Below are 144,179 nucleotides of genomic sequence, written 5' to 3' on the forward strand. Positions count from 1 at the left end.
GGTCGTAACCGCGGGTTTAATTAACAATGTCGCTGTGCCTACCTTCACAGTAAGAGCTCTTCAGATTAAATTCACCCATCTGCTATTTATTGCAGACTTTATTTTTGATATCTGCCTAGTGCAAACAAATAGGCGTGCTCTGAAGAGTTTAAATAGCTATTGAAGGTGTCACCCTGAAACTGGTAGATTGGTAATCTCGCATCCAAAGATCGGGATGGGGAGCTGTATTACCATCTCGCCATGACCTGGAATAATTTCCAATCGTTTTTGATAGTGAATTTTCAACAGGGATACGAGGGCTCAGATTGAGAAATTTGTCACCGTGTAATGTGAGGGGATTGAGATTATACAATGCCCTACTTTCTCAGGAGGACCATTAATTTGACTCCCAGCGAATCCCAATTACGGGAAAAGAGAAAGGACTGAGCGAATAAACCCTGGTTCCGCTGTTCGCCATGAAGATGCCTTTGAAGAGGATGCCCGAATCCGAAGAGTCGTCCATGCATCACCTTCAGCCCCCACACAAAGTGGCAACCAGGATTCAGGAGCAAGCCTACGTGACTCTGATGGGCAAACATTTGGCTTCACTTTCGGAAGACTGTGGCGGCGGCGAGGAATCGGATTCACTGCCTGGATGTGGCGAGGAGGAGATAGGAACCGACTTGGGCATTAAATCAGGTGAGCTTCTGCCGGTCAGTCCAGGAGGCAGTTTGCAGTTACAGCACTTTAGAAACTACACAGAATATTTCGATAAATTACAATTCCAAGAATCCGAGTTTCGATCAACTAACGCCCGAACGAGGGAAATATCGATTGTCCGCTCTCAGAATTGCATCTGTGCTATTATATTAGTTTTGCTTTACAAAGCCGCTTAATCTCGAATCAAAACCTCGATAAAATCCTTTAAGCATATCGATTTCTTTGCGAATAACCTATCATAAAATGACTGTTGCATTAATAAATTACCAACAGCCGATAATTTTAATTTAGAACTTATGATAGTGATTAGTATCCCGCCAAATGGCCATCGACTCTTAAAGAGAATTATATTTGTTGGGTCTGAAAAGAACAGCCCGCAATTTAGTCACAATTCTTTCTCTGCCCGAGTTGACGGGAATTAGCTTTAAAAGCAACAGGAGATGTGAGTGCGAAGTGCTCGCTCTGGAGTTTAAAATAATTCACAGCATTGCAGTGTAAAATGCAGGTGGACAGAATAAGTCGATTTGAATTGGTAAAAGTGCAAATGGGTCTCAGAAAGATTTGAATCTTATCGTTCTGTGCCCAACAGAATCGGAAAACTGCAACGGATTCGCATCGTCGGATGAAGAGGATGGGAACGTTTCTGAAGGAAAAACTTTCTTGAACTACAAGCAACAGAGTCCGAAAAAGACCATCACCCAGATTATCAAGGACAAGAAGAAACAGACGCAGCTCACTTTGCAATGGTAAGTGACGGATCGGAGCGGTGGACCCCAGCACGCCAATACGTTCAATTCTTTACACAAGGGGTTCTGCGGATGCTGGAAATCCAGAGTAACACGCACTAACAATACTGCAGGAACTCCAGAGGTCTATTAAAAGAATGGTCTGTGGAAGTCGACGTTTCGGGCCGAGACCCTGCGACAGAAATCTGGCTTCTTTACCACCCCCCCCCCCATCCTTTCCAGTCCCGATGAAGGGTCTCAGCTCGAAACGTCGGATGTTTACTTCTCTCCATAGAGCTGCCTGGCCCGCTGAGTTTCTCCAGCATTTCGTGTGTTACTCTGCCTTAAAGTCTTTTTTTCATTTGTGTGAATATATGTTTTTAAAACGTCAAATGTGCATGATATTGCAATATAGTTTTCGAACATGTGTCTATAATTCGTTATACAGTACTGCGAATCAATTAAATTTCAGAGCAATCCCAGCTTTGGGCATAGCGGAATATTTGTGCCCCAGTGTTTAATGCTCGGAACTAATTGAGTTGAATGCTGTTAACCTTCCCTTCTCCAGGCTGGAAGAAAACTACATCGTTTGCGAAGGGGTTTGTTTACCCAGATGTATCCTCTATACCCACTATCTAGATTTCTGCAGGAAAGAGAAATTGGAGCCTGCTTGCGCAGCTACGTTCGGAAAGGTAGCCTCTGCGGCCTCGCGGGTATTTCCATACATCAGAATAAAATATCTTTTGTTTTGATTGAAAAATAAGTACACACTTTTGCGTACGCGTAACCTTAAAATGTACTACAGCACCAGCGGCATCTCCTCGCTTCCAGCTGAAGGCATGACAAAGCAGAGAAGAGATTTTTAATACTAACCGATTGTATGGTATAAAGGGAATATCTTCTGTCTTCAAATAGATTTTAGGCAAAAACATTTTTTTTTTAAATTCAATCTTTCGTGTTTCGTTGATAGACAATACGACAAAAGTTTCCTCTCCTGACCACCAGAAGACTTGGAACGAGAGGTCACTCAAAGTGAGTTATTTAATATCCTGTTTGGTAAGATAATCCTTCGTTTATCGTTTGGACCTTAGGCCTGTCAAAACTCTTAACTCTTAGATTTATTGGCAGTAATTTTCTGTATTTATTTGATCTGCGTCGATTTGTTTGATGTGAATATTCGTTGCCGTCTAAACAAATCTGCTTCTTTAGAATCCTGGTAACAATGGCCTAAACCCGTTAGCCGTCTCATGCCAGGTAAATGTACTGACACTGACAGTTCATTGGACGGATATTATATATTTTTTTTACTTTATGTAGATTTAACAGAAGTGTAATTTAGAAATCTTGGCTCTGTCTTGCAGGTATCACTATTACGGTATTGGCATCAAAGAGAGTAGTGCATATTATCATTCGGTGTATTCTGGTAAAGGCTTGACCAGGTACTTTAATCCTTTACATTATATGCATCATAGCAACATGTCTTGGCTTGGGTTGAAAGTAGCCATTAGGGTAATGGAGGGCTCTTTCATTAGTCAGCAGTTTGATGGCTAGAATTATATTTGTTCAGGTGAAAGTTTGACAGGATTAGTGCACTATCTGTGGCATCAAACAGAAGTCCTGAAGAATGCGGATTGTTAGGGAACCAGCAGGAAAGAGGAGTTGTGGCCAGGATAGATCAGCCATGATCATATTGGATTGTGGGGCAGGTTTGAGGGACCTGGTGGATTTTTCTTTTACTTTTTCTTAAGCTCATCACTCCTACTGGGGCACAGGCCACTGATAGTAGCTCGCTAGAGTCCTCTGTCCAGGGCTGTAGGCTGACTGGCCCTATGGCTTCCGCTTTTAGCTCATGACTTCATAAATCTTCCACGTGAAGATCCTTCCAAGTGAAGATCCTTCCAAGGATGAGGTCATTGGAGCTTCTGTTGTCATTTCTTTAACTCTTGGGTTTTTTTGGTATTTGTTTTGTATTTAAAATTTCAGCAATAATAGAGTAATATTGTAAATATATTGTTTGATTCAGCATTCCTTTATTGTTTACATAATTGTTATTATGTAAAAGTATGTTAATGACATACGTCATTATATAAACAACAAAGAATGTTTTTGTCATATATTCTTTTTATTTTTTTAAAAAACAAGAAAACAGCACATCTACAAAAACCTCGATCTTAACAAAATCTAATTAAATTTTGAGCAGCAAAAAGGAGAAAAATATTAAGGCAAAGGTAAACATACACCGCAGAGGTGCACCGCACCAAAAAACCTCAGTCCTCACCCCGTGAGAAAGTCCAATACAGGGCCCCATATCCTTTCAAAGATGTCCCCTCTGTCCTCATGAAATAGTCTCAGTCTCTCCAAATGTAAAGTATTTGCCAGTTCTCTCAGCCACAGATCATATGTAGGCACGGAGTCCATTTTCCACATTTGCAGGATTAACTTCTTCGCAATCACCATTCCAAACAATACAACCTTTTTTTCGTACTTATTGGCTGAAGATAGGAAGCTTGCTGCTCCAAGGATGGCTATGAGCGGGTCTGGTTCCCACCGCTTCCCAGAAGCCTCAGAGAAACAGTGAAAAATATTTTTCCAGTGTGCATAAAGCTTACAACATGACTAGAATGAATGTGACAAGTTACTGTTCACAGATTTACATCTATTACAAACTGGTGAAATATCAGGGTAGAAACTGTGCAACTTTTCTCTGGAATGATGAAGTCTATGTATTGTTTTAAACTGTATAAGTCTGTGTCTGACGTTGAACGAACAATCATGTATACTCTTTAAGTACTCATATCAGACCTCCTCTATCAGTTCTATACCCAATTCATCCACCCATGCCTGTTTACGACCTGCAGTATTCGCAACTCTAGGTTTTTACCGAATGGGGCTGCACAACCTTCTGTCTTTCACAACGGGGCTTGGGACCATCCTCGGTGGAATTCTGGTGGCCTTTCTCTGCCCCTAGTTTTTTGATGTTCTTGTACAATCTGCTGGAGGAATAGAAAAGTTAATAGTATGACTTGGCCTGTGGACTTGCAAGGTACCAGGCAAGTGTATTGAAACAAGGGAACCAATTATACTTGGTGTGAACATTTGCACCCTGGTCAGGCACACTTCTAGTGGTAAATAAAGTGGAAAATATGTTAGAGAGAACAGAGTTTACGTTTCAGGTGTTGGTTGTGATATCGAGTCTTAGAGCATTACAGCACTACTCATGTTCTCAAAATTATTTATTATTATTATTTTTTGTGTTTGCAATATTTGCCTTTTTTACATTGGTTGTTTGTTGGTCTTTATATTGTGTAGTTTTTAATTGATTCTATTGTGCTTATTTGTATCCACTGTAAATGCCCACAAGAAAATCTCAGGGTAGTATATGGTGATGTATATGTACTTTGATAATAAATTTAGTTTGAACACAATCCTGCACTGGAGGATAAACTTTGTTATGTTTGAGTTTAAGCTTCTGTTAGGAATTGAATCTAAAACTCTCTAACCAAGAAACAAAGTGCTACTGACTGAGATCTGTTGACACCATAGGGACACATTTTTAATGTTTATCTTTTCCTCATCCATAATCCAAAAATTACAGGTGTTATTGCTAGTAACTGGTTTCAGTAGTTGAGGGGTGGCAGTGCAACATTTTATACACTGCAAGTGGTCATGATTCAGGGTACAACTCACGTGGCGGTCTGCCAGGAATTTGTACGTTCTCACTGTGATTACATCGGTTTGCTCTGGTGCTCCAGTTCCCTCCCACACACCAGAAGATGCGCAGTAGGGTTAGTGAGTTGTAGCCATGCTATTTTCACACTGGAACGGTGGCGAAGCTTACGGGCTGCCCCCAGCACAATCCTCGGACTGTGTTTGTCATTGACGCAGATGATGCATTTCACTGTATGGCTCGATGTTTCAATGTACATGTGACAAATAAAGCTAATCTTTCTTTTTTTTTCTTTCAAAGGATAATTTCTATAATAGAGTCTTAGAGTAATACAGCATGCAAAAGGGCCTTTGGCCCAACTCTTTCCCATGCCAACCAACATGAACATCTAAGCTAGTTTCATTTGTCCACATTGAGCCCATATCTTTTTAAGCATTTCCTATCCATGTACCTAATCATGCGATCATATTTAAATGTTGTTGTACATGCCTTACACCACTTATGCAGCTCGTTCCACCTATATACCACCTTCAGCCTGAAGAAGTTTGCCCCTCTGGATCCTTTTAAAGCTTTCCCCTCTCACCCTAAACCATATTGATTCCTTCCATGAAAAACAGACTACGTGCATTTACCTGTCTATGATTTTATTCTCTCTATAAGGTTACACCTCAAACTCCTACACTCCGAGGAATAAAATCCTAACCTGTCCATCCCCTCAGATCCTATGTCCTGGCAACATTCTTGTAAATCTTCTTTGTACTCTTTCTAGTAGCATGCTCATGCTTTGTACAATGGGGTAACCAAAAACTGTGCACAATACTTTAGGTGCACCTTTATCAGTGTCTGGTATAAATACCATTCTAACTCTGAAACTCATTGCCCTGACAGATGAAGACTAGAATTCCAAATGCCTTCTTTATCATCCTGTCTACCTGTGGCACTAGTTTTAGGGAGATATGTACAGATTCCTAGCTCCCTCTTTTCTACACCAGTCTCCAGGAATTCTCTTCACATGCACTGTGAAGGTTTTACCTTGATTTGACTTTACAATATGCAACACATGGCATTGTAGTGAGCTGTCCCATTCTGGAAATAGAGAGCTGGTGTGGAAAATCTTACAGTTAGGCAATATAACAGGGGTGGAAATTTAGTGACATTTACATGAATGAGATTTAAAATGCATTTAGTGAGATTTTGATAAAGTTGTCCTTTCCAAGCTCCACTGAGAATTGTTCCATAAAACACTATGCTTATTTTTCTCTGCAACAATTCTCATTGAACACTCATATTTAAACTATTTGAAGATGCCATAAGACCGTAAAATATGGAAGCAGAAGTAGGCCATTCAGTCCATTGAGTCTGCTCCACCATTCTATCATGTGCTGATCCAATTCTTCCAGTCATCCCCACTCCCCTGCCTTCACCCTACACCTTTTGATGCCCTGGCTAATCAAGAACCTATCTGTCTCTGCCTTAAATACACCCAATGACTTGGCTTCTACAGCCGTTCACGGCAACAAATTCCACAGATTTACCACCCTCTGACTGAAGTAATTTCTCCACATCTTAGTTCTAACTGGACGTCCTTCAGTCCTGAAGTCATGCCCTCTTGTCCTAGAATCCCCTACCATGGGAAATAACTTTGCCATATCTAATCTGTTTGGGCCTTTTAACATTCAGAATGTTTCTATGAGATCTCCCCTCATTCTCCTGAACTCCAGGGAATACAGCCCAAGAGCTGCCAGATGTTCCTCATATGGTAACCCTTTCATTCCTGGAAGATTCATGTTTAGAAGAGTTATTTAATGGATCATAGAGAGATAAAATGTATATAGTTATGTTAACAATTAGTTTTTTTTCCTTCACAGATTTTCAGGAAGCAAACTGAAAAACGAGGTATGCTAAATTAAAGCCACATGTCCTGGCAACATTCTTGTAAATCTTCTTTGTACTCTTTCTAGCGTGCTCATGTCGTGTATTCAATGGGGTAACCAAAAACTGTACGTAATACTTTAGGTGTACCTTTATCAATGCTGGAAAAATCCAGAGTAACACAAAATACTGGAGGAACTCAACAGGTCAGGCAGCTTCTATGAAAAGGACCAAACAGTTTGACAGTTTGGGCCAAAACTCTTCATCAGGACTCATGAAGGGTCAATTGAAACATCAACTGTTTATTTCTTTCCACAGATGCTGCCTGACCTGCTGAGTTCCTCCAGTATTTTGTGTGTGTTAACGATCATTAGACCTCTTTACACACATAAATGAAAGCTATATGATTACAAATAAATAAATCTAATGTTGTTAGAATACAACATTGCATTCTTTCCAGAGAGCAATCTACAGCAGGATATTTAAAGCAATTGATTGCACCGTCCAGAATGATTGAACGTGACAAATGGCCACAACGCAATGAACGTAAATAATGATTTTAAAGTGATATGTGTGGCTGTGCATAAATAAATAGTTCACAGTGGTAATGTGCAATGAAGACTTAAAAATAAGCAATTTTCATTTAAGCTAAATGATTATTGCCTTCATCTTTTACAAGACTTATATTTAGAACAGTAGATGGTTTGAGATTGAATATGCAGGTGAAGAATTATGCTATAGAGGTACATATTGTAATCAATATGCATGTTAAAATGTTATGGCCATGAATACATAAACTGGACCAAAGAAATTCTCAATATATTTTTGTATATTTTTATGCTTCCATCATTCATTCATTCTATGGGGTTTCTTGTTTTGGGGATGTCTGAAGAGTATGAATTTTAGTTTGTATGCTCTATTCTCTGATACTAAATGAATCTTTGAACTTTTGTATATTTCAGGATCAGTTATTTAGTGTAATTTATTTAAATTTTCTATGGTGCATATAAGAGGCATCTACTTTATTTTCATACTCGGGCAATATTGTAGTTATGCAAAGTAACTCTTGGTACTAATGCTCATTTGATGTGACATATGTATAAGCATTTTGGAATAATGGGGTCTCGTCAGCCATGGTTGACAGCTCATCCAGAAGAAGGAAGATTCTACACCCGCTCATGCCCTCGGGTGTAAACCCTGATAGAGAAATCTGGTGATGGAGTCCCTAAGGCAGTCTTACATTGAGTTCCATGTTGACTGGCAACTCCTGCGATGCTGCTGGTGCCAATCCGTATTGGTCTCTGCTGTTCCTTTGGATTCACCGCTGGGTGGAGAGGGTGAGCCTGCGGCACGGGCAACAGCTTGCTCTCCATATCCCACTGCCCTGGCTTGCATATCTAGACAGTTGGAATGCAACATTCATAGTCAACCCTGACCGATGAAAGGCCTTTTGTGCTAACACAACAGATGCCTGATATCCAAAACAAAAAAAAATCAAGACTGAAGTTCAAATGGTGATAATTAATCATCTGAAAATGTATAGCTAAAGATAGATTTTGTCACTGTGCAAAATATAGGCTTTTTGTGTTTCACCTTTCTATAGTTGTGAATGACTTACTTTAACAATCTTGCAGGCAACCTTGTTTACTTGGCAAATTAGTTAATTATTAAAGATTTCATAGCTAATTAAGCAGAAAATGTTGCAATCATTAAATAAATGCTAAATGGTAATTAGAAGCAGGTGTCCCTGGAAAATTTATTTAGATATACTTGAACTTTGGATAAGTGATAGAGAATTTTTAGATCATTATTTACATTCATTAACTTAATCTAAACACTTGCTTTTCACTAACAGAATTACTTTATGTAATAATCTTTACCCAAGCTACAAATCCATTTACACATAATCGTAATGCACTGTCCATCCTAATCAGTTTAGTAACATTTTAAAGAGTTGGTGAAGCTGAGATGAATGTGCCATTTATCTCAGTTAACTGCACCACTATTGACGTAATAAATGAGGATGAGGCCCTCCACTGGTTGTGGTCGACCATGGATGTTGTGTCCCAGCTGTCCCAGGACAGGACGATATGGAGAGCGAGCTGTTGCCCATGTAGCAAGCCCCCCCCCCCACGCATCTGATGAACCCAAAGGAACGGCTGCGTCACAGGAGTTGCCAGTCTGAGTTGAACTCAACGTAGGACTGTCTTAGGGACTTCAGCCCTGGACTTTTCCTCAGTGCTTATTCCCAAAACCTTCCCCATGAGTGGGTATCGCCACAAGACAGTGGAGGTTTGAGATAAGAGTTTTCCTTTTCCTAGATGAGCTGCCAACCACGGCTAATGAGCTCAATCTGCCGAAAGCAACTGGTTTCAAAGAGCCAGTAACCTGCTTTTGCCCCTTCTCCTGTCAGTGGAAATGGTTCCACTGGGCTTAGTAGCTAAGCCACGCATGAAAGCTAGGAGCTGGACTTGGTAGTCAGAGGCTATTTGAGGTGCACGCCATTGGGAGTATTTAATAGGTAGTGGGAGCTTACTCCCCCCGACCATCCCCAGCTATCATAACTTCAAAGGAATAATATAGGATTAATGGGCTAAAAATCATAGATGAAAACTTGAAGTTGGGGGACTGGTCCAGTTCTGTGACTAAGTACAAAGGTAACCAAAATTCATTGGCTGGGTCAGAGGCAGGATACAGATAATGGTTCAGGTACTGCCTGCTCTTCTGAATTAGTCAGTAGTTCCTGTTTACATTTCAGATTTCCAGCATCTGCAGATATTTGTTTTTAGGCTTTTGACTTCCATATGTCAAATCCCCAAGAATTGCAGCCTGTGATTCATCACGGCTACATTTACTGGGGCCAGATTTGTTCGGCCTATTTTACAGCCCCTCTCATCTGGAGTCAAAAGATGGTTTGGACTGTGTCTGGAACTTGGGTAGTGTCATGCCTAAGACCTGCTTTGGAAGTGCCCCTTACAGCCATTCTGAATCAGAATCAGATTTATTATCACAGACAGGATGTTGCCAAGTCCAGAAGACTTGAGATACAAAGAAAAGTTGAATAGGTTAGAACTTTCATCATAGACATAGTCATACTTTATTGATCCCTGGGGAAATTGATTTTTGTTACAGTTGCACCATAAATAATTAAATAGTCGTAAAACCATAAATAGTTAAATAGTAATATGTAAATTACGCCAGGAAATAAGTCCAGGACCAGCCTATTGGCTCAGGGTGTCTGACCCTCCAAGGGAGGAGTTGTAAAGTTTGATGGCCACAGGCAGGAATGACTTCCTATGACGCTCTGTGTTGCATCTCAGTGGAATGAGTCTCTGGCTGAATGTACTCCTGTGCCCACCCAGTACATTGTGTAGTGGATGGGAGACATTGTCCAAGATGGCATGCAACTTAGACAGCATCCTCTTTTCAGACACCGCCGCCAGAGAGTCCAGTTCCATCCCCACAACATCACTGGCCTTACAAATGAGTTTGTTGATTCTGTTGGTGTCTGCTACCCTCAGCCTGCTGCCCCAGCACACAACAGCAAACATGATAGCACTGGCCACCACAGACTCGCAGAACATCCTCAGCATCGTCCGACAGATGTTAAAGGACCTCGGTCTCCTCAGGAAATAGAGACGGCTCTGACCCTTCTTGTAGACAGCCTCAGTGTTCTTTGGAATTTGATAGAGAAATACAAAATTATGAGGTGTATAGATAAGATAAATCCAGCAGGCTTTTTCCACTGAAGTTGGGTGGGACTGCGACCAGACGTCATTGCTTACGGGTGAAAGGAGAGAAGTTTAAGGGAACATGAGGGGAAACGTCTTCACTTGGAAGGTCATGAGAGTGTGGAACAAGCTGCCAACACAAGTGGCTGCATCTGAGCTTGATTTCAACACCTTAGAGAAGTTTGGATAGGTATATAGATGGTAGGCGTGTAGAGGGCTATGGTCCCAGAGCAGGTCCATGGGAGCAGGCAGGTTAAATGGTTTGGCATGGACTGGAATGGCCGAAGGACCTGTTTCGGTGCTGTAGTTTCTTTTATGACTCTATGACATATTGTGAAATGTGTTGTTTTGTGGCAGCAGTAGAATACAAAGACTTAGCAATCTATAAATTACAAACGTAAATGAATAATGCAAGAAAAAAAAAGAATAATACCGTCAATGTAGACTGGTGTGAGTTCTCCAAGCTTCTCCTTCCTGAAGTCCACAATCAGTTCCTTGGTCTTATTGATGTTGAGTGTAAAGTTCTTGTTGCAACACGTTCAAGCAGCTGATTTATCTCATTCCAGTAAGTCTCATCGTCATCTGTGATGCTACCAACAATAGTGGTGTCATCAGCGATTTTACACAAAGCATTTGAGATGTGCTCAGCCACACAGTCATGAGGGTGTAGAGAGTAGAGCAGTGGGCTATGCATGCATCCTTGAGCTGCACCAGTGTTGAAGGTCAGCGAGGAAATATTATTACCAATCTAAACTGTCTGCGGTCTCCCAGTAAGGAAATTGAGGATCTAGTTAGATGTACCCAGTTTTTGAAGCTTGTTGCTTAGTGCAGAGGGAATGATGGTGTTGAATGGAAAGCTGCAGTCCATAAACAATTATCTAACCTATGTCCTGCAGTTGTCTAACGCTGCAAAGCAGAGTGGAAAGCCAGTGAGCTTGCATCCACTGTAGACCTGTGAGGTAGGCGAATTGCAGCAGATCCATATCTCTGCTAATTCTAGCTGTAACTAACCTCTTGATACAGTTCATTAAGGACATTTCAAACTATCATGAAGGAAAAAATTAACATCATTGTTTTTCAGAGTTTTAAAATAATTGTTTATAAATTTTCAATTTACTCTGTTTTTAAATGATTCAGAATGAAAGCATATATTTAGACACTAATTGCACAATTTTATTCCATTACAGGGAGGTTTTACTCGGAAGTATTCACTCAGTTCAAAAACTGGAACCTTGCTTCCAGATTTTCCCAACGCACAGCATCTTCTTCTCCAGGGGCCTATTTCAAAGGAGAAGGTACAGATTCTTATCATCCATTGTCAACAGTTATCAGTGTAATTCACTTCCTCATTCTAATACAATCAAAACAATTTTCATGAACAATTACAACCATAAACATTTTTTAAAATAATTCACGTGAGACTGGTAGATTTGGATGCCTTTAAAACCAGTTCCTGAAAAAAAATTAAGAATTATTAGTAGAATAATGCTCATCCCATATAAGTACATAATTTATTTTAAAGCTTAATGCCTTAAGCCTGTGCACTTAAGGTTAACCTCCAGGTTGAGTCGGTGGTGAAGAAGGTGAATGCAATGTTGGCATTCATTTCTAGAGGAATAGAGTATAGGAGCAGGGATGTGATGTTGAGGCTCTATAAGGCGCTGGTGAGACCTCACTTGGAGTATTGTGGGCAGTTTTGGGCTCCTTATTTAAGAAAGGATGTGCTGACATTGGAGAGGGTACAGAGAAGATTCACTAGAATGATTCCGGGAATGAGAGGGTTAACATATGAGGAACGTTTGACTGCTTTTGGACTGTATTCCTTGGAGTTTAGAACAATGAGGGGGAACCTCATAGAAACATTTTGAATGTTGAAAGGCATGGACAGAGTGGATGTGGCAAAGTTGTTTCCCATGATGGGGGAGTCTAGTACGAGACGGTATGACTTAAGGATTGAAGGGCGCCCATTCAGAACAGAGATGTGAAGAAATTTTTTTAGCCAGAGTGCGGTGAATCTATGGAATTTGTTGCCATGGGTGGCAGTGGAGGCCAAGTCATTGGGTGTATTTAAGGCAGAGATTGGTAGGTAACTGAGTAGCCAGGGCATCAAAGGTTATGGTGAGAAGGCAGGGGAGTGGGACTAAATGGGAGAATGGATCAGCTCATGATAAAATGGCGGAGCAGACTCGATGGGCTGAATGGCCAACTTCTGCTCCTTTGTCTTATGGTCTTATGGTCACTACTTTTTTCATGATAAAGCTATCTATAATTCTTGTGGAAAAGATATTTTTTGTTTGAAATGTAAAAATACACTGGGGTTCAAATATTTGAAAATCCACAGTAGAAAATCTTATTTACCATATTGTTTTCCCAAGAAAATAAATATGTGATATTACGAGGTCAGCATGGTAGCGTAGTGTGAGCACAATAATTTACAGTACCAGCAACCTGGGTTCAATTCCCGCCGTTGACTGTAAGGACCTTGTACGTTCCTGTAACTGCGTGGGTTTCCTCCGGGTGCTCTGGTTTCCTCCCACAGTCCAAAGGCGTACCGGTTAGTAGGTTAATTGGTCATTGTAAATTGTCCTGCGACTAGGCTGGGATTGAACTGTGGGATTACTGGGCGGTGGGGCTTGAAGGGTGGAAAGCCCTTTTCCACGCTGTATCTCAATTAATACATAAATAATGTTCCATTTTTAACATTGTTCAAGATTCAAAGCAGGTTTATTATTAAAGTACATATATGTCAGCATATACAAAACTGAGATTAGTTTACACGAGAAGGTCTGCAGATGCTGGAAATCCAAAGCAACACACACAAAATGCTGGAGGAACTCAGCAGGTCAGGCAGCATCTATGGAAACTAATAGATAGGCGGTGGTTTGGGCCGAGACCTTTCTTCAGGACTGAGAAGGAAGAGGGAAGAGACCAGATAAAAAGGTGGGGGGAGGAGAAGGAGGCTAGCTGGAAGGTGATAGATGAAGCCAAGTGGGTGGGAAAGGTCAAGGGCTGAAGAAGTAGGAATCTGGTAGGAGAGGAGAGTGGACCATTAGAGAAACAGAAGAAGGAAGAGACCCAAGAGAAAGTAATAAGCAGGTGAAAAGAGCTAAAAGTTAGATGGGGACTAGAGAAGGAGAAAAGGGGGTGGGGGAGGAATTTGTTTACTGGAAGGAGCAATTCATATTCATGCCATCAGGTCGGAGGCTACCCAGATGGAATCTAAGGTGTGGCTTCTCCACCCCGAGGATGCCAAGATGAGGCCATGGACCAACATGTCAGACAGGAATGGGAATTGGAATTAAAATGTTTGGCCACTGGGAAATTCCACTTGTGGCGGATGGTGTGGGCATATTCTGTAAACCCAAGAATCATAATCAAATTAATGAAAGACAGTAAAAGTGAAACAAAAAAACAGTGAAATGCAGAAAAGTAGAATGTTAAGGGATCAAATGATGGGCACACCTATGGCTTATGTGCTTCATTGCAATTATATACATCTTGCATGGTATATCACTTATATTTAGAATTATGTTCATGGTTTTCTGTGACTATGTCAAATTTTGTTGCCTTTCTAACTTTAGAGCGTGTGTAACAATATGTTGAAGTGTAATTATCTATGTATGTTACATTGATGGTTACATTGTAAGATATTGTTTAAATATAATTTAAAATCACAAAAATCATTTATCCAGTAATTAAAATCGCTTTGCTTTATTGTTCTGTCTTTCCTACGAATCTATCTACCTAAGCAGCGCTGAGAACAGTGCATTGGTCGTGAGATCTCACCTCATACTTTTTTTTCTCTAGTGTTTTGTTTCTTTGCCATGATTTAATTTGTACCGATTCAAAATTTTGTATCTTGTTCCTTAATTATTCTATAATGTGCTCGTCATCTGAAAAACATGCCAAAAATAACTACAGTTTCTTGAGTATCTTTAGCTTGTTAAGTCTCAAGTGAGGTTATTTAATGCTTTAATTTTGAAGTTTTGAAACAAAAGCTGCATTGCTTTAAGTTATACTGAATAGGAAATACATCCATTTAATGGCACACCCTTCCATCCAAACACAGGAGATTGATTTATTGAGAGAATCTACCAGAAACAATGCTAGCCATTTCACTCTTGATAGGAGTCTGTGGACGTGTCATTTATCCATTAACAATTGGGCAGACAGCAATCTGATTACAGGGTGTGCTGGTGACCTGGTGTCCAAGGAGAGAAGAAATAGGCAGCAGGTTGGGCTGGAGACTGGTTATCAAACACTGTGCTAGTGAGTGAGCTGAAGTTGGTGTCCTTAGTTACAGACCAGTTCTTATTTTGTTAATTAGTAAGGGAACAGGGTTTCCAATCATTATATTCCACATTTGTTTCTAAATCCATTTATTTTGTCACCTTTCCCCATTTTGCCGCCTTTCCCCATTTTGCCATTGTTTCTTTTAAATGTAAATGTATCTAATGTTTTCCTCTATTGCCTTTTTGTGAAATCAAAACATTAGCTGCTTTTTTATAAATGGCTGCATGTTGGTTGGCAGGGTGGAGATACGTCTCTACCAAAGGAGGTGTAAGGCACTCCTTCCCTCTACTAGCTGCAAGGTGTAGCACCTGCTTAGTGCCCCAATTAGGGCCACATGAAACCATGGGAGAAGGTGGTGAATGGTCGTATGAGCAGCTGTTGCATATCACAAGTCCTGGTTTTGCGACCTCTAATGCCGGGCTGACAATCTCTGAAGAGTATTGATAATGACTGGGGTCACCCGTCTCATAACGACACCGCCCAGAAGAAGGCGGACCCTTTCTGTGGGAAAAAATTGCCAAGTACAATCATGGTCATAGAAAGACCATGATCGCCTTCATCCGAAGACACAACACATAATGATGATGATGATGATGCATATTGCTCAAGCAATTGCACGTTGCTAAAGAGGAAAGAAAGAAAGATTGGTGTTATTTGTCACACAAAGAGTAATGCACGTCAACAACCAGTGCAGTCAGAATATGTGTTGAGGCCAACCTGCAAGTGTTGCCATACTTCTGGCCACCATTAACTTGCTCACAACTTACTGAACCTAACCTGTACTTGCAGAATTTTGAAGGAATAATAAGGTAGATTTACAACGCACTGCCCAAGCACTGAAGTAATTTTATGGAATATAGAAAGAGTATTGTTTTATTTCCATGTGAAATAACAAGTTATTGGGTATACTTAAAGCAGAGGCTGGTGGATTCTTGATTAGTCAATGCATGAAGGGATCTGGGGAGAAGGCAGGAGATTGGGGCTGAGAGGGAAAATGGATCAACGATGAAAAGGAGGAGCAGATTCGATGGGTCAAATGGCCTAATTCTGCTCCTATACCTTATGGTTTATGAAAAACAAAGTACCAGGTGGAAACCCACATGACAGCATACAAGCTCCTCATAGACAATGGAGGGAATTGAACACTGATCCCTGATTGCTGGCGCAATAATAAATTATAAAGTATAATAGTGTTATAGTACACATTTCTGTAATAGCACTACATAAACCACAAACAAGCCACACCATTTCTGTGCTCGAAGCATCTGCTTCCTCAATTTTAGGGAAATTCTATACATAAAAGTTGCTGGTGAACGTAGCAGGCCAGGCAGCATCTCTAGGAAGAGGTGCAGTCGACGTTTCAGGCCAAGACCCTTCGTCAGGACTAACTGAAGCATCTGCAGAATTCTTGTTGTTTAGGGAAATTCTAGGCAGTTTCTTGAGTAGGTTACATGGTTAGCACAATATTGTGGGCCGAAGGGCCTGTAATGTGCTGCAGATGTCAATGTTCTATGTTCAATGTTTATCTACTGCTTCTCTTTTTCACTCATTTATTCCTGGTATTTTTAGAGTTTTCTTCAACACTTCAAGTTTTCAGCCTTTGTGGGATTTGCTTCCTTTTTTTGGTGCATATTATTAAAGTAGACCTAGAACCAAGTCTAAACGATTAAAATCATATGCATCTTACAAATCAAAGTTCTTATTGGATTTACCTTACTCAGAGAGATAAAACTGAATTGACGTGGAAGTGGGAGGTCACAGACCAATCAATTGAATGAAATATTGATTGAGATTTCTGTTTGTTTTTCTAGCATTTATGGCCCATTTATTAGGGACCTTGGTTGCAAATTGAGCTGAGGTATTCACAGCAGTTTTTGAGCCTAATAATAATCAATCCCTTGGAATAGTATCTGAATTCATCTGAACACGCTTTGAAGAATAGTATTTCTATATGTGTTTGGTTGCCTGTTTTAAGCACATGATGGGAAACCTCAGAGTATGTATGTACCCCTATATCGCATTCCATTTAATGATTTATGAGCAAAAGAAATATCGTAAAGTATCTGGAGTACTGGGCCACATACATAGTCTCTAACCCACTAGTCATCGTATCAAGTGGGGATCCACTACCCTATCAAGCTAGCTTCTGAGATGCTTCATCTCAGTTGGTGTATCCCACAATACAGTGTGCAGGAGCCATGTATCTGTTCTCTACCTGCATTCTAATCTGCGTTGCTCATTTATTTATATGTAATAAGGTAACTAGTCACGTTGTTGGGAGCGTGGTAGAAGTGAAGGTTTTTAATTATGTGTTCATGCTTTTTAGAGTCATTCTAGCTAGTTTAGAACTAGGGAGTAAGTCGGGGTGATACCTTTTTGTTGACCGTTTAATTTTGTTTAACCTTTTGTGTTTAACTTTACTTAACTTTGCTTAATGCAACTTCAGTACATTTAAGCTCATTAGCAGCACACATAAAATGCTGGAAGAACTAAGCAGGCCAGGCAGCATAGAAACCATAGAAAAACTACAGCACAGAAATAGGCCTTTTGGCCCTTCTTGGCTGTGCCGAACCATTTTCTGCCTAGTCCCACTGACCTGCACACGGACCATATCCCTCCATACACATCCCATCCATGTATCTGTCCTATTTATTCTTAAATGTTAAAAAAAACCCGCATTTACCACCTCGTCTGACAGCTCATTCCACACTCCCACCACTCTCTGTGTGAAGAAGCCCCCCCTAATGTTCCCTTTAAATTTTTCCCCCTTCACCCTTAACCCATGTCCTCTGGTCTTTTTCTCCTCTTGCCTCAGTGGAAAAAGCCTTTCTTGCATTCACTCTATCTACACCCATCATAATTTTACATATCATCTATGGAAAAAATATATAGCATCTATGGAAAAAAAAAGTACAGTAGACGTTTCGGGCCGTGACCCTTCGGTAGGACATAAAATCTCGTTAGTTTCAGTTTCACTAGTTTTATCACTTTGAGGTTGTTTGTTTTGCTAGTTTCTTGATAAAGGATCGAATACATTTCTTCAACTTTGAACATTATTATTATTGGATTCTATGGAAGATGCATCAACTAGGATTGACCAAACCCCCTCACCAAGTCTCTGAGCAGTATTGGTTGTTCAAGTAGCCACTATGCAGTGTTTTAGAAAATTTGAGTTCTTAGTGTAGTGAGTCTCTGCTCTGACACCTTCCCCACTGATAACATTTGTTTTCAAAGGGGAAAATTAATGTGTATTTTGTGTATAATTCAGTTCTTACTCATTCAGCTGGATTCTGCCCAGCCATATTTTTGAAGCCGCTGTGTTTAAATGCTCAGCAGTAAAAATGAGTTGATGTTGATTTTTTAGAACCAGATTGCAACACACAACTATTTCAAATTTTTGCATTTAGGTGAAGCAACTGAAAATGAAATTTAACTTTTAGATAATCTTGAAAACTAGAATACAAAGGGGAAATACCTATGTGACAGCTATAGAGTGTTCTATTGCTCACACTCTGAGAGCTGTGGACAACTCTAGGCATGATTTCCAAGGAAGGAAGGATTGGCCATTGAATTAGCACAAAATCAGAATCAGATTTATTATTACTGCCATGTGTCGTGAAATTTGTTGATTTAGCAGCAGCAGTTCAATGCAATACATAATATAGAAGAAAAAAATAATAAATAAATCAATTACAGGGTATGTATATTGAATAGATTAAAAATCATGCAAAAAATAGAAATAATATATAGAGTGAAGACTTAAGGGCTTCGGCTCACCGGGCTTAGGCGGAAGCGGGCGAGACGAGGAAGGTTTGACATTCATTTTCTGTTGTTATTTGAGGAGAGGGGCAGTATGAGTGTGAGGGCAGTTTGTTGTTCTCAGTGTCGGATGTGGGAGGCCCTGGAGTCTCCAAGCCTCCCGGACGTCTACATCTGCGTCAAGTGCATCGAGATGCCGCTCCTAAGGGACCGCGTTACGGAACTGGAGCTGCAGCTCGATGACCTTCGTCTGGTCAGGGAGAGTGAGGAGGTGATAGAGAGGAGTTGCAGGCAGGTGGTCACGCCGGGGCCACGGGAGGCAGACAAGTGGGTCACGGTTAGGAGGGGGAAGGGGAAGAGTCAGGTAATAGAGAGTACCCCGGTGGCTGTGCCTCTTGACAATAGGTACTCCTGTTTGAGTACTGTTGGGGGGGAGAGCTTACCCGGGGGAAGCGACAGCGGCCGTGCCTCCGGCACAGAGTCTGGCCCTGTAGCTCAGAAGGGTAGGGCAAGGAAGAGGAAGGCAGTTGTGATAGGGGACTCGATAGTAAGGGGGTCAGATAGGCGATTCTGTGGACGCAGTCCAGAGACCCGGATGGTAGTTTGCCTCCCTGGTGCCAGGGTCCGGGATACTTCTGATCGTGTCCAAGATATCCTGCAGTGGGAGGGTGAGGAGCCAGAGGTCGTGGTACATATAGGTACCAATGACATAGGTAGGAAAAGGGATGAGGTCCTGAAAGGAGAATATAGGGAGCTAGGACGGGAGTTGAGAAAAAGGACCGCAAAGGTAGTAATCTCAGGATTACTGCCTATGCCACGCGACAGTGAGAGTAGGAATGCGATGAGGTGGAGGATAAATGCGTGGCTGAGGGATTGGAGCAGGGGGCAGGGATTCAAGTTTTTGGATCATTGGGACCTCTTTTGGCGCAGGCGTGACCTGTACAAAAAGGACGGGTTACACTTGAATCCTAGGGGGAACAATATCCTGGCAGGGAGATTAGCGGGGGCTACTGAGGTGACTTTAAACTAGAATGGTTGGGGGGTGGGAATCAAATTAAAGAGGCTAGGCGTGAGGAGGTTAGTTCACAACAGGGGGATGGGAACGAGTGCAGAGAGACAGAGGGGTGTAAAGTGAGGGTAGAAGCAAAAAGTACTAAGGAGAAAAGTAAAAGTGGCAGGCCGACAAATCCAGGGCAAGCATTAAAAAGGGCCACTTTGCAACATAATTGTATAAGGGCTAAGAGAGTTGTAAAAGAGCGCCTGAAGGCTTTATGTGTCAATGCAAGGAGCATTCGTAATAAGGTGGATGAATTGAAAGTACAGATTGTTATTAATGATTATGATATAGTTGGGATCACAGAGACATGGCTCCAGGGTGACCAGGGATGGGAGCTCAACGTTCAGGGATATTCAATATTCAGGAGGGATAGACATGAAGGAAGGGGAGGTGGGGTGGCGTTGCTGGTTAAAGAAGAGATTAACGCAATAGAAAGGAAGGACATAAGCCGGGAAGATGTGGAATCGATATGGGTAGAGCTGCGTAACACTAAGGGGCAGAAGACGCTGGTGGGAGTTGTGTACAGGCCACCTAACAGTAGTAGTGAGGTCGGAGATGGTATTAAACAGGAAATTAGAAATGTGTGCAATAAAGGAACAGCAGTTATAATGGGTGACTTCAATCTACATGTAGACTGGGTGAACCAAATTGGTAAAGGTGCTGAGGAAGAGGATTTCTTGGAATGTATGCGGGATGGTTTTTTGAACCAACATGTCGAGGAACCAACTAGAGAGCAGGCTATTCTGGACTGGGTTTTGAGCAATGAGGAAGGGTTAATTAGCGATCTTGTCGTGAGAGGCCCCTTGGGTAAGAGTGACCATAATATGGTGGAATTCTTCATTAAGATGGAGAGTGACATAGTTAATTCAGAAACAAAGGTTCTGAACTTAAAGAGGGGTAACTTTGAAGGTATGAGACGTGAATTAGCTAAGATAGACTGGCAAATGACACTTAAAGGATTGACGGTGGATATGCAATGGCAAGCATTTAAAGGTTGCATGGATGAACTACAACAATTGTTCTCCCAGTTTGGCAAAAGAATAAATCAAGGAAGGTAGTGCACCCATGGCTGACAAGAGAAATTAGGGATAGTATCAATTCCAAAGAAGAAGCATACAAATTAGCCAGAGAAAGTGGCTCACCTGAGGACTGGGAGAAATTCAGAGTTCAGCAGAGGAGGACAAAGGGCTTAATTAGGAAGGGGAAAAAAGATTATGAGAGAAAACTGGCAGAGAACATAAAAACGGACTGTAAAAGCTTTTATAGATATGTAAAAAGAAAAAGACTGGTAAAGACAAATGTAGGTCCCCTGCAGACAGAAACAGGTGAATTGATTATGGGGAGCAAGGACATGGCAGACCAATTGAATAATTACTTTGGTTCTGTCTTCACTAAGGAGGACATAAATAATCTTCCAGAAACAGTAGGGGACAGAGGGTCCAGTGAGATGGAGGAACTGAGCGAAATACATGTTAGTAGGGAAGTGGTGTTAGGTAAATTGAAGAGATTGAAGGCAGATAAATTCCCAGGGCCAGCTGGTCTGCATCCTAGAGTGCTTAAGGAAGTAGCCCAAGAAATAGTGGATGCATTAGTGATAATTTTTCAAAACTCGTTAGATTCTGGACTAATTCCTGAGGATTGGAGGGTGGCTAATGTAACCCCACTTTTTAAAAAAGGAGGGAGAGAGAAACTGGGGAATTATAGACCGGTTAGCCTAACGTCGGTGGTGGGGAAACTGCTGGAGTCAGTTATCAAGGATGTGATAACAGCACATTTGGAAAGCGGTGAAATGATCGGACAAAGTCAGCATGGATTTGTGAAAGGAAAATCATGTCTGACGAATCTCATAGAATTTTTTGAGGATGTAACTAGTAGAGTGGATAGGGGAGAACCAGTGGATGTGGTATATTTGGATTTTCAAAAGGCTTTTGACAAGGTCCCACACAGGAGATTAGTGTGCAAACTTAAAGCACACGGTATTGGGGGTAAGGTATTGGTGTGGGTGGAGAATTGGTTAGCAGACAGGAAGCAAAGAGTGGGAATAAACGGGACCTTTTCAGAATGGCAGGCGGTGACTAGTGGGGTACTGCAAGGCTCAGTGCTGGGACCCCAGTTGTTTACAATATATATTATTGACTTGGATGAGGGAATTGAATGCAGCATCTCCAAGTTTGCGGATGACGCGAAGCTGGGTGGCAGTGTTAGCTGTGAGGAGGATGCTAAGAGGATGCAGGGTGACTTGGATAGGTTAGGTGAGTGGGCAAATTCATGACAGATGCAATTTAATGTGGATAAATGTGAAGTTATCCACTTTGGTGGCAAAAATAGGAAAACAGATTATTATCTGAATGGTGGCCGATTAGGAAAAGGGGAGGTGCAACGAGACCTGGGTGTCATTATACACCAGTCATTGAAAGTGGGCATGCAGGTACAGCAGGCGGTGAAAAAGGCGAATGGTATGCTGGCATTTATAGCGAGAGGATTTGAGTACAGGAGCAGGGAGGTACTACTGCAGTTGTACAAGGCCTTGGTGAGACCACACCTGGAGTATTGTGTGCAGTTTTGGTCCCCTAATCTGAGGAAAGACATCCTTGCCATAGAGGGAGTACAAAGAAGGTTCACCAGATTGATTCCTGGGATGGCAGGACTTTCATATGAAGAAAGACTGGATGAACTGGGCTTGTACTCGTTGGAATTTAGAAGATTGAGGGGGGATCTGATTGAAACGTATAAGATCCTAAAGGGATTGGACAGGCTAGATGCAGGAAGATTGTTCCCGATGTTGGGGAAGTCCAGAACGAGGGGCCACAGTTTGAGGATAGAGGGGAAGCCTTTTAGGACCGAGATTAGGAAAAACTTCTTCACACAGAGAGTGGTGAATCTATGGAATTCTCTGCCACAGGAAACAATTGAGGCCAGTTCATTGGCTATATTTAAGAGGGAGTTAGATATGGCCCTTGTGGCTATGGGGGTGAGGGGTTATGGAGGGAAGGCTGGGGCAGGGTTCTGAGTTGGATGATCAGCCATGATCATAATAAATGGCGGTGCAGGCTCCAAGGGCCGAATGGCCTACTCCTGCACCTATTTTCTAATTTTCTATTAATAAAGTGACGTTGTGTCAAGGGTTCAATGTCCATTTAGGAACAGCCTCCTTCCATATTGGAAAAAAAAACTGAATATTATATAGTGTTCAGTTTTATTATAATACTTAAATTAAATAAATAATGCATTAAAAGTAGTGAGGTATTGTTCATGGGTTCAAAATCCATTCAGAAATCTGATGGTGGAGAAGAAGAAGCTGTTCGTGAATCATTGAGGTAGTGCCTTCAGGTTTTTGTACCTCCTTCCTGATGGTAATAATGAGGAGAGGGCACATCCTGGGTGATGGGGTCCTTAATGATGGATGCAGCATTATTGAGACAACGCTCCTTGAAGATGTTTTGGATACCACGGAGGCTAGTGCTCATGATACGGCTGACTAACTTTACAACTCTCTGCATCTTACTTATATCCTGTGCAGAAGCCGCACCCCCCCCCATACCAGACAGTGATGCACCCAGTCACAATGCTGTCCATGGTTTATCTGTAGAAATTAACACGTGTTTTAGGTGACACACCTAATCCTCTCTAAAATGGTTTCTAGTCACCAAGGATTAAATGAAGAATTGTTTAAGCGAATTAAACTGCATTTCCCAGACTGTAGAAGTGATCAATTTTTTGATGATTCTGAGGAATGATTTCCATTGATAAATGAGTCTTGAACAATACTGGAAATTCAAAGTATATTTCTTCTCAAAGTATGTGTACTTTATACAACCTTGAGATTCGTCTGCCATGAAGCAAATGAAGCCAATAGAATCCATTAAAAAGCAGATGAAGACCATCAGAATCAGAATCAGGTTTATTATCGATGGCATGTGTCATGAAATTTGTTAACCTAGCAGCAGTAGTTCAATGCAATACGTGATATAGAAGAAGGAAAAAAAGTAATAAGTAAATCAATTGCTGTATACACGTATTGTTACCCAAGATGGAGCCGAGTAAATTTACACCCCCTGCAGCTTCTTACGGTCCTGTGCAGTAGCCCCCCCTCCCCACAATACCAGACAGTGATGCACTGTGTCAGAATGCTCCCCACGGTACAACTATTGAAGTTTTTGAGTATATTTCTTGACATATCGATGCTCTTCAAGCTCCAAATCAAGTATAATCACTCTCTTGCCTTCTTTATAACTGCATCGATATGTTGGGACCAGGTTAGGTCCTCAGAGATCTTGACACCCAGGAACTTGAAGCTGCTCACCCTCTCCACTTCTGATCCCTCTGTGAGGATTGGTATGTGTTCCTTCATCATACCCTTCCTGAAGTCCACAATCAGCTCTTTCATCTTACGTTGAGTGCAAGGTTGAGCAACAGTTCGATGATCAAACACTGAATGTGCAGAGAGGGTAAATGAAACAAATCCCGCAAACAATAAATCAAGCAAACAGCATTCAGAACTGAAGTTCATAAAGCCAGGAGTCCACAGAAGCTGATTCAGAAGGCCTCAGTCCAGTACAGAGCTGAGCAAACCCCGCAGAGCAGCCAGCTGGACTGGCCCGTCTCTGACCCTGACCATTTCAATCGGGCCCGGTGCTTAAAATGGCCATGTAAACAAGGAAATTAAGGGCATGTAAACAAACACTTCTGCACCGAACATTTGTTCACGGGACAGTTTTTAACTCATTTCTGCAATTGGCAGTTTTTGTCGGGTTAGATGATAATCCCAATTCTGAGATGAATAGATTTTGTTGATGTTTGGTATTAGGTCATATAGCAAATTTGTCATATTAGGCCACAGATTAGCCATAATTTCTAGGAAAGTGGGAAGATATGAAGGACAAACTGGTGCAAATCTATTCCCATCTCATCCCTTGCATGATTGTAAAATGTTACCCGTGAGTTACACAAGCCAGCATTCTAATATATTTCATGATATTTGTATCAACACAGGTAGATACATTAATTATGATGTACAAAACACATTGCCAATGTATCCTGGATAATGCAATCAATGGGAACTTTGAAGAGGTAAGATTATATAAAAATATTGCAGTGTGATTTCACTTGAGCATGCCTAGTAAAAAGATTTAAATGACCTTGAATCCAAAAGGAAAAGTTATTCTACTATTTTTACTTTAATCTTCAGATTCAGAATTTCCTATTGCACTTTTGGCAAGGGATGCCAGACCATCTTCTTCCATTGTTGGAAAATCCTGTCATCATTGACATATTTTGTGTCTGTGACTCCATACTTTATAAGGTAAGTATTGGCTGAAGTGATTATAAAGAATGCAGCCAGTGTCACCTGTTTTTTAAAACCAGCATTAAACATCATGCAACTCTATTTTATGCTTAGTTTTGAATTTTAATGCTTTTTTTTCATTCTCAGGTAAAAATAAATGTAGAAAGCAGATACCATAGTGATCTTTTCAAAATTAGTTATCTAATTATTGTGTGAGTGGTAGAACCCATGGAAATAAGAGAAAATCTATCTGAGAAGAGAAAGTGGAACAAGTAGATTCTGGAGACAAAATAAAAAATTGCTTTCATGTATCACTTTTTAAATTGCAAGGTAGAGATAAAAATAGAAGCCAGCTTACAATCAACATGTCAAAAAACACCAAAATGTTAATCAACATGTAATTTATTTGAATAATATTGATTTGTAGGATAGGTACAGGATATGGTATTGCTAATGACTGCCCTACTGTTGGACAGAGTAGTGTCAGGGGTCTTTTCCTTAGACTCGACAGAGGACATAACCATTGTTTAGTACTTCATTTGGAAGGTAGCACTTCTTACAGATCTGGCCTCTCTTTGAACTACTATAGCCCGCTTGCTTAGAGTTTTAATAGACAATAGGTGCAGGAGTAGGCCATTCGGCCCTTCGAGCCAGCACAGCCATTCACTGTGATCATGGCTGATCATCCACAATCAGTACCTTGTTCCTGCCTTCTCCCCATATCCCTTGACTCCGCTATCTTTAAGAGCTCTATCTAACTCTTTCTTGCAAGAATCCAGAGAATTGTCCTCCACTACCTTCTTAGGCAGAGCGTTCCACAGAACCACAACCCTCTGTGTGAAAAAGTTTTTCCTCAACTCCGTTCTAAATGGTCTTATTCTTAAACTGTGGCCTCTGGTTCTGGACTCCCCCAACATCGGGAACATGTTTCCTGCCTCTAGCGTGTCCAATCCCTTAATAATCTGATATGTTTCAATCAGATCTCCTCTCATCCTCCAATAAACAAATGACATTCCTGCCATCACTGGAATTAACCCAGTGAACCTACGCTGCACTCCGTCCAAGCAAGAATGTCCTTCCTCAAATTTGGAGACCAAAACTACACACAATACTCCAGGTGGGGTCTCACCAGGGCCTTCTACATCCGCAGAAGGACCTCTTTGCTTCTATACTCAACTCCCCTTGTCATGAAGGCCAACATGCCATTAGCTTTCTTCACTGCCTGCTGTACCTGTATGCTTACTTTCTGTGACTGGTGAACAAGGAAACCCAGATCTCGTAGTACTTCCCCTTTTCCTAACTTGACACCATTCAGATAGTAATCTGCCTTCCTGTTCTTGCCACCAAAGTGGATAACCTCACATTTATCCACATTAAGCTGCATCTGCCCACTCACCCAACCTGTCCAAGTCACCCTGTATTCTCATAACATCCTCCTCACATTTCACACTGTCACCCAGCTTTGTGTCATCTGAAAATTTGCTAATGTTACGTTTAATCCCTTCATCTAAACCATTAATGCTTATTGTAAATAGCTGCAGTCCCAGAACCGAGCCTTGTGGTACCCCAATGGTCACTGCCTGCCATTCTGAAAAGGACCCATTAATCCCTACTCTTTGTTTCCTGTCTGCCAACCAATTTTCTATCCATGTCAGTACCCTACCCCCAATACCATGTGCTCTAATTTTACCCACTAACCTCCTATGTAGGACCTTATCAAAGGCTTTTTGAAAGTCCAGATACACTACATCCACTGGCCATGTCCATTTTCATAGTTACATCCTCAAAAAATTCCAGAAGATTAGTCAAGCCTGATTTCCCCTTCGTAAATCCATGCTGCCTCAGACCTATCCTGCTACTGCTATCCAAATATGGCGCTATTTCATCTTTTATAATTGAGTCCAGCATCTTCCCCACCACTGATGGGTTTTGTGTTTTAGTTTTGTGTTCAAATCTCTGAATTTGAAAGTCAAAGTAATGTAAAATTTATTATCCAAGTCTGTATATGTAAGATCAAGTAGAGTGCAGAAGACAGCAAACTGTGTAAATGCAAATATAAAAAAATAAATAAATAATGAGAATATGCGATAATAAGATAAAGAATCCTTAAAGTGAGATCAGTGGTTCTAGGAACATTTCAATGCTGGGCAAAGTGAGTGTAGTTATCCTCTTTTATTTAAGAACCTGATGGTTGAGAATCAGATTTACTATCACCAGCATATGTCGTGAAATTTGCAGCGGCTGTACAATGCAATACATGATATAGAAGTTTGTCGAAGTTATAGATGTCATGCTGAATCTCAATAGACTAAGGAAGTAGAGGTGCTGCCATGCTGTACAAACACCCAAGACACAGAAACTTCTGTCTGTCCATCCATGTACTCACTTTGTTTGTACCCAGTGGTAGGATAATTGCATCTAGCCATGGTGCTGTCAAACACTCCTTGTAAGAAAAGTACATGATGGACTTGGTGTTTCTTGAGGAGACGCCAAAAAACCATTTGGCAAAATGCCAAATTTCAACAAGTACCAAGATCTGGCCTGTGGTGAGCAGAATTCTTCTTGTAAGATTTTAAATATAGCTGGAGTATTATATACAAGGAGCTACTAGACCATCAATCATCCTTTTCTGGATTTCATGTCTCCCAAGAAGGTCTTGGAAGAGATGTACTCAAGATAATTTCAGAAAAGCTATATAAAACAAGACTCTGGTCTTTATGAACAAGAGAAAATCTGCAGATGCTGAAAATCCAAGCAACACACAAAACGCTGGCAGAACTCAGCAGACTAGACAACATCTAAGGAAAAAGGTACACAATGAAGGGTTCTGATGAAGCATGTCATCCCGAAATGTCGGCTGTACTCTTTTCCATAGATGCTGCCTGACCTGCTGAGTTCCTCCAGCATCTTGTGTGTGTTGCTCTGGGCTTTATACGTTGTTTCCCAATGAGAAACATTAGCTACTGCTGGAAGGCCATCAGCTTGGTGAAAGATACCTCTGGTCAGTCTGAAGCTTGGTTATCTTCCAATAGAAAGTGTTGCCCCAGTTAAATGCTGCTGCTGGGTATGCTTCAGACGCAGATCTGTTATATTTGTTAATTCAGCGAAGCCTCAACAAGCAGTCTGGACAGGAAAGTGACAGTTTCAAGTTTTCTTGCAGTTGCACCCTGCGGGGCTGAAACCAAAGGGGTGGTGGGGAAGGGGAAGGAAAGAAATTTCAGGTAGTTTGTACATTAAGAAAATAACAATGTCGTGCTAATGTGCCTATTATATTATATTGCAATAAATCAGATACAAATGATAATACAAAAGCAACACATACAAAATGCTGGAGGAACTCAGCATGTTTGGAAGCATCTGTTGAAATAAGTAAACTGTCAACGTTTCGGGCCGAGTCCTTTCTTCAGGACTGGAAAGGAAGTGGGAAGATGCCAGAATAAAAAGGTGGGGGAAGGTGAAGGAGGGTAACTGGAAGGTGATAGGTGAAGCAAGGTGGAAAGGAAGGGTGAAGAGGAGTGTAGACTTAGGAGAAAGGGAAGGAAGAGCAGATAATAATATAGGACTTGGTCCTCACTGAAAATATTGACTTATTAGTGTTCTGTGTTGTAGTATGTAGTTGCAAATTTTATGAATTAACTAGCATATTAACTAGCACAAATCATAAGAATGAGTGATATCTTTTCCACATTGATTGATAATTTCTTAAATTTGTCTGCATGAAATAAAGTGAAAAGGTTATGTTTTTATCACCCAGGTCCTGACAGATGTACTTATTCCTGCAACAATGCAAGAAATGCCAGAGAGGTAAGAATTTGTTCCCAGAAAGTGGAAGTAATTATGAAGTTATTCTGTTACGTTATGGAAAAAATATTGATATCATCGATGTACTGTAGATGCTAAAAAGCATTCATTGGAAAGTTTTGTGGCATTAACAACAATTAATTGTGAATGTCAGGGGTTCATTGTCAATAGATAGTTAACAGAGATACACCTCTACCAAAGGAGATCGTGCCTTCCCTCCGCTAGCCAGTAGGTCACCCTTGGGCAAGGAGCAGCACCTACTTAGCTTCCGAATCAGGGTCATGTGAAGCCACGGGAGCAGGTGGTGGATGGTCGTATAAGCAGCTGGTGCATATCACAAATCCTGGTTATGTGGCCACTGATGCCAGGCAGACAGTCTCTGAAGATCATGGCTGGGGTCACTCATCTTGTAAAGACACTGCCTGAAAGGAGGCAATGGCAAAACAATTCTGCAGAAAAAATTGCCAAAGACAGTCATGGTCATAGAAAGGCCACAATGGGCTATGTCATACAACACGACGCATAATGAATTAATGTAGCAATGTTCATTGATGTGACATGCAATTTTATAGACCAATTTTTGCTAAATTTATAAAATAGAGAAGGACCTTTTAAACAAATTCAATTTTGAAGAAATCCCATTGTTGGTCAAAGCCAAACCACTGTTAGCTAGAAGGATTACTAAGTTTTACCTCTGGCCAAAAACAATGGTTCTGCATCTGCCCTTTCAGTGGAAGGGCATCAACAGAAATATGGACGAGAGAGATTTTCAAAAATACAGCATATGAACATCAGTACTGACCAACTACGAGCATTAATGAACCATGCAACCCTCAATCCTGCTCTGTCATATAATTAAAGATATAAAATCATCCATTAGTCTTGCAAGACCATGGATCTGCACCTGGAAAGTCTTCACTCTCCAGGGCGCAGGCCTGGGCAAGGTTGTATGGAAGACCAGTAGTTGCCCATGCTGCAAGTCTCCTCTCTCCACGACACTGATGTTGTCTAAGGGAGGGGCATTAGGACCCATACAGCTTGGCACCAGTGTTGTCGCAGAGCAATGTGTGATTAAGTGCCTTGCTCAAGGACACAACACATTGCCTCGGCTGGGGCTCGAACTCACGACCTTCAGGTCGCTAGTCGAATGCCTTAACCACTTGGCCACGTGCCCACACATATAACATGAGTATAATCTGTCTACCTGTGGTAAATATTTTATCCTGTTACTTATCAAACTTCATCTTTAAAACACGTAAACACTACTTCCACTGCCCTGTAAATGGGCAGCACGGTAGCATAGCGGTTAATGAGACATCATTACAGCTCTAGGTGTCAGAGTTCAGAGTTCAATTTTTGGCTCTGTCTGTAAGGAGTTAGTACATTCTCCCCGTGAGTGCGTGGGTTTTCCCTGGGTGCTCTGCTTTCCTCCCACAGTTCGAAGATATAAAGGTTAGTAGGTTAATTGGTCATTCTAATTTGTCCTGTGTTTAGGCAAGGGTTAAATAGGGAGGTTGCTGAGTGATGTGACTCATTGGGCCAGAGGGCCTGTTCTGCAGTGTATCTCTAAATCAATCAACAAAAAAATAATTTGACTTTAAATAGGAGCAGAATTAGGCCATTTGGCCCATTGAGTCTGCTCTGCCATTTCATTATGGCTGATTCATTTCCTTCTCAGCAGCAATCTCCTACCTTCTCCCCATATCCCTTTATGTCCTGACTAATCAAGAATCCATCAACTGCTGCCTCAAACATCCCCAATGACTTGCACTCCACAGCCACCTGTGGCAACAAATTCCACAGATTCACCTCTCTCTGACTAAAGAAATTTCTCCTCATCTCCATTCTAAAAGGATGCCCCTCTTTTCGGGGGCTGCGTCCTCTGGTCTTAGGCTCCCTCACAATGGGAAGCATCCTCTTCCACATCCACCCTATCAAGTCCTTTCAACATTCAACAGGTTTCCATGAGGTCACTCTTTTCTGCCGTAGTCGCAAACATTTCTTTTCAAAAGTGCTTATAAAAATGGGGGACCATGCTATTACAACTTTAACATCAGAGTTCAGAGTTCAGTTCCTCTGCTGTCTGTAAGAAGTTCGTATGTCCTTCCCGTGACCACCTGGGTTTCCTTTCACATTCCAAAGATGTACCAGTTAGTAGGTTAATTGGTTATTGTAAATTGTCCTGCGATTAGGCTACGGTTAGATAGGTGGGTCGCTGGGCATCACTGTTCTTTGGCAGGAAAGGCCTTTTCCGCAGTGTATCCCTAAATAAGTTAATCAATAATACAGTTCCAAAAACACTGAAGCTTCTGAAAGAAATAAATTTCCCTCAACCCTGTCTTAAGCGGGTGACACCTTATTTGACCTCCTAATTGTTTATTTTATCCCACAGGAGAAAGCATTGTCTCCACAAGAATTCTGTCAAAACCTCTCTGATCTTTATGTTTTCACCAAGTCCTCCCAATTGCCGGTGTATATAAGCCTGGCTTATCTAATATTATCACAAGTGGCAACCTACTTATTCTTAGCTTCAGAATCATAGAAATTACTAGACCTGCTTCCAATGTATTAACGTTGTTTTGTAAATATGAAGACCAAATTTCAAAGTACATTTATTATCAAAGTGTGTATACTGTATACAACCTTGAGATTCGTCTCCTTACAGGCAGCCACAAAACAAGAAACCCAAAGGAACCCATCAGAAAAACACAACTAACACAGAGAGAGAAAGAGAACAAATTGTGCAAACAATAAAAGTAAACAAATAGCATTGCGGATGAAAGTGAGTCCATAAACTCAAAGCCCAGAGCAGGCCCATAGGCTCAGCCATAGTACAGAGACCAGATTTAGATGTAGCTTCACAAGTGCCCTGTATAGAAACATAGAAACATAGAAAATAGGTGCAGGAGTAGGCCATTCGGCCCTTCGAGCCTGCACCGCCATTTATTATGATCATGGCTGATCATCCAACTCAGAACCCCGCCCCAGCCTTCCCTCCATACCCCCTGACCCCCGTAGCCACAAGGGCCATATCTAACTCCCTCTTAAATATAACCAATGAACTGGCCTCAACAGTTTCCTGTGGCAGAGAATTGGATTCACCACTCTCTGTATGAAGAAGTTTTTCCTAATCTTGGTCCTAAAAGGCTTCCCCTCTATCCTAAAACTGTGACCCCTCGTTCTGGACTTCCCCAACATCAGAAACAATCTTCCTGCATCTAGCCTGTCCTTCAATCCCTTCAATTTACCTAACACCACTTCCCTACTAACATGTATTTAGCTCAGTTCCTCCATCTCATTGGACCCTCTGTCCCTTACTATTTCTGGGAGATTATTTATGTCCTCCTTAGTGAAGACAGAACCAAAGTAATTATTCAATTGGTCTGCCATGTCCTTGCTCCCCATAATCAATTCACCTGTTTCTGTCTGCAGGGGACCTACATTTGTCTTTACCAGTCTTTTTCTTTTTACATATCTATAAAAGCTTTTACAGTCCGTTTTTATGTTCCCTGCCAGTTTTCTCTCATAATCTTTTTTCCCCTTCCTAATTAAGCCCTTTGTCCTCCTCTGCTGAACTCTGAATTTCTCCCAGTCCTCAGGTGAGCCACTTTCTCTGGCTAATTTGTATGCTACTTCTTTGGAATTGATACTATCCCTAATTTCTCTTGTCAGCCACGGGTGCACTACCTTCCTTGATTTATTCTTTTGCCAAACTGGGATGAACAATTGTTGTAGTTCATCCATGCAACCTTTAAATGCTTGCCATTGTATATCCACCGTCAATCCTTTAAGTGTCATTTGCCAGTCTATCTTAGCTAATTCACGTCTCATACCTTCAAAGTTACCCCTCTTTAAGTTCAGAACCTTTGTTTCTGAATTAACTATGTCACTCTCCATCTTAATGAAGAATTCCACCATATTATGGTCACTCTTACCCAAGGGGCCTCTCACGACAAGATTGCTAATTAACCCTTCCTCATTGCTCAAAACCCGGTCCAGAATAGCCTGCTCTCTAGTTGGTTCCTCGACATGTTGGTTCAAAAAACCATCCCACATACATTCCAAGAAATCCTCTTCCTCAGCACCTTTACCAATTTGGTTCACCCAGTCTACATGTAGATTGAAGTCACCCATTATAACTGCTGTTCCTTTATTGCACACATTTCTAATTTCCTGTTTAATACCATCTCCGACCTCACTACTACTGTTAGGTGGCCTGTACACAACTCCCACCAGCGTCTTCTGCCCCTTAGTGTTACGCAGCTCTACCCATATCGATTCCACATCTTCCCAGCTTATGTCTTTCCTTTCTATTGCGTTAATCTCTTCTTTAACCAGCAACGCCACCCCACCTCCCCTTCCTTCATGTCTATCCCTCCTGAATATTGAATATCCCTGAACGTTGAGCTCCCATCCCTGGTCACCCTGGAGCCATGTCTCTGTGATCCCAACTATATCATAATCATTAATAACAATCTGCACTTTCAATTCATCCACCTTATTACGAATGCTCCTTGCATTGACACGTAAAGCCTTCAGGCGCTCTTTTACAACTCTCTTAGCCCATATACAATTATGTTGAAAAGTGGCCCTTTTTAATGCTTGCCCTGGATTTGTCGGCCTGCCACTTTTACTTTTTTCCTTTGTACTTTTTGCTTCTACCCTCACTTTACACCCCTCTGTCTCTCTGCACTGTATAATTGCAACATTTTGGTTCAATTCCCCTCCCAGTAACTTTCTGTTAACTTTCCTTGTACTTATACCACCTTTCACAAGCCATGTACAAAAACATCCATTTCCAGCTCAGCCCTGCGATCTCTCACGACTTACATAATATGCAGACATCCCACCTCTCCTGGAAGATCCGGGAGTCTCCCACAAATTAATGGTGGCTCCCTGATGCCCGCAAGTTATATACAATGTCCCGGAAATTGATTTTTTTGAGAGCGAGAGTGAGAGAACGCGCGTGCGAGAGAGAGAGAGCGAGCGCAAGAGCAAGAAAGCAAGCGCGAGAGAGCGAGCGTCAGTGAGAGCGACCACGAGAGGGAGAGCGCGAGAGCGAGAGCGAGAAAGCAAGTGCGAGTGAGAGCGACCACAAGCGCAAGAGCAAGAGCGAGAGAGTTCCAAAAAAAGTCAGAGTGGCAGAGTGTTCGAAAAAAAGAAAATATAAAACGTACGTCACCCCAGACTACACTAAAGTGTACCCCTGCCTAATAGGGGTCAAAAATAATGACAGTGTTGCTCGCTGCACTGTTTGCAACAGTGACTTTTCTATTGCCCATGGTGGGTTAAGACTGTAAAAGACATGTTGAGGTGAGTTTAACGGGTGTCATTCGTTCATTAGCATAGCTAACGTTATTTAAACGAGCTGACTAGCTGTTAAGGAGCTACTCTATTGCAGACATCCCACCTCTCCCGGAAGTCTCCCGCAAATTGATGGTGCTACCTCCCTGAAATGAGTTTTTGCAGGGTGGGATGTCTGTAATAAGTATATTTAATTTTTCCTGACAATTTCACATTATTGCACTCTATTTACTATCAGACCTTTGTACATTTATTCCTTTCTACAACTTACGTTTAGTACAAGTCTGATAGCAATAGATCCAATTTTCAGGAAGCATCCTTTGCTCTTACAATCATTTCATTTCTCAGACCATTCGGGAGATGGCACATCTATACTGCAGTGTCGACAATCTTCCTGCATATGAATTGGACCCAAACAGCCTCTGTGGTTTACTTGAAGAAGACGGGCAATGCAATATGGCAAATGTAACTCCAGGTGTATGGTAGTGAGCAAAAGCTGATTTGTGACTGAAATACTTGGAACCATAAAGAAATGAAGCAGTGCATTTACTCAGCTTGTATAATAATAGATATAAAAAAAACAAATTATGTTTTTTGTCATCGTAATAATCTTTTAGGGTGACGGGGTGAAGATATATCTCTACCAAAGGAGGTGTAAGGTGCTCCTTCCCTCCACTAGCTTACAGGTCACCCTCGGGCAAGGTGTAGCACCTGCTTAGCCCCCCAATCATGGTCACATGAAACCGTGGGAGCAGGTGGTGGATGGTCGTATGAGCAGCTGGTGCATATCACAAGTCCTGGTAATACAACTGCTGATGCCAAGCAAACAATCTCTGAAGAATATTGATAATAGCGCCCTGTATAATTGCCCAGAAGAAGGCGATGGCGAAGCACTTGTGTAGAAACATCTGCCAAGAGCAATCATGGTCATGAGACCATGATCGCATATGTTATATTACATAGGCACATAACGTTGATGATCTTTTGGACAGTTTGATTCAGAGGTTTCTGACTGTGAGAAAATGTCTATAGGTTAAAAAATATTACAGATAAAAGGGTAGGATTAACAACTAATTCATGTTTTCTTTTTATCCAGTTTGCTGGCAGACATCAGAAATTTTGCCAAACATTGGGAGCACTGGATATCTTTATCACTGGAAAACCTCCCAGACAATCTGGCTGAAAAGAAGTTGCCCATTGCACAAAGATTTGTGTCTTCTCTAAAGCGGCAAACGTCATTTTTGCATCTTGCACAGGCAGGGTCTTTGCTACCAAACATAGAATTTCTTTTGTGTTCCTGTAAACAGTTCCATTAATTAGGTTTGTGTGTTCTTCTGCGCAGATTGCTAGACCGGCTTTATTTGACCAGACTGTTGTGAACTCCATGGTGGCGGACATTGAAAAGGTGGACCTAAATAGCATTAGCTCCCAAGCCCTCCTTGCCGTATCAGGTGGAGCTGACCAGGAATTTGAGCTGTATTCTGATTGTAAGTACAATACTAGATATGCTGTGGTAGTGTTCAATTTTTCTTAGCAGTCCGGAAGTAGTAGCTTAAGGGCCGAAGCCTGAAGGAATGTCTGCTTGTGTGGGTAGGTTGGAGAGAGGATGAGAGAGAAGAAAGGGGCTTGTTTCATGCTTGTTGTGTTCTATGTTCTACCGAGCATTGTAGGCATTGTACGTTGGCGCCAGAGTGCGTGGTGACACTTGCGGGTGGCCTCCAGTACATTCTTAGGTTGTGTTGGTTGTGAGCACACATTGATACATTTCACAGTATGTTTCCATAAGACCATAAGATATAGGAGCATAAGTAGGCCATTTGGCCCATCGAGTCTGCTCCGCCATTCTGTCATGAGCTGATCCAATTCTTCCAGTCATCCCCGCTCTCCTGCCTTCTCCCCATACCCTTTGATGCCCTGGCTAATCAAGAACCTATCTATCTCTGCCTTAAATACGCACAATGACTGGGCCTCCACAGCCACACATGGCAACAAATTCCACAGATTTACCACCCTCTGACTAAAGTAATTTCTCTGCATCTCTGTTCTAAATGGACGTCATTCAATCCTGAAGTCGTGCCCTGCTGTCCTAGACTCCCATACCATGGGAAATAACTTTGCCATATCTAATCTGTTCAGGTTTTTTACCATTTGGAATGTTTCTATGAGATCCCCCCACCTCATTCTTCTGAACTCCAGGGAATACAGCCCAAGAGCTGCCAGACGTTCCTCATACGGTAACCCTTTCATTCCTGGAGTCATTCTTGTGAATCTTCTCTGAACCCTCTCCAATGTCAATATATTTTTTCTAAAATAAGGAGCCCAAAACTGCACACAATACTCTTAAGTGCAGTCTCATGAGTGCCTTATAGAGCCACAACATCACATCCCTGCTCCTATATTCTATACCTCTAGAAATGAATGCTAACATTGCATTCGCCTTCTTCACCACTGACTCAAGCTGGGGGTTAACCTTCAGGGTATCTTGCACATGGACTCCCAAGTCCCTTTGCACCTCTGCATTTTGAATTCTCTCCCCATCTAGATAATAGTCTGCCCGTTTATTTCTTTCACCAAAGTACATGGCCATACACTTTCCAACATTGTATTTCATTTGCCACCTCTTTGCCCTTTCCACTCAACTATCTAAGTCTCTCTGCAGGCTCTCTATTTCCTCAACATTACCCGCTCCTCAACCTATCTTGGCATATTGGCATATTTAGGCATAAATCTATTAATGCCATAATCCAAATCATTGACATACATTGGAAAAAGCAGCGGTCCCAACACTGATCCCTGTGGAACTCCACAGGTAACTGGCAGCCAGCCAGAATAGGATCCCTTTATTCCCACCCTCTGTGTTCTGCCGACCAGCCAATGCTCCACCCTTGCTAGTAACTTCCCTGTAATTCCATGGGCTCTTATCTTGCTAAGCAGCCTCACGTGTGGCACCTTGTCAAAAGCTTTCTGAAAATCTAAGTACACCATGACTACTGCATCTCCTTTGTCTACCCTGCTTGTAATTTTCTCAAAGAATTACAATAGGTTTGTCAGGCAGGATTTTCCTTTCAGGAAACCATGTTGACTTTGGCCTATCTTGTCATGTGCCTCCAAGTACGCTGTAATCTCATCCCTAACAATCGATTCCAACAACCTCCCAACCACTGATGTCAGGCTAACAGGTCTATAGTTTCCTTTCTGCTGCCTCCCACCCTTCTTAAATAGCGGAGTAACATTTGCAATTTTCCAGTCATCTGGTACAATGCCAGAATCTATCGATTCTTGAAAGATCATCGTTATTGACTCCGCAATCTCTCCAGCTACTTCCTTCAGAACCTGAGGATGCATTCCATCAGGTCCAAGAGATTTATCCACCCTCAGACCATTAAGCTTCCTGAGCACCTTCTCAGCCGTAATTTTCACTGCACATACTTCACTTCCCTGACACTCTTGAATGTCTGGTATAATTCATCTTTTCCTTCCTTCATAGGTCAATGTTTCGATGTGCATGTGATAAATAAATCTGAATTTGACAAGAGGTGTAGTGGCGAAACAGATCCAAAATCAAACAAAACAATTGCAACTTGCCTGCGACCGTACAGAGTTGTTATACTTGTGTGACACGCTCACAGCTCCAATGAAATGATTGTTCCAAAGAGACGAATTCCTTATTTTGATGCTTTATTAGCAACTAACAAACATACAATCTTGAAGCAATATTAAGTCATCAGCAAAAATATGTCCCGAGCCACAAATCACCACAAAATAAGCAGGAATACACAACTTATTCCATTTGTTTTTGCCACCCCCCACTCACGTGACGAATTACCATAATAAATGCACAACACAGAATACAAAGCAAACAGAGAACAGATACATGACTCCTACAAGATTGGTAAGTACAGAGAAAACAAGATTTACAACAAATTTGTGCGAGAGTTATTGCAAGCATCAGCTAGTACTATACATAGGTTTGATGTTGTGCGATCACTTGAATCGAGTATGACAGTCTCCTAAGGGGTTATCTATTGGCGGTTTCTCAGGTGGCTGTAGAGGCCAGTGCAGGATCCGCGTGTTCTCGGGCAGTGTGAGCAAGAGTAAGTGGTGTGTGTGATTAGTGATCGGAACCTTTGGTTGTTCAGTCTCTCCTTTTGCAGACACCGCTTATTCTCTGCTGCATAGTAGGGGTCGTTCTCGTGTAGCACAGCTCCCTCTTGAACAGATTCCCCCCTGGGGTATCTATTGAGCACAATGTCTTCCCAGTCTTTAGATGCAATATTGAATTTCTTTGGGCTTATTTTGTTGTTATCTTTCCTTTGCCATGCAATGTGGGCCAGCAGCTTGTGCTGTATAGACAGTGCTTGACCTTTTAACTTCAGACTGATTACTGTTTGCAATTTACGTTAAGAACTGAAGACTGGTTCTCATTTGCATTAATATCTTCTATATTCACATAATTCTATAACACCACAAAAATCCCGAGCACATGTGAATGTAGAATTCCCAAAGCTGGGATCACCTGTTCAGTTTTTTTTTTACAAATCTTTTGCTTCATGGAGATCAAACAGAAAGGTAAGGCAGTTCCACAACCTTACACATGGGATTCCACTCAAACTACTTGCATCAGATTAGTAATTATGCAAGGGCAGCTTTCCTACTTATTTGAATGGAGAGGAGCAGGTAAAATAAAGAAAGAAATAATAATAAACAAATGATAAATAAATATTGAGAACATGAGATGAAGAGTCCTTAAAAGTGAGTCCATCGGCTGTGGGAACATTTCAATGATGGGGCAAGTGAAGTTATTCCCTTTGGATCAAGAGCCTGATGGCTGAGGGGTAATAACTGTTCATGAACCTGGTGATATTTATGGGTCATGAGGCTCCTGGAAATTTTACAGGATAATCTATTATTACGTCATATTTCTCAGGCAAAGTTTGAAGGACTCGGAAATGTGCTTTGAGTTATACCTGCATCTGAATTGTGCAAATCTGATATCTATATTTATATAACACCTCCACTTCCGAGGAGGCTGAAGGAAGCTTGACTATGCACATATATGCCTACGACATTCTACCGCTGTGCAGTAGAGAGCATCCTAATATCCTGCATCACTGCAGGGTATGGAAACCGTACTGTGGCAGACAGGAAGCCTCCACAACGGGTAGTCAGAACTGCTCAACCATCACAAATCTAACTGCCATCAAGGACATACAGTATATACAGAAAGGTGGCACAAAAGGGTCAGTAAATTCATGAAGGATCCCACTCACCCTGCTCATGGATGGTTTGCCCCACTCCCATCAGGGAGGAGGCTTTGTAGCATCCACTTCAGGACTGCCCGACTCAAAAATAGTTAATTTCTCCAAACACTAAGGCTAATAAACCCTCCACCCACTAACTCACCCTTACACACCACTAACCACCACTACTTTATCATTTCCTATCAGTGACCTTATGTACAGACATTCATAGAACATAGAACATAGAAGCCTAGCGTCACTTTATAGACATACAAACAATCTATGTATACAAGCTGTCTAAAATATTTATATTTATTGTGTTTTTATTATTCTGTGTTCTTTATCTTAATGTGGCTTATTTTTTTGTGCTGCATCGGATTTGGAGTAATAATTATTTTTTTCTCTCCTTTACACTTGCTTACTGGAAATGATATTAAACAATCTTGAATCTTGAGTATTGCCAGAAAAATGCTCAGAATAATTGTTAGGCTACCTGCTGGTTTACTTATAGATTTTTTAAAAATTTCCAATTTATTACTATTGTGACCCAGCTGGTGGCGTAGTGGCATCAGCGTCGGACTTCGGGACGAAAGGTCCCGAGTTTGAATCCAGTTGGCTCCCCTGCACACTTTCCATCCGTGCTGGGTTACGAGCTGGTGATCTCTTTGGAAACTCACCCCGCAGAAGGCAATGGCAAACCACTGCTGTAACTTGCCTCTTACGTGGTTCCCCACGACGTCTGAGAGGCGTGGAGGGAAATCGTCCGCTAACTGGAGAAACTCCGGATGCAACGTATCTTTCTTTTTTTTTACTATTGTAATATTTTTAACCCTGATATTTCTGATTAGTTTATGCCATTCCGTCTTTTGTTTGATGTAAAATGTATCTTGCCCATTAGCCACAACTGCCCATTCGGTTTACCACAACATTTGAGGCTGAAGCAAAACAATGTTACCACCTCTTTACTGAGGTGATTACTGATGAAGCAGGTAGCACTCAATTTCTTGCAATCCGAAAGGAACATTTTATATTTCATGCTTTATGGGGTGTGTGCTGTTAAGAGTTTTTAACAAGGGGAGAGGAGGGAACATTGATTTAGACCATGAGAGGCCTGCGATGGGCATTTTCATGCCTTACAAGGCGCAGATTGGAAGTCTGTGTGGGGCGCCACACCTCGAACAGACACTAGAGCAATGTGCCTTGCTCAAGGACACAAACACGCTGCCACAGCTGAGGCTCGAACTAGCGACCTTCAAATCACTTGATGAACGCCTTAACCACTTGGCCACGTGCCCAACGCTTGTTTTTAACAAGTTAGATTTTAAGTGTTTGAATTTGAATGATCATTTAAAAAATTTTTGGTTTCTGTCATTTTCTGACCTCCAAATCATTATTCATTCCTTCATTAATTGATTTATTTCCATATCTGATCTTTTTTTCATTTCTTAAATCTCCAAGATGGCTTCTATTAAAAGATTGTCTCTCAGCAAGACACAAAATGCTGCAGGAACTCAGCAGGTCAGGCAGCATCTATGGAAATGAACAAATAGTTGACATTTTGACCCGGGAGCCTTCTTCGGGACTGAGAGGGAAGGGGAGAGATGCCTGAGGGGGAAAGGGAAAGAGTCTAGCTAAAGGTGACAGGTGAAGCCAGGAGGGTGGGAAAGGTCAAGGGCTTGAGAAGAAAGAATCTGATAGGAAAGGAGAGTGGACAATAAGAGAAAGAGGGGGAGGAGGGGACCCAGGGAGAAGTGGAAGTAAGAAGTCGGAGAGGAGAATATTCCCTCATATTGTCTCTCAGCGAATAATGCTGTATAAACATGCTGTATAAAACGATGTTAAAGGAGGAGCAGAGCTTACTTCATACACGTCTGGGCCAAATAATATGTGAACATATACGAGAACCTCATTTCAAGCGGGATCCTGCTAATACATAATCAGCAGCTTTCTTAAGTTTTGTTCTCTTGCCATTTGAAATTGACTTCTGATTTTTTCAACTAGTTAGAGCAATCTCATATTTTCCTTTTTTACATGCTAGATGACTCTATTACAGTGTTTCAAGAGCTGAAAGATCTGTTGAAGAAAAATGCTACTGTTGAATCATTTATTGAATGGTTGGATACAGTGGTAGAGCAAAGAGTCATCAAGGTATGTATTAGCAATACGATTAATTAAAATAATTCCAATAAAAAGCTTCCTTGCATTAGTTTATTTAAGTGGTGACTTTCGACAAACTTTAATTTTAAGCCCAGCAAACAAAATGGAAGGTCCCTTAAGAAGCGAGCACAGGATTTTCTTTTACGGTGGAGTTTTTTTGGAGCTCGGGTCATGCATAACCTCACTCTCAACAATGCTTCAAGCTTTGGTAAGCTTTCATTTTTTTTAAACTATGGCTCCTTGCCAGTAGATACTACTGAATAAGACTTCCAACAGAGGATAATAAGTTTCGGACAAATTTCAACAACTATCCGACATGAAAATCACCATGAGTAATTTTTTGGAACTGAGGGAAGGAGAATAATCATGTAGAAATTTTATCAGTGTCAAAAGGGGTTGGTGAAAAAGAATCCCAAACAAATTTTCCTTCTCTTACTTAGACTGCTGTTTGTAGAGCTCACTTCAATGTAGTTGGAATCATTTAATTCAGTATCTAAAAGGAACAGCATAACAAGGATTTTGTTAGCCTGCGCACAACGGTTTGAGATAGTTTCTGAATAGTGCTCCAGAAGATCCATAAATATCAAGCAAAACCATCAATTCAATTTGATCTGCATTTTCTTTAGGCAATTCGTTATAGCCATTATGCATTAGACCAGGGACTCCAATGGTCCATGGACACTTTACTTAACGGTATTTGTCCATGGTAAAAAAAAGGTTGGGAATCCTTGCATTAGACATTTGCATCACCGTCAGGTCTGGAGGTGCCAGTGCACAGCATCAGAAAAAGCTGCAAAGGGTTGTAAACTCAGCCAGCTCCATTCCAGGTACTGGCCTCTCCTGGACTGTAGACACCTTCAACGGTGATGCCTTAAAAAGGCAACATCGGATCTCCACCAACCAGGATGCGGTCTACAATTTACAACGGCAGACAAAAAATGCATACGAACAGGGCAATGTTCCAATAGTCATGATGTAATTCAATATGCAGGTAGATTAGGAAAATTAGTTTTGTGCTGGATTCCAAGAGGGAGAACATCTCGAATGCCTATGAAATTGTTTTTTTTAGAGCTGCCTGTGGTTGAGGCAACTAAGGGATCAGATATTCTGGATTTGGTGGTGTGCAATGAATCAGAATTGATTAGAGATCTTAAGGTAAAAGAACCCTTAGAAGCAATTGATTATAATGAGATCGAATTCACCCGGAAATTTGAGAAGGAGAAGATAAAGTCAAATGTATCAGTATTACCATGGAGTAAAGGGGATTACAGAAGTATGAGAGAGAAGTTGGCCAGAATTGATTGTAAAGAATACTGGTAGGGATGACAGCAGAGCAGCAATAGCTGGAGTATCTGGAAACAATCTGAAAGGCACAGGATATATACATCCCAAATAGGAAGAAGTATTCTAAAGGCAAGATGATACAACTGTGGCTAACAAGAGCAGTCAAAGCCAACATAGAACCCAAAGAGAGGGCATATAATAGAGAAAAAATTAGTGGGAAGTTAGGGGATTGGGAAGCTTTTAAAACCTAACAGAAGGTGACTAAAAAGTCATTAAGAAGGTTAAGATAGAATACAAAAGTAAGCAAGCCAATAATATTAAAGAGGATACCTAAAGTTTCTTCAGATACATGGTGTAAAAGAGAGGTGAGAGTGAATATTGGAAAACGATGCTGGAGAGGTAGTAATAAGGATAAAGAAAAGGTGAATGAACTGAATAAGTATTTAGCATCAGTCTTAACTGTGGAAGACATTAGTAGTATAGTGGAAGTTTCAGCTGTCAGGTCATGAAGTGTGTGAGGTTACCATTACTAGAGAGAAGGTTCTTGGGAAACTGAAAGTTCTGAAGGTAGATAAGTCACCTGGATCAGATGGTGTACACCCCAGAGTTCTGAAGGAGGTGGCTAAATAGATTATGGGGGCAGTAATAATGATCTTTCAAGAATCACTAGATTCTAGAATGGTTCTGGAAGACTGGAAAATTGCAAATGTCACTCCACTCTTCAAGAAGGGAGAGGGGCAGAAGAAAGGAAACTATAGTCTGACCTCAGTGGTTGGGAAGATATTGAAGTTGACTATTAAGGACGAGGTCTCAGGGCATTTGGAAGCACATAATAAAATAGGCCATCATCAGCATTGTTTCTTCAAGGGTAAGTCTTGCCTGACAAATCTTTTGGAAATCTTTGAAGAAATAACAAGCAAGATAGACAAAGGAGGATTGATTGATACTGCATACTTGGATTTTCAGAAGGCCTTTGACAAGATGTCACACATGAGGCTGCTTAACAAGCTACAAGCCCATGATATTACAGGAAAGATACTAGCATGGGAAAGCAGTGGCTGATTGGCAGGAGGCAAAGAGTTGGAATAAAGGGAGCCTTTTTTAGTTGGGTCCCAGTAACTAGTGGTATTCCATAGGGTCTGTGTTGGGACCGATTCTTTTTACGTTATATGTCAATGATTTGTGTAATGGAATTGATGTCTTTGTTGCAAAGTTTGCAGATGATATGAAGATTAGTGGAGGGGCAGGTTGTTTTGAGGAATTACAGAGGCTACAGAAGAATTTAGACAGATTAGCAGAATGGGCAAAGAAGCGACAGATGGAATACAGTGTAGGGAAGTGTATGGGTTGACAAAATTAAAGGGTTGACTATTTTCTAAATGGAGAAAAAAATACAAAAAACTGAGGTGGAAAGGGACTTGAAAGTCCTGTGCAGGATTCCCTAAAGGTTGATTTGCAGGCTGAGACTGTGGTGAAGAAGGCAAATGTGACATTAACATTCCTTTCAAGAGGGCTAAAATATAAAAGCGAGGATTTAATGTTGAGCTTTTATAAAGCACTGGTTAGGCCTCACTTGGAGTATTGTGAGCAGTTTTGGGCCCCTTAAGAGTGGATGTGCTGAAACTAGAGAGGGTTCAAAGGAGGTTCACAAATATAATTCCAGGATTGAATGGCTTGTCATATGAAGAATGTTTGATGGCTCTCTACTCACGAGAATTCAGAAGAATGAAGGGTAACCTCATTGAAACCTATCAAATGGTGAAAGACCTTGATTGATTGGATGTGGGGAAGATGTGGAGAAGATGTTTCCTGATGGTGGGAGAGTCTAAGACCAGAGGACACTGCCTCAGAATAGAGGGATGTCCTTTTAGAACAGAGATGAGGAGTTAGGAGCTCAGTCCAAGCAGTCTGAAGGAAACAAGAATCTGCAAATGTAACACATATGGATTTCAGCAAGGCATTTGATAGGATACCCCATGCAAGGCTTAATGAGAAAGTAAGGAGGCATGGGATCCATGGGGACCTTGCTTTGTGAATTCAGAATTGGTTTGCCTACAGAAGGCAAAGAGTGGTTGTAGACGGGTCATATTCTGCATGGAAGTCGGTGACCAGTGGTGTGCCTCAGGGATCTGTTCTGGGACCCCTCTCTTTGCGATTTTTATAAATGACCTGGATGAGGAAGTGGAGGGATGGGTTAGTAAATTTGCCGATGACACAAAGTTGGGAGTGTTGTGGATAGTGTGGAGGGCTGTCAGACGTTACAGCGGAACATCGATAGGACGTAAAACTGGGCTGAGAAGTGGCAGATGGAGTTCAACCCAGATAAGTGTGAGGTGGTTCATTTTGGTAGGTCAAATATGATGGCAGAATATAGTACTAATGGTAAGACTCTTGGCAGTGTGGAGGATCGGGGGATCTTGGGGTCCAAGTCCATAGGACACTCAAAGCTACTGTGCAGGTTGACCCTGTGGTTAAGCAGGCATGTGGTGCATTGGCCTTCATCAACCGTGGGATTGAGTTTAAGAGCCTAGAGGTAATGTTACAGCTATATAGGACCCTGGTCAAACCCAATTGGAATACTGTGCTCAGTTCTGGTCACCTCACTACAGAAAGGGTAAAGAGGAGGTTTACAAGGATGTTGCCCGGATTGGGGAGCATGCCTTATGAGAATAGGTTGAGTGAACTTGGCCTTTTCCCCTTGGAACGGTGGAGGATGAGAGGTGACCTGATAGAGTTGTATAAGATGATGACGGGCATTGATCGTGTGGATAGTCAGAGGCTTTTTTCCCAGGGCTGAAATGGCTAAGATGAGAGGGCACAGTTTTAAGGTGCTTGGAAGTAGGTACAGAGGAGATGTCAGGGGTAAGTTTTTAAGCAGAGAGTGGTGAGTGCATGGAATAGGCTGCCAGCAATGGTGGTGGAGGCAGATACGATAGGGTCTTTTAAGAGATAGGTATATGGAGCTTAGAAAAATAGAGGGCTATGGGTAACCCTATGTAATTTCTAAGGTAAGGACATGTTTGGCACAGCATTGTTGTATGTTTCTATGAGGTGGAATTTCTTGAGCCAGAGAGTGGTGAATCTGTGGAATTATGTGCCACAGGCAGCTGTGGAGGCCAAGTCTTTAAGTATATTTAAGGCAGAGGTTAGTAGATTCTTGATTGGTCAGGGCATGAAGGAGCAGGATTAGGCCATTTGACCTATCAAGTCTGCTTTGCCAGTTCATCATGACTGATTCATTTCTCTCTCAGCCCTAATCTCCTGCCTTCTCCCAGAATCCCTTCATGCCCTGATTAGTCTATGAACCTCCTCCTTCAATATACCCAATGACTTGGCCTCCCCGGTCACCTGTGGCAACAAATTCCACAGCCTCACCACTCTCTGGCTGAAGAAATTCCTCCTCATCTCCATTCTAAATGGAGGTCTGAAAGAACAGAGTGTGCCACATAAGTAAATAGTCGTATAATCTGTAGCTGCTTTGTTCCTAGAGTTTGGCTAACTTTCATCACTGGTTTCTTTTCATGTAATTAGTTGTCAAACAGTAAACAAATGAAGAGTGCCGAGAACATTGCAACAGATTAGGATCAGAATAAAAACAGTGCCTTGTTTGAGATAGAAGGAGGTACTTTGCCATTAGACAATGATGTTTAATGGCTCCCTAAAGTGAACTGATGGTCACTGAGATAAGTTTCCTTTACTCCTCTCCTTCTAGCCTCCTTTCATCTGATTCGAATGCTGCTGGATGAATACATTCTATTGGCCATGGAGACTCAGTTTAACAATGACAAGGAGCAGGAGCTACAGAATCTTCTCGATAAATACATGAAAAATGCAGGTACTTGAATTAATTAATTCCCTTACCATAACATTCTGAACTTCTCCAGCTACTTGTTCAGTTTTACAAAAGATCACTGGAGGTTGGGTTAGCAATAGCCACACACCCCTGTGCCATTGTTCAGGAAGATCATGGCTGCTCTGAAGTGAAGCAGTCAGGATCACTTTACCTCATAGCCAATGCAATAAGCAGAATAGACATTGAGCAGAGATAAATCATTGTTTAAGTGCTGGTTTAGTTATCACATTTATTTCTAAATACCTAATGCCTGCATGTCGCAAGACTCAATGTCTGTCAGAACACTGGAGGCTGGAGGCCTGAATGTGGCCTTCCCTGAGGCTGGAGGCCTGAATGTGGCCTTCCCTGAGGCTGGAGGCCTGAATGTGGCCTTCCCTGAGGCTGGAGGCCTGAATGTGGCCTGCCCTGCAGCTTGAGGCCTGAATGTGGCCTGCCCTGGGATTGGAGGCCTGTCTCCGTGTGTGAGTGAATGGATGGGTGGGATATCAGAAAGAAGCTTGCTTAACTGTTGCTGTTTTATTTTATTTCAATGTAAATTTGAATTTTACATCTATCCCACTATGTGAAGGAGTAAAAATCTTTGCGTCATGACTCCATTGCCATATACAGACATGTGAACTTATAAGTCTAATGGCTTGTAAAAAGAAGCTGTCCTGTAGCCTGTTGGTCCTGGCTTTAGTGCTGCGGTACCATTTGCCAGATGGAAACAGCTGAAACAGTTTATGGTTGGGGTGACCGGTGTCCCCGATAATCCTCCAGGCCTTCTTTCTGCACCTGCTGCTGTAAATATCCTCAACGGAGGGAAATTCATATTTACGTTGCTTGTGATGTTCTGCTGAACATTAGAATTAGAAGTAGTATTTTATTTCTTACATCTATCCACAACATGAGGGAGTAAGTATATTCATGTTGCGTCTCCATCGCTATGTACAAACATTAAGGAAGGGAACTGTGGGAGGATATTGCCCTAATACTAAGATTGTATACTTGTATATACAGTTAGATATGCGATCAGATCAATGTGTATTGATAAATCTGATGGCCTGGTGAAGGAAGCTGTCCCGGAGCCTGTTGGTTTTGTCCTTAATGCTGCGGTGCTATTGCCAGATGGAAGCAGCTGAAACAGTTTATGACTGGGGTGGCTGGAGTCCCTGATGATCCTCCAGGCCCTTTTTATGCACCTGCTGCTGTAAATGTCCTGAATAGAGGAAAGCTCACAACCACAGATGTGCTGGGCTGTCTGCGCCACTCTCTGAAGTGCCCTGCGAATGAGGGTAGTACAGTTCCCGTACCAGGCAATGATACAGCCAGTCAGGATGCTCTCCATGGTGCCCCTGTAGAAAGTCCTTAGGATTTGGGGACTCATACCAAACTTCTTCAGCCATCTGAGGTGAAAGAGGCACGGCTGTGCTTTATTTTCACCACACAGCTGCTATGCACAGTGCAGATGCGATCCTCGATGAAGTGTACATCGAGGAACTTGAAATTACTCACCCTCTCAACTACAGTCTCACTGATGTCAGTAAGGGCTAGCTTGTCTCTCTTCCTCCTGTCATCCATGATCAACTCCTTCGTTTTACTGACATTGAGGGAGAGGTTCCTTTTTTGGCACCACTGTGTCAGGGCATTGACTTCTCTGCAGGTTGTCTCATCATTGTTGGAAATAAAGCCCATCAGTGTCGTGTCATCTGTGAATTTGATCAGCAGATTGGAGCTGTGTGTGGCAACACTGTCATGGGTGTAAAGGCAATAGAGAAGGGGGCTCAGAACACAGCCCTGGGGGACTCCTGTGCTGCGGGTCAGAGGGGCAGAGGTGAGGGAACTCATTCTTACCACCTGCCGGCAATATGGCAGAAAGTCTAGGATCCAGCTGCACAAGGTTGTTGCTGTGCTATTTTGGCACTGGAATGTGTGACGACGTTTGCCATAGTCATAGTCATAGTCATACTTTATTGATCCCGGGGGAAATTGGTTTGTGGGCTGCCCACAGCACATCCTAAGGTTGTGTTGGTTGTTAACACAAATGACGTATTTCATTGTATGTTTTGCTGTACACGTGATAAATTAATCTGAATTTAAGTGTGGGGAAGATTGTTTTTTAAAATTTCAGATCTCTTCATGTCCCAGTACCTTACAACTGACACACACAGATGCTGAACGACATTTTGGCCTGAATTGTTGACTTTTCATTCCTTTCCATAGATGCTCTCCAACCTGTGGAGTTCTTCCAGCCTTTTTTGTGTGTTACTCTGGACTTCCAGCGTGGACAGAATCTTTTTGTTCATATTTTATGTATCTGCCTCTGGTGGGAGGGAGACGGGGGGCACAGCCTTGTTCTTGCCCACATATGAGTGCCAAGTCCGATCATTTTGTGGCTGACATAACTGATTTTTCCAGACGTCAGTGACATTCGCAGGTCTTTGATAGGTAAATATACACCCAGTGACCATGTAGACAAGATAACATTGGATCTTCACCCTCTTCAGTTCAAGTTCAAGTTTATTGTCATTCAATATGCACATGTAGACAGCTAAATGAAACAACGTTCCTCAGGGAGTAAGGTAAAAAAACACTAGATATATCACATACAGCACATAAAATAAAATTAACACAATAATATTAACAAATAACAAAACACCTGTGTAAGTACAAGTTGCCATACAGTGCATATACAGCAAAGAGTTAAATACCCAATAGTGTAATGGTACTAGCACTGCCATCAATAATGTGTACTGGGTGTTAGCAGGGTGTCCAGAGGTCTCCCAGCCCCGGGGAAGAAGTTGTTATCCAGTTTAACAGTTCTTGTTCTTATATTGTGGTACCTTCTGCCTGATGGTGGGAGATTAGGGAGATCAGAATCAGAATTAAAATCAGGTTTAATATCAGCGGCGTATGCCATGCAGGTGGTTGTTACGTGGCAGCAGTATGTTCTGAGGCCTCTGGTCGGTCAGAGTTGACCATGAATACTGCGTCCTAAAGGTAGTGAGGTAATGTCCATGGGTTCATGTCCATTCAGAAATCGGATCACAGAGGGAAAGAAGCTGCCCCTAAGTCATTGAGTGTTTGCCTTCTGGCTCCTGTACATTGTCCCTGGTGGTAACGGTGTGAAGAGGGTTTGTCCTGGGTGATGGGAGTCCTTAGTAATGGATGTTGCCTTTTTGAGGCATTGACCCTTGAAGATGTCCTGGCTGCTGGGGGGGCTAGTGCCTGTGATAGAGCTGACTGAGTGCACAACATTCTGCAGCTTCTTTCGACTCTGTGCAGTGAGCAGTGGGGTGGAAGGGAGGGGCACTTGACGTATGACAGACTAGCACAGTGTCCGGTCACAAACGAGAAAATCTGCAAATGCTGGAAATCCAAGCAATACACACAAAATGCTGGAGGAACTTGGCAGGCCAGGCAGCATCTATGAAAAAGAGTACAGTCGACGTTTCGGGCTGAAACCTTTCGACAGGACTGGAGAAAACAAGCTGAGGAGTAGATTTAAAAGATGGGGGAAAGGGAGAGAGAAAAAAACACAAGGTGATAGGTGAAACCTGGAGAGGGAGGGATGAAGTAAAGAACTGGGAATACACATAAAATGCTGGTGGAACGCAGCAGGCCAGGCAGCGTCTATAGGAAGAGGAACAGTCGACGTTTCGGGCCGAGACCCTTCGTCAGGACGTGGTATGGAAAAAGTAGGTAAAATAACATTCAAAAAGTTCCTAATCTGTAAATATCTGAAAAAATGTGATCTAGGCAAATTATATTTATTAGACAACTGCTCAAAAGACATGAGACAATTATCCATGAATAAATCACGAAAACATGTTATTCCCTTTGTTTTCCATAAAAGAAAAGCTTGATCAATTCTGGATGGTTGGAAAAAAATTGAATATAATAGGACTTGATAGGATAAATTTATTCAATCCAAAAAATTTACGAAATTGAAACCATATTCGTATTGTATGTTTAATTATTGGATTAATCATTTGTTTATTCAGTTTAGTAAGTGCAAAGGGAAGCGAAGCCCCTAAAATAGAAGCCAATAAGAACCCCTGTACAGACTCGCACTTGAGGTTCACCCATCGTGGACATTGAATTTCATCCAAATCTTGTGTCCGAAACGTTAGATATCAAATATTAATTGCCCAATAATAGAACCTAAAGTTCGGCAATGCCAAACTGCTATCCTTTTTTGATTTCTGTAAATATTTCTTACTTAAACTAGGATTTTTATTCTGCCATATACATGAAAAAATTTTATAATCAATAATATCAAAAAAGGATTTAGAGATGAAGATTGAAATAGATACAGAAATTTAGGTAAAATAATCATCTTAATGACATTAATTCAGCCAATCAATGATAAGGACAATGGGGACCATTTAGTGAGCAGTTGTTTAACGTGATCAATGAAGGGTAAAAAGTTAACTTTAAATAGATCCTTATGCTTCTTAGTAATTTTAACACCCAAATAAGTAAAATAATCAATAACAAGTGGAAATGGTGATTGTCTATAGATTGGAACTTGCATATTTAATGGGAAAAGCTCACTCTTATTAAGATTCAATTTATAACCAGAAAAACTACTAAACTGAGCAAGTATTGATATTACTGCAGGGATGGATTTCTCTGGGTTAGAGATGTATAGTAACAGGTCATCTGCATATAGTGATACCTTATGTGTCCCAGTCCCACAAATAATGCCAAATATATCGGGTGAATCATGGATGGACATGTCGGAATGGGAATAATCGGTGACCACTGGGAGATGCTGCTCTTTCTGGCAGATGGAGTTCGGTGAAGCAGTCTTCCACTCTGCGTCGGGTTTCACTGATAAACAGGAGTCTACACTCTTATTGCAAAAAACTACCTGGTAGTAATCCTCAAAACCTATGATGCAAGGCATAACATGAGTCAGAAAATGAGTGATAAGAGCCAATGTTAGCAAACATGGTGGAAAGGACGAGCAGATTCAAGTTCCTGGATGTCCGTTTCTCAGAGGACCTACCTGGGCCCAACATATTGATGTAGTCATGACAAAGGCATGCTGGAGGCCATACCTCAATAGGACTTTGAGGAGATTTGGTATGTTCACAATGGACCTGAGAGCAGGTTCACAATCTAAATGAGACATACTTTACGGCAGTATTTTAAGTTAACTCTTAAGTTGTCTTCTGCTTACCTTTATAGAATCTAGCAAAACAACCTTTACAGCACCTCCAAGCTCCTGTTTTCTTGCGAGCCGAAGTAAACATGCACTGCTTTCTAATGATGCCATGGTCAAAAATGAATCTTTGGTGGAGCGACCATATGGGTCTCTCTCAGTAAACCAGCATGACTTGACTACCAGTGGAGCTCCATTCCCAAATGCTGAAAACAGTGCTCTTCAAATGGCAGGTAAGAAAGTGGTTATAAGCAATCCAAAACTACATTCTAATGATATCACTGATTAATTCTGATTATGTATCTGATTGTATTTATCAAAACTGCATCCTGATGAAGGGTACCTGACCTGCTGAGTTCCTCCAACAATTTGTGTGTGTTGCTCTGGAGTTCCAGCAGGTGAAGAATCTCTTGTCTGTCTTATTATATTGATCTTATTGCATGAAATACTACAGCCCGCATTGAACTAGTTTTGGTGGTTGCTTCTCATTCACCCATGTAAAACAATCTCTTCCAAACTAGTATAAATAATTGAAACGTACTTCCAAAAGTAATCAATGAGCTTCAAGACTTGGCTTCAATACCTCCTTGTGCAAGTGGATCCTTCATTTCCTCACTTGCAGACCCCAGTTAGTGTGGATTGGTAACAACATCTCCACAATCTCCATCACCACAGATGCACCACCAGACTGTGTGCTTAGACCCCTGCTCTATGACTGTGAGGCTAAGCACAGGCCAATGCCATATTTAAGTTTGCAGATGACACCCCTGTTGTTGGCTGAATCAAAGGAGGTGCCAAATCAGCATAGAGGAGGGAGATTAGAAATCTGGCTAAGTGGCGCCACAAGAACAACCTCTTACTCAATGTCAGCAAGACCAAGGAGCTCATTATTATCCTGACTTCAGGAGGAGGAAGCCAGTTCTATGAGCCAGTCCTCGTCGGGGATCAGATGTCAGGATCTTTAAATTCCTCAGTGTTGTCATTTCAGATGATCTGTGCTTGGGCCCAATTACAAAGAAAGCCTCTACTTCCTTAGGAGTTTGCAAAGATCCAGCATGACATCTAAAACTTTGACAAACTGTTATAGATGTGTGGTGGAGAGTGTATTGACTGGCTGTGTCACAGATTGGTATGGAAACACTAATGCCCTTGAATGGCAGTTCCTCACAGTCCATCACAGGTAAAGCCCTCCCCACCATTGAATGCTGCTGTCATCAGGAAGAAGGTACAGGAGCTTCAGGATGCGCACCACCCAGTTTCAGGGACAGTTATTACCCTACAACCATCAGGTGCTTAATCCAGAGGGGATAAAATCACTCAACTTCACTCACCCCATCATTGAACTGTTCCCACGGCCTATGGCTCACTTTCATTGATATTTCTTGCTTATTTAGATACTATTATTTTTTTCTCTTTGTATTTGTACCAGTTCATTGTCTGTTGCACATTGGTTGTTTGTCTTCAACACGGGCTTTCATTGATCCTATTACATGTCCTGGATTTATTGAGTATGCCCACAAGAAAACAAATCTCAAGTTGTATATGGTGAAATATATGTACTTTGATAATAAATTTACTTTGAACTGTGAACAAAAGCAAAAGGTCCCATTAAATAGGAAAGCAGGACCACACCAATGTATGAAGAATATACATTTATGATTATTCTATATGTTACTGTGATTTATTTTGCAGGCTTTGCTTCATGTCTTGGTAATAGGATTTCAAGAGTCAAGAAAGGAAGAGAGGGGAATTAATAGACAAGGATTGTAAGGGCAATTCTAACTCCAGTGGCCAGTTTGTTTTGGACTGTGAAGGTTCAGTGAAGCTGAAGGTTTCCAGTAAGAAAGCGGACATGGCAGATCAGTAGTTTGTGGGGAAGGAAGAAAGCAGCTGGCTGTTTGGAGAGGGTGGATGGTTGGATGTTATTGAGCTTCAGTGAATCTTGAGAAGGAATAAGGGGTTATGCAGAACCTGAAGGAGATCCGGATAAGCATAGTAATTAAAGGGTGCTTGCTAATGTGGTTTCCTTGCACTTGACTCATTGGGTTAGGACAAGTTCAGACAGTATCCTGTAAGTGACAAAAACCTAGTAAATTCAATGAAGCCTAGCTTGAGAGAATTGCAGTTTAGAGGCCAATAGGGTCAATACTACATATTTGCACACTAAACATTGGCACAAATTCAAAGTTGGAGATACCAACTTACATTACCAGGACAACAACATGAGGGTTATGTATTAAAGTAAATTTGATTTGAGACAATTGAAGCACATAATGGCAACTTCTTTTTTTTATTTTCTCCCAATTTCTCTTTATGAATAGATTCTTATTTGATGAAAATCTTCCACCAATACTCAACTTGGAATGGAGATTATGAGCGCCATGCTCTCTATTATAAACTTCTTTCTGAATTTAACCTACGAATTACGTTTTAAAGTATTATTTACTGAGGCAGAAACATTTTTTATTAGCGTATGATTCTTAAAATTCACGGTGAATTGCAAGCTCATAAAATAATTACTGACTAGACAAGCCAATTGACCGTTTTAGTTCATCTAGTCAGGCATTCTGTGAAATACTTGCTTCACAGCTTATGAATAGCGTTGAAACAATTTCAAGGATTTCTCATCCTATCAGGAGGACTGTGTCCACAGAATTGATGAAGTGTTTGAATATCAGACAAAAAAAAAGCATGGAAAAGTATAAGCTGCAAGTTCGAATCAGTAGTGAGTGTGTGCAGGATAAAGAAAGATGAAAGAGTAGCATTTTTGATTACAGCCCATCCTGTTACAGGAAAAGCCCTCCCCACCATTGAGCACAACTGCAATGAGCACTGCCACAAGAAAGCAGTATTCTTCATCAAAAACACCCACCATCCGAGCGAGCCATGCTCTTTCCTCATTGACCCCATCAGGAACGGGGTACAGGAGCCTTGGGTCCCAGGCCAACAGGTTCAGGAGCATTATTACCCTCCAATCATCAGGCTCCTGAACCAGCATGTATAACTTCACTCACCCCAACACTGAACTGATCACTGACTAAGCCTCACTTTCAAGGACTCTACAATTTATGTTCTCAGTATTATTTATTTACTCATCTATTTCTTTTTATTGCTATTTCTTTTTTTTTGCATTTGCATAGTTTGTCTTCTTTTGCATTTTGGTTGCTTGTCAGCCTTTGTATGTACTTTCAAGGTTCAAAGAAAATGAATTCTCAATGTACATATATGTCACCACATGCCACCCTGAGGTTCATTTTCTTGTGGTCATTCACATCAAATACAAAGAAACATGACAGAATTAATGAAAAACCAGACACAAAAAGACGGACAAACAACCAATTTATGAAAGACAACAAACTGTGTAAATACAAAAAGAAAAAGAAGCAATAAATACGGAGAACATGAGGTGAAGAGTTATTGATTCTATTGTATTTCTTTGTTCTACTGTGAATGTCTGCAAGAAAATAAATCTCAGGCTAGTATATGGTGACATATACGTACTTTGATAATGAATTTACTTTGAACATTGTCTATTTGCTTCATGCTACATTTCCTTAAATACTGTTTATATCTTTTCTTTACAGATCCTATGGAACTTGCTCACAATAATGATCATATCATCACTCCACCTTTGTCTCCTCCATTGGGCAACAGAGGAAGTGTCATCAATCAAGGGCCAATGGCTGTGAGGTCACAGAATGGCAGCTCAGCATTATCTGTCCACATGCATTGCCACTCGTACCCTGACTCACTCTATCAGACTTTGCCCCAGACCAGTCAGAACTTCTACGGCACGAACTCCAACTATCAAACCATGTTCAGGAATCAGACTCACGCCACTGCCACAGTCTACCAGCACAGAGTAGAACCCAGCCGGTTCACTTCATACAACGAACAACCTGTTTCAAGAGACTACTTCAGAAGTAGCTGTGCCGTGTCACCCTACAACACCAGATCTCCATCTAACTTTGGATCATCCTCAAATCCACAGGAAGCACACAATTTGCAGTTGCTGAATGCAGGCACCTTTAACTTTTTGGGGAATTCAGTTGCTTGCCAAGGAACGCCATTATCTTCCACTGGCTCAAATGGTAAGTATTAACAGATCAAATCAAACCCATCTAATCAATTGCAAGCAAAGTCATAAGACCAGAAGCCATTGGAGCAGAATTAGGCCATTCATTTCGTTGAGTCTGCTCCACCATTCCATCATGGCTGATTTATTACCCTTCTCAAATCTATCCCTCTGTGTTCTCCCGGTAATCTTTGACACCCTTACTAATGAAGAACCTATCAGCCTCTGCTTTAACTGTAGCCAGTGACTTGGTTTCCACAGCCATCTGTGGCAAAGAATTCCACAGTTTCACCACCTGTGGCTAACGAAATTCCTCTTCATTTCTGTTCTAAAGGGATGTCCTATTCTGAGGCTGTATCCTCTCATCCTAGACTCCTTTACGATGGGAAACATCCTTTCCATGTCCACATTACGTAAGACTTTCACTGTTTGGTTATCTACCACTTTCAGTTAAGAATGGCTTTGAACTCAAACATTTGGGCTGAAAGTGGTCGCCTTACTACAGGAAGGATATGGAAAACATAGAAAGAGTACAGAGGAGGTTTACAAGGATGTTGCCTGGATTGGGGAGCATGCCTTATGAAAACAGGTTGAGTGAACTCGGCCTTTTCTCCTTAGAGTGATGGAGGATGAGAAGTGACCTGATAGAGGTGTGTAAGATGATGAGAGACATTGATCATGTGGATAGTCAGAGGCTTTTTCCCAAGGCTGAAATGGCTGCCACAAGAGGGCACAGGTGTAAGGTGCTTGGAAGTAGGTACAGAGGAGATGTCAGGGGTAAATTTTTTACGCAGAGAGTGGTGAGTGCGTGGAATGGGCTGCCAGCAACGGTGGTGGAGGCAGATACGATAGGGTCTTTTTAGAGACTTTTGGATAGGTACATGGAGCTTAGAAAAATAGAGGGCTATGGGTAACTCTAGTAATTTCTAAGATAGGGACATGTTCGGCACAATTTTGTGGGCTGAAGGGCCTGTATTGTGCTGTAGGTTTTCTATGTTTTTTCTAAAATTATGTCCTAAAAGATGAAGCTATTTGATTGTCCATTATTTTTAGTCCTTTTCTTTAAAGTTCAAAGTAAGTTTATTATCAAAGTACATCTATGTCACCATATACAACCCTGAGATTCATTTTCTTGCGGGCAATCAGAGTAAATACAAGAAACGCAATGGAATCAACAAAAGACAACACCTGCCAGGGGGACAAACAGCCAATGTGCAAAAAACTAACAAACTCTGCAAATACAAAAAGAAAGAGAAAAAATATTAATAAATAAGCAATAAATACCTAGAGCATGAGATGAAGAGCTTTTGTTGTCCATAGGTTGTGGGAACAGTTCAGTGATCTCTTCAACACAAATTTTGCTCTGTAGTGGTAATTCAAGAAATACCATTATGGTAGTAGTTAAGACTATCTTTCCTGCCTGTTCCGAAACTTTTGCCACTGTTAGTCCAAATACTGGTAAATTTTAGATGGGCTGAAGAGTCTGTTTATGTTCTGAGGTGAAGTGAAATGATCTCCTATGATCCAAGAGCCGGATGGTTAAGAGGTAATAAGTGTTCCCCAGCCTGGTGATGCAGGTCCAGAGGCTGCTGTTCCTTCCTCCTGATGGCAGCAGCAAGAAGAAAGCATGGCGTGGATGATGGGGGTCCTTGATGATGGATGCTGCTTTCCTGTGACAGTGCTCTTTGTAGATGTGCTCAGTCATGGAGAGGGCTTTATCCATGATGGACTAGGCTGTATATCCACCACTTTTTGCAGGCTTTTCCATTCAAGAGCATTGGTACTTCCATGCAACTAGTCAATATATCTTCCACCACAAATAAGACCATAAGACACAGGAGCAGAATTAGGCCATCTCCACCATTCAATCATGGCTGATCATTTTTTTTTCTCCTTCTCAACCCCAGTTCCCGGCCTTCTTCCCGTAACCTTTGATGCCATGTCCAGTCCAGAACCTATCAATCTCTGCCTTAAATACACCCAGCGACCTGGCCTCCACAGCTGCATATGGCAACAAATTCCACAAATTCGCCACCCTTTGGCTAAAGAAATTTTTCCGCACCTCTGTTTTGAAAGGGCGTCCCTCTATCCTGAGGCTGTGCCCTCTTGTCCTAGACTCTCACATTATGGGAAACATCTCTTCCACATCCAATTTGTTTAGGCCTTTCAATATTCAAAAGGTTTCCATGAGATTCCCCCTCATCCTTCTGAATTCCAGCGAGTACAACCTAGAGCCATCAAACATTCCTCGTATGATAACCCTTTCGTTCCTGGAATCATCCTTGTGAATCTCCTCTGGACCCTCTCCAATGCCAACACATCTTTTCTAAGTTGAGGGGTCTAAAACTATTCACAATACTCAAGGTGAGGCCTCAGCATTGCATCCTTGCTCTTGTTTTCTAGATCTCTTGAAATGAGTGCTAACATGGTATTTGCCTTATCACCACTGACTCAACCTGCAAGTTAACCTTTAGGGTGTTCTGCATAAGGACTCCCAAGTCCCTCCGCATCTCAGATTCCTGGAATTTCTCCCCATTTAGAAAATGGTACGCATGTTTATTTCTACTACTGAATTTCATGACCATGCATTTTCCAGCTAGGGAAATATCTATGGATATCTATGGAAGTTTATCATAGTTTTAGATGACAAGCCAAATCTTTGTAAACTTCTAAGAAAGTAAAGGCACTGCCACGCTTTCTCCATAATGGCACATGCATGCTGGACCCAGGATAGACCCTCTGAAATTATAACACAAGAAATTGAAAGTTGCTGACCCTCTCCACCTCTGATCCCCCAAAGCAGATTGTCTCATGGATTTCTGGTTTTCTCATTCTGAAGTCAATAATCATCTCCTTGGTCTTGCTGACTTTGAATGAGAAGCTGTTGTTATGGCAACACTCAGCCAGATTTTCAGTCTCTTTCAATTTTCAATATGCTGATTCATCACCACCTCTGCTTCAGCTAACGGCAGTGGTGTCGTCAGCAAGCTTAAAAATGGCATTAAAGTTGTGCTTACCCTCACAGTCATAAGTATAAAGTGAGTAGAGCAGAGCTGTAGTCAATGAAGAGCATCCTGATGTAAGCATCTTCGCTGTCCAAGTGTTCCAGGGTTGAGTGAAGAGCCAATGAAATGGCATCTGCTGTTGACCTGTTGTGATGGCAGGAAAACTGGAACTGCTCCAAGTCACTTCTCAGGCAGGAGTTGACATGTTTCATCACTAACCTCTCAAAGCACTTCATCGCAGTGGATGTAAGTGCTACAGGACGATAGTCATTGAGGCAGATTACCTCATTCTTCCTAGACACCAGTGTAACTGAAGCCTAATAGTTTTCTTTAGGTAAAAGAGAACCTGCAATTTGCTTGTCCGTTCAACATACAGTAGTTTTCTCTTTTTTTATATATGAAAGTAGCTTTTAAAGTTTCTCCCGGCTTTAAATGTGTTACTTTAATGCAAAAACAAGAGGGGATGATGATTTAAAAGTATCTGTCCAACACTACTTTTGCTCTGTAGTGGTCATGACTTTTACAATTCGAGAGGATGAGAGGAGACATGATAGAGGTGTACAAGATAATAAGAGGAATAGATAGAGTGGATAGCCGGCGCCTCTTCCCCAGGGCACCACTGCTCAATACAAGAGGACATGGCTTTAAGGTAAGGGGTGGGAAGTTCAAGGGGGATATTAAAGGAAGGTTTTTTACTCAGAGAGTGGTTGGTGCGTGGAATGCACTGCCTGAGTCAGTGGTGGAGGCAGATACACTAGTGAAGTTTAAGAGATTACTAGACAGGAATATGGAGGAATTTAAGGTGGGGGCTTATATGGGAGGCAGGGTTTAAGGGTCGGCACAACATTGTGGGCCGAAGGGCCTGTACTGTGCTGTACTGTTCTATGTTCTATGAGAGATATCGATTTGGTGGTAGTTAAGGCGAGCTCTCCTACCTGTTGTGGAACCTTTGCCACTACAAGTCCAATTACTGGTACACTCTGGATGGGCCAAAGGGTCTGTTTTTGCTCTGCAGTGCTCTCTGACTCTCTATAACTTGACCCGTAACTCGTAAATTGTCCTGTGACTAGGTTGGTGTTGTCGGAGGTTGCTGGGGCGCTGTGGCTCAAAGGGCTGGAAGAGCCCTTTCCACATTGTGTCACTAATAAATACATAAATAAAAGGGGCTACACAGTTGCACAGTGTTACGCATGATGCTATTACAATGCCAGTAACCTGGACTCGATTCTACCGCTGTCCGTAAGGAATTTTTACATTCTACTCATGGGTTTCCTCTGGGCACTCTGGTTACCACCCACATTTCAAAAACATACTGGTTAGTTGGTTAATTGGTTACATGAGTGTATTTTGGCACTGCAACCTCGTTGGGCTGGAAGGGCCATTTACTGTGCTGTATCTCCAAATAAAATGAAAACAAAATTATAAATAAAATATTTTTTAAAAGAAACAATAAGCGACAGTAATATAGTGCGTGGCTGTCGAGAGAAGACTCTTTGATAAAACTTTCTTCGTTAACTGCTGTTTTGGGAAGAATTCTGTGCAAAACACAGTGTGCATCCTTTTCTGCATCAGCAGCAGTTTGTTATTAATGTGGGAAGATGCAATCGTTAAATTATTTAAAACCCACCTGAGAACATCAGAAATATAAATCACATAAATACATTAACTCCAAATGTGAAAACTACTGATCAGACCAATATCTATGTTCTATGAGAGGGTCAGATTTAATTTTGGTGACAGGTGTGGGAATCTAGTGGCAGAACGTAGCAAACACAATATATTTGAATGAATTTTTCTGTTTCCCTGTTAAAATCATAATTTATGAGAATTGGCTCACTTACCCAATCAAACAGAGGTTTAAAAAAACTTTTTCTTACTTTCCATTAATCTTTCTTCATGGCAGATGCAATTTAATGTGGATAAATGTGAAGTTATCCACTTTGGTGGCAAAAATAGGAAAACAGATTATTATCTGAATGGTGGCCGATTAGGAAAAGGGGAGGTGCAACGAGACCTGGGTGTCATTATACACCAGACATTGAAAGTGAGCATGCAGGTACAGCAGGCGGTGAAAAAGGCGAATGGTATGCTGGCATTTATAACGAGAGGATTCGAGTACAGGAGCAGGGAGGTACTACTGCAGTTGTACAAGGCCTTGGTGAGACCACACCTGGAGTATTGTGTGCAGTTTTGGTCCCCTAATCTGAGGAAAGACATCTTTGCCATAGAGGGAGTACAAAGAAGGTTCACCAGATTGATTCCTGGGATGGCAGGACTTTCATATGAAGAAAGACTGGATGAATTGGGCTTGTACTCGTTGGAATTTAGAAGATTGAGGGGGGATCTGATTGAAACGTATAAGATCCTAAAGGGATTGGACAGGCTAGATGCTGGAAGATTGTTCCCGATGTTGGGGAAGTCCAGCACGAGGGGTCACAGTTTGAGGATAGAGGGGAAGCCTTTTAGGACCGAAATTAGGAAAAACTTCTTCACACAGAGAGTGGTGAATCTGTGGAATTCTCTGCCACAGGAAACTGTTGAGGCCAGTTCATTGGCTATGTTTAAGAGGGAGTTAGATATGGCCCTTGTGGCTACGGGGGTCAGGGGGTATGGAGGGAAGGCTGGGGCGGGGTTCTGAGTTGGATGATCAGCCATGATCATAATAAATGGCGGTGCAGGCTCGAAGGGCCGAATGGCCTACTCCTGCACCTATCTTCTATGTTTCTATGTTTATGAAGTCATAAAATTGATCATCAAGTTCCAGGTCTTTAACCAGTTTTGAATACAGAATGCAAAACACCCACATGTATCCGTGCCTATCAGTTACGTTTAATGTTCATTGGAGGGTGCATGGCCTGGCTGCACCTTATCTTGTTCATGGGGGCATAATGGAAGGTAACCATGCATTTCAGTCTTGTTTCTGAGGGCAGACTTGTAAGAAGGCCTGAATATCTTCAACGATGTCCTTTTTTTTAATCAGGTTTATTATCACTGACTTATGTTGTGAAATTTCTTGCTGTGCAACACCAGTACATTGCAATACATGAGACAATATTATAAAATGCAATAAGAGATATATAAATGTAAATAAAGAGATCAAAACAGCGAGGTAGTCTTCATGGGTTCATGGACTGCTCAGAAAGGTGGAGGGGAAAAAGCTGTTCCTAAACAGTTAGGTGTGCGTCTTTAGGTTCCTGATCATCCTCCCTGATGGTAATAATGTGAAGAGGGCATGTCCTGGACTGTACTCGCTTACTTGCTGCCCACTACACCGCTGACATTGAGGGCAGCAATGAAGGTCCTCCACTTCTGTCTGTCCATACCATCATACACAGATGTAGATGGATTCATCATTGCTGTTTCCATAACAATTTTATTTTGACCATCAAGGGTGTTAGCCCTGAGCTTAACCCCTGAACCTGAAGGACTGGTGGACCACTCTTAGTCTGGCCACTACCCTTTGACCTACCAAGAGCCAAAGCACAAGGCCCTGATCCTAGGCAACATAACTCTCTAGGTCGTTGAGACACACAAGCCTCCAAGCCCACTGACAAGTTTGTGGTCCTTTTGGAGGATCCCAGATGGTGAGCGTCCTTAATATTGGACACCACCTTCTTGAGGCACTGCCTTTTGAAGATGCCCATGATAGTGGGGAAGATAGTGCCCGTGATGGAGCTGTCAGAATCTACAACCATCTGCAGCTTTTCCCCATACTGTGCCTTGGAGCCTCTCTCTGATGGTGATGCACCCAGACAGAATGCTGTCCAAAGTATTTCTGTAGAAATTTGCTTCAGTTCTTTTAGGTATATATCCTATCGTCACTCAATTTATTGAAGAACTGCTTCTCGAAGGCCAGAGTCAATATTATTTGTGACGTAGTTTGGAGTACCCGTTGATCAGGGAGGAAGACACTGGCTGGGAAGCTGTTTCTTGGCATGAAGGGATGTGCCATGCTATCTAAGACTAAAACATGGCACATGGCAGAAAGTTAACATCCAGTATCTCCAAAATTTTGCTCTCAAATTATTCTTTATCTCAAAAATTCTCCTTCAGGAATTCTCTCTCCAACAGCTGTTGTTGACCTGCTGATTCATTGAGTCATTGAGTCTAGGAACACCACAGCACAGAAACAGGTCCTTTTGCCCAACTAGTCCATGCTAAACTATTAATGTGTCAAATCCCATCAACCTTAACCTAGACCATCCCCCTCCGTACCCCTCCCATCCATGTACCTGTCCAAACTTCTCTTAAATGGTGAGATTGAACCCACATCCGCCACTGTCTGCAGAGTGATGTCTTAGAATATACAGTACTGTGCAAACGTCTTAGGCACATATACGTAGCTAGGGTGCCTAAGACTTTTGCACGGTACTATATTTGTCAAAAAGGAGCAGAGAGTGAGTCTGTAAATCTGGCGGGAGCAAAGGGTGTTGGGAATGGTGAGGATGGAGCACTGTGGGAGGAGTGTGGGACAGGTGGCAGAGAGGGAGTGCCGGGGTGGGGCGGGCAGTGTGCAGGCACAGACACATCCAGCCCTGAGACACCAGGCAAGGTCACTTGATTACAAACAGTTGGTTTATTGATCTTTACAGGATATGGTGCTTCCCACTACCTCCAGTCTTTCTTCCCCTTTTCCCAACCATGATTCCCCTCTCCCTGTCCTCTTCCCACTCTCAGTCTACAATAGAGACCCATATCAGAATCAGGTTTATCATCACTCACATATGTCATGAAATTTGGTTTTTTTTGTGGCGGCAGTACAATGCAATATATAAAATTACTTCAATACTATGCTAAAGTCTTAGGCACCCCAGATATATATATGTACTTAAGACTTTTGCACAGTACTGGAGTATTTTTTATGTATTGAACTGAACTGCTGCAAAAAAACAAATTTTGTGACATATGTGAATGATGATAAACCCGATTCTGATATGAGTCTGTCAAACAGTCTACAGTACTGTATAAAAATCTTAGGACCCCTAGCTATATATACAGTATATGCCTAAGACTTTCACACAATACTGTAGAGTGTTTTAAAATGTGCTGTTCTTGCTTGAAACTATTCATTAGCTGGTGCTGCAATTGGCTGCTGTCAAAATTAATTACCCGTTAAATAATTGTGGCCCACTTCTATTAGAAAATAACCTCTTCTGCAGCTAGTTTTGTATCAGAGCTGCTGGGTAGGCTGGATGGTGACAGTTTGGTTGAGAGATGTAATTTGTTGGTATTAAAACTCTGCCACTGTTAAGAGGCAGCTCCAGACCCACTGCTCTTGCAACTAAAACTTTCTGAACTGGAAAAGGTGCAGATTTTGACAAAACTCACCATTGCTTTGAGTTCTGCCCTAACCTCTCTGTGTCTAGATGCACCTTAAATATTATGGAGCCAATGTTCATTTATTTTTATTTAAAATTTCAGGATACTACAGCAACAATAACTACACAGAATCTCACAGACTGGGGTCCATGATTGACCAGCACGTCTCTGTAATTAGCAGTGTTAGCAGCGTTCGCTCAGTCACCGGTTACAATGACATCCACGACCCACTCAACATTCTGGATGACTGTGGACGGAAGCACCCAGGGTCATTCTATGCAGATTCATCACCTTTAGTCTGCCGGACTCCTGCAGGTGAGTGTAAGGAATGAGGATGATATGCAAAAACATTTCTATTTTTTTTCTGCATAGTAAACAAAAACTTGTGTATTTATTGGCAAATAAAAGAGGTAAGCACAATGACAGATTTTTGGTGATGATTGAGCATCACATTTTGTCCTAGGAAGGTTTGCTTGAAAGTGTTCTACCAATGAGATACAGAATGGTCTTCCTGAAATGGGTCAGGTCTTTTTCCATGTGGGTTCATCCTTCTCTTCCCTCTCAGTCATTGCTTAACTGAGAGATGGTGGATGTTGAGCAATTTCCTCACTCTGTGTTGGGTTGTTGGAGTGGGAAGGGAACATGGTGCGATGACAGGTCAGAATGAAAGAGCCGTACTCTTTGTCTGAATTCCCTTTGGTACTTCATGTGACGTCTTGACATTGCTGACTTTGCTGAACCTACACCTGAGATGAGTGTTGCCACTTTGTGTCTACTTCTGATAATGGTCCTAGTTGATTTCCTAGATCTCTAGTAATAGCAATTTCCTCCTCGTTTCTACCACATATTTATCAGGAGTTGGTTGAACTGTGATGTTCTCTCTGCCTCTCTCTATCTCTCTGTCTTTCTGTCTCTTTGCCTCTGTCTCTCCGTTTACTGTGGCAGTCAGTTATGTGTTGCGAGTGCCCACCTGACATGGGCAAATGTAGCATATTGATAAGGATTACAGCAGATAATGATAAGAAAATGATAATAAAAGCAATCATTATCATCATTTTGTGCCATGTCATATGATGTGGACAACCATGGTTATGACCATGATAGTTCTTGACAAATTTTTCTGCGGAAGTGGTTTGCCATTGCCTTCTTTTGAGCAGTATCTTTATAAGATGGGTGACCTCAGCCATTATCAATACTCTTCAGAAATTGTCAGGTCAAGTCACTTTTTATTGTCACTTCAACCATAACTGCTGGTACAGAACATAATAAAAATGAGACAACGTTTTCCAGGACCATGAAACAATACAAAATTACACTGAACTACGTAAGAAAAAAACACAAAAACTACACTAGACTACAGACCTATCCAGGACTGCATAAAGTGCACAAAACAGTGCAGGCATTACAGTAAAGTGGTCACATAACCAGGCCTTGTGATATGCTCATACGACCATCCACCACCAGCTCCCATGGCTTCATGTGACCCTGACTGGGGGGCTAAGCAGGTGCTACACCTTGCTCAAGGGTGACCTACGGGCTAGTGGAGGGAAGGAGTGCCTTTCATCTCCTTTGGTAGAGACGTATCTGCAAACACATCACCCTTAAAAAACACTAAACAATTAAATGCTCTCCATAGATTGAAAGATGACAGTTCTTCTCTAAGATCTCTTCTAAACTCAAGATACCATGTCTCTTGGACCAAACTTCTTTTATCTCCTACCTTGAATGCCATCTTTGTAGCACTGAGATCTCCTTTCAGGATGACAGAGCAATTCACCCTTTGCGGGTATAGTTAGTGTTACACCCACCAGGAGTCATAGAAACATAGAAAATAGGTGCAGGAGTAGGCCATTTGGCCCTTCGAGCCTGCACCGCCATTTATTATGATCATGGCTGATCATCCAACTCAGAACCCAGCCTTCCCTCCATACCCCCTGACCCCTGTAGCCACAAGGGCCATATCTAACTTCCTTTTAAACATAGCTAATGAACTGGCCTCAACAGTTTGCTGTGGCAGAGAATTCCACAGATTCACCACTCTCTGTGTGAAGAAGTTTTTCCTAATCTCGGTCCTAAAAGGCTTCCCCTCTATCCTCAAACTGTGACCCCTCGTTCTGGACCTCCCCAACATCGGGAACAATCTTCCCGCATCTAGCCTGTCCAATCCCTTTAGGATCTTATACGTTTCAATCAGATCCCCCCTCAATCTTCTAAATTCCAACAAGTACAAGCCCAGTTCATCCAGTCTTTCTTCATATGAAAGACCTGCCATCCCAGGAATCAATCTGGTGAACCTTCTTTGTACTCCCTCTATGGCAAAGATGTCTTTCCTCAGATTAGGGGACCAAAACTGCACACAATACTCCAGGTATGGTCTCACCAAGGCCTTGTACAACTGCAGTAGTACCTCCCTGCTCCTGTACTCGAATCCTCTCGCTATAAATGCCAGCATACCATTCGCCTTTTTCACCGCCTGCTGTACCTGCATGCCCACTTTCAATGACTGGTGTATAATGACACCCAGGTCTCGTTGCACCTCCCCTTTTCCTAATCGGCCACCATTCAGATAATAATCTGTTTTCCTATTTTTGCCACCAAAGTGGATAACTTCACATTTATCCACATTAAGTTGCATCTGCCATGAGTTTGCCCACTCACCCAACCTATCCAAGTCACCCTGCATCCTCTTAGCATCCTCCTCACTGCTAACACTGCCACCCAGCTTCGTGTCATCCGCAAACTTGGAGATGCTGCATTTAATTCCCTCATCCAAGTCATTAATATATATTGTAAACAACTGGGGTCCCAGCACTGAGCCTTGCGGTACCCCACTAGTCACCGCCTGCCATTCTGAAAAGGTCCCGTTTATTCCCACTCTTTGCTTCCTGTCTGCTAACCAATTCTCCACCCACACCAATACCTTACCCCCAATACCGTGTGCTTTAAGTTTGCACACTAATCTCCTGTGTGGGACCTTGTCAAAAGCCTTTTGAAAATCCAAATATACCACATCCACTGGTTCTCCCCTATCCACTCTACTAGTTACATCCTCAAAAAATTCTATGAGATTCGTCAGACATGATTTTCCTTTCACAAATCCATGCTGACTTTGTCCAATCATTTCACCGCTTTCCAAATGTGCTGTTATCACATCCTTGATAACTGACTCCAGCAGTTTCCCCACCACCGACGTTAGGCTAACGGGCCTATAATTCCCCGGTTTCTCTCTCCCTCCTTTTTTAAAAAGTGGGGTTACATTAGCCACCCTCCAATCCTCAGGAACTAGTCCAGAATCTAACGAGTTTTGAAAAATTATCACTAATGCATCCACTATTTCTTGGGCTACTTCCTTAAGCACTCTGGGATGCAGACCATCTGGCCCTGGGGATTTATCTGCCTTCAATCCCTTCAATTTACCTAACACCACTTCCCTACTAACATGTATTTCGCTCAGTTCCTCCATCTCACTGGACCCTTTGTCCCTTACTATTTCTGGAAGATTATTTATGTCCTCCTTAGTGAAGACAGAACCAAAATAATTATTCAATTGGTCTGCCATGTCCTTGCTCCCCATAATCAATTCACCTGTTTCTGTCTGCAGGGGACCTACATTTGTCTTTATCAGTCTTTTCCTTTTTACATATCTATAAAAGCTTTTACAGTCCGTTTTTATGTTCTCTGCCAGTTTTCTCTCATAATCTTTTTTCCCCTTCCTAATTAAGCCCTTTGTCCTCCTCTGCTGAACTCTGAATTTCTCCCAGTCCTCAGGTGAGCCACTTTCTCTGGCTAATTTGTATGCTACTTCTTTGGAATTGATACTATCCCTAATTTCTCTTGTCAGCCACGGGTGCACTACCTTCCTTGATTTATTCTTTTGCCAAACTGGGATGAACAATTGTTGTAGTTCATCCATGCAACCTTTAAATGCCTGCCATTGCATATCCACCGTCAATCCTTTAAGTGTCATTTGCCAGTCTATCTTAGCTAATTCACGACTCATACCTTCAAAGTTACCCCTCTTTAAGTTCAGAACCTTTGTTTCTGAATTAACTATGTCACTCTCCATGTTAATGAAGAATTCCACCATATTATGGTCACTCTTACCCAAGGGGCCTCTCACGACAAGATCGCTAATTAACCCTTCCTCATTGCTCAAAACCCAGTCCAGAATAGCCTGCTCTCTAGTCGGTTCCTCGACATGTTGGTTCAAAAAACCATCCCGCATACATTCCAAGAAATCCTCTTCCTCAGCACCTTTACCAATTTGGTTCACCCAATCTACATGTAGATTGAAGTCACCCATTATAACTGCTGTTCCTTTATTGCACACATTTCTAATTTCCTGTTTAATACCATCTCCGACCTCACTACTACTGTTAGGTGGCCTGTACACAACTCCCACCAGCGTCTTCTGCCCCTTAGTGTTACGCAGCTCTACCCATATCGATTCCACATCTTCCCGGCTTATGTCCTTCCTTTCTATTGCGTTAATCTCTTTTTTAACCAGCAATGCCACCCCACCTCCTCTTCCTTCATGTCTATCCCTCCTGAATATTGAATATCCCTGAACGTTGAGCTCCCATCCCTGGTCACCCTGGAGCCATGTCTCTGTGATCCCAACTATATCATAATCATTAATAACAATCTGCACTTTCAATTCATCAACCTTATTACGAATGCTCCTTGCATTGACACATAAAGCCTTCAAGCGCTCTTTTACAACTCTCTTAGCCCTTTTTAATGCTTGCCCTGGATTTGTCGGCCTGCCAGTTTTACTTTTCCCCTTTGTACTTTTTGCTTCTGGGCTCACTTTACACCCCTCTGTCTCTCTGCACTGGTTCCCATCCCTCTGTTGTGAACTAACCTCCTCACACCTAGCCTCTTTAATTTGATTCCCACCCCCCAACCATTCTAGTTTAAAGTCACCTCAGTAGCCCCCGCTAATCTCCCTGCCAGGATATTGGTCCCCCTAGGATTTAAGTGTAACCCGTCCTTTTTGTACAGGTCACGCCTGCACCAATAGAGGTCCCAATGATCCAAAAACTTGAATCCCTGCCCCCTGCTCCAATCCCTCAGCCACGCATTTATCCTCCACCTCATCGCATTCCTACTCTCACTGTCGCGTGGCACAGGCAGTAATCCCGAGATTACTACCTTTGCGGTCCTTTTTCTCAACTCCCTTCCTAGCTCCCTATATTCTTCTTTCAGGACCTCATCCCTTTTCCTACCTATGTCATTGGTACCTATATGTACCAGGACCTCTGGCTCTTCACCCTCCCACTTCAGGATATCTTGGACACGATCAGAAATATCCCGGACCCTGGCACCAGGGAGGCAAACTACCATCCGAGTCTCTGGACTGCGTCCACAGAATCGCCTATCTGACCCCCTTACTATCGAGTCCCCTATCACAACTGCCCTCCTCTTCCTTGCCCTACCCTTCTGAGCTACAGGGCCAGACTCTGTGCCGGAGGCAGGGCCACTGTCGCTTCCCCCGGGTAAGCTGTCCCCTCCAACAGTACTCAAACAGGAGTACCTGTTGTTAAGGGGCACAGCCACCAGGGTACTCCCCATCACCTGCCTTTTCCCCTTCCCCCTCCTAACCGTGACCCACTTGTCTGCCTCCCGTGGCCCCGGCGTGACCACCTGCCTTCCACTCCTCTCTATCACCTCCTCGCTCTCCCTGACCAGACGAAGGTCATCGAGCTGCAGCTCCAGTTCCGTAACGCGGTCCCTTAGGAGCTGCATCTCGATGCACTTGGCGCAGATGTAGACGTCCGGGAGGCTTGGAGACTCCTGGAGTCATGGATGTGTTTGACAATGAAGACCATAGATCATAGAATGATGCAGCATAGCACAAGCCCTTCAGCCCACAATTTTGTGCCAACCTTTGAACCTACTCCAAGATCAATCCAACTTTTCCCTTCCACATAGCCTTCCATTTTTCTATCATCCATGTGCCCATTTAAGAGTTAAGAAACTGTTAGATAATCCGACGCTTAGATAACCCTAAAGTACCTAAAATATCTACTTCTACTTGGGAACTCTTGGGAGTGTGCTCTACTCACTCTGTGTAAAAAAAAAACACTTGCCTCTAACATCTGCCTATTGTGACTGTGAATGAAGTCACCAGAAAGGCACTGAAGTTGGTGGATACAGAAGTCTTTACTTAGCCAACCAGTCATCATACTCAAAGCACTCTAGGAAGAAGAGGACTGCCTGACCCAATATCACATGACATTTTTATATGCTAAAGATCAAAGGTAACAGCAGAACAATCCTATTGTTATAATGTATCCATGATGCTTCCTTTTAATTAGATATAATTTTCAAACACTTCCATCTTCACAACCATCAATCCTGACACCCAAAATGAATGTTAGTTCCCTCTAACTCAGGGCCGCATTCATGGATATTCAGGCATCTGAGGTCAAATAGAGTGTTTCTTTGTTTGAACTTAACCCCAGTCTGCAGCTCCACGAACACCATTGTTCTGTGCTGCATTTTAAATTCAATCTACAATCCCCATTCAGGTCTGAAGACTGGTTGCTGTTGACATTATTATTGGCCATGTACCATAACTACTACAACCTTGTCATAGAGTTTGGAGGTTTGCTTGCCTTAGTGACCCAGAGAGCTATGTTGATTGGAGTTAGGGCTTTGTGCTTTGGGTCTTGGTAGGGTCACCCATGCCAAACAGGTCAAAGGGTACAGTACAGATAAAGAGTGATCCACCAGTCCCCCAGGTTCAGGGGTTCTGCTCAGGGCTAACAACCCTGTCTGGTAAAACAAAATTGTTACAGAAACAGCAGTGAAAAATCTTTCTACATCTGAGTGTGACAGTATTCCTGAGTCTTCACACAGGATTTGTATGACTGATGAAGGAAGCCCTGAACACTGCCAGAGATGGAAGACTTTCATTGTTGCCAAAAATGGCAACAGCATAATGGGCAACTGGGGATGTACCATAATTCCAGAGTATGCCATCAAATCCCCTATACTTTCCTCCAATCACCTTCAAATAATGCCCTTTTGTATTAGCTATTTCCATCCTGGGAAAAAGTCCACTCTATCAATGCCTCTTATCATCTTGTACACCTCCATCAAGTCACCAAAAGAGCTCAAAAAGCTCAAAACAGGTTTTTTTTCATCTGCTGGATTGAAAATATTGTGCGTCTCTCTTCAGTGGATTGACTAATATTGTGCGTCTCTCTTCAGTGGAACATGCTTTGCGTGTTTAACTGCCAGCTCTTTGTTGAAAGTGGGATATGGTGGGTAAAACACAGCTGCTGAACATGCGAAGGGGTGGAAATTCCACCCATGGCTTCTCCCAAAGGTACTTCAGAGTGAAGAGTGTAGTTTTCTTAATGTGCATTATTAGGTTCTAATACGCTCCAGAACTGTATCCCATGCATTCTCCAAATCCCATTCAATAAAAAGGTAAAATTTCCACTTTCCATATAGGCAGCACTAAAAATAAAAACTGTTTAATTGTATGAGTTAACTTTCTAAATATATTGAGTGCTGCTTTCAAAAGAAATGGTAGTACAAATTTATGATTAACTTGTCAGGATTTCAAATGTGGCTAATCATTAATCAATAAATCTGCCTCCAGAAATTAATTTAACATTCCCTTTATAACTCGGAAGTAATCAATCAAGAGATAAAGAAATTTATCAATGTTTAACATCAAACAAAAGAGGGCTGTCATTTTTTGTGGAGGCAATAAAGGAGAAGGTACTTTTTATTGCTGTGTCTTTCTAATGAGACTGCATTGGTAAATCACACTAATAATAAATCGGGCCCTTGGGGAGTGTTGCAGCAGAGAATGACAGAAATAAGGCTTCAGTGGATTGAGCAGAAAATTAGGTTGAGGTTAGATAAATGGTGCGGGGTGTAGATGGCTGGGAAGATTCATTGAACTGTTCCCACAGCCTATGGAGGACCCTTCACCTCACGTTCTCAGTATTGGTTATCCACCCTGATGGTGCAGTCAATCATTGATTCTATTACGGTTGTTGGATTTATTCAGTATCCCCACAAGAAAATCTCATGGATGTATTTGGTGAGATATACAATTTTATATATATCACCCGATGCATATGGTGTACATGTCTTTTTTATATACTTTGTTAAGAAGTTTACTTTGAAGTTTGAACTTTGAAGATTATTTACCAGATTATTTCAATGAACACTCATTCTAAATGGATAGCATGTGACCAGCGTACAGCCCTGCTCTTCAGTTGCATCATAAATTGGTGACCAACCTTTCAGAAACAGAATTATTAGTCCAGGCAGACCTCAAACAAATCACAGCCAAAGTCATGGGCCTTGCGTGCTGTAAGATTTTGCATTGATAAGTCTTCATTAAAGTCTTTCTCTCCAATAACATGCTCTTCCCTCTGTCAAAGAATTTCTAGCCTAATATTACTTTTCTGGTCATCACTTCATATCTGTCCTCTAGTTAACTACCTAGTGATTACCTAAGTATCAAAAATGAACAAGCTTGATTTTTAGTGTTGGATTCTGATAACTGCTGAGTGATTATCTAAATATCAAAAATGAACAAGCTTGATTTTTAGTGCTGGATTCTGTTTTGATCTAATGACCACACCATGGCAGTTTCCATCAGGGTTACAAGCTAGAAAGAAACAGAAGGTTTTGATGATTTTCCATTGGCCAAGTGCACGGAGTTATACTGCAGTGAATCTTGTTCCTTTTCAAGAAGGCTCTCTTATTTCTTTTTTAATAGAAGTGATTTTACCCATTTTGTCTAGTTGGTCTACATGTATCTACATAATCTGCTAACAATTGAATGTATGATGTGGCATGGGAATAGGCCATTCAGCCTGACTGGTCAATGCAGACCACAGTATCCTCCATGCTAGTCCCACTTCCCTGCGTTCCACCCATAACCTTCCAAGTCCCCCACTATTCAAAGTACCTATTCAAATGCCTCTGCACCCATCTCAACCATATCCTCTGGCAGCTCATATTAATATTCACTACCCACTGTATGCGAAGTTAGTTCTCAGGTCTCATTTAAATCTATGCTCTCTTATCTTGTATCTGTCCCCCCCAGTTTTGGACTCTCCATCCCTGGGGAAAGGTCTGTGACCATCCACCTTAACGTTACCCCTTATGATTTTATAAACTTATATGAGGTAACCCTTGTCTTTTTGCCATTAAAAGTGATTTTACCCATTTTTTTCTAGTTGGTCTACATGTATCTACATAAATGGTCAATGAATTCATAGAGTAATACAACATGGAAGTCAGCCTTTTGGCCCAACTGATCAATGCCGACCACAGCATTCTGTTATGTTTCAAAGTATAAAGATCCAACATGGCTAACCTCTCCCTGTAACTCAAGATCTCTAGTCCAGGCAGCATCCTCCTGAATTTCTTCTGCACCCTCTCCAGATTGACAATGTCTTTCCTATAATTAAAGGCATCCGTTAGTCTTGCGAGACCATGGATCTGCGCCTGGAAAGTCTGCACTCTCCATGGCGCAGGCCTGGGTAGGGTTGTATGGAAGACCAGCAGTTGCCCATGCTGCAAGTCTCCCCTCTCCACGACACCGATGTTGTCCAAGGGAAGGGCATTAGGACCCATACAGCTTGGCACCAGTGTCGTCGCAGAGCACTGTGTGATTAAGTGCCTTGCTCAAGGATACAACACGCTGCCTCGGCTGGGGCTCGAATTCACAACCTTCAGATCGCTAGTCGAATACCTTAACCACTTGGCCACGTGCCCACAACAGTGACCAAAACTGTACACAGTGCTCACTGTGTCCAGCACTGTGCCTGATAATTTTTTTTAAGAGGACTATATTACATAGTTGATGATGGAGACAGCAGCCAGAGGATTGGAAATGAATACAATGAATTGATCCACTTGACCCGAAACGGGAGTGTGTGGGCCATGGCAGTCAAAGCTCAAAATGGGCATGGCACCTGATGATGATGATATATAGAATGTTTTGGTAGAGATATTTATTTTTATTTTGGTAGTTTATTGTATTTCCTTACTGTTATCAGACGATATTCTGCAGAATATTTGGAAGTACATTATTATATTGTTCTGTTAATTATATTATCATCAAATCCTATAAACCTAAAAGGATAGGTCAAAGAAGAACAGAGGCCAGGATAAGAGTGGTCCACTGATCCTCCATGTTTGGAGGTTCAGCTCAGAGCTAACAACCCTGAATGGTCAAAAAAAGTCTTCTTACAGAAACAGCAATAAAGATTCTTTTTATGTGGCCAAGGACAGACAGATATGGACGACCTTCATTGCTTCCCAAAACGGCAGTGACATAATGGGCAATTAATAATTAATTAAAATGCATTAATAATCAGCACTATCAAAGATGATGATTTGTCATGCACTTCATGTGTTTTATGTATCACCTTATTTTTACCGGTTGCTGTTATGAAGGATTCCTATCCCCAAATTTGCAAACTTAACTTGTTTTATGTTTAACACCAAAAGGGTAAAAGAATGTACAGAAATTATTTCATAGGCTCCGTGCATTTCGAAGATTAGATCCTTAAGTGCCATCCTCCTTGTTCATAACAGACTGTGAGAGCATCAGGATAAATGAACAGTAATTTATTTTTCAACTAAACATGAGATTTATTACCTAATGAAGCCCATCCATTACACTTCAGTGAATGTCCTTCTGGATATCTTGTTTGATTTAATTTGTGTTCTATGTATAAACGTACCTTGTAATATATAATGACCCATTACCTTCATTTGAAACCATACGCTCATAGAGCAATGCTGTTTGTATACAGCCTTTCATGTCAATGAGTCCATGCAGACCGTGGTGATCACCCAACTAGTCCCAATTTCCTCCATTCAGCTCACACCCCTGTAAGCCCCACACTCCATGGACCTATCCAGCTGCTTCTTAAATGACACTGTTCTACCTGCTTCAACCAGAGCTCGTTCCTCAATATGAAAAAGTTGTCCCTCAGTTCCCCCTTTAATAGAATCATAGAGTCAAAAAAATTTCCCTTTCTCATCCTTAATCTATGTTTTGGTCTCCTACCCCCCTCCCCCACCCAGGACTGGGGAAAAGACTCTTATGGTCCACCTCATCTATGCCTTTCATCATTTTAAACATTTCTATAAGGTTGACCTTCATTCTCCTAATTTCCAGTGAGTAATGACCCAGCCTGACCAACCCCTATAATTCAGGCCTTCTAAACCCTGCAAAATCCTCATAAATATTTCTGCACTCCTTCCAGTTTAAACACCTCTTTCCTATAACAGGATGATCAAAACTGTATACAGTACACACTCCATGCGTAATCTCAATAATGACTTGTTCCTATCCCTACTCCTATACTCAGTGCCCTTACTGATGAAGCCCAGTGTACTAAATGCCTTTTTCACCACTCTGTCTACCTGTGATACTGATTACAACAAACTATGTCCTTAGTCCTTCTGTTCCATTTCACTCCCTATTTGATAATATTTAATTGAATGTGATGCTTGTTAACTTCAGCAACATTTTGAATTAATCAATGTAATTGGCTATGCCAAATTAAAGTACAATCATTCAGTTAGACTCACAGAGCCGTAGAGTCATAGCAAAGTACAGCACAGAAAAACATCCTTCAGCCCATCTAGTCTGTGCCAAATGATTTAAGCTGCCTACTGAAATCAACCTACACTGGAACTATAACCCCCCCCCCAAACTTATCTTAAAAATTGAAATTGAGCTTGCATGCACCACTTGCACTGGTAGCTTGTTTCACACTCTCACGACCTTCTGAGTGAAGGAGTATCCCCTCATGTTCCCCTTAAACTTTTCACCTTTCACCCATAACCTATGACCTCTGATTCTAGTTCCACCCAACCTCAGTGGAACAAACCATTTATCCTATCAATACCCCTCATAATTTTGTATCAAATCTCCTCTCAATCTTCCATGTGCCAAAGAATAAAGTCCTAATCTATTCAATCTTTCCATATGACTCTGGTCCTCAAGAACTGGCAACATCCTTGTATATTTTCCCTATCTTCCTTCATTTAGATAGATGTCCAAAACAGCACACAATTATTCAAATTAGGCCTCACTAATGTCTTATACAACTTCAACATAACATCCCATCTCCTTTATTCAATAATTTCATTTATGAAGGCCAATGTGCCAAAAGCCTTTTTTTACAAACCTATCAAACAAATTATGAACCTGTATACCCAGATCCCTCTGTTCTACTACACTCCTTAGTGCCCTACCGTTCACTGTGTAAGATTTACCCTGGCTGGTCCTACTGAAGTGCAACACCTCACACTTGTCTGCATTAAATTCCATGTGCCATTTTTCAGCCCATTTTTCCAGCTGGTCTCCAGGTCCCGCTACAAGCTTTGATAGTCGTCCCCGCTGTCCACTACACCCCCAATCTTGGTTGATTGTCACTATTCATAGAAATTCAATTCTTCTTCTTTTAGTGCATTGACCTACCATTGCATCCAGTATTTCAGACATCCCACCCTGCAAAAACTCATTTTAGGGAGGTAGCATCATCAATTTGCGGGAGACTCCTGGAACTTCCGGGAGAGGTGGGATGTCTGCAATAGAGTAGCTTCTTAGCAGCTAGCCAGCTAGTTTAAATAATGTTAGCTATGCTAATGAACGAATAACACCTGTTAAACTCACTCAACATGTCTTTTACAGTCTTAACCCACCACAGGCAATAGAAAAGTCACTGTTGCAAACAGTGCAGCAAATAGTGTCATTATTTTTGACCCCTATTAGGCAGGGGTACACTTTAGTGTAGTCTGGGGTGACGTACGTTTTATATTTTCTTTTTTTGGAACACACTGCCATGGCGCACGTGCTCGCTCTCTCCTTCTCATGGTCGCTGTCACGCTGTCTCTCACGCTCACTCTCTCTCGTGGTCGCTCTCGTGCGCTCTCTCGCCCGCAAAAAAATTGATTTCCGGGACATTGTATATAATTTGCGGGCATCAGGGAGCCACTATTAATACGCAGGAGACTCTCGGAACTTCCGGGAGAGGTGGAATGTCTGGTATTTATGTCAAATGGCCTTCCCGAAATTATTTCAAATGTACTTGCAAATAAGTCTGTAACAGCATTAGTGCGGTTTCCACCTCAGATTGGATTCATTGAACCATGACAATGTAGATTCTATGGGAGCAACATCATTACTACACAGCAGAATGGCATGGTAACATAGTGGTTAGCACGATGTATTTACAACACCACTGATCACTCATCAGGGTTTGATTCCAGTGACTGTCTGGAAGGAGTTTGTATGTTCTCCCTATGGCCATGTGGGTTTCCGCCAGGTTCTCTAATTTCCTCCCACAGTCCAAAGATACATGATCAAGGTTAGTAGTTGGGGCATATGCTGCATTAATTTGATTTGATGTGATGCACATAATGCACTTCATTTTATGTTTTGATGTACATGTGCCAAGTAAAGCTAATCTTATAGAAACATAGCAAATAGGAGTAGGAGTAGGCCATTCGGCCCTTCGAGCCTGCACCGCCATTCAGTATGATCATGGCTGATCATCCAACTCAGAACCCTGTACCAGCCTTCCCTCCATACCCCCTGATCCCTTTAGCCACAAGGGCCATATCTAACTCCCTCTTAAATATAGCCAGTGAACTGGCCTCAACTGTTTCCTGTGGCAGAGAATTCCACAGATTCACCACTCTCTGCGTGAAGAAGTTTTTCCTAATCTCAGCCCTAAAAAGCTTCCCTTTTTTCCTCAAAACTGTGACCCTTCGTACTGGACCTCCCCAACGTCGAGAACAATCTTCCTGCATCTAGCCTGTCAAATCTCTTTAGGATTTTATACGTTTCAATAAGATCCCCCCTCAATCTTCTAAATTCCAGAGAGTATAAGCCTACTCAATCCAGTCTTTCATCATATGGAAGTCCTGCCATCCCAGGAATCAATCTGGTGAACCTTCTTTGTACTCCCTCTATGGCAAGAATGTCTTTCCTCAGATTAGGGGACCAAAACTGCACACAAAACTCCAGGTGTGGTCTCACCAAGGCCTTGTACAACTGCAGTAGTACCTCCCTGCTCCTTAGCTTCTGGTGCTTTGCTGCTCCAATAATTCAGAAGAGAATTTCAGCACTTAAAGATGCAACTTTCACAAGGAGCAGACACCAGCAGCACAGGGATGCTCTGGGGAAATGGAAAGCTGTGAGGAGAGAAGGTCTTTTTCATTTTAATCCTTCATTTCTGTCCTTCTGTCCCAGGGTCAGACACCCTCCCAGTTATGACTGGCACACTTTGGCCTGCTATTGTATTATTTGTCAGATCATTTTTCAGTTGAACCTAACATGTCTTTTTTTTTCATTAGTTACCTTCTCCAGAAAGCACTTCCTAGTCTGAGTACACAAATAAGTTTGGCTGCTTATGTGTCTGAATGTCAGCAGAGTATCACTTTGCATCTCTAACAAAGCAAAAAGTTAATCTGGAGAAATTGTGGTTCTCCAAAAACAGTCCCTAGCTGTCGTTGTTTGTTTGTTTATTTATTTATTTATTGAGATACGGTACGAAATAGGCCCCTCCAGCCCTTCAAGCCGAGCCACCCAGCAATCTCCTGATTTAACACTAGCCTGACCAAGGGGCAATTTACAATGACCAATAAAACCTACCAACTAGTATATCTTCAAAGTTCAAAGTCAAACAAAATTTTATTATCAAAGTGCATATATGTCACTGTATACAGCCCTGGGATTTATTTCTCTGAGGATATATTCATTAAAACTATAGAATAGTAACTATTACTATAAATAGTAATAAATAACGAGAACATGAGATCATTGGTTGTGGAAATATCTCAATGGATGGGCAAGTGAGTGTGAAAGTGGGCATGCTCAAGAGCCCGATGGTTGAGGGGTAGTAACTGTTCTTGAACTTGGCAGAGCATGACCTGAGGCTCTTGTACCTTGTATCTAACAGCAGCAGAAAGGAAAGAAGAGAGCATGGCCTGTGTGGTGGGATCTCTGATGATGGATGCTGCTTTCCTACGACAGTGTTTCATGTAGATGTGCTCAATAGTTACAAGAGCTTTACCTGTGATGTATTGGGCCAAATCCACTACCCTTTGTAGGATTTTCCATTCAAAGGCATTGGCGTTTCCATAACACACCATGATGCAGCCAGTCAGTATACTCTTCACTACGCACCTATAGAAGATGGTTAAATTTTTAGATGTCATGCCGAATCTCCACAAACTCTTAAGGAAGTAGAGGCACTGCCGTGCTTTCTTGAAGCTACAGAAGGTTGTAAAATTAACTCCATCATGGGTACTAGCCTCCATAGTATCCAAGACATATTCAAGCAGTGGTGCCTCAGAAAGGTGACATCCATTATTAAGGATCCCCATCACCCAGGGCATGTCCTCTTCTCATTGTTACCATCAGGTAGGAGCTACAGAAGCCTGAAGACACACACTCAGTGATTCAGGAACAGCTTCTTCCCCTCTGCCATCCAATTCCTAAATGGACATTGAACCCATAAACACTACTTCACTTTTTAATATATTTTTTTCTGTTTTTGCACTATTTTTAATGTATTCAATATACAGTTAAAGTATATATTTACTATATTTGAGTTATCTTTTATTTATTTCTATATTATCATGTATTGCTGCTAAGATAGCAAATTTCCTGACCCAGGCTGGTGATAATAAACCCGAATCTGAATTTGAACTGTGAAAGGAAACCAGGGCACCCAAAGAAGACCTGGGCAGTCACGGGGAGAACATACAAACTGCTTCCAGACAACGGCGATTGTAGGATTCAATTTATGCCAATATGCAATCCAAATGATGAGTGTCATTTGGTGCACAAATGTGACACCAGGTAACGGTGCAGCATGTCAAAATAACTTGTCACACGATGTGACCTGACTAATTTCATTTGAAAATGGCAATGGCAGGTCCCAATATTACTGTGATAAGTGCATTCTCCACTGTGGATGTGTACATGGTACCTGCATCAAACCATAACAGTGTCTCTGTAAACCCAACATCAATGGAGCTGGGGTTGAGGGAGTAAACAGCCTCATGTTCCTCGGTATCTGAGATCACCGAGGACCTCACATGGTCTCTACACACCAGCTGTGTGGTGAAAAAAGGCACAACAGTGCTTCTTTCACCTCAGATGGTTGAGGAAGTTTGGTATGGGCCCCCAAATCCTAAGCGCTTTCTACAGGGGCACAATTGAGAGCATCCTGACGGGCTGGCTGTATCACTGCCTGGTATGGGAACTGTACTTCCCTCAATCACAGGACTCTGCAGAGAGTGGGGCAGACAGCTCAGTGCATCTGTAGTTGTGAACTTACCATGATTCAGGAAAATTATAAGGACAGGTGTGCAAAAAGGGCCCATAGGATCATTGGGGACCGAAGTCATCCGAACCACAATCTATTCCAACTGCTACCATCCAGGAAACAGTACTGCAGCATAAAAGCCAGGACCAACGGGCTCCGGGACAGCTTCTTCCACCAGGCCATCAAACTGATGCACTCACGCTGATTTGAGTGTACTCAATATTACATTGACAGTTCTATTTATTATAAATTATTATAAATTACTATGATTGCACATGGCACATTTAGATGGAGATGTAACATAAAGATTTTTACTCATATACGTGAAGAATGTAAGAAATAGAGACAATTCAAATCAATTCAACTGGGGTGGTCAGCTCTTAACAAAGATTTGAGCTACTGTGGGACTCACCATCCTTGTTTGAAAGGTAGAACCTGTAGCAACACTGAGCCAGACAACTACCAGTGCACCAGCTCCAAATGATATTCTGGGCAAAACTGTGAAATAGCTGAACACACCTGCACCTCTGACCCCTGACATCATGCAGGAACTTGGTCAGAAACCGCACTGCGTTTTGGATGCCTGCGTCCCTCTGGGTGGAGTGGCCCCACTTGTGATATTGATGACAGTGCCCATGGTGATACCTGCCAAGATATGATCGATAGCCTCAAATGTGTTTGCCCACAACAAAGGACTGGCAATGCATGTTAGGTAGATACCAATGCATGCAAGGGAAAGCAATATGCAGGTTCTGACTCTTGCCAAAATCCAATCAGTGTCTACGACTGAAACTGCTTGCTGAAAATTGTGAGTCAGATATCAATGACTGTCATGAGCAGATCCAATTTAGTTAATTGTGGTCTACACAGAGCTAAAAAGAACACAGTGAAATCCAGTTCCTAAGCTGATAATGCAACAGTTTTGTTAATATTGAGAAGAAACTATAGGCTTTCCATTAAACATGCTGTTAAGCTATTTTTCTCCCTCCATTTACAGGTTCACATATGCAAAGTGTGATGTCTTCATCTTCGTCCCAGTGCATGTACAGCGACTCAGTGCAATACAATTCTCAGGACACTATGGAGGCGCGCAGACAATCTGGGGAAGTGACAAACATGGTATCATCTCTGCCCCCTATCAACACAGTGTTCATGGGTGCCATAGCTGGAGGAACATAAAGGGCTTGATTAAGTAATCAAAGCTTAAAACTTCCTATCAGGAATGCAGTGTATGTCAAGCATTTGCTTCAGTTGTGGTGTTATCGGAACAATACTTCAGGAAGTTTGACCATCCAGTAAATCCAGAACTATGGCAGGATCTTTATTGTACATTTTTATTGACCTCTGCATACAGAAATTGATGTCATAACTGTAGATGAAAGCCTCCTGTTTAGAGTCAGTGGTTCTTTCTAAAAGTTAAAAATAACAAATTATGCAGAATATAATTTAATAGTGAAATTGTAATATTTGTTTATAATTATTTATAATTGTATCTTATCTAATGGAATCATTTCTATGTATAATTAATTGTTAATAATACATTACCTTTTATGACCAATAATTCTTTGTTATAGCGTATTTTTCCTATCTGGAATATTGCATTTTACTTCCTCCATGGTTCATTTATAAGAAAATAAGACATAACAGCAGAATTAGGCCTTTCAGCCCATCAAGTCTGATCTACTATCTCATCATGGCTGATTTATTCTCCTTCTCAACCCCATTCTTCTGCCTTCTCCCCATAACCTTTGAAGCCCTGATTAATCAAGAACCTATCAACCTCCGCCTTAAATATATTCAATGACCTGACATCCACAGCCGTCTGTGGCAATGAATTCCACAGTGTTTAAACATTGTCGTGTTGGTTTTAAGTACATACTCCATCTTAGTTCAGCTATATATTCATAGACATATTCATAGTCTAACCCCCTCATCTCTGGAATCAGCCTGGTGAACCTCCTCTGCACTGCCTCTAAAGCCAATATATCCTTCTTCAAAGAAGAAGAACTGCATGCTATATTCCTGGTGCAGCCTCACCAGTACCCTGTACAGTTGCAGCATAACCTCCCTGCTCTTAAATTCAATCCCTCCAGAAATGAAGGCCAACATCCCATTTGCCTTCTTGATAGCCTGCTGCACCTGCAAACCGTCCTTTTGTGATTCATGCACAAGCACTCCCAAATCCCTCTACACAGCAGCATACTGCAATTATTTACTATTTGAATTATATCCCGCTCTTTCATCTTTCCTTTCAAAGTGGATGACCTCGCATTTACCAACATTGTATTCCATCAGCCAGCCCCTTGCCCACTCACTTAACCTATCTATATCTCTCTGCAGACTCTCTGTATTTTCTGCACAATTTGCTTTTCAACTCAATTTAGTATCAACAGCAAACTTAGATACATTACACTTGGTCCCCTCTTCCAGATCGTTACATTGTCAGGAACAGTTGAAGGCCTGTAACAATTGAGGATGTAACTATGAAAATGGACAATGGAGAGCCAGTGGATGTGGTGTACCTGGACTTTCAGAAAGCCTTTGATAATATCCCACATAGGAGATTGGTGGGCAAAATTAGGGCACATGGTATTGGGGGCAGAGTACTGACATGGATTGAAAATTGGCTGGCTGACAGGAAGCAAAGAGTAGCGATTAACGGGTCCCTTTTGGAATGGCAGGCGGTGACCAGTGGGGTACCACAGGGTTCAATGCAGGGACCGCAGCTGTTTACAATATACATTAATGATTTAGATGAAGGGATTAAAAATAATATTAGCAAATTTGCAGATGACACAAAGCTGGGTGGCAGTGTGAAATGCGAGGAGGATGTTATGAGAATGCAGGGTGACTTGGACAGGCTGGGTGAGTGGGCGGATGCATAGCAGATGCAGTTTAATGTGGATAAATGTGAGGCTATCCACTTTGGTGGTAAGAACAGGAAGGCAGATTATTATTTAAATGGAGTCAAGTTAGGAAAAGGGGAAGTACAACGAGATCTAGGTGTTCTTGTACATCAGTCACTGAAAGCAAGCATGCAGATACAGCAGGCAGTGAAGAAAGCTAATGGCTTGCTGGCCTTCATAACAAGGGGAATTGAGTATAGGAGCAAAGAGGTCCTTCTGCAGCTGTAGAGGGCCCTGGTGAGACCACACCTGGAGTCTTGTGTGCAGTTTTGGTCTCCAAATTTGAGGAAGGATATTCTTGCTATTGAGGGAGTGCAGCGTAGGTTCACAAGGTTAATTCCTGGGATGGCGGGATTGTCATATGTTGAAAGATTGGAGCAACTGGGCTTGTATACATTGGAATTTAGAAGGATGAGAGGGAATCTGATTGAAACATATAAGATTATTAAGGAATTGGACATGCTGGAAGCAGGATGCATGTTCCCGATGATGGGTGAGTCCAGAACCAGAGGCCACAATTTAACAATAAGGGGTAGGCCATTTAGAACAGAGTTGAGGAAAAACTTTTTCACCCAGAAAGTGGTGGATATGTGGAATGCTCTGCCCCAGAAGGCTGTGGAGGCCAAGTCTCTGGATGCTTTCAAGAAAGAGATGGATAGAGCTCTTAAAGATAGCGGAATCAAAGGTTATGGGGATAAGGCAGGAACGGAGTACTGATTGTGGATGATCAGCCATGATCACAGTGAATGGCGGTGCTGGCTCGAAGGGCCAAATGGCCTACTCCTGCACCTATTGTCTATTGCCTGGCACCGAGCCCTGCGGCACATCACTCACCACTGATTGCCAACCAAAGTAACACCCATGTATCCCAACTCCCTGCTTTCTATTAGTTAACCAATCCTTGATCCATGCTAATACATCACCCCCAGCTCTATGCATTCTTATCTTATGGATGAGTCTTCTATGTGGCAGCTTATCGAATGCCTTCTGGAAATCCAAGTAAATAAGTCCATCTGTTCCCCTCTATCCACTGTGCTTGTTATATCTTCAAAGAACTCCAGTAAATTTGTGAAACAGGACCTGCCTTTGCTGAATCTATGCTGTGTCTGCCTGATGGATCCATTTCTTTCCAGATGTCATCTTCCAATCCACCAGGACCTGCCCAGGGTCAGGAGAATTTTGGTAAGTCGTCACCAAAGCCTCTACTATAACTTCTGCCATTTCCTTCAGTACCCTGGGATGCATTCCAACAGGACCAGGCCTACAAGTTTGCTCAGCACTACCTCTTCAGTGACAACTATTGTATCAAGGACCTCACCTCCCATCACATTCATAACATCCTTCTTTGGCATGTGACATGTGTCGTCCACTGTAAAGACCAGCACAAAATAGTAATTCAAAGCCTCGGCCATTTTCTGATTACCCAGTATCAATTTCCCCTTCTCATCCTCCAAGAGACTTACATTCACTTTAACCCCCATTTCCACTTGATATAATTAGAACTTTTACTATCCATTTGTTGAGCCCTGTGAAAAATCTCTGAAAATCTTCCACTGTTTCTCAACTGACCCACCATATAGCCTGTGTTCCCAGTCCACACTAGCCAAATCCTCCCTCATCCCATTGTAGTCTCCATTGTTTAGGCATAATATGCTGATTTTAGATTGAACTATTGCACCCTCCATTTGTATGAGAAAATCAATCACATTTGTGATCACTCTTTCCAAGAGTATCCCTAACTCCAAGATCACTAATTTTACCTGTCTCATTGCACAGGACCAGATCTAAGATAGTACGTTCCCTTGTAGATTCAGTAACGTACTGTCACAAAAGCCATCATGGATACATTCTATGAAGACCTCCTCAAGACTGCCTCGACCAACTTTACTCACCTTGAGTGGAAGAATGTTAGAGAGAATTGTGTGAAAGTGGGGAGAATGAAGTGGGTGATGGAGGAATTAATGTAAAAATGAATGCTTGATGAACAGAGCAAATTCAGTAAGCCAAAAGGCTTATTTCTGAGCTATAACTCTAGAAATGGCAGCTAATCAGAAGAAACCATGATTACAATGTTTATCAGGCTACCAGCTCAGACTTTTACTCACTACCAGCTCAGACTTTGCAACTGCGGGAAAACAACAGAAAATACTTCTGAGCCAGAAAACGATTCCCCATAGACTAAATAACACCTTTTTTATGGAATTTTCCCTTTTTCTAACACTTGTCCCGATCAACTGAACAGTATCACTATGTCAGTAATCAGCCAATATTCAGTGAAGAATGTTCAGCACAACAACATAAGGAAGAAAGATAAAATGTTTCATTAATTTTTATTTTAATTATTATTTTAATTTTTTCTCTCTCTTTCTTTTTTCTCCCTCTGTCCCTCTCACTATACTCCTTGCCCATCCTCTGGGCTTCCCTCTCCCTTTCTTTCTCCCTAGGCCTCCCGTCCCATGATCCTCTCCCTTCTCCAGCCTCGTATCCCTTTTGCCAATCAACTTTTCAGCTCTTAGCTTTCATCCCTCCCCCTCCTGTCTTCTCCTATCATTTCAGATCTCCCCCTCCTCCTCCCACTTTCAAATCTCTTACTATCAGTTAGTTAGTTACTATCTCTTTCAGTTAGACCTGACGAAGGGTCTCGGCCCAAAACGTCGACTGTACCTCTTCCTATAGATGCTGCCTGGCCTGCTGCATTCACCAGCATTTTTTGTGTGTGTTGCTTAAGTGTTCAGGGGATATTTACGTGGTGTTCTGCATAGGTGCATTCCAATGAGAAAAGGAAAGGATGGTAGGGTACAAGAACTGTGGTGTAAAAAGGCTGTTGAAAATCTAGTCAAGAAGAAAAGAAAACTTATGAATGGTTCAAAAAACTAGGTTATCATAAGATCTAGGAGAATATGAGGCTCACAGGAAGGATCTTAAGAATGAAATTAGGAAAGCCAGAAGGTGCAATGAGAAGGCCTCGGCGGACAGGTTTAAGGAAAACCCCAAGGCATTCTACAAGTTTGTGAAGAGCAAGAGGATAAGACATGAGAGAATAGGACCAATCAAGTGTGATGGTAGAAAAGTGTGTATGGAACCAGAGGAGATAGCAGAGGTACTTAATGAATACTTTGCTTCAGTATTCACTATGGAAAACGATCGTGGCAATTGTAGACTTACAGTAGATTGAAAAGCTTGAGCATATAGACATTAGGAAAGAGGATGTGCTGGAGGTTTTGGAAAGCATCAAGCTGGGTAAGTCATGGGGACCTGACAAGATGTACTCTAGGCTACTATGGGAGGTGAGGGAGGAGATTGCTGAGCCTCTGGCGATGATCTTTGGGAACGGGAGAGGATTGATAGGATTGGACAGTTGCAGATGTTGTTCCCTTATTCAAGAAAGGGAGTAGAGATAGCCCAGGAAATTATAGACCAGTGAGTCTTACTTCACTGGCTGGTAAGTTGATGGAGAAGATCTTCAGAGGCAGGATTTATGAACAGTTGGAGAGGCATAGTATGACTAGGAATAATCAGCATGGCTTTGTCAAAGGCAGATCATGCCTTACGAGCCTGATTGAATTTTTTGAGGATGTGACTAAATACGTTGCTGAAGGTAGAGCAGTAGAGGTAGTGTATATGGATTTCAGCAAGGCATTTGATAAGGTACCCCATGCAAGGCTTATTGAGAAAGCAAGGCAGCATGGGATCTAAGGGGACATTGCTTTATGGATCCAGAATTGTCTTGCCCACAGAATGCAAAGAGTGGTTGTAGATTGGTCATATTCTGCATGGAAGTTGGTGACCAGTAAAGTCAGCCTCAGGGATCTGCTCTGGGACCCCTTCTCTTCATGATTTTTATAAATGACTTGGATGAGGAAGTGGAGGGATGGGTTAGTAAGTTTGCTGATGACACAAAGGTTGGGGGTGTTGTGACAGAGAATCCAGGATGGTTTGTTGCCTCCTGGGTGCCAGGGTCAAGGATGTCTCTGATCGATTGCATGACATTCTGAAGTGGGAGGGTGACCAGCCAGATGTCGTGGTGCACATCGGTACCAATGATATAGCAAGGAAGAGTGAAGAGGTCCTGGACAGTGAGTATAGAGAGCTTGGTAGGAAGATGAAAAGCAGGACCTCAAGGGTGGTAATCTCAGGATTGCTACCTGTGCTAGGTGCCAGTGAGGGTAGGAATAGGATGCTCTGGAGGAGGAACAAGTGGCTGAGGAACTGGTGTAGGGGGCAGGGTTTCAGATTTCAGGGTTATTGGGACCTTTTCTGGGGCAGGTGGGACCTGTACAAGAGAGACGGGTTACACTTGAACCACAGGGGGACCAATATCCTTTCAGGGAGGTTTGTTAGTGCTATTGGGGAGGCTTTAAACTAGATTTGCAAGGGGATGGGAACCAGAGTGCCAGAGCTGACAGTGTGGCTGTGGTGAAAATAAATGATGTTGAAAGTTTAAGCAAATCCGCTGATAGAAAGGTTGTGAGTGGTGGTAAAAATCTTCTGAGGTGTATATATTTCAATGCTAGGAGTATTGCGGGGAAGGCGGATGAGTTGAGGGCGTGGATTGACACGTGGAATTATGATGTTGTAGCAATTAGTGAAACTTGGCTACAGGAGGGGCAGGACTGGCAGCTTAATATTCCAGGGTTCCGATGTTTCAGATGTGATCGAGGCAGAGGAATGAAAGGTGGGGGAGTAGCATTGCTTGTTATGGAAAATATTACAGCAGTGCTCAGGCAGGACAGATTAGAGGGCTTGTCTACTGAGTCTTTATGGGTGGAGCTGAGAAACAGGAAAGGTATGACCACATTAGTGGGATTGTATTACAGACCACCCAATAGTCAACGAGACTTGGAAGAGCAAATCTGCAGAGAGATAGCAGGCAACTGCAGGAAACATAAAGTTGTGGAGGTAGGGGATTTTAATTTTCCATACATTGATTGGGACTCCCATACTGTTAGGGGTCTAGATGGTTTAGAGTTTGTAAAATGTGTTCAGGAAAGTTTTCTAAATCAATATATAGAGGGACCAACTAGAGGGGTTGCAATATTGGATCTCCTGTTAGGTAACGAATTAGGGCAAGTGACAGAAGTCTGTGTAGGGGAGCACTTCGGTTCCAGTGATCATAACACCATTAGCTTCAATTTGATCATGGACAAGGATAGATCTGGTCCCAGGGTTGAGGTTCTGAACTGGAAGAAGGCCAAATTTGAAGAAATGAGAAAGGATCTAAAAAGCGTGGATTGGGACAGGTTGTTCTCTGGCAAAGATGTGATTGGTAGGTGGGAAGCCTTCAAAGGGGAAATTTTGAGAGTGCAGAGTTTGTATGTTCCTGTCAGGATTAAAGGCAAATTGAATAGGAATAAGGAACCTTGGTTCTCAAGGGATATTGCAACTCAGATAAAGAAGAAGAGGGAGTTGTATGAAATGTATAGGAAACAGGGGGTAAATCAGGTGCTTGAGGAGTATAAGAAGTGCAAGAAAATACTTAAGAAAGAAATCAGGAAGGCTAAAAGAAGACATGAGGTTGCCTTGGCAGTCAAAGTGAAGGATAATCCAAAGAGCTTTTAGAAGTATATTAAGAGCAAAAGGATTGTAAGGGATAAAATTGGTCCTCTTGAAGATCAGAGTGGTCGGCTTTGTGCGGAACCAAAGGAAATGGGGGAGATCTTAAATAGGTTTTTTGCATCTGTATTTACTAAGGAAGCTGGCATGAAATCTATGGAATTGAGGGAATCTAGTAGTGAGACCATGGAAACTGTACAGATTGAAAAGGAGGAGGTGCTTGCTGTCTTGAGGAAAAATAAAGTGGATAAATCTCCGGGACTTGACAGAGTGTTCCCTCGGACCTTGAAGGAGACTAGTGTTGAAATTGCGGGGGCCCTGGCAGAAATATTTAAAATGTCGCTGCCTACGGGTGAAGTGCCGGAGGATTGGAGAGTGGCTCATGTTGTTCCGTTGTTTAAAAAAGGATCGAAAAGTAATCTGGGAAATTATAGGCCGGTGAGTTTAACGTCAGTAGTAGGTAAGTTATTGGAGGAAGTACTAAGAGACTGAGGATGTAACTAGTAGAGTGGATAGGGGAGAACCAGTGGATGTGGTATATTTGGATTTTCAAAAGGCTTTTGACAAGGTCCCACACAGGAGATTAGTGTGCAAACTTAAAGCACACGGTATTGGGGGTAGGGTATTGGTGTGGGTGGAGAATTGGTTAGCAGACAGGAAGCAAAGAGTGGGAATAAACGGGACCTTTTCAGAATGGCAGGCGGTGACTAGTGGGGTACCGCAAGGCTCAGTGCTGGGACCCCAGTTGTTTACAATATATATTAATGACTTGGATGAGGGAATTAAATGCAGCATCTCCAAGTTTACGGATGACACGAAGCTGGGTGGCAGTGTTAGCAGTGAGGAGGATGCTAAGAGGATGCAGGGTGACTTGGATAGGTTGGGTGAGTGGGCAAATTCATGGCAGATGCAATTTAATGTGGATAAATGTGAAGTTATCCACTTTGGTGGCAAAAATAGGAAAACAGATTATTATCTGAATGGTGGCCGATTAGGAAAAGGGGAGGTGCAACGAGACCTGGGTGTCATTATACACCAGTCATTGAAAGTGGGCATGCAGGTACAACAGGCAGTGAAAAAGGCGAATGGTATGCTGGCATTTATAACGAGAGGATTCGAGTACAGGAGCAGGGAGGTACTACTGCAATTGTACAAGGCCTTGGTGAGACCACACCTGGAGTATTGTGTGCAGTTTTGGTCCCCTAATCTGAGGAAAGACATCTTTGCCATAGAGTGAGTACAAAGAAGGTTCACCAGATTGATTCCTGGGATGGCAGGACTTTCATATGAAGAAAGACTGGATGAACTGGGCTTGTACTCGTTGGAATTTAGAAGATTGAGGGGGGATCTGATTGAAACGTATAAGATCCTAAAGGGATTGGACAGGCTAGATGCAGGAAGATTGTTCCCGATGTTGGAGAAGTCCAGCACGAGGGGCCACAGTTTGAGGATAGAGGGGAGCCTTTTAGGACCGAGATTAGGAAAAACTTCTTCACACAGAGAGTGGTGAATCTGTGGAATTCTCTGCCACAGGAAACAGTTGAGGCCAGTTCATTGGCTATATTTAAGAGGGAGTTAGATATGGCCCTTGTGGCTACGGGGGTCAGGGGGTATGGAGGGAAGGCTGGGGCAGGGTTCTGAGTTGGATGATCAGCCATGATCATAATAAATGGCGGTGCAGGCTCGAAGGGCTGAATGGCCTACTCCTGCACCTATTTTCTATGTTTCTATGTTTCTATGAGACAGAACCTACAAGCATTTGGATAGACAGGGGCTTATTAGGGAGAGTCAACATGGCTTTGTGCGTGGTAGGTCATGTTTGACCAATCTTTTGGAGTTTTTTGAGGAGGTTACCAGGAAAGTGGATGAAGGGAAGGCAGTGGACATTGTCTACATGGACTTCACTAAGGCCTTTGACAAGGTCCCGCATGGGAGGTTAGTTAGGAAAATTCAGTCGCTAGGTATACATGGAGAGGTGGTAAATTGGATTAGACATTGGCTCGATGAAAGAAGCCAGAGAGTGTTGGTGGAGAATTGCTTCTCTGAGTGGAGGCCTGTGACTAGTGGTGTGCCACAGGGATCAGTGCTGGGTCCATTGTTATTTGTCATCTATATCAATGATCTGGATGATAATGTGGTAAATTGGATCAGCAAGTTTGCTGATGATACAAAGATTGGAGGTGTAGTAGACAGTGAGGAAGGTTTGCAGAGCCTGCAAAGGGACTTGAACCATCTGGAAAAATGGGCTGAAAAATGGCAGATGGAGTTTAATACAGACAAGTGTGAGGTATTGCATGTTGGAAGGACAAACCAACGTAGAACATACAGGGTTAATGGTGAGGCACTGAGGAGTGCAGTGGAACAGAGGGATCTGGGAATACAGATACAAAATTCCCTAAAAGTGTCGACACAGGTAGATAGGGTCGTAAAGAGAGCTTTTGGTATATTGGCCTTTATTAATCGAAGTATTGAGTATAAGAGCTGGAATGTTATGATGAGGTTGTATAAGGCATTGGTGAGGCTGAATCTGGAGTGTTCAGGTTTGGTCACCAAATTACAGGAAGGATATAAATAAGGTTGAAAGAGTGCAGAGAAGGTTTACAAGGATGTTGCCAGGACTTGAGAAACTCAGTTACAGAGAAAGGTTGAATAGGTTAGGACTTTATTCCCTGGAGCGTAGAAGAATGAGGGGAGATTTGATAGAGGTATATAAAATTATGATGGGTATAGATAGAGTGAATGCAAGCAGGCTTTTTCCACTGAAGCAAGGGGAGAAAAAAACCAGAGGACATGGGTTAAGGGTGAGGGGGGAAAAGTTTAAAGGGAACATTAGGGGGTGCTTCTTCACACAGAGAGTGGTGGGAATATGGAATGAGCTGCCAGGCGAGGTGGTAAATGCGGGTTCTTTTTTAACATTTAAGAATAAATTGGACAGATGCATGGATGGGAGGTGTATGGAGGGATATGGTCTGTGTGCAGGTCAGTGGGACTAGGCAGAAAATGGTTCGGCACAGCCAAGAAGGGCCAAAGGGCCTGTTTCTGTGCTGTAGTTTCTATGGTTCTATGGATAGTGTGGAGGGCTGTCAGAGGTTATAGCAGGACATTGATAGGATGCAAAAAAGGGCTGAGAAATGACAGATGGAGTTCAACCCTGATAAATGGTTCATTTTGTTAGGTCAAATATAATGGCAGAATGTAGTATTAATGGTAGGACTCTTGGCAATGTGGAGGATCAGAGGGATTGTGAGGAATGAGTCCATAGGACACTCAGAGCTGCTGCGCAGGTTGACTTGGTGGTTAAGAAAGCATACGTTGTACTGGCCTTCATCAATCATGGGATTGAGTTTAAGAGCTGAGAGCTAATGTTAGCTGGTCAGATCCCACTTGGAGTACTGTGCTCAGTTCTGGTCGCCTCACTAAAGGAAGGATGTGGAAGCCATAGAAAGGGTGCAGAGGAGATTTACAAGGATGTTGCCTGGATTGGGGAGCATGCCTTATAAGAATAGTTTGAGGGAACTCGGCCTTTTCTCCTTGGAGTGACGGAGGATGAGAGGTGACCTGATAGAGATGTATAAGATGATGAGAGGCATTAATCGTGTGGATAGTCAGAGGCTTTTCCCAGGGCTGAAATGGCTAACAGGGCACAGTTTTAAGGTGCTTGGAAATAGGTACAGAGGTGATGTCAGGGGTAAATTTTTTACTCAGAATGTGGTGAGTGTGTGGAATGGGCTGCCGGTGACAGTGGTGGAGGTGGATACAATAGGGTCTTTTAAGAGACTCCTGGATAGGTATATGGAGCTCAGAAAAATAGAGGGCTATGGGTAACCCTAAATTAAGGACATGTTTGGCACAGTATTGTGGGATGAAGGGCCTGTATTGTGCTGTAGGTTTTCTATATTACTGTACAATACCTCCCACTCAATGTTACTTCACCTCCAATTCCCACATTGACCTGTCTGTCCTTAATCTCCTTGGTGGCATAAATCATAAATTTGGGAGGTACTATCAGGATTAGGCAATGGTGGAAAGGCAGAATTTTGTGTACGGGGTTGCAATGAAGTTTTTTCCTGAATAATGTTTCCCGAGTGCATCAATTGGTAAGTATTCCACTGTGTTATTGACATGTGTCCTGGAGGGAAATCTCTAGGATGTGAGGAGAACACGAGAAAGTCTGCAGATGCTAGAAATCCAGAGCAACACATTGACATTGCTGGAGGAACGCAGCAAGTCAGGCAGCATCTTTGGAAATGAATAAACAGTTGATGTTTCAGGCCAACACCCTTCTTCAGTCATTAGTTGCTGGATAGCCAACCTCTGTTCTTTCTCTGCCCTGTATTTGTATCCGTTAGTTTGATATATTCGATCCATTTATATTCCTGTTAACTGGTAGCTCTCAAAATCTTGATAGTAGAGGAGTTAGATCTGATAATGCCAATGAATGTCCAGGTTAGACATTTGGTGTATGTGGCATTTTCTAGAAATTTGTGACACCAGTATTACTTGCCACATTTCAGCCCATGCTTGAATGTTGCTACACCTTACTGAATAATGGCACACTCGATGCATTGGTCATGATCTTTCAAGAATCACTTGATCCTGGTACGGCCCTGGAGGAGTTGAAAATTGCAAATGTCATTCCACACTTTATGAAGGGAGGAAGCCGAAAGAGAGGAAATTACAGGCCTGACAAATCTGCTGGAGTTCTTTGAGGAAATAACAAGCAGGTGGACAAAGGAGAAGTAGTAGATGTCATTTACTTGGATTTTCAGAAGGCATTTGATAAGGTGCTTAACAAGATAAAATCCTTTGGCATTACAGGAAAGATACTGACATGAAGAGAGGAATGGCTGACAGGCAACAGACAGTCAGTGAGAATAAACGAATAAACGTGGCCTTTTCTGGTTAGCTGCCTGTGACTAGTGGTGTTCCTCAGAGGTCAGTATTGGGACCATTACCTTTCACATTGTTCATCAATAATTTAGATAGCAAAATTGATGCCTTTGTGGCAAAGCTTACGGATGCTACAAAGATAGATGGAGGGGTAGGTAGTGCTGAGGAAGCAATGTGATTGCATTAGGACTTACACAAAATGGAAGAAAGGACAAAAATGTAACAGATGGAATACAGTGTTGGGAAATGCATGATAAAGTATTTTGGTAAAAGAACAATCGTCGTTAGGTCACATCAGGAATTTCCTGTTGGCGGACGATTTCCTTCAATGTTGCTTTGTCCCGACACTTGTCCACAATATGGACACTAGTCTTGTCCAGCTTGGTCCAATCCTTGATGCTATCCAGCCACATTGTTCTTTTCCTTCCTCTTCCTTTCTTTCCCTCCACCTTTCCATATAGCAAGTCTGACAAGATGTTATCTCTCCACGTAACGTGCCCACAATAAGCAACTTTTAACTTCACGACCTTCTCCAGCAGTATCTGTGGTCTATCAACTTCAGACAAAAAGAACAATAGTACAGACTATTATCTAGATGGGGAGAAAATTCAAACATCAGAGTGCGAAGGGACTTGAGAGTCCTCATGCGAAACTCCCAGAAGGTTAACCGCTACAACCTGCAACCTGCTCATCTCTGAGGCAGGCGTTTCCAACGAGTGGACAGTCGCAAGGCTGCGGGATCAGAAGGTATCCCAGGCCGAGTACTCAGGATGTGCACAGCACAACTGGCAGGTGTGTTTACTGATATTTTTCATCTTGCCCTCTCCCAGTGTAGAGTGCCCTCCTGCTTCAAATTATCCACCATTGTCCCTGTACCAAAAACGACGAAGGTAACATGTCTGAACGACTGGCATCCTGTTGCACTCACCTCAGTAACAAGCAAATGCTTTGAGAGGCTGGTCAAGGATTACATCTGCAGCATGCTACCACCCAAACTGGACTCCCTACAATTCGCACACCGACACAATCAATCAACAGATGACGCAATAGCCACTGCTCTACATGCTGACTTTACACATTTGGAGAAGAAGGATGCTTATGTGAGAATGCTGTTATTGAACTACAGTTCAGCATTCAACACCATAGTTCCATCCAGGCTCGACAAGAAACTCAAGAGACCTCAGCCTTCACCCTGCCTTGTGCAGCTGGATCCTGGACTTCTTGTCAGATCGCCAGCAGGTTGTAAGAGTGGGCTCCCTCACCTCTGACCCTCTGACTCCAATACGGGAGCCCCTCAGGGCTGCGTACTGAATCTCCTCCTTTACGCCCTGTATACCCATGACTGTATCGCCACCCACAGCTCCAATCTGCTAATTAAATTTGCCAATGACGCTGCATTGATTGGCCTTATCTCAGACAATAGCGAGGTGGCTTACAGGGAAGAAGTCACCTCTCTGACACAGTGGTGTCAAGAAAACAACCTCTCCTCAAGGAGCTGGTTTTGGATTACAGGAAGAATGGAGATGGGCTAACCCCTATTGACATCAATGGATCTGGGGTTGAGAGGGTAAACAGCTTCAAGTTCCTCGGCATCTACATCAGCAAGAACCTCACGTGGTCTGTACACACCAGCTGTGTGGTGAAAAAGGCACAATAGCACCTCTTTCACCTCAGATGGTTGAGGAAATTTGGTATGGGCCCCCAGATCTTAAGAACATTATACAGGGGCACAACTGAGAGCATCCTGACTGGCTGCATCACTGCCTGGTATGGGAACTATACCTCCTTTAATCACAGGACTCTGTAGAGAGTGGTGTGGACAGCCCAGCGCATCTGTAGTTGTGAATTTCCCATGATTCAGGATATTTAGAAGGATAGCTGTATAAAAAGGGCCCGTAGGATCACTGGGGACCCAAGCCATCCGAACCACAATCTATTCCAGCTGCTACCATCTGGGAAGCGGTACCGCAGCATAAAAGCCAGGACCAACAGGCTCCGGGACAGCTTCTTCCACCAGGCCATCAGACTGATGAACTCACACTGATTTGAGTGTACTCTATATTACATTGACTGTCCTATTTATTATAAATTATTATAAATTACTATGATTGCACATGGCACATTTAGTTGGAGATATAACAAAGATTTTTACTCCTCATGTATGAGAAGGTTGTAAGAAATAAAGTCAATTCAATTCAATTCAATTTACAGGTTGAGTCTGTGACAAAGAAGGCAAACACAATGTTGGCATTTATTTCAAGGGGAATAGAATAGAAAAATAAGGAGATAATGCTGAAGCTTTTTAAGACACCAGTCTGCACTTGGAGCATCGTCAACAGTTTTGGGCCCCATATCTCAGAAAAGATGTATGGTCACTGGAGGGAGTCCAAAGGAGATTCACAAGAATGATTTTTGGAATGAAGGGTTTAACATATGAGGAGCACTTGACAACTTTGGACCTGTACTCAATGGAATTTAGAAGAATGTGGGGGGATTTCACCGAAACCTACCAAATCTTGAAAGGACTAGAAGGGTGGATGTGGGGAAGATGTTTCCTCTGGTGGGGGTATCCAGAACTAGAAGGCACAGCCTAAAAATTGAGGGGCAACCTTTTAGAACAAAAATAAGGAGGAATTTTTTAGCCAAAGAGTGTTGAATCTGTGGAATGCTCTGCCACAGACTGTGATGGAGGCCAAGCCCGTGGGTATATTCAAAGTGGAAGTTGATAGATTCTGGATTGTTCAGGGGATCAATAGATATGGTGAGAGGGCCGGAGTATAGGGTTGAATGGGATCTGGGATCAGCCATGATGAAATGGCCAATTGGACTCAATGCATTGAACGGCCTAATTCTACTCCTAAGCCTTATGGTCTTATGATCTGTTTATGTTGTTGAATAGTTGCCAATGGAATTAAATACTGTTCCTCACTGAACATTCTCACTCCTGGTCTATTGGTGGAAGAACTGCTGTTGATGAAGTTATTGAAGATCGAGTGTGGTTCTCTGACACTAGATTGCGAATACTTCTGCATTGAAGACCTAGGACTGTCATGTTTGACCTCCAACAGTCTCCCTTTGTGAAAATGATTCTGGGATTGAAAGGTATGTCAAATAAGGAGCGCTTGATAGCTCTGGGCCTGTATTCACTGGAATTGAGAAGAAGGAGGGGTGACCTCATTGAAACCTATAGAATGTTGAAAGGCCTCAATAGAGTGGGTGTGGAGAGGATGTTTCCTATGTAGTCCAAGACCAGAGGACACAACCTCAGAGGGGCATCCTTAGAATGGAGGTGAGAAGGAATTTCTTTAGCCTGAGTGTGGTGAATCTGTGAAATTCATTGCTGCAGGCAGCTGTGGACATTAAGTCATAGGATATATTTAAAGCAGAGATTGATAGATTCTTCAGTAATCAGGCCATGAAGGGATACAGGGAGAAGGCAGGAGACTGGTACTGAGAGGGAAAATGGATCAGCCGTGATGAAATGGCAAAGCAGATTCAATGGGCTAAATGGCCTAATTCTGCTCCTGTATCTTATGGTCTTACGGAAGCATTTAATTTCATTTGTATATTTTCTCTAATACCCATCAACTGTGGTGTTACCAAGACCCCCCCAATCATATGGTCCCTTAAAATTACCTTGGGAATCTATAGTCATACTTTATTGATCCCGGGGGAAATTGGTTTTCGTTACAGTTGCACCATAAGTAAGAAATAATAATAAAACCATAAATAGTTAAATAAAAAACTAGCATTTGGACCAAGGTTGTGAAGAGATCTGGAGCTGAGCACCCTGACAAAACCCAAACAAGTCACTGGTTAGTAGGCGCCACATTGCGTCAACCTAGCTAATTGACAGCCAGTTACTTATACGATCTTTCTGATGATTGGGAATAGACCTACGGGGCAGTGAAGTTTCAATCTGTCCTGCTGGTCGCAGACAGATTGTCCTGGTCAGCTTTTCACATGGTTGATGAATTGTAGGTAGACCCACCTTCTTATTCTGGCTTCTGCCCCCTTCCTTTCCAGCCCTGATGAAGTGCTTCGACCTGAAATGTCAACAGTTTATTCCTCTCCATAGATATTGTCTGACCTGCTGAGTTCCTCCATCATTTTGTGTATTTGCAGCACCTGCAGAATCTCTTTATGTTAGCATTTTTCATGTTCAAGGTGCATTTGAGTGGGATATCACAAAAGCTCCTCTGGCTCAGTTCCTATTAGGCCAGATTGCCTTCTAATGTCTGATGGCGTTAAGTCTCATTCCCTAATCTGAACCTCCCGAGACCTAACTAGATAGGCTGTGTTTGGGTCAGGTTTGGCTTGCCTCGTCAATATCAGCTTGAAGACAGATCAGTTTATTTTTGGATCAATTAGGTTTCAAATTACTACCTAATCAGGGAGTGACTAACAGCAAACAGAGATTTGGGATAAATGGATTATTTTCAAATTGGCAATCAGTAACTAATGGGGTGCCAGAGAGATCAGTGCTTGGGCCTCGACTATTTATAATCTATATTATTGACTTCCATGAAGGGACCAAGTGTATTGTAGACATATTTGCTTATGATACAAAGATAAATGGGTGAGCTGTGAAGAGAGCACAAAGAGCTTGCAAAGAGATAAAGATAGATTAATTGAGTGGGCAAGATGTTGGTAGATGGAACATAAGGTGAGTTCTTTTTTGTTATCCATTTTGGAAAGAAGAATGAGAAAACAAATCATTACTTAAACAGAGCAAGACTGCAAACCCCTGCAAAACAGTGATCTCAGAATCCTAGCACACAGCAAGAGATGCAACATAGAGCCAGCCCCCCAGCCCACTGAGGCTGATATATTAGCATGCAGGTACAGTACGTAATCCAGAAGTCCACCAATTTTCTTTTGAATTTTAATTTTGGTCTAACAATCCCACACCACCCAATAACACCCATGTGACCAATTAACTTACTAACCCACACGCCTTTGGAATGTGAGAGCACCCGCAGCAGGCACACGCAAACATGGGAAGAATGTTCTTACAGGCAGCAGCAGAATCGAACCTAAGTCTCCAGTGCTGTAATAGTATTACTATGCTACCATAATGCCCCTGTTAAATGTTGTTCTTTACTTGAAGGCAAAAGAGTATAAAAGTAGTAAAAGTTTTGATGTAGTTTTGCAGTGCATTGCTGAGACTAGTCCAGGAGTACCTCGCCAAGTTTTGGAAGGATATATTTGCACTGCAGGCAATGCAAGATGACTCATGTGGTTGATTTCTTAGGTGAAGAATTTGGTAGTGTGAAACGAGGTGGTTGAGATGTGCCCTATACTTATTTGACTATTGAAAATTTGAAAGTATTCCTACCGAAACACATACAATTCTAAGAGGAAGAGGCAGAGTGGGAGGAAGGATCATCGTGTAGTTATCTAGAGTTGGAAGATATAACATCAAAATAGGGAGTCATCTGCAATACTATGCAAAAGTCTTAGACACATATATATATAGCTAGGGTGCCTAAGATTTTTGCACGGTATTGTATTTGTCAATGTGGAGCGGAGAGCAATTCTGTAAATCCAGCTGGAGCAAAGGATGTTGGGAATGGAGAGGGTGGGGCACTGTGGGAGGAGTGAGGGACAGGGGGCAGAGGAGTGCTGGGGCTGGGGGTGGCGGGGGGCGGGGTGTGGAATGGGAGCAGCCCCGAGATACCAGGCAAGGTCATTTGGTTCCAAACTATTGTTTTATTGATCATAACAGAATGTTTTTCTGGTGTTTCCCACTCCCACACCTTTCCCTTCACCATTTCCCAACCATGACTCCCCTCTCCCTGCCCCGTTCCCAGTCTCAGTCCACAATAGAGACCCATATCAGAATCAGGTTTATCATCACTCACATCTGTATATCCTATTTGGCACACATATATACCAAATACCTTTGCACAATACTACTTTTCAGAGAAAGATGAGAAGGAATATTTTCTGATAGGGCTTGTAAAACTCTGAATTTCTCTTTCCAAAGACCGATGAAGGCAAAGTCATGGAATATATTGATATCAGAGACTGATAGAAAGTTAAACTATTGAGATGTCAAAGGGAATAGGAGGAGAATGGGAAAGTCATTTTGAGGTCAAGATTGGATTGTATGTGATTTTATTGAATGGAATAGCTAACTGGGAAGATTGATTGGCCTTCTATTGTTCCTACTTCTTATTTGTTCCAGTCTCCGGGTGCCAATATTGTAAATGTACTGGAACACATTGGCTAGAGATGTGGCCATTTGTAAAGCTCAGATGTTCTGTGCTATACAGTATCCGGATGTTGCCTGCTTCCAATGCCTTTGCTATATCGAGTGCTCTCAACCATCTCCCGGTCAGAATCTGGTTTAATATCACCAGCATATTTCAAGAAATTTGTTGTCTTTGCTGCAGCTGTACATTGTAATACATAATAAGATAGAAAAAAAACAGTGAATTACAGTAAGTATATATATATAAATTAGTTAAACTAAATAAATAGTGCAAAAATAGAAATAAAAAGTAGTGAAGTAGTGTTCATGGGTTCAATGTCCATTCAGGAATCTGATGGTAGAGGGGAAGAAGCTGTTCCTGAATCGTTGAGTATGTGCCTGTAGGCTTCTGTAACCTCCTTCCTGATGGTAACAATGAGAACAAGGCATAATAGACAACAGACAATAGGTGCACGAGTAGGCCATTCGGCCCTTCGAGCCAGCACCGCCATTCACTGTGATCATGGCTGATCATCCACAGTCAGTATCCAGTTCCTGCCTTATCCCCATAACCTTTGATTCCACTGTCTTTAAGAGCTCTATCCATCTCTTTTTTGAAAGTATCCAGAGACTTGGCCTCCACAGCCTTCTGGGGCAGAGCATTCCATATATCCACCACTCTCTGGGAGAAAAAGTGTTTCCTCAACTCTGTTCTAAATGGCCTACCCCTTATTCTTAAACTGTGGCCTCTGGTTCTGGACTCACCCATCAGTGGGAACATGCTTCCTGCCTCCAGCGTGTCCAATCCCTTAATAATCTTATATGTTTCAATAAGATCCCCTCTCAGCCTTCTAAATTCCAGAGTATACAAGCCCAGTCACTCCAATCTTTCGACATATGACAGTCCCGCCATCCCGGGAATTAACCTTGTGAACCTACGCTGCACTCCCTCAATAACAAGAATGTCCTTCCTCAAATTTGGAGACCAAAACTGCACACAGTACTCCAGGTGTGGTCTCACCAGGGCCCTGTACAGCTGCAGAAGGACCTCTTCGCTCCTATATTCAATTCCCCTTGTTATGAAGGCCAGCATGCCATTAGCTTTCTTCACGGCCTGCTGTACTTGCTTGCTTGCTTTCAGTGACTGATGTACAAGAACACCTAGATCTCGTTGTGCTTCCCCTTTTCCTAACTTGATTCCATTTACATAATAATCTGCCATCCTGTTCTTACCACCAAAGTGGATAGCCTCACATTTATCCACATTAAACTGCATCTGCCATGCATCTGCCCAATCACCCAGCCTGTCCAAGTCACCCTGCATTCTCATAACATCCTCCTCACATTTCACACTGCCACACAGCTTTGTGTCATCTGCAAATTTGCTAATGTTACTTTTAATTCCCTCATCTAAAAATTAATATATATTGTAAACAGCTGCGGTCCCAGCACTGAACCCTGCGGTACCCCACTGGTCACCGCCTGCCATTCCGAAAGGGACCCGTTAATCGCTACTCTTTGTTGTCTGTCAGCCAGCCAATTTTCAATCCATGTCAGTACTCTGCCCCCAATACCATGTGCCCTAATTTTGCCCACTAATCTCCTATGTGGGATTTTATCAAAGGCTTTCTGAAAGTCCAGGTACACCACATCCACCGGCTCTCCTTTGTCCATTTTCATAGTTACGTCCTCAAAAAATTCCAGAAGATTAGTCAAGCATAATTTCCCCTTTGTAAATCCATGCTGACTCGGACCAATCCTATTACTACTATCCAGATGTGTCGTAATTTCATCAGGTAATTCTGCAGTGTTCACTTCTGCCAATAGCATCATGGAAAGGTGCATCTGTCACAGGTAGATTGGTCTCTAATTACTGGAGCTCCGCTGGGATCCATGCTGGGACCTCTGCTGTCTGGAATGTATCTAAATTATCCTGATGCAAATGTAGATGGGCGGGTTAGTAAATTTGTGGAAGATACCAAGATTGGTGGAGTTGTGGATGGCGTAGAAGTCTGGCAAGGAATACAGCACAATATAGATCAGATGCAGATATGGGCTGGAAAATGGCCGATGCAGTTTAACCCAGATAAAAGTAAGGTGTTGCAGCTTGGTAGGGCAAATATAAGGAGGCAGTACATGGTTAAGGACAAAATCCTTAACAATAATGTTGAGCAGAAAGACCTTGGGATCCACGCTCATAATTCCTTGAAAGTAGCTACACAGATCAATAAGGCGGTTAAGAAGGTTTATGGAATGCTTGCGTTTATTAGTCAAGGCATTGAATTCAAAAATCAGGAGGTTATATTGCAACTTTATAAAACTCTGGTTTGGCCACATCTGGAGCTTTGCACGCCCCACTGTAGGAAGGATGTAGAGGCTTTGGAGAGGGCGCAAATAGATGCTTCCTGGTTTAGTCAAGAGGCTGGATAAATTGGGTTGTTTTCTCTGGAGTGCCGGAGGCTGAGGGGAGATTTGATAGGAGGTTATAAAATTATGAGAGGCATAGATAGAGTGAATATGGAGTAACTGTTTCCCAGGGTTGAAATGTCTAATACCAGAGGGCATGTATTGAAGGTGAGAGGGGGTAGGTTCAAAGGATATGTGAGGAGTAAGTTTTTTGCTCAGAGAGTGGTGGATGCCTGGAATGCACTGCCTGGTTTGGTGGTAGAGATAAATATATTAGAAGCTTTTAAGAGATGTTTGGATAGGCACATGGAAAGAAGATGGGGGGATATTGACATGGGGTAGATAGGACAGATTAGTGCTTGGGTGCTTTTGATTTGCTTTTTAGCTGGTTCTAACATAAGGGGCATTAACAAATCTCCAGAATATCTTTTCGTTTCGTGGCTATTACTTTGGGTTGTTTCATTAACAGAATTTAAATTCCCAGCTGCCACTGTGAGATCCAAACCCATGTCTCCAGAGTTGATCAGAATCAGTGATAGGTTTAATATCACCGACATATGTAGTGAAATTTGTTGTTTCTGCTGAGCAGTACAATGCAATACATAATAATGGACAAAATGTGAATTACAGTAAGTATATATAAAATAGTTAAGTAGTGCAAAACAGAAGTAAAATAGTAGTGAGGTAGTGCTCATAGGTTCAATGTCCATTCAGAAATAGGATGGCAGTGGAGAAGCTCTTCCTGAATCATTGAGTGTGTGCCTTCATGCTTCTGACCTCTTTCTTGATGGTACCAATGAGAACAAGGCATGTCCTGGGTGATGAGGTTCCTTAATGATGTATTAACAAAACTTAATCAAGGTGCCATCAAAGGGAAGCCAGCCCCAGGGTACCAGCCTGCAGTTTCAGGGAATACACTGGGAATGTCAGATTATGGAATTGTTCCTTCTTCATTTTGGAGTAAATCACTTTGGCCCTGTATTATTCATAGAGCATATTAAGAGAAGAAATAAGAAGTATCTGATTGAGCACTTGAATCACCAAAACATAGAATGCAATGGAGCAAGTACTGGAAATGAGTATTAGTATTGGCTCTACAATGGTTACTCAAAACTGCCCAACGCATTACTGGCGTCAGTCTTCCTGCCATCAAGAACATTTGTATAGAAAGGTGCCAGAAAAGAGCCAGTAACATCATGAAAGATCCAACCCATCCTGCTCATGGACTGTTTGTCCCACTCCCATCAGTGAGGAGGCTATGTAGTATCAACACCAGGACCACCAGACACAAAAAGAGTTACCTTCCCGAAGCAGCTGGGCTCAGCAGTGAGAAAACCAACTTTCTCAAATTCCAAACATCCAGGGTCAGTATGACTTGGTTCCCACCAAAACTGGGAAGTTGAGATATCTCAACCACCCAACCCCTGATCTGTGTAAATATTGCCCACATGCAATTAGCCATTGGCAAGAAATAACAGCTCGTACACTGCATACAATTATAAAGAAAGTACATTTACAAATGTCAGCTTCATCTAACAGTTAGTAGGAAAAAGAAAAGAATTAAAAAGGCCCAGTAGTTACCCACAGTCCAAATGTGCACATAAGTTGGAGCTCATCTTAAAGTTGTCTTTACCTGACGTGCTGGGCCCATGGTCTGCGTGAAAGCACATGCCACCTTTCGAATATCGCTCGACATCCACCCCCAACAAACAGTCTCCCCCACGGGAGTATTGGTTCTTCCTCCTTGAAGCCATTCATCTGCACGAAGCACCTTGTTCAACATGGATGGCATCCTCAGCCATCTTCCCTCCTATCTTCTCCCAGCTCCCGCCAAAAGACCTCGACCCACACCAGTGTCCGTCACAAAAATCTTTCTGCCCAGAGTTCTCTAGAACCCTCTCCCAAATCCACCATTCTGATTGGCTGATACAGCATTCCTGAGTTGGACAACATAAACCCCTTATCTTTAGCATCTTTTCCAAACATGCTAAACGCAGAACAAACTGCTCTTACAGAATAGCTAAAATGAAACACTTACAGCATAGCAGTAAAAATCTTAATAAGGGTGTTATATAGGTTCATAATCAATATTGAAGGTTACCAAATTAAAAGGTGGCATGAAAAGGAGATTAGTTTGCACATTGGAGTACTTCAGCATTTGACTTTACATAATGTAAGCTCAGTGGCCACTTTAGTAGGTACATCTGCTTGTTAATGCAGATATCTAATTAGTCAATCACATGACAGCAACTCAATGCATAAAACCACGATCAAGCGGTTCATTTATTGTTCAGACCTAACATCAGAATGAGGAAGAAATGTGATCTCAGTGACTGTGGAACAATTGTTGGTGCTAGACACAGTGGTTTGAGTATCTCAGAATCTGCTGATCTCTTGAGTTTCATGTATAACAGTCTCCAGAGTTTAGAGAGAATGGTGCAAAAAATAAAAAGAAACACCAGTGAGCAGCAGTTCTGTGGGTGAAGTTGTCTTATTACTGAGCGAGGGTCAGAGGAGAATGGCCGGACTGGTTCAAGATGAAAGGAAGGTGAAAATAACTCAAGTAACTATGTGTTACAATAGCTTGATACAGAAGAGCATATCTGAATGCAAAACACGTTGAACCTTGAAGTGAATGGGCTACAGCAGCAGCAGCAGAAGGCCATGAACATACTCTCAGTGATTACTTTATTAGGTACAGGAGACATAATAAAGTTAGACCATAAGATCATAAGACATAGAAGCAGAATTAGGCCATTTGGCCCATCGATTTTGCTCCGCCATTCAATCATGGCTGATCCTTTTCTCCATCTCCTCCTCAACCCCAGGTCCCGGACTTCTCATCGTAACATTTGATGCCCCATGTCCAATCAAGAACCTCTCAAACTCTCCCTTAAATACACCCAATGACCTGCCCTCCATAGCTGCATGTGGCAACAAATTCCACAAATTCACCACCCTTTGTCTAAAGAAATTTCTCTGCATCTCTGTTTTGAAAGGGTTCCCCTCGATCCCGAGGCTGTGCCCTCTTGTCCTAGACTCTCCCACCATTGGAAACATCCTTACCACGTCTACTCTGTCTAGGACTTTCAGCATTTAAAAGGTTTCAATGAGATCCCCCCTCATTCTTCTGAATTCCAATGAGTACAGACCCAGAGCCATCAAATATTCCTCTTATGATAACCCTTTCATTCCTGGAATCATCCTTGTGAACCTCCTCTGGACCGTCTCCAATTCCAGCACATCTTTTCTAAGATGAGGGGCCCAAAACTGTTCACAATACTCAAGGCGAGGCCTCACCAGTGCCTGATAAAACCTCAGCAACACATGCTTGCTCTTGTATTCTAGACCTCCTGAAATGAATGCTAACATGGCATTTGTCTTCCTCACCACTGACTCAACCTGCAAGTTAACCTTCAGGGTGTTCTGCAGAAGGACTCCCAAGTGTCTTTGCATCTCAGATTTTTGGATTTTCTCCCTGTTTAGAAAATAGTCTGCACAATTATTTCTACTACCAAAGTGCACAACCATGCATTTTCCAACATAGAATTTCATTTGCCACTTTACTGACCATTCTCCTAATCTGTCTAAGTCCTTCTGCTTCCTACCTGTTTCCTCAACACTATTTACCCCTCCACCGATCTTTGTATCATCTGCAAACTTGGCAACAAAGCCATCTATTCTATCATCTAAATCATTTATATGCAGCATAAAAAGATGTGTTCTCATTACCAACCCCTGCAGAACACCACTAGTCACTGGCAGTCAACCAGAAAAGGATCCTTTATTCCCACTTGCTGCCTCTTATCAATCAGCCAATGCTCTAACCATGTTAGTAACTTTCCTGTAATACCTTGGGCTCTTAACTTGGTAAGTAGTTTCATGTGTGGCACCTTGTCAAAGGCCTTCTGAAAGTCCAAATATACAACATCCACTACATCCCCTTTATCTATCCTACTTGTAATCTCCTCAAAGAATTCCAACAGGTTCGTCAGTCAGGATTTTCCCTGAAGGAAACCATATTGACTTTGTACTATCTTGTCCTGTGTCACCAAGTACTCCATCACCTCATCCTTAACAATTGACTTAAAGTCAATTGTTAAGGGCTGATACTTAACAGTGTTGCTGAACAGAGGAATCTTGGGATCCACAGTCATAGCTCTTTGAAAGTGGCTACACAGTTCGATAAGGTGGTTAAGAAAGATTATGGAATGCTTAATTTTATAAGTTGAGACACTGAGTTCAAAAGTCAGGAGGTTAGGTTGCAACTTTATAAAACAGTGGTTAGGCCACATCTGGAATATTGCGTACGGTTCTGGTCACCCCACTGTAGCAAGGATGTGGAGGGTGCAAAAGAGGTTACCAAGATACTGTCTGGTTTAGAGGGCATTTACTATCAAGAGAGGGTGGATAATCTTGGGTTGTTTTCTCTGAAACTCCAGAGGCTGAGGGGAGATCTGATAGAGGTTCACAAGTTTATGAGAGGCATAGATAGAGTGGACAGGGTGTATCTGTTTCTCAGGACTGAAATGTCCAATGCTGGAGGGCATGCATTGAAGGTGGGAGAAGGTTGATAAGTAGGTTTCAAGCGGGGTGGGAGGGGTAAATTTGTTACTCAGAGAGTCGTGGTTTCTTGGACTGCGTTGCCTGGTATGGTGGTAGAGGCAAATACATTAGAGGTTTTAAAATGTCTGGATAGGCACACGACTGTAAGGAAGGTGGAGGGATATGGACATGGTGTAGGTAGAGGGGATTAGTGTTTGGGTGCTTTTGATTTGCTTTTTAGCTGGTTTGGCACAACATTGTGGGCTGAATGGTTGGTTCTTATGCTGTACTATACAATGTTCTATGTTCTTCCTTGATCAAAGGTTCAGCTAGTTACTCTCCACTAACAAGCTTCCAACAGAATCAGGTTTATTATCACTGGCATGTGACGCAAAATTTGTTAACTTAGCAGCAGCAGTTCAATGCAATACATAATCTAGTAGAGAGAGAAAGAAATAATAATAAATAAAGTAAAACATAATAATAAATAAAAAAGTAAATCAATTACATATATTGAATAGATTTTTTAAAAATGTGCAAAAACAGAAATACTGTATATTAAAAAAGTGAGGTAGAGTCCAAAGCTTCAATGTCCATTTAGGAATTGGATGGTAGCGGGCAAGAAGCTGTTCCTGAATCGCTGAGTGTGTGCCTTCAGGCTTCTGTATCTCCTGCCTGATGGTAACAGTGAGAAAAGGGCATGCCCTGGGTGATGGAGGTCCTTAATAATGGACGCTGCCTTTCTGAGACTCCGCTTCCTAAAGATGTCCTGGGTACTTTGTAGACTAGTGCTCAAGATAAAGCTGACTAGCTTTACAACCTTCTGCAGCTTCTTTCAGTCCTGTGCAGTAGCCCCTCCATACCGGACAGTGATGCAGCCTGTCAGAATGCTCTCCATGGTACAACTATAGAAGTTTTTGAGTGTATTTGTTGACATGCCAAATCTCTTCAATGTATAGCCGCTGTCTTGCCTCCTTTATGACTACATCGATATGTTGGGACCAGGTTAGATCCTCAGAGATCTTGACACCCAGGAACTTGAAGCTGCTCACTCTCTCTACTTCTGATCCCTCTATGAAGATTGGTATGTGTTCCTTTGTCTTACCCTTCCTGAAGTCCACAATCAGCTCTTTCGTCTTATTGACGTTGAGAGCCAGGTTGTTGCTGCGGCACCATTCCACTGGTTGGCATATCTCACTCCTGTATGCCCTCTTGTTACCACCTGAGATTCTACCAATAATGGTTGTATCATCAGCAAATTTGTAGATGGTATTTGAGCCATGCCTAGTCACACAGTCATGTGTATATAGAGAGTAGAGCAGTGGGCTAAGCACACACCCGAGGTGTGCCAGCGTTGATCGTCGGCGAAGAGAATATGTTATCACCAATCCCCACAGATTGTGCTCTTCCGGTTAGGAAGTCAAGGATCCAATTACGGAGGGAGGTACAGAGGCCCAGGTTCTGCAACTTCTCAATCAGGATTGTGGGAATGATGGTCCCACAAAGATAGAACAAAGATAGATTCACTTTTGTCCTTACATTCTGTCCCACATTAAACACAAACTCTGTAATGTTGATTGATTTGAATGCAATGGTATCACTGAACACATCTTCATTTTTCCCTTCTTCAGTCATTCCAGAGGAACTGTTCCCTCTGGGACGCTGCTTGGTTCATTCTTCCACCTCCAAGAGCACATTTCCATTCTCCTGCAACATTAATATCTACTCAGTGGCAACTCACATTCCCTACATCCAAGAATATGTTCCCCCCTTTATCCTTCAGGGATCCCACCCTCTCCCTAGTTACCCATTTGCTCTTGATGCATGTACAAAATGCTTTGGGATTCACCTTAATCCCACTTGCCAAGGGCTTTTCATGGCCCTTCCTGGATTTCCTAATTCCCTTCTTTAATTCTTTTCTGGCTTCTTTATACTCCTCATGTGCTTTGCTTCATCCTGTCTCTTGAAGCTTTACATACTTCTCCTTTTCCTTCTTGACAAAATTCATCACCTCTCCGGACATACAAGGTTCTCTTATCTTTCCATCCCCATCCTTCATTCTAACAGGAACATACCTTCCCTGTACTCCGTGCAATTGATCTTTAAGCACCTTCCACACGTCTGACGTGGACTTGCCAGAAAAAAAAGTGTTCCCAATAAATGCTTTATATTTCCTACCTAACACCCTTGTAATTTGCCCTGCTCCAATTTAAAACTCTCCTGCAAGGACCATACCTATCCTTATCTATAGCTATCCTGAAAGATAAGGAGTTGTGGTCACTGTTTCCTAACTGATCATTCACTGAAAGGCCAGGCTCGTTACCCAACAGCAAGTCCAGTAAGGACCCTCTTCTCATTGGACCATCCACATATTGATTTAAGAAGCCTGCCTGGATACACTGGCAAAGCCGAGGACTTGGGGGCCTTCAGCTCCGGCGATTCTGGTTACCACACAGTAGCAGTGGCAGCGAAGTAGTCATTTCAGAAGTTTTCCAGATGTTCCGCTGTGCTCTCACGTCTGTCTCCATCAAATCAGAAATGTGCACGGTCCCCTACTTGACGGATAACAGATATTCATCACCGAACTAGCCGCACGCGCTGCCGTCGCGCCGCCATCTTCTCTCCCCCTCCCGTTTATATTAGGGAAGATGAAATCCCTCAGGACAGTAACCCTATTATTTTTACACATTTCCTTAATCCGATTACATATCTCTTCCTCATGGCCCGGTGACTATTAGGGGGTCTGTAATACAATCCCATCAGTGTAATTGTATCCTTCCTATCCTGACTTCCATCCAAATGCGGTCAGTATCTGATATTGTTCCTGGTTAGTAGAGTAACTCCACTCCCTCTTTTACCTCCTGCCCCTCTCTCAACCAGGTTTCAGTAATCATGGTTCCATATTTGATCCATGCTCTAAGTTCTTCATCCGTAACCATAGTACTAGAATTAAAATATACGCACTTCAAACAGTCTGACCCATCATACTTTTTATGTCAATTTTGCCTTCCAGTATTTTCCCTGCCATCAACCTCCTGGTCTGATCCCTCCCTTACTGACCTGGGGCTACAGTTCTCAGCCCCCTATAAAAGTAGTTTAAACTCTCCCAAGTAGCATTGGCAGACCTCCCGGCCAGGATATTGGTTCCTCTCCAGCTCAGGTTCAACCCGTCCCCCTTGTACAGGTCACCCTTTCCCCAGAAAAGGTTCCATTGATCCAAGAACTTGAAACCCTGTTCCCTGCGCCATCTCCACAGCCACTCATTCATACGTGCTATCACCTCCATTCTTACCTGCACTAGCCCAAAGCACTGAAGCAAAGGGTGGGATGGAGCTGTAGATGTATCGGAACCCATGGTGAAAATAAAATGGTATTGATATTAATATTGGCTTATTATTGTCGCATGTACCAAGGTGCAGTGAAAAGCTTGTCTTGAATACTGTTTATACAGATCAAATCATTACACAGTGCATTGAGCTAGGACAGGGTAAAACAATAAGAAAATGCAGAATAAAGTGTAATATCTGATGAGAAAGTGCAGTGCAGGTAAACAATAAAGTGCAAGATCGTAATAAGGTAGATTGTGAGGTCAAGAGTTCATCATATCATACAAGAGATCCATTCAAGAATCTGATAACAGTGGGTTAGAAAACCCTCGGTTTGATCGATTTAAGCTCTAGGGCGATAGGGAAGGTCAGGTATGGGCCAAATCAAGGCAATGGAACCGGGCTCTGAGAGCATATCGAAGCAGCAGGGCCTGGTCCGAGAGTGAGGAACGACCCAAGATTTGGACGATTTAAGCGCCTGGCCTGATTGAAATGATCAGGGTGTCAGGGCCAGAGGCAAGGGATGGGCTGGTTCAGCTTGATACTCCAAGAGCTCGACTCTGCACTGAACTGAGGTTGTGGCCTGCAGTGATGACTGGCTTAGTGGCTGTGGACTCATGTTTGCGAACTTCACTTGTGAAGGTACTTGCTTACTTTCATTGTTTGCATGATTTTTTTTCTCTGCAGATTGGGTGTTTGATGATCTTTGTTAAATGGTTCTGTCGGGTTTCTTTGTTTTGTGGTTATAGAGTATACATACTTGGATAATAAATGTACTTTGAACTTTGTCCTTGAGCTTGGTGGTATGTGATTTCAGGCTTTTTTATCTTCTGCCCCAATGGGAGGGGGGAAAAGAGAGAATGTGAAAATGGCAGAGGGCATTAGACCATAAGACACAGGAACAGAATTAGACCATTTGGCCAACGAGTCTGCTCCACAATTTCATCATGGTTGATCCAATTTTTCTCTCAGCCCCAATCTCCTATTTCTCCCCGTATTCCTTCATGCCCTGAACAATCAAGAATCTAGCAACCTCTGCCTTAAATATACATAAAGACTTGGCCTCCACAGCTGCCTGTGGCAATGAATTCCACAGATTCACCTCTCTCCAGCAAAAGCACCACTCCCTGGCTAAAGTATTAGAGGTGCTTTGGATGTAGGAAGGAAGAAATTAGACAAAAGGACAAAGAATAAAGTCAGTGCATGATGTATTCAGTTATGTGAGACAAGAGCAGACTAAAATAATGCTTCTACCAGGACAGTCTGGGATCTATGATAGCAGAGGCTGTGGAGGCTGATTGCTTTCTGATCAGTTTTACAGTCAATAGACAATCAACTAATCAGCTTACTTTCAAGGACTCTGCATCTCATGGTCTTGATATTTAATGCATATTTTTATTTATCATCATTATTTCTTTTTTTGTACTTGCAGTTTGCTTTCTTCTGTGCTCTGGTTGAATGTTCAAGTTGGACAGTCTTTCATTGGTTCCACTATAGTTATTATTCCATATATTTATTGAGCATGCCCATAAGAAATCTAATCACAGGGTTATAAATGGTGACATATTTGTACTTCAATAATAAATTTACTTTGAACTTTGAACTTTCAAAGAATTATTTGCATAATGAAATTGGGGAGAGGGAATATAATTTTCCAACCAGCGTTTTGATCACCTAATGTATAATGATTACTAGTAATGATTAGTAAATTACTAGACCCAATTTACATCGGTGGTGCGCAAGTGGGACAGGTCAAAAGCTTTAAGTTCCTTGGGGTCAATATCGCAAGTGACCTGACTTGGTCCAACCAAGCAGAGTCCACTGTGAAAGAAGGCCCACCAGCGCCTTCACTTCCTGAGAAATCTAAAGAAATTTTGCCTGTCCCCTAAAACCCTCATTAATGCATTGTAAAAAGCATTCTTCTAGGGTGCATCACAACCTGGTATGGAAGTTGTCCTGTCCAAGACCGGAAGAAGCTGCAGAAGATTGTGAACACGGCACAGCACATCACACAAACCAATCTTCTGTCCTTAGACTCACTTTACACCGCACGCTGTCGGAGCAGTGCTGCCAGGATAATCAAGGACACAACCCACCCAGCCAACACACTTTTCATCCCTCTTCCCTCTGGGAGAAGGCTCAGGAGCTTGAAGGCTCGTACGGCCAGATTTGGGTACAGCTTCTTTCCAACTGTGATAAGACTGCTGAACGGATCGTGACCCGGATCTGGGCCGTACCCTCCAAATATCCGGACCTGCCTCTCGGTTTTTTTGCACTACCTTTTTTACTTTCCATTTTTCTATTTTCTATTTATGATTTATAATTTAATTTTTTAAAAATATTTACTATCGATTTGTAATCCAGGGAGCGGGAAGCGTAGAATCAAATATCGCTGTGATGATTGTACGTTCTGGTATCAATTGTTTGGCGACAATAAAGTATAAAGTATAATGCTTCTTGTCATAGACTGTAATCTCACTCATCCGCCAGCACTGCCAGAGCTCATCAGTATCCAGTAGGCAAGGGATTATCCATTTTTTACATTATCCCAAGACTGCCAAGCAGAGTGAAACTATAACTCTTTTTACAAGTGCTGCATCTGACCTGAACAAATTACCTTACAAAAGCAACATCTGTTTGGATGCAGGTTATAAACACTGCAATAGCCATTGTTAGAATTAGTTGGAGATAAAACTGTTACCTCTTACTGTCAGTGTACGATAAGGAAGATTTACAATTCTTCTGGCTCCAGACACATGCAGCGTACCTGACCTAAAACCTACATGGCTGACCAAATCAGTTCAGTAAACACTGCTTCACATACTTGAGACAAGGAGAGATATTTGCAAAGGATTTGATGCAAATAGTCAGACTACAATGCACCTTCTTTACCTGTAAAGAATTAAAGAACTTCACATAGTTGCCCAATGATCTTAAACTGACTGTAGAATAGCCCACTTTCCAAATGGCTGAACAAACTTACTACATAGTATTGATCATTTTAGATTTGAATTCAAATTATTATTTTTCCCATTTAGATTTACTGATAATAAACTTAGTATTTATTATTCTCTTGTTTATGTTAATTGGGATGTTTGTGAGTTAAGAAAAAAATTGATATCAACAAAGTCTGTCACCACAGTATTTCAAATATTAATGGCTGATCTTTACTCTTAAGTGGAGTACTGAGTAATTGCTCCAGTGCATAGCTTCTGATGCGGTTAAAACTTGAAGCCTGCATAATTAATTCAATAATCCTACACATTCAGCTGATCATTAAACCAGCTGAAAATATTGAGATTCAGATTCCATTTTATTTATTTATCATACGTACTTCAGAACGGAAAGTCCTGCAAAAGGACAGTGGATACGGCCGGGTGCATTGTGGGTAAATCCCTCCCCACCATTGAGGACATTACATGAAACACTGTCAGAGGAAAGCAGCACCCATCTTCAGGGCACCCACCACCCAGGACATGCTCTCAAGATTCAAGATTCATTTATTTTCAGAGAATGTATAAATTATACAACCTTGAGATTTTCTTGCTCACAGGTAGCCACAAAGCTCATTCTCTGCGATGGTCATTTCCATGGCACTGAAGCTATGAAGACAGCCCCGGCAGCTGTGCTCTGTGCCCGCATATATGACAAACTGATAAGTAAGGCTTTGGGCCTACTCTGGGCTGCTCTGCAGTTTGGATATGAGGACTTCTCACTGTTACCATCGGGAAGAAGATACAAGAGCATCAGAGCTCACACCACCGGGCTCAGGAACCATTACTATCCCTCAACCATCAGGGCCTTGAACATCAGGCTCTTCAATCGACTGCATTTGCCCCATCATTAAAATGTTCCTACAACCAATGGACTCACTTCCAAGGATTCTTCATCTCCTGTTCAAAGTACCAAGCACATTTATTTATTAACAAAGAATGTATAAATTATACAACCTTGAGATTTGTAACTTACACATAGCCACAAAGCAAGAAACCCAGAAGACAAGTTAAAAAAAATAATAAAATAGAAGACCAACACTCGATGCACAAGACAAAGAAAAAAAATCCAACAAACAATTGAAGTGCACAACAACATTCTGAACCAAAAATGAGTCCTAGTACAGCCCAGAATAGGCCCAAAGCCTATCAGTTCATCATATTAGTGGGCCTGGAGCACAGCAGCCGGGGCAGTCTTCACAGACACAGTGCCATGGAGAGAGAGGAGTAACCACCGCAGAGAGCAAGCAAATTCAGCTCTGATCTTGGATCCCAACATTTTGTCTTTTCAGTTTATCTGGGCCAGCATTTGAATTAACAATGGAAGAGCGAAACTTTCCAACACCCTGGAGAGTGTAGTGAACATCGCAGAGAGTGAAGGAAATTGACTTTTGCCTCCACTCTGGGCTGGTATTTAAATTGTCTAAGCAGATCATACCTTGCATGAGAACCCTGCTACTGTGAAAGTAATGGAGACTAGACCATGCCACTCAGTGACTTACTCCAGGCCCCAGTTTCACTGCCGAGCCCAAAGCTGCTCTCAAGTTCTTCAAATCAGCATGGCGCCCAGAGTGATCCAACCTTGCACCCTGACCAGTTGTATTGCCCCGGCCTCCACCTCTTCTATCCGAATGGCTCCCTCCATCTCTATACTGTATTTCCATTCATTATATTTATTGTTTATTTATTTATTATTTCATTTGTTGTCATCTGCACTCTGGTTAATGGTCTTTCCTCATTGGTGCGGTCTTTCATTGATTCTATTATGGTTATTACTCTCTGGATTTATTGAGAATGCCCAATAAAATGAATCTTAGGGGTATATATGGTGATATATATGTACATTGACAATGAACTACTTTGAGCTTTGAACTTTGAAATGCGTAGTTTGCAACCAAAGCACCCAAGGATGTATAGGGTGCAGACTGCAAAGGGTTGCCAACGTCAGTATCCCCGTTTCCTCTGAGTGACACAATGAGCTGAATGCATGACGATCTTATCCACGTTTTTGAAACTGGGAAATATAAAAGGGTTAATTACATCCACAAACTAAACCCTGTAATAGAGCTCCTAAGAGTATGACAAGGTTAATACCTTTTTTACAAGTGTTACAGTAATGTTGTACAAATTCCCATGTAAAGATTGTAAACACCATAATAACTATTCAATTTGAATATTCAATATACGAATTGACAATGAACTGGACTGATCAAAGAACACTGAGGCTGTCTACAAGAAGGGTCAGAGCCGTCTCTATTTCCTGAGGAGACTGAGGTCCTTTAACATCTGCCGGACGATGCTGAGGATGTTCTACCAGTCTGTGGTGGCCAGTGCTATCATGTTTGCTGTTGTGTGCTGGGGCAGCAGGCTGAGGGTAGCAGACATCAACAAACTCATTCGTAAGGCCAGTGATGCTGTGGGGATGGAACTGGGCTCTCTGACGGTGGTGTCTGAAAAGAGGATGCTGTCAAGTTGCATGCCATCTTGGACAATGTCTCCCATCCACTACATAATGGACTGGTTGGACACAGGAGTACGTTCAGCCAGAGACTCTTTCCACCGAGATGCAACACAGGGCGTCATAGGAAGTCATTCCTGCCTGTGGCCATCAAACTTTACAACTCCTCCCTTGGAGGATCAGACACCCTGATCCAATAGGCTGGTCCTGGACTTATTTCCTGGCATAATTTACATATTACTATTTAATTATTTATGGTTTTATTACTATTTAATTATTTATGGTGCAACTGTAACAAAAACCAATTTCCCCCAGGATCAATAAAGTATGACTATGACTATTTGGGGGAAAAAAACACCCAGATGAATGCATACTTTAGACATAAAGCTCTGATATTTCTATTTATTAACTTAGCTTAATTGATGGTTAAAGCATTTGATGACAATTTCTCTAGCAATATGCTGTATACACTCAGCCATTTGACATTTATAGGGGAAGTTCCATATATGTACCAGACCTATAAGAATTGCTCAAAATAAACATTGCTGCACCGCTTATGGTAGTATTCTATGTACAGAACTTTACGTACTTTGCAGAACTTTGTGGAAAGTCTTGGCTGATAATCCTTTAGAAGTTTTTGAAGTGCTAATCAGAAGTGTAAAAAGGACAGGGCAGTGGATGTTGTTTGCTTGGACTTCAGCAAGGCCTTCACCAATGTCCTGCATTGTAAGCTACTCTGGAAGTTCAGGTCACACTACGGTAGCATAGTGGTTAGCACAACACTTTTCAGTACCAGCGACCCAGGTTCAATTACCACCGCTGCCTGTAGGAAGTTTTCACGTTCTCCCCATGAGCACGTGGGTTTCCTCTGGGTGCTCCGGTTTCCTCCCACAGTCCAGAGACGTACCAGTTGGTAGGTTAGCTTGTCATTGCAAATTGTCCTGTGATTAGGCTGGGAAGTCCCTTAATTAATAATAAATAAATAGATAAACACGAAATCGAGAGCTAGTTAGGTGGATTCAAAATTGGCTTGGCGGTAGGAAGGTTTCTTTGAAAGCAGCCCAGTGACTAGCATTGTGCCTCAGGGGTTGGTGTTGGGACCTTTGCCATTTGTTACTAATGCTATTGATTTGGATGCAAACACACAGGGCACAGTCCACAGGTTTAAGATGACACAAGGACAGCAGGTGTCGTTGGAAAATCAAACCAGCAATGGACTTATCCTATGAATGGCCAGGCATTAAATAGTGAAATGGGACAGATTGACTAAGGAGTACAAGTGAATGGTTCATTGAAAGCAGCATCACTGGTAGACAGGGTGGTGACAAAGGCATTTACCGGACTAGCCTTCATCAGTCTGGGCACTGAGTACAGAAGTTGGAACACTCTGATGCAGTTGTTGTCGAGGCTGCATTTGGAGTACTGTGAACAGCTTTGGTTGTCCTGTTATAGAAAAGATGCTGATAAATGGGAAATTGTGCTTAAAATTGAATTCAAGAGCAGGGAGGCCATGCTGCAACTATACAGGGTGCCGGTGAGGCCATAGTTGGAGTACTGTGTGCAGTTCTGGTCTCCATACCGGCTGTGGAGGCAGTGCAGAGGAGGTTCAGCAGATGAAGGGGTTATCCTATGAGGAGAGATTGAGTCGCCTGGAACTATACTCTCTGGAGTTCAGAAGAATGAGAGGAGATCTTATAGAAACATACAAAATTTTGAAAGGGATAGATAAGATAGAAGTAGGAAAGTTGTTTCCATTGGTAGGTGAGACTAGAACTGAGGGACATTGCCTCAAGATTCAGGGGAGAGGATTTAGGATGGAGATGAGGAGAAACTCTTTATCCCAGAGAGTGGTGAATCCGTGGAATTCTCTGCCCAGGGAAACAGTTGAGGTTTCTTCACTAAATGCACTTGGATATTTACGAAACAGTTAGATAGGTTTTTACATAGTAAGAGAATTAAGGGTTATGGGGAAAAGGCAGGTAGATGGAGCTGAGTTTACGGACAGATCAGCCATGATCTTATTGAATGGCGGGGCAGGCTCGATGGACCGGATGGCCTACTCCTGCTCCTATTTCTTATGTAATACTAACGAGGATGTTGCCAAGAGTAGAGGGCCTGAGGTTAGTCAAACTAGTTCTTTGTTTCTTGGGACGTAAGAGAACAAGGAACAATTTTAAACATTTTTACCAGTTTTTAAGAGGCATAGATAATGTGGATGGTAACAGTGCTTTCCCCAAGATAGGGGTCCTCAAAATGAAGAGGTATAGGGTTTAAGGTGAGAAGGGCAAGATTTAAAAGTGAACTGAGGAACTATTTTTTTCATGCAGTGGATGATGAGATTTTGAAATAAGCTTCCAAGGGAGGTTTTAAGGCAGGTACAATAGCATTATGTAGAATGCACTTGGATCATTTTAGGGAGGAGCAAGACTTAGGGGGACATGAGCTGAACACAGCAAATTAGCACAAGTTGGGGGGACATCATGGTCAACTTAGACTGGTCATCTGAAGTGCCCATCACTACGGTCGGCTTGGACTGGTCATCTGAAGTGTCCATGCTGTATTGCTTTACTACGACTCTGTGATAGCTCCATACCCTTTTCAATAACAATATTTATTTTAAGATGGGACAGTAAAATAAAACAGGTATAAATCAAATGATTGACTGTATTCAGTATTCCATGAAGCACCAAACCTTCAAAGAGGATTGATGCTAATTAGTCGACAATGCACTGCCCTAGTGAATACACTATGTCAAGAAATTACAAAATAAATTTTTGCAGTTACTTTGCATAATACTTGAAATAAAATTCACCTTAAGCTTATTCAAACAAACCAATCTTATGCAGGGTCTATACAGAACTTTGTGCATCAAGTGGACTTTTAGCTATCACTTAAACTAATTCTAAATGCACCTGTCAATTTGACATTTAGAATAAAAGTGGATGTGACGCAGCAGGAATTCAATTTACTTCCATTGAAAATGCTATGGGATATTCTTGAAAAAAATTAAGAAATTTCTAATCACTTCCAACATTACGTTGCAGTAAATATTAAACACCAAACAGGAATTAAAGGAAAGACTTAGTTTTTTCAGGAATATCCCATAGCATTTCCAATGGAAGTAAATCGAATTCCCTCTATATCTCATCCTCTTCAATTCTAAATGCCAAATGAGATGTGCAACTTTTTTGACCTATTAGAGTTATAGAATCATAGAAAAGCACAGCGCAGAAATGGGCTCTTTGGCTCATCTAGTCCACTCTGAAATTATTTAATTCTGAATATTCTAATGGCATTCCATCAGGTTCAGCAGACCTCTGATGAGCTGAAGTCCAATACTGAGGACATTTAAAAATTCTTAGAAGTTTTTGCAAAATCCCGGAGAGAACTAAGAGTTCACTCTAACAACATAGAACATATAGAATAGTACAGCATAGTACAGCACAGTACAGGCCCTTCGGTCCACAATGTTGTGCCGACCCTCATACCCTGCCTCCCATATAAGCCCCCACCTTAGATTTCTCCATATGCCTATCTAGTAGTCTCTTAAACTTCACTAGTGTATCTGCCTCCACCACTGACTCAGGCAGTGCATTCCACGCACGAACCACTCTCTGAGTAAAAAACCTTCCTCTAATATCCCCCTGGAACTTCCCACCCCTTACCTTAAAGCCATGTCCTCTTGTATTGAGCAGTGGTGCCCTGGGGAAGAGGCGCTGGCTATCCACTCTATCTATTCCTCTTATTATCTTGTACACCTCTATCATGTCTCCTCTCATCCTCCTTCTCTCCAAAGAGTAAAGCCCTAGCTCCCTTAATCTCTGATCATAATGCATACTTTCTAAACCAGGCAGCATCCTGGTAAATCTCCTCTGTACCCTTTCCAATACTTCCATATCCTTCCTATAGCGAGGTGTCCAGAACTGGACACAGTACTTCAATTGTGGCCTAACCACAGTTTTATGGAGCTGCATCATTACATCGCGACTCTTAAACTCTATCCCTCGACTTATGAAAGCTAACACCCCATAAGCTTTCTTAACTACCCTATCCACCTGTGAGGCAACTTTCAGGGATCTGTGGACATGTACCCCGAGATCCTTCTGCTCCTCCAGACTACCAAGTATACTAACAAATAGTATAGTGGAGGACAGAAGGCCACAGTGTGACAATTTCTAATCACTTCCAGTTTGTCAACTTTAAATTGCAGTCAATATTAAATGCCAAACAGGAATTAATGGAAAGAAAAGACTTTCTTAGTTTTTTTTCCAAGAATATCCCATAGCATTTCTAATCAAAGCAAATCGAATTCCCTTTGCAACTCAAAGATGCCGGCTATTTTATACTTAATGATGGTGAGTGGTATTTCATTGCCCATTTTTTTCCCATCACATGCAGAAGATTCTGTAGTTCCCACAATAGTCTCATCAATCAGCTTAGAACCTAAGGAACCATACTGGAAGCAAGATATTCTAGACCTTGAGCCAATGATAAATACAAGTCAAGAGATACTTTTCTGCTAAATCTGGGCTATGGTCTTGACCACAGTATTAGAGGACATTATTAGTTGTAAAACTCTCCGAGATGTCCTGAAAGGCGTGTAGAGCAGTGAAATATAAATGCAGGCCCTGTTTTTTATCTGAACTGTGATCATCCACTCAAAAAGGAATTTCATTTACCTGAACGTGGGGTTAGACGCCTGATGTTTTCAGTTATCTTCAACCTAATAAGAATAAAATAATTCCTAAGCTAAGAAATCAATTTCAATTTTCTTTGAGCTACTTTAAATACGATCCTAAAAAATAAGTAAAATATACATTTACTTGTCCAGTTTCTCAATAGCTACAGTTCAAAATTTCTATTGTTAGTAGATTCTGTTTTGGATGAATTATTTTATTCTGCGAATAATTATCTCAAATAGTAGCCTTAAATAAACCTTCATTTGATTCTAAATATTTTGTAATTTGTTAACGTTATTATATCACAACTATATTGCATTAAAATTCATAAATCTGAACCATATCCAATAATTTTCTGAAATAACATAAATTTGATCCAAACTGTTTCTCTTGTATAACAATTCTGACTGATCTTTTCTGAGAGACACCTTCATTTATTCAAATGTATTTCTTTGTTCTGTTGTGAATACCTGTCAGAAAATGAATCTCCAGGTAGTATATGGTGACTTATATGCACTTTGATAATAAATTTTCTTTGAACATACCAACCAGCCACTCCAAATTCAATGCTGATCATAGTGATTCCTTGGCAACACACACACACACACAATGCTGGAGGAACTCAGCAGGAGAGACAACATCTACAGGAATTTTTAAAAAACACTTGATGTTTCAGGTCAAAAGCTTTCTTCAGGACTGGAAAGGGAGGGAGAAGATGCCTGGATAAAAAGGTAAGGGGAGGAGAAGGCAAACAGGTAGAAGATGATAAAGGGGTGGATTTTTTCTAATTTCAGCATAGGCTAGATAGGCCAAAGGGCCCATTTCTGTGCTGTACTTTTCTAATGACTAAATCATTAAATATATTCAAGATTGAAAGGGAAAGCTTTAAATTCTGCAGTTCAGCAGAGTTATAGGAAACAGATGGATTTAGTGTATGAAGGAACAGCTCAAGGTAAATCCTACTTGTGCTCCTATTCCCAACGTTAATGTACATATTTTTGGCATTTTAGGGAACATAGAGAGATAGTGGGAAGAGGAGATGAAGTCCATTTCTATCATATGTTATCAAATTAAATGTGGTGTTGCTACACAGTGGGTGCTTGGAATGGGCTGCCTTGGAATGTGGTAGAGGCAGATACACAAGGGATTTATAAGAAGCATTTAGTTAGACACATGAATGTGAGGGAAATAGCAGGATATGGACATTGTGTAGGCAGAAGAGATTAGTTGGGTATTTGATTATCAGTTTAATTAGTTCGACATGACATGGTGGACAGAAGAGCCTGTCCTGATGCTCCTAGTATGGCCTCTTGTATATCGGTGAGACCCGACGTGGACTGGGAGACTGCTTTGCCCAGCACCTATGCTCTGTCCGCCTGAAAAAGCGTGATCTCCCAGTGGTCAGCCATTTTAATTCCACTTCCCATTCCTATTCCGGCATGTCAGTCCATGGTATCCTCTACTGTCATGATGAGGCCACACTCAGGTTGGAGGAACAACACCTTATACACCATCTGGTTAGCTTCCAACCTGATATATAAACATTGATTTCTCAAACTTCCTTTAATGACACCACACCACTTCTCTATCCTCCATCCCCTTTTTCCTCTCACCTCATTTCCTTGCCTACTCATCACCTCCTTCTGGTGCTCCTCCCCCTTTCTCTTTCTTCCATGGCCTTCTCTCCTCTCCTATTAGATTCCCACTTCTCCAGCCCTGTATCTCCTTCACCAATCAACTTCCCAACTCTTTACTTCACTCCTCCCCCTCCCAGTTTCACCTCTCACCTTGTGTTTCTCTCTCTCCCCTCCCCCCAGCTTCTAACTCTGACTCATCTTTTTATCCCCAGTCCTGATGAAGGGTCTCAGCCAGAAATACCAACTGTACCCTTTTCCATAGATGCTGCCTGGCCTGAGTTCCTCCATTTTGTGTGTGCTACTTGCATTTCCAGCATCTGCAAATTTTCTCTTGAGTGTGTTGTTTGATATTTTATGTCCTGTTCAAGAGCATCATGTAAATAAGAAGTGGAAGGGAAAGGAAGATGAAAATGTAGATTGCTGTAGAGATATTGGGATGGGAGAAAAACATTTCAAGTGATGTTCTAATAGAGTCATAGAAAAGTAGAACACAAAAACACCCACCTAGTCCATGCCAAGCCTTTTAAGCTGTCTACTCCCATTGACCTGCACCAGGGCCATTGTCCTCCATACCCCTCCCATCCATGTCCCTATCCAAACTTCCCTTAAACATTGAAATCAAGCTTACACGCACCACTTGTACTGGCAGCTTGTTCCACACTTTGAGTGGAAGTGACCCTCTGAGTGAAGTTTCCCCTCATGGTCTCCCTAAACATCTCACCTTTCATCCTTAACCCATGACCTCTCAACCTCAGTGGAAAAATCCTGCTTTCATTTACCCTGTCTATACCCCCATTATACTTTTGTATACCTCTATCAAATCTCTCAGTCTTCCACATTGATTGAATAGATCAACTCACTCAATTCACTCATCTTCTATGTGTTGCAAGGACAAGGCTGAGGACACAGGTGCTGATGCAGAGTCATGAGGTGTTAGCACCATCACAAACAGGGAACCAGTATCCAGGAAAGTCTTTACACAGAGACAAGGGTCACATAGAGTATCCAGGAAATAATGCAGAACTTAGAATTGCCAGTCCTAAGGAATCAGGAAACAAGGTTTACTCACACTAGAGTCAACCTACAAACAGACAGCTCCTTGTTGTGATGACAGGGTCTTTATCCTGCATTTTCTGATGGAAAGCAGGTGTGTGTCATTAGTGGAACTTAGGATTGATTGGAAATTCAACGAGGGGATTGAGGCCCAATTCCTGAGGTAACTAGTAAGGTGGGGGATTGCCAGAAGGGACCATGACACCATGATTAAATAGATAAGAATTTTAAAACAAAATTGTCTAATTTGAATCTCTAGTTCAGTCGCCGTCATTGCATACTTCAGGAATATGTATTCTGAGAATTTTTATGGAAAATGTGGTTTCTGAAGGCAAACATTTTTTAATAATGTTATTGCGATCAAACATCACCTCAATGTGGTAATGATGAGATGATGAAAATCATTACTTCTGAATACGTTTTGGAAACAGTGCGCCTTTTGGAAGAAACACGTAATTAGTGAAATAAATATGTCAATTGCCCTTCTTGTATTCTGACTTTTCCCTGTTGTATAACTTTAATGTTGCTTGGAGAGGGGGAGCCTGCGACATTGTACTGCCCTGATTTGCCTATCACAAAGGCAGCAGGGACGCAACTTCACTGGTCAACCCCAACCGATGGAGAGCCTCAAGCTGTTCAAAAACTTTAATGTTAATCAGTAATTTTGAGGCTCAAGTTACAATATCTAGACTGATGGCAGCACAAAGACATCCCCTGAGGTACATACCTTCTTTATAGATTCATTATTCTCTCCAAAATATAATTAATATTTGTCCTTTTGAAAACTGTTCCTATCCTGAGAACTGCGGCTGTCTATAAACACTCTGTAATTTAGACTGAATGGAAGAGCAAAAAAAAGTCAGGTAATCTGACACATTACCTTCCTGCTCTTATCTCCTCGAATTTTGTCCAGCAATTCTTGACCAAGTCATTGTTTGGTCACTCTGGAATTTCAGTTGCCTAATAAATTGGGTGGGAGTTGGTAACAGACAATTCAAGGCAACAACCAGCTCATATTTCATAGTCATGCACTTATTTTTGAACAAGCGGGCATTAGGAATATTCGGGCCATGGATTTTACATCACAGTTTACACACAGTGTCTCCCAAACTTTTATAAAACCTACAGCACAATACAGGCCCTTCGGCCCACAAAGCTGTGCCGAACATGTCCCTACCTTATAACTACCTAGACTTTACCCATAGCCCTCTATTTTTCTGAGCACCATGTAGCCATCCAGGAGTCTCTTAAAAGACCCTATCGTTTCCACCTCCACCACTGCCTCCGGCAGTCCATTTCATGTACTCACCACTCTTGTCCCTCACATCCCACAGTAGCCTGGGGTACATCCCAACTGGTCCTGGTGACTTATCCAACTTGATGCTTTCCAAAGGTTCCAGCACATCCTCTTTCTTAATATCTACATGCTCAAGCTTTTCAGTCCACTGCAAGTCATCCCTATAATCGCCAAGATCCTTTTCTGTAGTGAATACTGAAGCAAAGTATTCATTAAGTACTTCCGCTATTTCCTCCAGTTCCATACACACTTTTCCACTGTCACACTTGATTCATCCTGTTCTCTCACGTCTTATCCTCTTGCTCTTCACATACTTGTAGAATGCCGTGGAGTTTTCCTTAATCCTGTCCACCAAGGCCTTCTCATGGCCCCTTCTGGCTCTCCTAATTTCATTCTTAAGCTCCTTCCTGCTAGCCTTATAACCTTCTAGATTCCTATCATTACCTTGTTTTCTGAACCTTTCGTAAGCTCTTCTTTTCTTCTTGACTAGATTTACAACAGCCTTTGTACACCACGGTTCCTGTCTCCTACCATCCTTTTCATGTCTCACTGGAACGTACCTACTCAGAACCCCACACAAATATACCCTGAACATTTGCCACATTCATACAATGAATCCCTCCCATTAACCGAGATGTCCAGCTTGGAAACCCCTGTAAAAGTTGAAGCAAGATCATCTAATAAGAAATGCCGGCAGCACACACAAAACGCTGCCGAAACTCAGTAGGTCAGGCCGCATGTAAGAAGAGGAGTAAACAGTCAGCGCTTCTGCCCAAGACCTTTCATCGGAACTCATGCTGGAAATCCAGAATAAAACATACAAAATGCTGGAGGAACTCAGCAGGTCAGGCAGCACCAATGGAAAAGAGTAAACAGTCGACGTTTCAGGATGAGACCCTTATTCAGAGCTCTGATGAAGAGGCTCGGCCCAAAATGCCAACCGTTTATTGCTTTTCATAGATGCTGCCTAACTTGTTGAGTTCCTCCAGCATTTTGTGTGTGTTGCCCTGGGTTTACAGCATCTGCAGAACCTCTTCTGTTCAAGAAATGCCAACATTTTGTCTTAAGAGGCAAATGCTTCCATTAAACAGTGATATTTTGTTCAGCTGGATACTCCCAGCCAAACACAGAACACCTTGGCAACAGTTTCAGATTGTAGGGTTTGCAGCTCAAACCAGTATTCCACTGGGGGATGAAATTTAGAAAAAACTAACAATTCAGACACCCTGGTGCTTAGCAATAGGCGTGCTTTTGGAGTCTGTGGATAAGAGAGTTATCAGCCATCCCACTACACCAAAACTATGAACCAGATTATCTATTGAACCTCACAACTGAGGTTCTTGTCAGATAATCATTAAAGTCTTCCACAATACTGGAATTGTGTACCTCATAACCAATCTCTGGCAGTAATTGTTAATGAACAACACAGACTGGGAAGCATTCATTAGTACAATTAATTCAGTTTCAAATCCCGTATAGAATACAAAACTAGTAGGGAAGAACATTAAGATAGATGAAAGAAAGAAAAATATGATAAAAGAAAGATTTAAAAAATGCTTTGGTTGTTCTAAGATATTTTAACTTTACTTTTTTAAACTTTTTTTCATTTTCTTTAAACAATTTTCTCAGTTTTCAAGCAACGATCAGTGGATTACCTAAACAATGAATTATTCATTTGGAAAACGTGACAAAAACATCTGCAAAGGAAAACAAAACTTGGAACCATTCAGTAAGTCAGACATCGAGCTAGCACCTCGGCCTCATCAAAAAACACACTCATTGTAAAGAAATGGCTAGGTTACCACCCAATGTGCCACAAGGCACAAAGAGGAACAGCAAGTAAGTCAGACAGCACTTGTTGAAAGGAAACCGTGGTTGAACTTTCAGGGTGATTACTGTAGATTTACATCATACACCACCTCCTGATTTCACATTACAGTAATGTGTCAGTCCCAGTGTAGATCTCATTGTGCACATGTGTTGTCAATTGTAGAAATTTAATTAGACCCACAAACTGGCAATTAATACATATGCTGATATTATCATCCAGGCAAATTACCTGACAACTGAAAATCTGTTGGCAGATTAAAAGCTAGTGCAGTATCATAGCTTTTAATATTGCAAAATTATTGAGATAATAAAAATGAATTGTTCTCCAGTTTTAACATCTTATATCATAATGGGCTATAAAATGCTTCTTAGTCAAGAATAATATACAAAACCAAGTATGACTTTAAACAGGCTTCCAGCTTCTGCCCTTGAACTCTCAGGACTTTGAATTCATCTGAAAACGCAGCATAAGTTCATCAGATATATTATATCACTTTTGCCATGAGAAAATATCATAAACAGCTCTGTCAGAGATAGGCCAGGAGGAAAGCTAAGGAAACCTATTTAACAATATCAGTGGATGTACAAACATGAGGGTATAAAAGAGATTCCTGTCTTCTAGCAGCCATAAATGCATGGCTGATTGTTTGTAAGCAGGAATGTGGCTTCCAGTTGTTCCCCATAGATACTTCCATAGGTAAATATATTTGGGGTTGGAATAAAATGAAACTACGTCTCACATGGAGATAGAAGGGAGACTGCGGATGCTGGAAATTTGGAAGAAGACACAAAATGCTGGAGGAACTCCGCGACTCTGGCAGCGTTTAGTCAGATATGTTCTCTGTGCCAAGAAATAGATGGCCATTCACTTGAACCATCTCTATAGAGACTGCACTGAGGAGGACAGGAGGACGCCTGCCCAGCGCATCACCTTCACCAGCCTATCCACCATCCAGGACATACTGTATATACGGAAAAAGGACAGTGACCTCATGAAGGATCCCACCTTCCCTGCTCATGGACTGTTTGTCCCACTCCCATCAGAAAACAGGCTATAAAGCATCCACACCAAGACCACCAGACTCAAAAACAGTTACTTTCCCCAAGCAGTAAGGCTGATCAAAACCTCCACCCCTACTATTTTGTCACTTCCTTATGTACAGACAGTCATGGTGGTGGCTGGCAACGATTGAACCCAGGTCCGGAGGAAGGACAGACTCTGTCACAGTGAGCATCGGCAACGATTGAACCCAGGTCCGGAGGAAGGACAGACTCTGTCACAGTGAGCATCGGCAACGATTGAACCCAGGTCCGGAGGAAGGACAGACTCTGTCACAGTGAGCATCGGCAACGATTGAACCCAGGTCCGGAGGAAGGACAGACTCTGTCACAGTGAGCATCGGCAACGATTGAACCCAGGTCCGGAGGAAGGACAGACTCTGTCACAGTGAGCATCGGCAACGACTGAACCCAGGTCCGGAGGAAGGACAGACTCTGTCACAGTGAGCATCGGCAATGACTGAACCCAGGTGCGGAGGAACTGTAGACTTCCATGTAGAGATGGAAAAAGAAGTTTATACATGGGAATACCAACAGAGCATCAGTGGCAGAACCGGGAAACACCGCAATACAAATCATTCTCAACACAAGGACTCCGCGAATAGCGCTAAATGATAGACCGAATTAAATAATCATAGAAAATTGAAAACCCGTGCCAGTCACAATCAACTGGACAAGATTAAACAACAGGACTTAAAAACTCACCTTAAGGCAACAATTAGTAACTATAGGTAAAACACACAGGTTCTCAGCCGGAAACGTCGACTGCTTACTCTTTTCCATAGACGCTGCCTGGCCTGCTGAGTTCCTCCAGCATTTTGTGTGTGTTGATTGGGTTTCCAGCATCTGCAGACTTTCTGGAGTTTGTAGTAAACATAGGAGCTCGAGAAACCCAGAAGGCCAGTGCTCTACGGCACGACGCAGAGGCCCGCAGGATTCATGACACAGACACTCCCGAGCTGATAGTCACTTTGTGGACATGTAATCAATCTATACATATCAATTATTTTATGTATTTATATTTGTTGCATTTTTTATTGTGCTCTTTATCTTACTGTGGCTTTTTTGTGCTGCATCAGATCTGTAAATTTATGCAAATTATTATGCTGGAAATGCTTCATTTTCCTGTACACTTTTGTACTGGAAGCAGCATTAAACAATCTTGAATCTTGAATCTAACAATTGCTACATATTCACTATGAAAGCCCTGGTCACGTATTTACCATGGTTGCTGACTGACAATACTTTGCACAAAAAATAACCATTCCCAGGATTCCCTCTGGCTGTTGTCAGAAGGTAAAATGATCCATAAGACTTGGTCCATTATCTTTCCTGTTCACGTATGATATTTTGATGTGTGATATTCGATATATTTTGTTGAGAAGAGAGGTTGTGCAAAGAGAATTCTGGAGCGAGTTTATCAATCCCAGGGCAGGGGTCAAAAAGATGGCAGGTGTGATTAATGTAAGAGGACAAACATATTCCCTCTGTGTTGTTATAGTTATATCTTGAGCTTGCCTTTGTTTAACTTTCACTCAGTCATGATGTATAGTCAAAAGATTCTGTCAGAGGTTCTGTCAAAATAATCTGAGTAACTATTTCATTTTGTTTAAAGCAAGGAGCAGTCATCCATATCTTAATCATTTTTGTTGGAAGGGTTAAGGAAGGTTGTTAAAGGATTGTTTTGTTTAATGGAGGGTTTCAGGAAAATGCCTGATAGTATATTCGTAGTCACTTTTGTTGCCTCACAAACAGTCTCATACAAGTTTAAAGTAGTGTTTCAATATAAGCACAACAATTAATTCGAACTCCTTTGCATGGGACTTAACAACAACAATACACACTTAAATGGTATAATTAATAATGCAAAAATCTAAGGTACTTCACAAGAACGTTCATCATCATCATTTTGTGCCATGTCGTATGACGTGGGCAATCATGGTCTTTTCATGACCATGATTGCTCTTGGCAAGTTATCCTACAGAGTTTCTGGGCAGTGTCATTACAAGACGGGTGACCCCAGCCATAATCGATACTCTTCAGAGATTGTCTGCCTAGGATCAGTGGTCACATAACCAGGACTTGTGACAGGCACCAGCTGTTCACACAATCATCCACCACCTACTCCCATAGCTTCACAGGACTCTGATCGGGGGTCTAAGCAGGTGTTACATTTTGTCCAAGAGTGACCTGCAGGCTAGCGGAGGGAAGGAGTGCCTTACTCCTCCCTTGGTAGAGATGTATCTCCACCCCCACCACCTTGCAGAGGAACAATATCAAACCAAAAAGAAAATATAAAGAATCAGAAGGGGGTTTTAAATCAGAAGACCAAATACTTGACCAAGCAGGTCAGTTTAAATGTCACAGAAAGACAGAGACAGAATTTTTTGGGAGGAATCTCCTGAACGTTGAGCCTAGACAGCTAAAGATGCATCACTCAGTGACGGATTTATTAAACTTGGGAGAATAGAGAGGTCAGAGTCAAAGGACTACAGAAATATTGAAGGATTAAAGGGCTAAAGAAGTTTATGAGGAATCTCAGCTCACACAGCGTGATAGTTAAATCTTGATTTGGTTTTTGTTAGGATGCAAAAGGCAGAGTTCTGGATGACAGGTTTACTGATGATAAAATGTCCTATGCCAGCCGGGAATACACTGGAATAACGGAGTACAGAGATAGCAAAGGGAACTGCAGATGAGCAGAAGTACTTGTGGAGTCAGGGATTATTGAAAGATGGTGTTTGTGGCTTTCTTAATGGAATATCCTGTCAGACTAATTTGATTGAATTTTTTAAAGAGGTACCTAATTATGTCAATGAGGACAATTTGGTTACTGTACTTAAGACCATAACATATAGGAGCAGAATTAGGTCATTTGGCCCATCGAGTCTGCTGCACCATTTCATCATGGCTGATCCATTTCCCTCTCAGCCACAATCTCCTGCCTCTCCTGTCACAGTTTGAGGATAAAGGGGAAGCCTTTTACGACCGAGATTAGGAAAAACTTCTTCACACAGAGAGTTGTGAATCTGTGGAATTCTCTGCCGCAGGAAACAGTTGAGGCCAGTTCATTGGCTATATTTAAGAGGGAGTTAGATGTGGCCCTTGTGGCTAAAGGGATCAGGGGGTATGGAGGGAAGGCTGGCACAGGGTTCTGAGTTGGATGATCAGCCATGATCATACTGAATAGTGGTGCAGGCTTGAAGGGTCAAATGGCCTACTCCTGCACCTATTTTCTATGTTTCTATGTTGCCCCCGTAACAGTTCATGCCCTGACTATTCAAGAATCTATCAACCTCTGCCTTAAATATAGCCAACAACTTTTCCCTCCACAGCTGCCTGTGGTAAAGAATTCCACTCTTCGGCTAAACAAAAATCCTCCTCATCTCTGTTCTAAATGGATGTCCCTTGATTCTGAGGTTGTGTCCTCTAGTCTTAAACTCCACCACCATAGGAAATATCTACTCCACATCCACTCTATCAAGGCCTTTTAATATTCGTTAAGTTTCAATGAGATCCCCCCCCATTCTTCTGAATTCCAGTGAGAAGAGGCCCAGAGCTGTCAAACACTCCACATATTATAAGCCTTTCAATCCTGGATTTATTTTCGCAAAGCTCCTTTAAACCCTCTCCAATATCAGCACATCTTTTCTTAGATAAGGAGCCCAAAACAGCTCAAAACTTCACATGAAAGGCTGGTCCAACAGGTAAGAACAGGGATCTAGGATAACTTGGCAAATTGGATTCCATCTGTCTTGGTGATAGGAGGCAAGGGTTGTCCTGGTAAATGGATGCCTATGACAGTGCTGTACTACAACAGTTGATGGCGGTCCCAATAGATCATAATATAGACATAGGGGCAGAATTAGGCCATTTGGCCCATCAAGTCTGTTCTGCCACTTTATCATTGCTGATCATAGAGTTGAATCCTGAAAAATGTGAGGTGCTCTGTTTATTTATTTATTTTATTTGGCGATACAGTGTGGAATTGGCCCTTTCAGCCCATCGATTCACACCTATTTAACCCTAGCCTAATCACATGACAGTTTACAATGACCAATTAACCTTCTAACTGGCATGTCTTTGTAATGTTGGTGGAAACAGGAGCACTCAAACATGGCTCACAAGGAGGACATCCTCAGCTGTAATAGTGGCGCACTAACTGCTACACGATTGTAGTCCCTTGGTAGGTGCTTAGAAATTAATAATGCTGGGATTACGCAATGAATAGGAGGTCCTTAGAAACAGACGTCTCTTGCTGAACATACCCGTAACCCCTCAAAGCAGCGACACAGGTCAAAAAGATGGTTAGAAAGGTGGACAGGATGGCTGACTTCATTCAATGGGCATGGAATAGGAACACAGAGAAATTATGACATGACGATATTAAAGATTATTATGATTATGAGGACACACAGTCCCCTTCTATTGTCATTTAGTAACGCATGCATTAAGAAATGATAAAAATGTTTTCCCAGAATTATATCATGAAAACACAGGACAAACGGACTTAAAAACTAACAAAAACCACATAATTATAACACATAATTACAACAGTTCAAAGCAATACCGTAATTTGATAAGAACAGACCATGGCACAGTAAAAGTCTCAAAGTCTCTCGAAAGTCCCATCACGTCACGCAGATGGTGAACCTCCAGCGCCGCCAACTTGCCGATGCAGCATCCCGGAAGCATCCGACCACAGTCCGACTCTGAGTCCGTCCCAAAAACTCCAAGCCTCCAACCACCTATTTGACACCAAGCATCGAGCACCATCTCTGCCGAGCACTTCGACCCCGGCCCTGGCAACAGGCAATAGGCAAAGCCGAGGACTTGGGGCCTTCGCCTCCGGAGATTCTCGATCGCACAGTAGCAGTGGCAGCGAAGCAGGCATTTCAGAAGTTACTCCAAATGTTCCTCTGCGGTTCTCACGGCTGTCTCCATCAAATCCGGATTGTGCACGGCACCCCTAGTTACTCAGAACACAGGTCTGATCCATCATATTATGGGGAATAGAGTGTTACACTAGAAAGGGTGAAGTGAAGATTGTCACTTGCAATGGAGCATTTTGGTTATAAGAAGGTTGGGTTTGTTTTTGATGAAGGAGAGTATACTGAGGGGAGAACTGATTGAGATATATGATGTAACTGATTGAGATTGAAGGGTGGAAGCTTTAGATGGGATGCGTGGAAGAATTATGTTCTCCTGGAAACAGATTGAAATAATTTTGGCCTAGAGGCCGAGGGACGCAAACACTCTCACGAAGTGTAAGAAAAATTAAGATGAGCAGTTGAAATGCCAGCGGATGAAGAGCTTTAGATAAGTGTTGAAAAGAGGGACATCTTGCACTTTTCACAGCACGTGAAACTTATTGTGATTTTAATCAAAGTAACTGCATTCACAGAGGATGACTCTGGTATCTACACGTGAGAGAACCCCCGTCAATACAATACACAGCACAGAACATGCCCTTCAGCCCATCTAGTCTGTACTAAGAATGCATTGCCTGAGTCAGTGGCGGAGGCAGATACACTAGCGAAGTTTAAGAGACTACTAGACATGTATATGGAGGAATCTAAGGTGGGGGCTTATATGGGAGGCAGGGTTTGAGGGCCGGCACAACGTTGTGGGCCGAAGGGCCTGTACTGTGCTGTACTATTCTATGTTCTATGTTCTATGTTAAAGTGCTCGATGGTTATGAATTTACGTCTGGTGACATTAGTAGAATTTATAAAGTCAATGTAAAGAATTTAATGTTGCTCCCTTGCCCATAGATCTCTAATCTAACAATTTGCTCTGAACTGGGATGGGTAACTATTCTACTGGCTGAAAAGATTTGGGCTAACTTTCAGCATGGTTGTGCTTTTGAAGGATTATCAAATACCCTTTCTAATACTCTGGGATATATTGTATTCATTTGGATTTTCCTTGTGTTTCTTTTTTCAGAACTTCTGGAATCCTAAGGCTGATACACTAAGGAAGAATATTTGACAACATCAGAAATTATCTTCCCTCCTTATCTATTTATTTAGAGCCACAGTGCAGAACGGGCCCTTCTGGCCCAGTGAGCCCCATCACCCAGCAACCCACCTTTTTGACACCAGCCTATTCATGGGCAATTTAGAATAACCAATTAACCTACTAACTTAGACACGAGGAATTCTGCAGATGCTGGAAATTCATGCAACGCACATCAAAGTTGCTGGTGAACGTAGCAGGCCAGGCAGCATCTCTAGGAAGAGGTACAGTTGACGTTTCGGGCTGAGACCCTTCGTCAGGACTAACTGAAGGAAGAGCTAGTAAGAGATTTGAAAGTGGGACGGGGAGGGGGAGATCCAAAATGATAGGAGAAGACAGGAGGGGGAGGGATGGAGCCAAGAGCTGGACAGGTGATTGGCAAAAGGGATATGAGAGGATCATGGGACAGGAGGTTCGGGGAGAAGGAAAAGGGGGAGGGGGGGAAACCCAGAGGGTGGGCAAGGGGCATAGCCAGAGGGACAGAGGGAGAAAAAGGAGAGAGAGAGAAAGAAAGTGTGTGTATAAATAAATAACGGATGGGGTACGAGGGGGAGGTGGGGCATTAGCGGAAGTTAGAGAAGTCAATGTTCGTGCCATCAGGTTGGAGGCTACTCAGGTGGAATATAAGGTGTTGTTCCTCCAACCTGAGTGTGGCTTCACCTTTACAGTAGAGGAGGCCGTGGATAGACATGTCAGAATGGGAATGGGACGTGGAATTAAAATGTGTGGCCACTGGGAGATCCTGCTTTCTCTAGTGGACAGAGTGTAGGTGTTCAGCAAAACGATCTTCCAGTCTGCGTCGGGTCTTGCCAATATATAGAAGGCTACATCGGGAGCACCGGATGCAATATATCACCCCAGCCGACTCACAGGTGAAGTGTCGCTGCTAGGTTCTTGGACTGTAGGAGGAAACTAGAGCACCCAGAGGAAACCCATGCAGTCACAAGGAGATCATACAAACTCCTCACAGACGGTACCAGAATAGAACTCTGGAGCGCCCTGAGCTATAATAGTGTCTCACTAACCGATCCAATCAGCACTTGTAATCATCATTAATCGTTTTAGTTTGGTCCAATGTGGCCTAAGGTCAAAGACTCAGAAAGTTCAGAAGGTAAATAACAGAGACTTGGTAATTAACATGCATTTCTGGAATATTCTGTGACTGTCTTTCTCTGAGTAAACATAGCTTTATGAACAACAAACACTGCAAATGAGTGATTTTAAACGACTGACAGCTGGATCAGGTTTACTTTAGGGAAGTACTCAAATCAGGCTAGTTGTTTGAACAGGCGGAGACACAGTGAGGTTACATTGTGATCCAATTGCACACACTCTTAAAACCCCAACTAATTTTTAATAATGACAATTTTGCCTTCATGATCAGATATTACACTCGTGGCAAGAACCACATGTATTTCAATTTGGCAAATATATATTTATGACGATTTTGTCTTTCCACGGAAGGCAATAATTAAGCTACTTTAACAAATATGTTGGGATAGTAATGAGATGAACAAACAATGGTGCCACATATTAAAGCAATTTTGATACAGCAAAAGGCATACAGACACTTTCACATAAACATTTACCATCTGTTCTAATTCAGAGCACCATCTATACGCTGGTCATTCTCCCTCGGCGATGTGATGACTCATTTTTGTTAATATACTTACGCTCATTATTTCTAATTTAATAGTTTGGATTAAAATCTTGCAATCACGTCCGAAGGCAAGCTACACATCTCTTGTTGAAAATGGCAAAAATGCTTAGTCAGAGAGTCATTGAGAAGTACAGCACAGAACATGCCCTTCGACCCATCTAGTCTGTACTAAGGTACATGCACCGGGACTGCAGCTCTCCATATCCCGACCATCCACGTACCTATTCAAATTTCTCTTAAATCAAGCTTGCATCCACCACTTGTACTGACAGCTTTCTTTATGGTCCTGTCTACCTGTGACATCACTTTCAATGAAATATGGACCTGTATTCCCCTTTCCCTTTTTTCTACTGCACTCCTCAGTGTCCTCCCGATCACTGTGTAAGACCACTAATCACAAGCAAGAGGAAATCTGCAGATGCTGGGAATCCAAACAACACAAAATGCTGGATGAAGTCAGCATCGATGGAAAAGAGTACAGTCGATGTTTCAGGCCTGCTGAGTTCCTCCAGCATTTTGTGTGTGTTACTGTGTAAGACCTACCCTGGTTGGTCCTACCAAAGTGCAACATCTCGCACTTGTTTACATTAAGTTCCAGCTGCCACTTTTCAGCCCATTTTTTCATCAGGCCCTGATCCTGCTGTAAGCCATGATAGACTTCCTCATTGTCCACTACACACCCAATTTTGGTGTCATCTGCAAACTTGCTGATCCAGTCAACCACATTATCAACCAATTAATCATTTTTAAAATGTCATATTGAATTGATAATCAGTGTAGGATCAGACACCTAAAATTTCCTGATGCTTCAATAGAAACTATAGTGCGACAGAGTACAAACTATTTGTAATAGAAATTTTTACACTTCGGTGCCTGGGATGGTGATGGAAATAGTCCCACTAGTTGTAGTTAAGAGGCATTTAGATCAGCAAGTGAACATGCAGGAAGGGAGGGAATGGATTTTGTATAAAGAAGATAGGTTCAGTTTAATTTTGCTTCACTTTTGTCACAGACACAATGGGTTGTTCTATGTTCTTTGGTCCCTCTGCTTTGCGATAGCTTTTAGTCCTCAGAATGCATACGATGAATGACCACCTCACGGCAGGAGACATAACCGCAACATCTCCCACAATTATCTTATCCTTCAAGAAGTTTGCCATCCTATGCAGTTCTACTGTTCCCAATAAAGATGCATCTAATGACACTCAGCAAGGGGCCACATCATGGAAGGGGTACTGTATATCATTATAATTCTTTTCCATTGGTAGGCAGATATACAGTATTTCCAACATTTGAAAAAATGAATAGGTTGAGGAAGTTATATAATCAAATCACTGAATAACTTTGAGTCATTCTACCCATCATTAATGAAGCGTGGTGACACTTGCTGGCTGCCATCAGCACAATCTTTGGACTATATTGATCATAGATATAAAACGGTGCATTTCAATGCACTTGACTTTGCGGTGTTTGCCATGCTCGCTAATTAGCTTGCAAACCTTTCATCACCAGTCGAGGAGACATCCCTAGTGGGCTGTTGTTGGTGTCCCTCTCTGGGAGAGCTCGTGTTTATATAGGCTCCCGTTCGCTTGCCTCAGTCCTGATTGGCTACCCCTTGAGTCACCTGCCAGGGGTCCTTCTTCCCCTCTCCCCACCTTTTTATTCTGGCATCTTCCACCTTCCTTTCCAGTCCCGAAGAAGGGTGTCAGGCCAAAACGTCGACGGTTTGTCATTTTCCATTGATGCTGCCTGCCCTGCTGAGTTCCTCCAGCATTTTATGTGTGTTGCTTTGGAATTCCAGCATCAGCAGGCTTTCTCATGTTCATGATTTCCTCCCCCATCCCAAAGATGTTGTGATTATTGGATTTATTGGCTACTGTAAGTTGCCTGTAATTTGTGAGTGGTAGAATCTGAGGAGACCTAATGATAATGCGAAGTGAGATCTCCATCGGTCAGGGTCGACCGTGGATGTTGTATCCCAGCCGTCTAGAAACGCAAGCCTGGGCAGTAAGATATGGAGAGCAAGTTGCTGCCCATGTAGCAATCTCCCCCTCTCCATGTATCTGATGAACCCAAAGTAACGGCAGGGACTGATATAGTTTAGCACCAACAGCATTGCAGTTGTTGCCAGTCAGTGTTGAATTTGACGTAGGACAGCCTCAGGGACTCCAACTCTGGATTTTCCCTCAGGGTTCACTCCTGAAGCCTTACCTATGAGTGAGTATAGGCGCAAGGCAGCACAGGTTTGAGATTATAGCTTTTCTTCCCCTAGATGTGCTGTCAACCATGGCTGACAAGAGCCATCTGCCTGAAATGATTGGTTTTAAGGCACCAGTAACCCACCTTTGTCCCTTCTCCTGTTGGTAGAAATGGTTCTGTCGGGCTTAGCAGTAAATCCACACAGGAGTTGTACTTGTTTGCCAGAGGCTATATGAGATGCTCGCAATTGGGAGCATTTAATAGGTAGTGGAAGCTTATCCCCATTATCACCCCCCAGCTATAACAATCTTAATGACAAATGGGATGGATAAAATATGGAATTAATATAGGATTAATGTAACTGAGTGGTTGATGGTAGGTACATGAAGGACAAGTGTCTCTGCTGTAGCTTATTATAGGATGTGGAACTCTATAACTTTGTAGCAACTGAAGTTGTAAGTCACTGTCTAGTATGGTGGGGGGGGGAGTAGGTGGCTACTGCACAGAATTGAAATAAGCTGCAGAGAGTTGCTAAGTTAGTCAGCTCCATTCTGGGCGCTAGCCTCCATAGTATCCACCACATCTTCAAGGAGCGATGCCTCAAAAAGGCGGTGTCCATCATTAAGGACCCCATCACCCAGGTCATGCCCCCTTCTCAATGTTACCATCAGGAAGGAGGTACAGAATTAGAATTAGAATTTATCCATCCAACAATGTGAGGGAGTAAAAATCTTTGCGTTATGACTCTGTTACAATGTACAGACATGTGAATTTAAAAGTCTAATGGCTTGTGGAAAGAAGCTGACCCATAGCCTAAACAACAGGAATTCTGCAGATGCTGGAAATTCAAGCAACACACATCAAAGTTGCTGGTGAACGCAGCAGGCCAGTCAGCATCTCTAGGAAGAGGTGCAGTCGACGTTTCAGGCGGGTCTCGGCCTGAAACGTCAACTGCACCTCTTCCTAGAGATGCTGTCTGGCCTGCTGCGTTCACCAGCAACTTTGATGTGTGTTGCTTGACCCATAACCTGTTGGTCCTGGCTTTAATGCTGTGGTACTGTTTGCCAGATGGAAGCAGCTGAAACAGTTTATGGTTGGGGTGACTGGTGTCCCTGATGATCTTCCAGGCCTTCTTTACACATCTGCTGCTGTAAATGTCCTCAGTGGAGGGAAGTTCACATCCACAGGTGCGCCGGGCTGCCCGTACCACTCTCTGCAGTGCCCAGTGATCAAGACTGGTGCAGTTCCTGTGCCAGGAGATGATACAGAGTCAGTGTGCTCTCAATGGTTCCCCTGTAGAAGGTCTTGAGGATTTGAGGCCCACGCTGAACTTCTTCAGTCACCTGAAGTGGAGGAGATGCTGTTGTGCTTTTTTTTGCTACGAAGCCACTGTGTGCAGTCCAGGTGAGATCATCAGTGATGTGTATACTGAGGAACTTGAAAGCACTCACTCTCTCAACAGCAATCCCATTGATGTTGATCAGGGCTGTCTGTTCCTCCTGTAATCCACAATCAGCTCTTTTGTTTTTCGGACATTGAGGGAGAGGTTGTTATCCTGGCCCACTGTGTCAGGGTGTTAACCTCTCCCCTCTGTAGCCTGCTCATCACCGCCAGAAATAAGGCCGATCAATGTCATGTCATCTGTGAATTTGATCAGCAGATTGGAGCTGTGTGTGGCAGTACAGTCGTGGGTGTAAAGGGAGCAGAGAAAGGGACTCAGAACACAACCCGGGGGGGCACCTGTGTTGAGGGTCAGAGGGGCAGAGGTGAGGGAGCCCGTCCTTACGACCTGTCAACAATCCAGCAGGAAGTCCAGGATCCAGCTGCACAAGGTGGGGGGCAGGCCGAGGTCTCTGAGCTTCCTGTCAAGTCTGGGGGGAATTATGGTGTTGAATGCTGAACTGTAGTCCAGGAACAGCATTCTCACATATGCATCCTTCATCTCCAGGTGAGTGAGGATGGTGTGTAGTGCTGTGGCTATGGCGTCATCGGTAGACAGGTTCCATCAGTGGGCGAATTGTAGGGGTCCAGTGTGGGTGGTAGCATGCTGCAGATGTAGTCTTTAACCAACCTCTCAAAGCACTTGCTTATAATTGAGGTGAGTGCAACAGGGTGCCAATCATTCAGGCGTGCTACCTTGGTTTTCTTAGGTACAGGGATGATGATGGACGATTTGAAACAGGAGGGCACTACACACTGGAATAGGGAGAGATTAAAAATCTCCATAAACACATTCAGTACACACTTTGAGGATGCGCCCTGGGATGCCAGTTTGTATGCTTTCCCCGGGACCGCATGGGTTTCCTCCAGGTGCTCCGGTTTCCTCCCACAGTCCCGGTTAGTAGGTTATTTGATCATTGTGAATTGTCCTGTGATTAGGCTAGGGTTAAGTCGGGAGATGCTGGGCGGCGCAGCTCGAAAGGCTTGAAGGGCCTATTCTGCGCTGTATGGCAATTAATGAATTTAAAAAACCTGTAATATTGATTATGTGCAACTAGGGGGCCATGCACAATCTGGATTTGATGGCGACAGCCGTGAGAAGCACAGAGGAACATCTGGAGTAACTTCTGAAATGCCTGCTTCGCTGCCGCTACTACTGCGCGATCGAGAATCTCCGGAGGGGAAGGCCCCGAATCCTCAGCTTTGCCTACCGCCTGTTGCCGGGGCCGGGGTCGAGGCGCTTGGCAGAGATGGTGCTCGGTGCTCGGTGTCGAAGAGGTGTTCGGAGGCTCGGAGTTTTCAGATGGACTCGGAGTCGGACTGTGCTCGGATACTTCCGGGATGCTGCATCGGCAAGTTGGCGGCGCTGGAGGTTCACCGTCTGCGTGAGATGATGGGACTTCCGAGAGATTTTGAGACTTTTACTGTGCCATGGTCTGTTCTTAGCAAATTACGGTATTGCTTTGCACTGTTGTAACTACATGTTATAATTATGTGGTTTTTGGTAGTTTTTAAGTCGGTTTGTCATGTGTTTTCGTGATATCATTCTGGAAAAACTTCGTATCATTTCTTAATGCATGCATTACTAAATGACAATAAAAGGGGACTACGTGTCCTCATAATCATAATCATAATAATAATAATGACAATGCTTTCCTCTCAGCTGGTAGCAGAGACTAGAAATGAAGAACATCTTTCTGGAAGCCTTCATTGTCCTTTAGTTCCTCTTGCTTCTGATCCACTTCAGATTCCATTGTGGGAATTAAAGGTATTCAAAAAATCAAGCCAGGCATGAGGCTCAACTGTCTACAGTAACAAATGCTTTCATTATTTGTTTAACATGGTTAAGAGGAAGTGTTGAAATTGACTAAAGGTCTGTGACATAAGGAAGGCTACAGTAATCATAAGCTGGATATAATCCATCATAAAATGCTTCTAACCAAAGATATTGGGTGTTACTACAACCACAAACAGATGGCTGTCCACTCCTATATGCCATAGAGTTTGATCTCTGGGGGACAACAGGCAAAGTTAATAAGAGAAAAATGCCATGTATGTTAACACAATGAATCAGGTAACTCACACAAAATGCTGGGGGCACTCAGCAGGCCAGGCAGCATCATGGAAAAGAATAAACAGTCGACATTATGGGCTGAGACCCTTCCTCAGAGCCACAGATGCTGCCTGGCCTGGTGAGTTCCTGCAGCATTTTGTGTGTGTAGCTTAGATTTCCAGCATCTGCAGATTTTCTCTTGCTTTTAACACAATGAATGCTTATTTCCTTTAAAACCACAACTGGTGACAGCACATTCGAATCCCTCTATTTATAGAGAAAGTAAAGAAGTGATTTTTGTATGCTGCTTATTGAATGAATATACTTGTTTAATAATATTAATCACAAATAATCCCTTTAGCCGTTGTTAAATTTGTGAGATGTTGATCAGCCACTTTCTGACAACTCATTGAGTTTTTCTGTGCACTGAAAATTTCCAGTTACTTGGGCTACCCTTCGTTCAATCAGTACTTTTGAAATCACAATGTACTCACTTCGGTGAATCAACTTGGCAACAGTGTATTACTGATACTTCATCAAATACTCACAAAGCAAAAATTGCAGATGATGGAAATTGGATGAAAGATTATTGACTTGAAATAGTCACTCTGTCTAAACAAATTCAAGATTGTTTAATGTCATTTCCAGTACACAAGTGTAAAGGAGAACAAAATAATTGCTGCTCCGGATCTGATGCAGCACCAAAAAAAAACACAATAAGATAAAGAACACAACAATAAAACGCCATTGTAAATATATCGTGTGGTTAAGCATACATTGCTTGTCTACATAATTCATTACAGGTTATATGTAAGATGTACACGAATGGCATATGTCATTATGCCACCACATCATATGTGAGTATCTTACCAAAAATAAAACAAAAACTAAGTGGATAAAATCCTGTGTTTCTCTTTCAATTATTTTCTAGAGTTATAAAACATAGCAGTTGTCTTGAGGCAAATTAGGGTGGATAAATCCCTAGGCCTGACAAGGTGTTCCCTCGAACCTTTGTGGGAGGCAAGTGCAGAAATTGCAGGGGTCCTATCAGAGATGTTCAAAACATCCTTGCCCACGAGTGGGGTATTGGAGGATTAGAGAACAGCTGAAGTTGTTCTGTTCTTCAAGAAAGGCTCTGAGAATAAGCCAGGAAATTATAGGCCGGTCAGCCTGACAGCAGCAGTGGGAAAGTTACTGGAAGATATTAAGTAACCAGGTATTTATATAAGTATTTGGATAGACAGGGACTGATTAAGAATAGTCGACATGGTTTTGTGCATGGTAGATCTAACCAATCTTATAGAGTTTTTCAAGGATGTTACCAGGAAATTGGATGAAGGCAAGGCCGTGGATGTTGACTACATGAACTTGCAGGGTCCCCCACGAGAGGTTGGTCAAGAAGGTTCAGTCGCTAGGTATTCAAGATGAGTTAGTAAATTGGATTTGCTTTGTGGAGAGTTCAAGGAGTGGTAGTAGATGGTTGCCTCTCTAACTGTAGGCCTGTGACTAGTGGAGTGTCGCAGGGATCAGTGCTGAGTCCATTGTTGTTTGTTATCTATATAAGAACATAAGACCAGAAGATACAGGAGCAGAAGTAGGCCATTCAGCCCATCAAGTCTGCTCCGCCATTCAATCATGGGCTGATCCATTTCTTCCAGCCATCCCCACTCCCCTGCTTTCACCCCATACCCTTTGATGCGCTGGCTAATCAAGAACCTATCTATCTCTGCCTTAAATGCACCCAATGACTTGGCCTCCACAGTCACTCATGCCAACAAATTCCACCCTCTGACTAAAGTAATTTCTCTGCATCTCTGTTCTAAATGGACGTCCTTCAATCCTGAAGTTGTGCCCTGTTGTCCTGCACTCCCCTCCCATGGGAAATAACTTTGCCATATCTAATCTATTCAGGCCTTTTAACATTCAGAGTGTTTCTATGAAATCCCTCCTCATTCTCCTGAACTCCAGGGAATACAGCCCAAGAGGTGCCAGACATTCCTCATACGGTAACCCTTTCATTCCTATAATCATTCTTGTGAATCTCCTCTGAACCCTTTCTAAAATAAGGAGCCCAAAACTGCACACAATACTCCAAGTGTGGTTTCACGAGTGGCTTATAGAGCTCAACATCACATCCCTCTTAAATTCTACACCTCTAGAAATGAATGCCAACAGTGCATTCGCCTTCTTCACCACCGACTCAACCTGGAGGTTAACCTTTGGGGTATCCTGCACAAAAACTCCCAAGTCCCTTTGCATCTCTGCATTTTGAATTCTCTCCCACTCTAAATAATAGTCTGCCTGTTTATTTCCTCCACCAAAGTGCACGACCATACACTTTCCAATATTGTATTTCATTTGCCACATCTTTGCCCATTCCCCTAAACTAACTAAGTCTCTCTGCAGGCTCTCTGTTTCCTCAACGTTACCTGCTCCTCCACCTATCTTTGTATCGTCAGCAAATTTAGCCACAAATCCATTAATCCCATAGTACAAATCATTGACATACGTCATAAAAAGCCATGGTCCCAACACCAACCCCTGTGGAACTCCACTGGTAACCAGCAGCCAGCCAGAATAGGATCCCTTTATTCCCACTCTCTGTTTTCTGCTGACCAGCCAATGCTCCACCCATGCTAGTAACTCCTCTGTAATTCCTTGGGCTTTTATCTTGCTAAGCATCCTCATGTGTGGCACCTTGTCAAAGGCCTTCTGAAAATCCAAGTACACCAGATCGACTGCATCTCCTTTGTCTATCCTGCCTGTAATTTCCTCAAAAAACTGCAGTAGGTTAGTCAGGCAGGATTTTCCTTTCAGGAAACCATGCTGGCTTTGATCTATCTTATCATGTGTCTCCAGGTATTCCGTAACCTCATCCCTAACAATCGATTCCAACAGCTTCCCAACCACTGATGTCAGGCTAACAGGTCTATAGTTTCCTTTCTGCTGCCTCCCACCCTTCTTAAATAGCAGAGTAACATTTGCAATTTTCCAGTCATCCGGTACAATGTCAGAGTCTGTCGATTCTTGAAAGATCATCGTTAACGCCACCGCAATCTCTCCATCTACTTCCTTCAGAACCCGAGGGTGCATTCTATCAGGTCCAGGAGCTTTATCCACTCTCAGACCATTAAGCTTCCTGAGCACCTTCTCAGCCGTAATTTTCACTGCACATATTTCACTTCCCTGACACTTTTGAATGTCCGGTATACTGCAGATGTCTTCCACTGTGAAGACTGATGCAAAATACGCATTCAGTTCCTCTGCCATCTCTGCATCTTTCATTACAATATTTCCAGCGTCATTTTCTATTGGTCCTATATCTACCCTCAGCTCTCTTTTACCCTTTATATACTTTTTAAAGTTT

At 42.2% G+C, this 144,179-nt stretch overlaps 1 protein-coding gene across 2 annotated transcripts; it reads left to right on the top strand.

Moving 5' to 3' along the window:
* The first annotated feature begins 240 nt into the window (after positions 1-240).
* Positions 241-81,986, top strand: rfx6 (regulatory factor X, 6). Of its 2 annotated transcripts, none has more exons than XM_063070307.1 (19): positions 241-678; positions 1,289-1,445; positions 1,993-2,116; positions 2,395-2,456; positions 2,786-2,863; positions 6,960-6,987; positions 11,882-11,989; positions 24,796-24,873; positions 24,992-25,105; positions 28,842-28,891; positions 35,289-35,448; positions 35,535-35,679; positions 41,471-41,580; positions 41,680-41,797; positions 46,586-46,708; positions 51,902-52,108; positions 55,460-55,966; positions 64,377-64,589; positions 81,612-81,986. In XM_063070307.1, the coding sequence occupies exons 1-19, from the start codon at positions 456-458 to the stop codon at positions 81,791-81,793; spliced, it is 2,787 nt and encodes a 928-aa protein (XP_062926377.1). In that variant the 5' UTR covers positions 241-455; the 3' UTR covers positions 81,794-81,986. The 2 variants fall into 2 exon arrangements, with proteins under 2 accessions (XP_062926377.1, XP_062926385.1); XM_063070315.1 differs by having other exon boundaries at positions 41,486-41,580.
* The last annotated feature ends 62,193 nt before the right edge of the window (positions 81,987-144,179 follow it).

This window comes from Mobula hypostoma, chromosome 2 (assembly GCF_963921235.1).
Source record: "Mobula hypostoma chromosome 2, sMobHyp1.1, whole genome shotgun sequence".
In the NCBI taxonomy this organism is placed as follows: domain Eukaryota; kingdom Metazoa; phylum Chordata; class Chondrichthyes; order Myliobatiformes; family Myliobatidae; genus Mobula; species Mobula hypostoma.

Coding starts and splice junctions, on each gene's coding strand:
- rfx6 (XM_063070307.1), top strand. CDS start 456: ATGAAGATGCCTTTGAAGAGGATGCCCGAATCCGAAGAGTCGTCCATG. Junction 41,581..41,679: donor TAGAGCAAAGAGTCATCAAG/GTATGTATTAGC, acceptor TTTAATTTTAAG/CCCAGCAAACAAAATGGAAG. Junction 55,967..64,376: donor ATCTTCCACTGGCTCAAATG/GTAAGTATTAAC, acceptor TTAAAATTTCAG/GATACTACAGCAACAATAAC.